General features: G+C 42.3%; 9 protein-coding genes across 10 annotated transcripts in view; 5 read left to right on the top strand and 4 right to left on the bottom strand.

Moving 5' to 3' along the window:
• Window positions 1-12846: 12846 nt before the first annotated feature.
• On the top strand, window positions 12847-48709 carry LOC311037844 (chondroitin sulfate proteoglycan 4-like; the record flags this gene model as incomplete). The annotated part of the gene is made up of 25 exons (XM_084047134.1): window positions 12847-13043; window positions 17624-17787; window positions 19859-21010; window positions 21820-22269; window positions 22631-22752; window positions 23214-23322; window positions 23940-25265; window positions 26318-26410; window positions 27637-28007; window positions 28532-28682; window positions 33536-33637; window positions 34799-34987; window positions 35490-35672; window positions 35861-36037; window positions 36425-36623; window positions 37534-37665; window positions 37926-38101; window positions 38607-38823; window positions 39225-39396; window positions 40399-40747; window positions 44092-44244; window positions 44770-45177; window positions 46032-46208; window positions 47579-47960; window positions 48060-48709. Exons 1-25 carry the CDS (start codon window positions 12953-12955, stop codon window positions 48707-48709), a joined length of 7695 nt encoding a protein of 2564 aa, XP_083903260.1. The 5' UTR covers window positions 12847-12952.
• LOC311037130 (inosine-uridine preferring nucleoside hydrolase-like) lies at window positions 41897-42853 on the bottom strand (the record flags this gene model as incomplete). The annotated part of the gene is made up of 1 exon (XM_084046220.1): window positions 41897-42853. One exon carries the CDS (start codon window positions 42851-42853, stop codon window positions 41897-41899), a length of 957 nt encoding a protein of 318 aa, XP_083902346.1.
• Window positions 48710-56224: 7515 nt separating the features above from the next.
• LOC311037843 (tau-tubulin kinase 2-like) lies at window positions 56225-59482 on the top strand (the record flags this gene model as incomplete). Its single annotated transcript, XM_084047133.1, has 2 exons — window positions 56225-57116; window positions 58911-59482. 2 exons carry the CDS (start codon window positions 56225-56227, stop codon window positions 59480-59482), a joined length of 1464 nt encoding a protein of 487 aa, XP_083903259.1.
• A 1761-nt stretch (window positions 59483-61243) lies between these two features.
• On the top strand, window positions 61244-64342 carry LOC311037841 (5'-3' exoribonuclease 2-like; the record flags this gene model as incomplete). Its single annotated transcript, XM_084047131.1, has 1 exon — window positions 61244-64342. One exon carries the CDS (start codon window positions 61244-61246, stop codon window positions 64340-64342), a length of 3099 nt encoding a protein of 1032 aa, XP_083903257.1.
• Window positions 64343-71092: 6750 nt separating this feature from the next.
• On the bottom strand, window positions 71093-85944 carry LOC311037660 (sorting nexin-18-like). The gene is made up of 7 exons (XM_084046910.1): window positions 85010-85944; window positions 84268-84365; window positions 83336-83670; window positions 81587-81880; window positions 79534-79670; window positions 78098-78343; window positions 71093-72661 (listed from the first exon to the last, which is right to left on the bottom strand). Exons 1-7 carry the CDS (start codon window positions 85410-85412, stop codon window positions 72435-72437), a joined length of 1740 nt encoding a protein of 579 aa, XP_083903036.1. The 5' UTR covers window positions 85413-85944; the 3' UTR covers window positions 71093-72434.
• A 1576-nt stretch (window positions 85945-87520) lies between these two features.
• kiaa1958 (KIAA1958 ortholog) lies at window positions 87521-96537 on the top strand. Its single transcript, XM_084046852.1, has 6 exons — window positions 87521-87697; window positions 89175-89483; window positions 89871-90405; window positions 91642-91821; window positions 92521-92712; window positions 93807-96537. Exons 2-6 carry the CDS (start codon window positions 89196-89198, stop codon window positions 94112-94114), a joined length of 1503 nt encoding a protein of 500 aa, XP_083902978.1. The 5' UTR covers window positions 87521-87697; window positions 89175-89195; the 3' UTR covers window positions 94115-96537.
• Window positions 96538-96800: 263 nt separating this feature from the next.
• On the bottom strand, window positions 96801-102637 carry inip (ints3 and nabp interacting protein). Of its 2 annotated transcripts, none has more exons than XM_084046666.1 (4): window positions 102375-102637; window positions 99705-99804; window positions 98089-98176; window positions 96801-97464 (listed from the first exon to the last, which is right to left on the bottom strand). In XM_084046666.1, exons 1-4 carry the CDS (start codon window positions 102397-102399, stop codon window positions 97357-97359), a joined length of 321 nt encoding a protein of 106 aa, XP_083902792.1. In that variant the 5' UTR covers window positions 102400-102637; the 3' UTR covers window positions 96801-97356. The 2 variants fall into 2 exon arrangements, with proteins under 2 accessions (XP_083902792.1, XP_083902793.1); XM_084046667.1 differs by having other exon boundaries at window positions 102381-102637.
• A 1228-nt stretch (window positions 102638-103865) lies between these two features.
• On the top strand, window positions 103866-121543 carry snx30 (sorting nexin family member 30). Its single transcript, XM_084047369.1, has 9 exons — window positions 103866-104185; window positions 109140-109361; window positions 111986-112096; window positions 112222-112380; window positions 113934-114123; window positions 114690-114889; window positions 115229-115318; window positions 115803-115955; window positions 116509-121543. Exons 1-9 carry the CDS (start codon window positions 103988-103990, stop codon window positions 116584-116586), a joined length of 1401 nt encoding a protein of 466 aa, XP_083903495.1. The 5' UTR covers window positions 103866-103987; the 3' UTR covers window positions 116587-121543.
• Window positions 121544-128907: 7364 nt separating this feature from the next.
• The window catches only part of slc46a2 (solute carrier family 46 member 2), a 14675-nt gene continuing 1082 nt past the window's right edge, over window positions 128908-142500 (bottom strand). Inside the window, exons 2-7 of the mRNA XM_084046626.1 lie at window positions 141759-142148; window positions 141158-141352; window positions 140040-140211; window positions 132444-132527; window positions 131393-131549; window positions 128908-130326 (exon numbers count right to left, since the gene is read on the bottom strand). Coding sequence (XP_083902752.1) covers window positions 130254-130326; window positions 131393-131549; window positions 132444-132527; window positions 140040-140211; window positions 141158-141352; window positions 141759-142148 — 1071 coding nt within the window. The 3' untranslated portion in view covers window positions 128908-130253. The remainder of the gene's footprint in view (window positions 130327-131392; window positions 131550-132443; window positions 132528-140039; window positions 140212-141157; window positions 141353-141758; window positions 142149-142500) is intronic.

Raw genomic sequence — 142500 nt, 5'->3', positions numbered from 1 at the left:
GATGGAGGTTTGAGAAGAAAAACAAAAGTGCTCTTTTTAATCTGACAGTATCTGCCCCGTAAACTTACTCAAAAACAAATAGACCAACCTTGCAAGTATGCTTGAGTACACATTCTATTTGACCCATGAGGCTCGGGATTTTCCCATGTGGATAAATCCTTCATACACGACAGGAGGAAGATAGCTTCTACCATTTCATTCAGTATTCTGCCTTTCTGTTGACGTCATGCCAAAATGGTCTGCGTTTCTATGAATGGTCTGCATTTGTATAAAGTCTGCATTTCTTGAAACAGTCTGTATTTTAATGGTGCCTTTACCCAAAGCGTTTTACAATGTGCATTACATTCACCCATTCACATACAAATTCACACACACAGAGGGCAGAGGAAACCACGCAACAAGGCTCCAACCTGCTCATCAGGAACCGTTATATTTAGGGGTCGGTTGGGTTGGGTTGAGTGTTCAATGTCTTGCTCAAGGACACTTACAAGTTCCAAGCTGGCTCCGGGAACTCCCTCTGAACTCTGTGCCATCTCAAATAATTCCTCCTCTATAACGACACTTAACATAAAGTAGAAAGCAGTGTGACAGTGGGGTACTTTCATTCCCGGACAACAGTAGCAGGCATAATTATTAAAGGATGGGGCCTCATGGTGAGTCATGGTGTCGATGACCAGCTGATCTCTAGAACTCCAGAAAAACACAAAGTTGTTTTGAAAACTTTCCTTTCAGAACCCGCCAGTAAGTCAACATGAATGTAAATTATTTTGATGAGACAATTTACATTGTATATAATTATATGCTAAAATTGCTTCTAAATAGCACTATACCACCAACACCATCAACACCAACCATTTAAGATAAGAGACGAATTGACTGCACCACAAGCCAATGAGGCAAGCTTGTGGTGCAGTCAATTAAAAAGGGTTTGTTTCAAGTTTATGTCTCAAGTTTATTTGTCAAATACAGTCACAGAGTGCAGTGTAAAGAAGTTGTAAAGTCTAAATAAAAAAAGTTAAAAAAAAAATCTATAAATATAATGATGGAAATGTAAGATAAATATAGATCAAATAAACTGTAAAAAATAAAACCATAACCCATCACAGTACCATGTGTCTGTGTAATGTAATAATGCACTTCATACATTTATCACAATGAGAAAGCAATGTATGGTATAAAAATATAACTCTAAATATAACTTAGTTATTCATACCGTATACATTTATGTACAAATGTGCAATGGTGCAAATATCAAGATATTAAAACACTGGAGTCCTTGGGATGGGAATCAACAAACTGTGAATGTTTTCTTGCTGCAAGATACTTTCACCACCATCAGCAGTATCACCATCACCACCACCCATCCAATCACAACACCACCACCCATCCTAGCACCAACACCCATCCCAACACCACCACCCATCCTAGCCACCACCCATCCGATCCCAACACCACTACCGTTTCCATCCCAACACCACCACCCATCCCAACAGCGCCACCCTTCCTATCCTGACACCACCACCCATTGCATCCCTTCGTTCACCCTCCTCTTCCTCGGCTTCCATCTTTCCTCTTCCTCCTGTTTGGAAAACCGATGATGATGGCTTCTAGTGAATGGGAACACAGAGCCGGAGAGGCCCCCTGTTTCCTGGACATGCCCTTAACTTCCATGTCACACACCCAGATATCCTCTGTGGATGGGCGGTGTACACACACACACACACACACACACACACACACACACACACACACACACACACACACACACACACACACACACACACACACACACACACACACACACACACACACACACACACACACACACACACACACACACACACACACACACGCGCGCGAGCACACAAATCACTTTCAAATGCAAACACACAAGCACATAAGTGTATATCTTTTTTTGGGTAGACAAACATTCCATTGACCTACATCAGTTTTTAAATTGTTTTACCGACTGTGTGCAATTTGAGACATCAGCACTTTCATGCATAAAAGGCGATAGATAAAGTGTACAGTTTCACGATAATTGGTGGAAATGATCAGTAGGAAGAGATGTTTTTCTGTTAGGCCTCGACTTTAACCTGTATCTTTCATCATTTGTATTATCTCTATTTTATTCCAGTTTCTATCTCCTAGTTCACAACTGCAATCATTGCATGAAAAGTGCTATATAGACAAAGTTTGAAAACAAACACAGTGAATCGCCTACATGCGTGTTCTAAAAACAAGTGTACAGATCAGTGTAGCCATGACCGCTTATTGTAAGTGACTTTGGCCATGTTTTCCTTTAAAGTCCCAGTTCAGCTCTGTGTGTGTGTGTGTGCGTGTGTGTATGGCCTATAGTCGCTTCTTTTGGGCTTGTTTTGGTAGACCTGGCCGCTTGTTTCTCTTGCAAAATCTGACCGTACAGATCCATGTGGGAGAGAGCTAGACAGATGCTGCCTGTTTATGTTCTACTGTAATTCTACTGTATCAGCAGTGGTTTACTGTAAACCACTCCTACACTGTCTGCAGATGTGTGTGTGTGTGTGTGTGTGTGTGTGTGTGTGTGTGTGTGTGTGTGTGTGTGTGTGTGTGTGTGTGTGTGTGTGTGTGTGTGTGTGTGTGTGTGTGTGTGTGTGTGTGTGTGTGTGTGTGTGTGTGTGCGTGCGTGTGTGTGTGGGTGTGGGTGTTTACTTTACAAAGTCAGCTCACATTACATTGTACAATGACAGATGGGTCTTGACGAGAGGTTAAATATAGTATACTTGTTTTTCCTCATTTACAGTTTTGTACTCTAAATCACTGTTTCCCAAACAGTGGGTCGGGACCCATGTTTGGGTCTCGAACACATTTTTATGGGTTGCGAGTAAATATCCCCTTTTTTCGTTACCTACATTTAAAAACAATATATATATTATTTCAAAAGATTTAAACATTTTTTTTCAAAGGTTTTTCATAAATAACATTCCATAAATAAATAAATAAGTAGTAGTGAAAATAGCAGATCTACAAGCTTGCAACGTAGCGAGAAGCGAACCACAGGTGACTGCACAGTGTAGCTGTTTTCCAAGGAATTACTCAATGAGCCATAAATGCCATGAGCATTTTATAAACTGTGTTGGCTATCACATTCCTTTACAAGTAAGAACAATGTTTTTTAAAAACTGCATTCATGTCAATGAACAATGTCAACATTCCGCATCAAATCTGAAGAATGCAAAGGAATCCAAAAGGTGTCCCGTGGGTTCTATTCATAATTTCAAGGACCCATGAAGAACAAACATGTTTTGTCCCGTAGATGTATTGTTCTTATGCAGCTGATGTTTTCTCCGTCCAGTCAAGACCGTTGAAAGTGTTTTTCTGGCCTTAGGGTGCAGGTGCACAGCAGTACCCCAGGGAAGGAAGTGGAGGGGAGGGGTTTGAATGTGACACAAACAGGAAATGAGCTCTGTGTTCTCTCCTGGTCAGTAGTGCATTCTAGAGAGAGAGGCCGTTTTCAAACCTTGCCCCTCGGGACCCTGTATTTTGAAAACATTTTTGTTTTGTTTTCTTGTCATTGGGGTGATGCTTAAAAGTAATTGAAGTGAAAATGAAAAGTAATTGAAGAGAAAACAGTCTCTTATAGTACTGTATGTCCCTGTGACCTTGAAATTAAGACATTTGTTTTGTTGTAGAACTGTAGTTTAATTGTAGTTTGTAAACGTTACCATCATCAGTGTATCCTTGCAACCAGTATCACACTGTACCACCAATATATCTACAACCAGTAAAGTACCACACTGTACCACCAATATATCTACAACCAGTAAAGTACCAGCACTGCATTCAGTGTCACATCTCAGCCAGCTCATTTTTTAAGTCAGTATGCACAACGGGCAAGGTATGTGTTCTCTTTGTGTGCATGCACTATATTGTACTGTGTGCGTGTGTGTGTGTGTGTGTGTGTGTGTGTGTGTGTGTGTGTGTGTGTGTGTGTGTGTGTGTGTGTGTGTGTGTGTGTGTGTGTGTGTGTGTGCGTGCGTGTGCGTGTGCGCGTGAGCGTGCGTGAGTGTGTGTGTGTGTGTGTGCTTAAGACGGATGTCCTAAATGTGTGGGAACGGTCTCTACTGCTGTTCAGGAAAGACGAAAGGAACGAGGGACAGAGAAAGGGAGGAGAGGGAGGAGGGAGCTTTCAGGAAAAAGAGGAAATGAATGGAGAAACACCCTGGAACACCCCTCCCTCCATCTCCTCCTCGCACACTTGCATGAACCCTCTTCAACACACTGGCACAACAACAAACAGTCAAATCCATAGGGTTAATTTAACACAGAAGAGTGTACAAATGGAACCAAATTAACCCTTTTGGGTCATTTGGACAGTCATCTGAGTCAAATGAAACATTTTGCCCTGTCTCTGTTTGTCTGTCTGCGAGAGAGACAGTGTGTGTGTGTGTGTGTGTGTGTGTGTGTGTGTGTGTGTGTGTGTGTGTGTGTGTGTGTGTGTGTGTGTGTGTGTGTGTGTGTGTGTGTGTGTGTGTGTGTGTGTGCGTGCGTGTGCATGCGTGCACAGTTCTGCACACGTACGGTACCGCGTGTACTTGTTGATATGTGCGTTAGGATCGGCCTTGGAACTGAGTTTTTTTTTTTTTTTTTTTCTCCAAACATCTCACCAGAGAGTGTTCCTGTAGAAATAAGATGACCATGAGTTCCTTAGGAAAGGCTTTTAACTTTCTGCTCCACCTGAGAAAAGTTTACTCTACTGTATCTCAATTCGAGGACTGCTGACTACAGTACATACATACATACAATATACACATGCACGCATGCATACACAAATGCACACACGTGCATGCACTCGTGTGCACACAGTATCACTATCAAATCAGTATTTGGGGGGTTTTGCAGACAGTCACTTAGTCCCAGTTGAACAACGCTGCAGCAGGACTATCTGCAGCAAACATGCAGAAAGTCTTTGGCTGCATATGTGGTGAATTGACCTTAGGCCACAAACTGGCCTTTTGTTCTTGCAGAGAGAGAGAGAGAGAGAGAGAGAGAGAAAGAAAGAGAGAGAGCGGGAGAGAGAGGTTTCTTTCCTCAGAAGCAAAGCACTGCTCCACTCTTCTCCAGGGAATGATTCATTCTTTCATACAGAGAGCAAATGAGAGAGAGACAGACCGACAAACAGACAGACAGACAGATAGACAGGCAGGCAGGCAGGCAGGCGGGCAGGCAGTCAAAGATGTGGAAACACAAGTTATGATGTTAATGTAATTTAATATACCAATGGGAACTCTGTGTTCCTGAGAAGAGGCAAGGTTCTGTTACGTAAGACCAGCTTGTTATTACTGGCTGCAAATGTTAATGGCTCATACGTCAGTACATGGTGCTACCAGGGTGGTGGACTCTGCTTTATTATTATGAACAACAATTGGTGTAGTCCTGGAGGAATTAACATTATCGCACGATCGTGCAAAGCAGACTTGTAGCACCTCACCTCACACCTATGTCGCCCCTTTTACCTCCCACTGGAATTCAGTGAATTCAATCAGTAATCTGCATCGCTGTTTCCATGCACCCGCATCCACAGGCAAACGCAGATACAGCTCTGTCCGTACTGTATAACAAAATAAACAAGTCATAAAGCTGCAGTGATTGTAATGGGATATTTCAATGAGGTTAATGAAGGAAAAAAAATCTTTTTACAAAAAAAACAGCAGGGAAGATAGAACATGGATGGATCACTATTCATAAGGACACACAGACTACAGGGCTTCTTGCATTCCGTCTTTCAGGAAGTCGGATCATGATGCAATTTTTCTCACCTCGGAATACAAACAGAAACTTGTGTGGGAGGCAGTAACACTGTCAATGGACAGATAGATGTGGAGAAGGGCATGCAGCTAAGCGCCTTGGGTCGGACTCGAATCCGGGTCGTCTGCGCAAGGACTGAGCCTTAATGGTATGCGCTCTAACAGGTGAGCCAACGGTTCACCCCATCTTGTTATATTGTATTGTTGTGTATTGACATGTTCCACAGTCTCTGTGGAACACGTCCCACCAACATTTTGCAGCTTGTACCTGAGTGAGTGATCCATCTTGATTCCCTTGCATGGACTTTGGAATGACCACCATGAGGAGGTCAGGCTTGCAAATGTAGAGCTCTCTTTTAAATCACTTGATAAAACATGCTTTTAATAGATGCTTTTACTACCTGATTACAGTCTGTTTTTGTGTTCTCATCTTTTTACGTTCATGTTTTGCTTTTGTGTTTAAATATATGCAAAAATACACAAATCGTCTAAATTACATTAAAACATGGTCATGTTTATGGTTGGAGCTCCAGCTATCCCCCCTCCCCTCCCCTCCCCTCCCCTCTCCTCTCCTCTCCTCTCCTCTCCTCTCCTCTCCTCTCCTCTCCTCTCCTCTCCTGTAAACAAGTGTCTATGACTCAAAGTGACCCACACCACAGACTCTCTTGTGAGTGGGCACACACATGCACGAATGCAAGCACGTGCAAAACACACACACACACACACACACACACACACACACACACACACACACACACACACACACACACACACACACACACACACACACACACACACACACACACACACACACACACACACACACACACACACACACACACACACACACAAGGACGATGGTGTCCCCAAGCAAAGATGGCAGCTGGTCCCAGCATCACATTGCATGCTTTGGAGTGGGGGCAGAGAGACAGATCAAATGTCAAAAGAATTCCTTTAAGCACCCAAAGAGAGGTGTTTTTGCTGCTCTTTCTTCTCTATGGGGATTGGGCACACACACACACACACACACACACACACACACACACACACACACACACACACACACACACACACACACACACACACACACACACACACACACACACACACACACACACACACACACACACACACACACACCTTGTGGGTGTACAGATCTGAGAAACAGGTTGACAGACTGTTGCTTAACACCACATACAATAGCCAGCAGGGACTGAAGTGGAGTTTAGTTTAGTTGGTGGGTGCATGGCAGATGGCTGACACACATGCACGCTCGTACACGCGCACACACAGTGTATACATATACATGAATACATATGCATTATGTAGGCCTACACACGACCACAATCACCCTGGGCACCAACTGATCTCCCCCCTGTGGTATTGTCTGGTACTGGAGCATTTCAACCAGCACAAGCAGGTTAAGAACAGTTTCTACCCACATGCAGAGCGGCTACTTAATAATTGCTCAGTTATTGGACTATAATTGCCCCAAGGCCTCAGCTACAGACACTCACTGTACAGTGTACTGCACAGGTCACTTTATCATCACTATCATCACTATTTATTGTGTTATTATTACTGTATGGCACTTCACAAATTGTTTTGCTTCACCTGCCATACATTAGTATTGCAATTTGTACTCAGACATATAACTTTTAGTCACATTTGACTGTACTTTTAGTCACTTCATGTACAGATTTTAATTTAGTCTTTAGTATAGAAGTGATAAGGCGGCAGTGAATGGGGAGTAAGACTTATAATGTATATTACACATGGCAAAAAAGCTAAAAAAGTGATCAATCATCAATATTAATTTGGGGGTTACCTGGATCAGTCATCAATCGCAGGAAATGAATGCTGAAATTACAACTGAAGCAGGCAAAGGCGGCTCTCTGCTGGTGGAAATTCAAATTTAGTGTAATTTCCCCCAACTCGACTCAGATTCTCTAATCAATGAACAAACAACAAGTAAACATGAAGAAAAACTGTTACAACAATACTCATATTCATCACATGTATTGACCACCAAATACGTCTAAGCATGTAGCCTATCTACAATGGGCAACAAATAGGCCTATATAATATTTTCCCTCTACGTCATCATCACGTCATCAAAGAGGATATTATTTTGGAGTGATTAACTTTAATTCAATACCGCTGCACTGTCATTGTCAGGTATACATGCTCGAGTATGACGCACCCTTCTTCTGTATATTATTTATGTTTTGTGATGCAATGCTACTCCTGTATAACACTCCTACCCTAGTAGGGTAGTAAGTGGAGGGTTTGGTTGCATGTGTGTGGGCCGGGGAGGGCTCAAATGTGAGCTTTGCTCGGAGCCCCGTAATTGCTAAGTCCGCCCCTGCGTGTAGGGACCTCTGAACCCTTGCCATTCATCTGGCATGTTGTTTTAGCTGCTGCTGAGGTGAAATAGTTCCTGTTCCTCCATCTCTTCCTGGTCCGAACTGCTTGTTTTTATTCCCAGCCAGGTGCTTCCTGTTCTATATCTCATGTGTTTCATAACTAACAGGCCTGGATGTGGTGCACTCTAAACTGACACAGAAACCTGTATGTCCATGGAATGGTATTTGTAGTAAACAGGCCTGGAATTCCAGCATCTTAGGGGTAAGGTCACTTGACCTTTGGTGTTGTCAATTGTTGAGGGCACAAAGGCCAAATGCCAGGTAGATTCTTCTTCTTCTTCTTTTGGTTAATTCCTGTTGGGGGTCGCCACAGCGGATCATCTGTTTCCATCTGTTCCTGTCCTCTGTATCTTCCTTGGTCAACCCAGCCACCTGCATGTTCTGTCCCACAGCAACCTCCTCTTTGGCCTTCCTCTTCTCCTCTTGCCTGGCAGCTCCATCTTCAACATCCTTCTTCCAATATACCCTTCATCACTCCTCCGCACATGTCCAAACCATCTCAACCTCTCCTCTCTTTCTTACTGGATCCTCAAAGCTTCCAATCTGGGCTGTCCCTCTCTAATGCAGTAATTCCGGATCGTGTCCCTCCTTCTCACTCCTATATGAGAACTGTAACATCTTCACTTCTACCACTTCCAGCTCTGTCCCCTCTCTTTTCGTCAGTGCCACTGTCTCCAAGTACAGGCTGTACAGCTTGGACCATCTATCTATGCTGTACAGTACAGCATAATGGTCTCACTTCCGTGAGAACTCCTGCTCCTAAATCCCTACACTGGCTCCCTGTATGTCAAATAATTGATTTCAAAATACTACTGCTTGGTCTATAAAGCTTTGAATGGTTTAGGGCTAAAATAAATTTCTGATTTTATATGATATCATGAACCATCCAGACCTTTCAGGTCATCTGGGAAAGGTCTGCTTTCTGTCCCTAGAGTCAAAACTAAATGTGGAGAAGCAGCATTTAGTTTTTATTCACCACATATCTGGAATCTCCCAGAAAACTGCAAGATGCTGCCACTCTTAGTTCTTTGAACTCACAGCTAAAGACCTTTCTGTTTGCCACTGCCTTTCAGTTATTTGTTTACTCTTCTGCACTGAATTTGTTATTATTATTATTATTATTTTTAAACTTGTTGTTTTTATTGTATCCTAATGTCATCATAATGTGTTTCCTTTGCTTGATGTTTTGTGTGAAGGACATTGAATTGCCTTGTTGTTGAAATGTGCTATACAATTAAACTTGCCTTGCCTTGCCTTACCGTCTTATACATCTTCCCTTCACCCCATTGATAGCATTCGAAGCCGGTGTTCCCTTTCACTCCTTCTGTCTCAATTCACTCCTGACATTTTTCTCCCTCCGTTCCATCCTGCCGTCTTCACCTCCCTTTCACACCCATTACTTTGGACAGTTGACCCCAATTATTTAAACTCCTTGACTTTCGCACATCTACTCCTTGCATCCGCACAGTTCCACTGCCCTCCCTCTCATTCACAAACACATGTTCTGTCTTATACTCCTGCTGACTTTCATTTCTCTTCTCTCCAGTGCATACCTCCACCTTTCCAGACTCTCTTCAACCTGTTCCCTTCTCTCACAGCATCGTAGTCCACATTGACTTCTGCCTGATCTCATCAGTCAACCTGTCCATCACCAAAGCAAACAAGAAAGGGCTCAGAGCCAATCTTTGATGTAAGCCCACCTCCATGTGAACCCATCTGCCACTCCACACTATCCTTCTCATCACTGTCACTCTGTCCTCATACATTTCCTGCACCACTCTGACATACTTCTCTGCCACTCCTGACTTCCTCATACAAAACCACTCTTCCTCTCTCCGCAACCTGTCATTATGCTTTCTCTAGTTCCACAAAGACACAATGTACTATAACTCCTTCTGACCTTCTCTATACGTCTCCATCGGTACTCTCAGTACGAAACAGCGCTTCTGTAATGCTCTTTCTTGGCATAAACCCATACTGCTGCTCTCTAAATGTCACCTCTCCTCTTAGCACAGCTTGCACTACTCTTTTCCATAACTTCATGCTGTGGCTCGCCAGCTTTATACCTCTGTAATGACTACAGCTGTGCACATCACACTTGTTCTCAAAAATCTGTGCCAATACTCCACTGCTCTGGCATTCTCTCGCTTTCCAAGACCGTGTTAAATAGTCTAGTGAGGAACTACACTGCCGTCTCTCCCAAACATTTCCACACCTCCACAGGTATGGAAATAGGCTTTCTTTGACGGGGATGTTGCCAAATTGAAGGGGCACAGCAGTCATTCATCATGGCCCCCGGGAAATTATTAGTCTGAAAATAAAGCACTTCTGAGTTCAGTACAGTAGCTCTGTCATACTTGTAATGATGCCACCTGCTGGCTATGGAATTCCTTTCATGCCTAAATTAAATAAACATGACAATAATATATAAATAATCACACAACTTATAAATTATATATATATATATATATATATATATATATATATCTAACTATATAAATGGCGAGCAACTTCCGTGCCCTCGGTGTCCACACCCCACAGCTCTGTTATCGACTAAACACAACACCGTCACACCACATGTCGCCAACACTGTCGCCACGGCGGGCGGCCTGAATTTACGTTTCGCGTAGGGCACCTGGCATGCCTCACTACACCGTTCCCACCTCGCAACATTATTCATTCTACTCACCAAATGTCGGACACAACGGAAGTGGAAGCAGCTTCCTACCGCTTACCGTGCGTACCACCGACGCCAACACAACACGACGGCCCGCCATTGAAAATCCCCAAAACAACAAGAGCACGTTGCTCTGCTCTGCTCCACACACCAGGCTAGGTTCATGACACCAAAGGATTAGCCAGTGATGTCATCATTACTGGTCAACACACCAGGCTAGGTTCATGACAGCAAAGGATTCGACAGTGATGTCATCATTATGCAACCCGGAAGTACACATCGCCGGCATTGGGATGCCAGGTTGGGATGCCACGCCAGAAACAAGCAAGAACCTGCATGATTTTTTTTTTTTTTTTTTTTTTTTTTTTTTTTTTTACCGTTTGGAGATTTTCATCCGACGACTTTGGCGCGGACCACCAGGGGGTCCGCGGACCCCCTGAAACATAAAAAATATTATTTCTTCCCAATTTTTTTCTCAATTTTTTTACTTTGACATTACAACTTCTTTTTTTTTTTTTTTTTCCCCCAAATGTTCATCCCATATATACACGCGCCCCGTGCGCGGCTAGGGGTATATATACCTCTAGTATATATATATATGTGTATATATATTTTTGAACTCATATATATATATTAATATATATATATATATATACATATACACACACACACACACACACACACACACACACACACACACACACACACACACACACACACACACACACACACACACACACACACACACACACACACCTGTGTATATACACATAGGATACGAGGTAAACATCAAACCTGGCATCTTTCTAAACAACAACATGCTGTCTAAATAACATTCTTAGGCTTTGTGGACAAGCAAACAGTATGTCTACATAAATAACAACATATGTGAACAATTAAACAACATATCTGCATGGTATAAAGGCATTTATCAGACACTAGAAGTGATACAAGGAAAGCGTGCTAGGGGGTGAGGTGGAGTCTGAGCACTGAGGAGGTGAATTTTCAGACTGTGGTGGAAAATCTTCAGTCCTGACTGAGGGGAAAGGTCAGAGGTCTTTCCACAGCTTGTGGGCCAGGAGGAGAAGAGTCTGGGACGCTTGGAACGTTGACCAGGGTGTCATAGGGAGGGACAGACACATCCTGTGTTAGCTGGTATAAGTGAGTGGGCGGGGGTGGGTGGATCATATCCTGAAGGTAAGGGGGTTCCATGTCCTTGATTGCCTTGTAGGCAGTGTTGACATACATCATCTTTTTTACTTAAAGTAAAAGTATCAATGCAGTGTAGAAAAACTCAGAAAGTCAAATTTCACTTGAGTAACAGTACAAAGGTATTGGTGTCAACATGTACTTAAAGTACCAAAAGTAGAAAGTACTCATTATGCAGAATGTCCCATTTCACAACTTTTAAAATGTATTAAAATGTTTAGTGGTTAATGACAGAACAGAACAGAACAGAACAGAACAGAACATTTGAAATAATCCAGTAAAGTAGAAATACCTCAAAATTGTATTTAAGTACAGTACTTGAGTAAATGTACTAAGTTACTTTACACCACTGCTTGTAGGCAGCCAAATGGAAGCCAGTGAATGGAACAGAGTGTTCTTTATTTTAGCATCCTTATGTATGAAAAAGTATTCAATCAATAATTTGTCTGTACCTCTTGCAGTCGTCCAGCAGATGGTGAAGTTTGCCTGATTAAGATATCCAAGAGCCTTCCTGACATCCATAGCCGACTATCAGATGTCCAGCCCCACCTACATCTGACCCCGCCCCTTTCCGCGTGCTGCAGCCTAGAGGTGGAGCCTCCTGTCACCCCCCCTCACACGAGCACGCTCGCACACACGCACCCACGCACACGCAGGTAAATTGTAGGCTGTAGTCAGCAGCACCTAAGTAGACTGCCTGTGTGTGTGTGTATGTGTATGTGTGTGTGAGTGCGTGGTGAAATGATTATTAGAGCTAGTGCTGCACAGTGAAGACAAGAATGGAGCATTCAAAAACATGCACATGTTGCTCTGCAGTGGAATGAATTAGACATCATTATAGCTCTTATGATGAGATGGGGAGTTCTCTGTTTGTTCACAGAACAAGACATTTTGTGACCAGATTGCTGCTGGTCTGTCTACTCTGCACAGGACAAGTATATGCAGGTAAGATACTCCTTCACTCCTGTCAGAACTGTTAGGCCTATGTGGTACTTCTCACACCTTTTCATGTCTTGGAGAACCCCCAAATTAATATGTATTTGATAAGATTTGTGTTGTTAAAAAGTATAAGTAAGGTTAAAGTGGTTGAACAGATTTTTATTGTATATTAACTACTTTTGCTGGGGAGTGGGGACCCCCTGGAACCCCTTCAAGGACCCCTGGGGGTCCCCAGAACTCCCTCTTTGAGAACAACTGCTGTATAATAGTACTGTAAGTACTACAAAGTACATGCATGCACTATTTTCATAAATTGAATTGCAAATTTCTGTTGCAGTTGAAAATCACTTTCTACTGTCTTATGTGTCTCTCTTCTCTCTATTCACCACTACAGAATTTTTTTTCATTAATGTCATGATCATATAATGTTACAGCAACAGTAAAGCAATTGAAAATGTCTGGCCTTTTTTTTATATAGTCATTTTGTCACGGACAGTGGTGGAAAAAGTACTACATTATTTTACTTAAGTAGGCTAAAAGTATCAATAAATACCGCAATATAGAAATACAAGTAAAAGTCCGGAATAAAAAAATTACTTGAGTAAAAGTACAAAAGTATTGGCTTCAAAATGTACTTAAAGTACCAAAAGTAAGAGTACTCATTATGCAGAATGTCCCATTTCACAAGTTGAAAATGTATTAAAAAAATATTTTGAAAATAGCCGATCTACAACTTCACAATGCATGCGATGTGAGCTTGTAGATCTGCTATTTTCAAATGGCTGAAATATATACTGTATAGGGCTGAAGTGGTTAATATATGTTTTGTAATAATAATCAAAATCTTCAAAGTAACTAGAAACTAGTTTTCAAATAATTGTAGTGGAGCACAATAAAGCACGTAAAAGCACAATATTTGCCTCTGAGATGTAGTGGAGTAGAAGTAAAAGTACTGAAAACTGGAAATACTCCAGTAAAGTAAAAAAAATACCTAAAGATTTTATTTAAGTACAGTACTTGAGTAAATGTACTTAGTTACTTTACACCACTGGTCAGTGATCGTTGGCAGCTTAATATGTAATCCCGTCTAATGTTGTCTGCAGACATATGGAGATACAGTATTGTTGTGGATTACAGTTTGGTTGGATTCCAGTGGTCACTAGTCAGTCATGTAGAAGGTACATGAACACTCACACTAATGCTTTGAATGGTAGTGAGTTGTTTTTAACATTTGTAAACAAAACTAAAGGCAAAAGAGAATTATGTATTTAAAAGCAGATGAGCATCGGGAAAAACAAAATACACAACAGTACTCAGGCTCCCCCCCCACCACCACAAGTTGGTCTTTGTCACATGCATTTTCAGTACAGTGCTGGCAATATTGCAGGCAGTGAAATTCTTGTACTTCCAAAAGGAAAGAAAGTCAGGATATCAAATTGTCCTCATGTGACCGAGTATGTACAGTAAGACTTACGTATACATAGGAGGCGCATCTGTGACGGTAGACAGATTACCAATAATGTGATAGAGACAGATTAGAGATTAGACAAGATGCAGAGAGACAGACATCAGTGGGACAGTTATAATGAAACGGTGACATGGAGCTTAGGACGTGTTGTGTATAGAGCCCTGCTATGAAAGCTGCACTATTGTGCTGATTGTCAACTGGTTTTGTCAATATAACCATACTACATGAATGAATAATGTTTTCCCCGTGTCTGGCTGCCTCAACACAGCCCATCCCTTACGGGATTATTCAGACACATTTTAAAGAACACAGTATTTCCAGTGCCAACTGCCAACTAAATAAATACCACATACTGTATACATGACTCTGATCAAAAGTACAGAGACAGTTTAGGACCGGTAGTCTAATTTTACAAAAGCCTGTTACCCTTACAAGATGGCACCTTGCTTTGTGAGTTGACCAGTAGTACAGGCTTTGTTTTTGTTTTATTTAACATCATTTTGTTTCTTTTTTTATGTGGGAAAGTATAAGGAAACCAAATAAAGTAGGAAATGTACGCAACTGGCATAAAACAAGGGAGGTTGAAATTATGCACACAGTAAAATCCCCAGTATGAATTTAACTCTGAGAGTGTACTAATGTATAGGTATGTTAACCAAATTGATTTGGTTATATAACTACGTGCGCAGAGAGTTACAAATGGATAAATTAACACTGAGGATTTTGCTGAATGGTCTACTACTGTGGCTAGTAGCAGTGTCAGCTGAGCTGTGAAGTTCACTGTGATTGGTCTAATAAACATCTTATATCTATTATCTACAATACATGAACTTATAGCTGAAGTCCAGGCTCACCACACAATACACATATGACACCATTTATAGTCATGGGACTACAAATGTCAAAAGCAACACGTCAACACGTCAAAGCAACACCTCATGCAAAATCATTATATGGACATATCATTATTTCCATGGAAAATACGTGCGAAACCATTACAGAGTATGTCTAAAAAGAATCATTGAACACATTCTCTCTCTCTCTCTCTCTCTGCTGCTCTCCACGCTTCTGTGGTGCTGAATCATATACTGCGTCATTCAGCAGTATACATGCGTGCGTGCGTGCGTGTGTGAGTGCGTGCGTGCGTGCGTGTGAAAATAGATACTTATACACACATCCTGGACAATATTTGAAAGTATAGGAACAATGCACACAGCACCATCAACTTACCTCTAAGCGTGCTAATGTACACACATTGCTATTCCTCTTTATCTTCTATTTACTATTGCTGCTATTCTTAAATGTAACTTTCGTAATAATACAAATCTTGAACTTTGATCTTATGGGATCACGGTTCAATTTCAACATTACCTCTATTTGTTGTAGGGCTAAATTGTCTTTGTAAACTCTAATTGCTTTTATTCAGTTTTGTACCACAAAACTGCTACTTCACAGATTGCATTCCAGTTGGAGAAAAAGGCCAGACGTGTTGTCTCTGACCTCATCTGCCCTCAACATCCTGTCTCTCTACCGTTTTCTGTCAATACAAAGAGAGAGCGAGAGAGAGAGAGAGAGAGAGCGAGAGAGAGAGATTGCAACACAGTCTGAAGCCCAGATTCATACAGAGGATTGATTGATTGATTGATTGATTGAATATTTTATTGGGCAAAAAACGTAAACATTCGTACTTTCATAACAATACAAATCTTGAACCTTGATCTTAAGGGATCACGGTTCAATTTCAACATTACCTCTATTTGTTGTAGGACTAAATTGTCCTTGTAAACTCTAACTGCTTTTATTCAGTTTTGTACCACAAAACTGCTACTTCACAGATTGTATTCCAGCTGGAGACTTGTGTCTCTGACCTCATCTGCCCTCAACTTCCTGTCTCTCTAACATTTTCTGTCAATACAAAGAGAGAGCGCGAGAGAGAGAGAGAGAGAGCGAGAGAGAGAGAGATTGCAACACAGTCTGAAGCCCAGATTCACACAGAGGATTGATTGATTGATTGAATATTTTATTAGGCAAAAAATGTAAACATCACAATTACATTTATAATACTTTGTACATTTATAATACTACTGTATATGTACAAACAAAACTATTGCTATTACGCAGAAACATTTGTTAAGAAGTTAAAACCCATTAAGATCTTAAATAAGATCAAGATCTTTAAAAAAAAAAAATCAAAAATAGCAGATGTACAAGTTTGCAGTGCGAGCTTGTATATCCGCTATTTTTGAACAGCCAACGTTAAAATCTAAAATGACACAGATGCTTTCCCCTGTTTTAATGGGTTACCAGGGCACCCTACAATAACAATATCTAGCCTTGTTTAATCACATTAACGCTAGCATCCCTATGCTGGGCAAGCAATAGGGCAAACAGTCGGTGAAAAGAGGTGAACATTCGCGAAAAAATGCAGATCTACAAGCTTTTCTATACGCGTTTGGCTATTTCCGGTGAAGAGATTAAGGTGACGGAAAAAAGGAGGGGGCCAAGGATAGAATCCTGGGTTTAGGCGTTAAAGTGGTTAATTCAATGTCACTTTGCCTCCTGTTGGCGTAAATGACCCACTGCTCCATAATAATCAAACCAAAGCCATTGAAATTTGGGGCAACATGGTTGTCAGATTGGCACCAACTTGGTGCAGTTGGCATGATGGTGAACCTAAAGTGCATTAGCTTCCATTAATTGAATTCAGAGACATGGTTTAAAAAGGGCAGAGGCATACTCTATATTGACACGCACTTAACACACCCAAACAATCAATGTCGTTGAATGGAATGGGTCTAAAGTGCTGGCCGAAGCCTTGAATTAGCCGAGCTCGTAAAATGTTTACTTTTGTTGTAAATGCTTGAAAGTTTAATGGGACTTCAACATAAGAGAATAATGTTATCAAATGCATCTGACCTGGTTGTCCACCTACAGTATAAGTGTGTGAATGTTTGTTCCAATTTAAGCTCAATTTACACGCCATCACACAATGGTGTCGCTTCCCGAAAAGAACAGATCATATCTTGTCCACAAGGTACACTGATTTATTTACTCTGTATATACTGTGTTTTCTCTCTCTCTTGTAACACCAACCTCTTTGAATCTTTTCCTTTTCCAGCCTCGTTCTACGGTGATAGTTTCGTCCATCTGCGGACGGTGGAGGCGTCCAGTCAGATGTCTCTGCACGTACGGTTTCGAACCTCCAGGCCGTCAGGGCTGCTGTTCTTGGCCGCAGGGGAAAAGGACTTCTTGCTTCTTGAGCTGGCTTCTGGACGCCTGCAGGTCTGAACACATGCAAAAGCATCACTTATTGTAGATCAGTGGTTCCCAAACCGTTTTAGCTCAAGACCCAAAAGAGAAATTAGATCTGCTATTAAAATAGCAGATCTACAAGCTCATAGCGCGTCGCTTCGCACCACTTTGTGAGCTTGTGGATCGGCTATTTTCACTACTTCTTAACCTTTTATTAAATGTATTTATGGAAATTGTTACATTCTTTTTCATTTTATTTATCAAATACTTTTGAAAAAGTGATTATTTTTGCTTAAACTTTTTTTTATCTTGAAAAAAAATGTAATGTAGGAAACGGAAAAAATAAGATATTTACTCGCGACCCATAAAAATTGGTGCCGCGTTACGAGCTTGTAGATCTGCTATTTTTGAAAAATCGTGAAAATGTGTGCAAATCTTCTGAATATATATATATTTAAAGCGAACATTTTTAACTCAAATCTTTGCTTCTGGTGGTCCCTGGAACAAAATATTTTGATGGGGGTCCGCGGCCAAATACATATAATTTTAGGGGTCCTTGACATGAAAAAGTTTGAGCACCACTGATATAGAAACACAGGTTTTTCAGAATACTGTTGAGATTTAGGAGACATGTAGAATCGGCTTCAGGTCTCAATGGGTTAATTACATGTACTGTATGTGTTTCGAAATATATATATACAAAATATATAATAACAATGATGTTGAAATTTTTATTTTCAAATACATTATGCTGGAAGTCTTTGTCTTGTGCAATAACATGGCTCCTCTTGGCATACCGTACGTGCGGTTGGAGCTCCTATAGGAATTTACTATCCTGTGGAGAGCCAGAGGCAAGATCAAACTCACATGGCTGGGTGTCAGATTGCTCACAGACACACAAAAAAAAACATACACCATAAGCCCTGTGGCAATAACTTCAGTACAGAACAAGTTCTTTCATGACCAAAGAAACAGAGAAGACCACAATAGTTTAATGTTAGTTACAAGGCCTGGTGTTTCTTATGAGATGGTTTATAAGGAGTTGTGTTTGTGTTGTGTGGAATAATACTTTAATTTAGATCTGACAGCCTCTGACAGTCTAATTTCAGTGCTTAGACATGCATGCTACAGATGATCTCATTCCTGTGTAATGCTGCATAATACCATATACTGCATGTAGTTCTTTTCTTTTGAATAAGTGCACATGAAGACGGTGCCATTTCGTCAGCCATTATAAGAGCTGTCATAGAGGGGCAACACTGCTCAGATGCAGCAATTGTCTGATAACTAAGACACTACTTCATTGTTGTCTTTCTGTAATAAAGTTGAAGTTGTTTGTCTGTCTTTTAATCACGCCCACACCCCAGGGAAGATTGGACTGAAACTTTCCATAGTGGTGTGTTATGATCCGGGGAAGGTCATGGGCACCTTTTGAAAATGTTTTCACCAAAATCACTGGCCTCAAATCGGCATTATAGGCAACGTTTAGGGAGGCAGAGAGAGACGCTGAGGGAGAGAAGGTAAAGCCTATTTCACCCATGAAGAGCCTATTTTACACATGCAGTAACCCAGGAAATTCTGGGTAGCGAAACCTGAACACGCTACTACAAGCTTGCTACGCGTTATGAGCTACTTTTGGAGTCCTACATCTTACATCCATGTGTACTGGATGTAGGATTATACCTTGAACCTTGAAGGGAAAGGAAGGGGAAGCTACTGTAGAAATTATTCTGATCATGAAATTGTTACTTTTCTTGTCAACATAAATTGTTGCCAAGCTATATCTGATGCCCTCATGCATTATACTCCTTAATCATGCTTCTTTATTAGATAGACAGTTAAGGAAGCTGTGAGGAAATTAGGGCATCAGTGGTATTCAAAATACACATCCCACGGGCACACCGGTAGTTGACTGACAAATGCTTCAACCACAATTGCAGCAACCCTGGTTTCATTCCTGTCTGTGTTGCATGTCTTTACCCCTCGCTCTGACCTCAGTTTCTATCCTCTAATAAAGATACAAGATAACAATAAAGGAAAAAGAATTACGCTTCAATCACTTCTTTTATCTTCCGATTCTGTTCCTCTTCTCCCTTCTTAGGTGCGTTTGGACTTGGGATCAGGTGAGCGCCTGCTGCGCTCAGAGACTGGCCTTCATCACAGTGACATGGCCTGGCACACTTTTGAACTGACCCACGACAACTATAAGATCTCCATGACTGTTGATCGCAGTTCCAGCACCAGCATCCATATGCCGGGGCCCGACCTGGAGCTCAGAATCCAGGATGGGTACTTCGTCGGTGGGTCGGCCGGTCTGATTCGCCCTTACCTCCCCCATACCACAGGACACAACTCCACAGGGTTCAGAGGCTGCATAGATGATGTCATCTTCAACGAGCTCGACCTGCTGTCGAGCCTGAAACCGTACACTGGGTACAAAATTGTCCATGAAGTTTCTCCTGGCTGCACCCCTCAGTTTTCAGCAACAGAAGAAGATGCTGTTAGTTTTTTCAGCACCAGAGCCTTCATGTCGCTCGCACCCTGGGACGTGCCACAGGACGGGGTCTTTGAATGTGAGCTGCGCCCCTCAGTCAAAGCAGACAATGGTATGGTTCTGTACAGCTCTGCCCTTCGTGGAGGGTTTGTCGCTGTAGAGATCAAATATGGCCAGGTGGTGGCAACAGTGGGGAGTGAAAAGGGCAACAAAAAACACCTGCGCTCCCGCTCACTCCCACTTAGAATCCACACCTGGTACCCGATCCAACTGCGCCTCCTGCCCGACATCATCCAGCTCCAGGTAGGACAGGAGCTGGCCAACGCCAGCCTAGGTCCGGACCTCCAGGGACTCCAGCTCAGAGGGCCTCTCTATCTGGGAGGCCTGGATGAAAGAGCCCGGAGAGAAGCGAAGCAAGCTGGGCTGCTGTTGACGGGAACAAGAGCTTTGCTGGCTGGAGGCGGGGGATCCTTTAAAGGATGCCTAAGAGAGATCAGAGTGAACGGCCTGAGAACGGGCCTCCCTTATGCTGCCGTTACCAAGGACGTGTCTGTGGGTTGTAAGCCCGCGAATGTTCCAGAAGCGTCTACCTCCGCCAGCCCGACGGACCAACCCCAGGCTGACGTCACGACCGAACAGCTACCGGTCAGCAACGGTCAAAACAGTGCAGACAGAAGGAAGAACTCCGGCTTCCTATTGTTAAAAGAACTGGAGGTAGTAGAAGGAGGCAGAGCACTACTTGAACCCAAGCACATTAAGGTACAGTACAGCATGTTTGTGTGTTTACGGCATGTCCCTGTATTATTTTTGCTTGATATTTATTCATTTATGTTTCAAACCTACAATTTATTATACTGTATGTAGGCAGTGGTGGAAAGTAACTTTTACTTTACTGGAGTATTTCCAGTTTTCAGTACTTTTACTTCTACTTCACTACATCTCAGAGGCAAATATTATACTTTTGCTCCACTACAATTATTTGAACTTTAGTTACAGTTACTTTGTAGATTTTCATTATTATTACAAAACATTACAGTAACCACTTCAGCCCTATATACATTTTGGCCAATTAAAAATTGCCAATCTAAGCTCACAATGCGTCGCGATGCGATGCATTGTGAGCTTGTAGATCTGCTATTTTCAAAAGAGTTTTATACATTTGAAAACTTGTGAAATTGGACATTCTGCATACATGAGTACTTTCTACTTTTGGTACTTTAAGTACATTCTGATGCCAATACATTTGTACTTTTACTCAAGTAAATTTAGACTTTCACTTAACAGAGTGCTTCTACAATGCAGCATTGATACTTTTACTTAAGTAAGAAATGTGAGTACTCTTTCCACCACTGTATATAGGAGGCATCAGTGTCCTAAATATTAGAGGAGCTCGCTTTTGAAAATGTTCTTTTTGGATCTCTGGACTAGCCGGACAAATTCTGGGTGGGTAAAATTAATGCTGTTTAGGAAACACACGATGGACAGTAACAACAATAACACATAATAGTTACAATTGAATATAAACGAATACAATTGAAATGCCTGCGCTTACACGTCTAAATATCTAGGTGAACCTGGACCTACGACAGCTAGGTCTTCACCCGTCCCAGCTGCTGTTCATCATCGAGGAACCGCCGGTCAGCGGCCGTCTGGCACTCGACCCGGCACCCAGCCACGGCGTAGGCCTACCGAGGGTCGAGGAAGAGGGGGGCAACGATGAAGAGGAGAAGAGGGACAAAGGCGAGGGAAGGGGGAGTGTTAAAGTAGAGGAGAAGAGTTCTTTCAGCATGCTGGACCTGTGGCAGGGCAGGGTCACGTACGTTCACGGGGGCTCTGAGGACACTCGTGACTCCTTCATGTTCTCAGTGTCCTCCAGCGGTAAGGAGCTTCCTGACAGCGTGAAGAACAGAAACGTTCCCGTCCGATTTGACATCAGCATCAGTCCTGTGAACGACCCCCCCGAGCTCAGTCTGCCTGAGGGGAACCTCTTCACTCTGCTGAAAAACTCCAAACGCCAGGTACACTGCTCTGTGTGTGTGTGTGTGTGTGTGTGTGTGTGTGTGTGTGTGTGTGTGTGTGTGTGTGTGTGTGTGTGTGTGTGTGTGTGTGTGTGTGTGTGTGTGTGTGTGTGTGTGTGTTTGTTTGCCCGTGCACACACATGCAGGCATGCCACCTTTCATTCTTTGTCACTTACAGTACATGCATGTCTAACACCTAACATTTCTTTGTGTGTGTGTGTGTGTGTGTGTGTGTGTGTGTGTGTGTGTGTGTGTGTGTGTGTGTGTGTGTGTGTGTGTGTGTGTGTGTGTGTGTGTGTGTGTGTGTGTGTGTGTGTGTGTGTGTGTGTGTGTGCGTGTGTGTGTGTGTACATTCAAACAGCTGACCACCAACACAGTGAGAGTATCAGATCCAGACAGTAAGGCTGAAGACTTGATGTTCAGCTCTCTGGGAAACATCAGCACTGATGCTGGATATCTGGAGCTTGAGGACCGCCCAGGCAGGTTGGTATCCTGGTGCCCTTGTAGGTTGTTACCTGGCAGGTTGGTGCCTTGGCAGGTTGGTACCCTGGTAGGCTGGTACCCCAGCTGCTATAGGGTACCAGCCTACCAGGGTACTACCACTAGGGTACTAACCTGCTGGGGCCTAGCAGGTTAGTACCCTGGTGGTAGCACCCTGGTAGGCTGGTACCCTAGCTGCTAGGGTACCAGCCTACCAGGGTACTAACCTGCTAGGGCCTAGCAGGTTAGTACCCTGGTGGTAGCACCCTGGTAGGCTAGTACCCTGACAGGTTGGTACCCTGGTAGGCTGGCAGGTTGGTACCATGACAGTTTGGTATAATACTGTATATATTATCAACATTATTTTATTATTGAATTAATTAATTTTCCAATGTGTAGATATTTGAGATCAGTCAAATAAATATGTATGTAAAATAATCTCTTTTCTGTCGTTTATTTTCCAGACCCATCAATTCGTTCTCTTTGTCTGACCTGGAGGAGGGAAAGATCACTTTCATCCACACTGGAGTTCCTACATCCAGGCTGGCTCTCAGAGTCAGCGATGGACAAAACGTAAGTACAACCTGGTCAGAGTGAAGGTGGACGGTGGACAGGGCATGTTGTCTTAGTGTATAAAATGTGTAAATTGAGTTGAATACAACGTGGTGTAAATGCTCTGATGAAGGCCATTGGCTGAAACGCGTAAGCATTACATTAATTGGTGTGTGCCAATAAAAAAAGGGAAAATGTGAGTACTTCCTCCCCCTTTGATTTGAATATTGGGATGTGCCACCCTTTGAGTGTTTTTGATGTGCATGTTGACTTAGTGTTGACGTTTACATTTGAGGCATTTAGATGACGTTTATCCAGGGCAGCTTACAGTTCATGTTTACATTCTAATTGATATATATTCCTGCAAAAACTGTTGCTTGCTAACAAGCTAGCGAATTTGTTAACATAACCCCCTATTTACCCATGGCAATGATTATTTTCATGTCTACACAACCAATAATATAATGTATTATACTCATAATGTTATTATATATAATGTGAAAGAAGCAGATATCCTCATGTGAGTCAGAAGGTATTGAAGAACGTTATTTGTACTTTAGTACAAATACTTCATTCATTAATTTAACAAGTGTATTGATGATTATTTTTAAATAATGATAAAACTCTCCTCTCCTCAGGTGAGCAACACTGTAGTTCTGAGGATCATGGCTGAGGAACTACAACACAAACTGGCCAATAACACAGGACTGGAGGTGGACCAGGGAGGGGCCTCAGTCATCACAACCAATCACCTTGCAGTACAGATCAATGTTGCTGATCAGTTAGTGGAAATCCGCTATGATGTCTCACAGGCACCTCAGTATGGTGAGCTCCAGAGGTTACATTCAAGCGGAGAGTGGAAACCCACCGCTTCCTTTTCTCAGAAACTTCTAGAGAAAGAGCGGATCAGATACCTCAGCACCTACTATGGCCTCCAAACTCAGAACATCACTGACAACTTCAAATGCAAAATCCAAATTGGTTCCCAGGCCTCGGAGGAGGTCGTCTTTTCCATCACGGTACGGTGGATCCACTTCAAGGTCACACGTAACAAGATGGAGGTCAACGGTGTGCGAATCAAGGTTTTGACTTCAGAGGACCTTAATGCCATCTCAAAGGGAGTGAAGCTCCTGGAGAGCGACCTCTACTTCAGGCTCCTTACAGTGCCAAAGAAAGGCCAGCTAATGTTCAACCATAAAGTTCTCGAAAGAAATATGACCTTTAGTCAGAAGAACGTCACGGATGGCCTGGTGAAATATGAACTGGAGAACCGGCCGCAAGAAGACACGAGGGACTCGTTCATCTTCAAAGTGTTCTCCAAACATGCCAGCTCTGCGAAATACGACTTCAGAATCATCATCATGGCGGAATCGGCTGCCTCTCTCTTGGTGAACAAGGGGCTGTCGATCCTGGAGGGAGAGAGCAAAGTCATCACCAAGGATGTGCTCTTCGTCCATACGGCACAAAACAAGGCAGTCCACTATACCGTCACGGCAAGTCCTCGCTCCGGGCAGCTGAAGAGGATAAATCTCTCGAACTCCACGTCTCTTAATGACAACCTAACAACATTCAGCAACCAGGACATTGCCGAGGGGAGGCTCATGTATGTTCACGACGACAGCGAGACCAGATACGACTCCTTCGCCTTTCGCGCCGCCGTCTACAAGCCCCACAAACACGCCGGAAGGAAGGAGGACAAGAACGCCGCGGAGTACACCTTTAATATCTCCGTCCAGCTCGTCAACGACCAGAGACCCGTCCGAGTTGTCGATAAGGTTTTCCGCGTGGCCCGCGAGGGTCAGCGGCTGCTGACACTGGAGGATCTTCGGTACCACGACGACGACTCGGACTTTGAGGACGGGTGGCTGGTGTACACGCGGAGGGGCATTCCCATGGGAGAGCTGGTGCTGGCCAGCGACACCAGTCAGAAGCTGTATGAGTTCACTCAGCAGGACCTGGAGCAGGTTGGTTAACCCATTCAATCAATATACAAGCTCATCACGCGGCAGCGAGTGCCGTGCTGTGAGCTTGTAGATCTGCGTGTGTGCAAATCTTTGAATATAAATATTTTTTAAAGAGAATATTTGTAACTCAAATCTTTGCTTCTGGGGGGTCCTTGGAACAAAACATTTTGAGATGGGGGTCCGGCCCGCGGCTAAATACATATCTAAAATCAGTGGTGCTCCAACGTTTCCATGTCAAGGACCCCCAAAATGATTTGTTTTTGGCCCCATCTAAAATATGTTGTTCCAGGGACCCCCAGAAGCACAGATCGGAGTTCAAAATGTTCGCTTTAAAACTTAGCAGATCTACAAGCTCATAGTGCCGCGCTATGAGTTTGTATGTCTGCTATTTTTGAATAACCAAAGAAATCTTAAAATACACAGATGCGTTCCCGGTCTTAATGGATTAAGCTGGAACTATGCTGTACGTTCTTTAATAATATGACTGAATGGAGTACTCTAGAGCAGTGGTTCTCAAACATTTTCACATCAGGGACCCCCACATTGATATGTATAAGGCAGCGGATCCCCATCTGAATACATTTTTTGCCCAGGACCCCCACAAGGGAAGATTTGTGTTGTTAAATGTTTTCAAAATTATTTAAAGAAATTCACACATTTTCATGATTTTTCAAAACTTAAAAAAATAATTGTTAAACTGATTTTGATGGTATATTAACTGATTTAGCTGAGGACATTGCTAGGCCACAATAACATACCTGACCTGGCGGAGACCTGTGCTCAGAGGAGCACTTTTTCACGTTGAATATGATTTTTTTGTGAACTATTCCTTTAATAGCTTAACATCACTTTAGCAGATTTATCTGCTCCATCTCTAACACCCCAAACACACACAGTTATCACTCACAGACAGTGCCCAGTACCTAATAATAAAAACACACTCACCCCTGTTGTCTCTCCATCATGCTGTGTTGTAATAGAATGCATTATAGCCCTAACCTTCCTTACCTGTCATTTTCTTTCCTTGCCTGCACCCTTTCCTCTCCTCTCAGAACAAGGTCCTGTTCATCCACAGAGGAGTCAGTTCTGGTCGTTTCGTGCTGTTTGTGACTGATGGGAAACATTACGTTTCAACACTTCTGGAGGTGAGAACAAATGATTCCACTCTTATCTAGATCCAACTTATTCCCACATGTTATAATGGTGATTAAATGGTAAATAAATGGTAAGTGGTGTATTTACAGTGTATATAGCACATGGGGGTCCGGCCCGCGGCTAAATACATATCTAAAATCAGTGGTGCTCCAACGTTTCCATGTCAAGGACCCCCAAAATGATTTGTTTTTGGCCCCATCTAAAATATGTTGTTCCAGGGACCCCCAGAAGCACAGATCGGAGTTCAAAATGTTCGCTTTAAAACTTAGCAGATCTACAAGCTCATAGTGCCGCGCTATGAGTTTGTATGTCTGCTATTTTTGAATAACCAAAGAAATCTTAAAATACACAGATGCGTTCCCGGTCTTAATGGATTAAGCTGGAACTATGCTGTACGTTCTTTAATAATATGACTGAATGGAGTACTCTAGAGCAGTGGTTCTCAAACATTTTCACATCAGGGACCCCCACATTGATATGTATAAGGCAGCGGATCCCCATCTGAATACATTTTTTGCCCAGGACCCCCACAAGGGAAGATTTGTGTTGTTAAATGTTTTCAAAATTATTTAAAGAAATTCACACATTTTCATGATTTTTCAAAACTTAAAAAAATAATTGTTAAACTGATTTTGATGGTATATTAACTGATTTAGCTGAGGACATTGCTAGGCCACAATAACATACCTGACCTGGCGGAGACCTGTGCTCAGAGGAGCACTTTTTCACGTTGAATATGATTTTTTTGTGAACTATTCCTTTAATAGCTTAACATCACTTTAGCAGATTTATCTGCTCCATCTCTAACACCCCAAACACACACAGTTATCACTCACAGACAGTGCCCAGTACCTAATAATAGTGTATATAGCACCTTTTTCCAGTGCGCTTTACAAAGTGCCTTACATTCACCCATTCACAAGCACATTCACCTTCTGCCTCTTGAGCAAATGCCGCCCGCATCACCAGAAAGCTTATGTATTGCTATGGGTGTTACAGCTATAGATGTTACAGCAGAAGTTACCACTTCTGTAAATCTTTCAATTTTGTGAATTTGTTGTAATCATTTTGGATTTTTTTTAACACCACCAATCTTCTCTTATGGGGTCCCTGGCACAACATATTTCTAGATGGGGGTCCGCGGCCAAATGCATATGAATTTGGGCGTCCTTGACATGAAAATGTTTGAGAACCACTGTTTTAATCTGTATCCCAGGTGAAGGCTCAGGACCCATACCTACAGGTGAAGAACAACACTGGCCTTCTGGTGCAGAGAGGCGGCGTCACGACCCTGACCTCGGACAACCTCAGCGTCACCACCAACCTCGACATTCGAGACCCGCGGGAAGTGACGTACGAGGTCTTCCTGTGGCCCAAACACGGCGTCCTCTTCTTCCTGCACGACAGCGGGGACAGCGGCGCTATCAGGGCGACTGACGCTGCTTTGGTGTTCACCCAGCAAGACCTGCTGGCGGGCCGCGTGGCGTACCGCCACGACGACAGCCGCCAGCTGTCAGATGTGTTCAACGTGTCGGCGAGGGCTAAAGAGAGGGAGAGGGTCGAGGACGGGCCGACAGAGAGAGGGAGGTAGGCCTAAATAAGAAAAAGAGGTTGCGCATCAACAATGGGTTTTGTCAGTGGAGTGCTAGACACAAAATCCAGTATACACATATCAAAAATAGGAATTGAAAAAAATCCCCAAAAATTAGCACATCCAAAATTTCAAATCAATGGAGGACAAAGTACGTACTCACATTTCCTTTTTTATTGGCACACACCAATTAACGAACGCTTACTCGTTTTGGCTATGAGCCTTCATAAGAGTAGGCTAGGCCCATCATAATTACATATAATCGCCTGATTGGGATTATTTGAGATAAATCGCAATAATTCTTCATAATCGCCTATCCAATCCTTTCCAATCATCTGCATAAATTCATGTGTTGAATAATTGCGGAAATAGCCTATTGTCTATTTAGAAATGTTTTGAATGTATACAATTATTGAAGTTATGGCCTCTTTTGTGCATTATTTATTTTGATTATTGGTATCAGTCATTGTCAGTTGTTTCTATATATAGGCCTATATGCAAGTTATTTTTTATAATGCAGCCCCAGAGGGAGCAGAGAGGTGCAGTTGGACATTGGCGTGGCTGTGAAGATCTACCTGGAGAGCCACCAGAGACCTCCCACGGTGCTCAGCAACACCCCTGTGGTGGTGGAGGGGAGCCAGAGCGTCACCGTCACAAGACAACACTTAGAGGTACACCGACATCTATAGTTTCACATTTACCCCATTGAGACATGAGGCCGATTCTACAAATGTCTTCTAAATCCTAACAGTTTTCTGAAACACTTATGTTGCTTACAATATCAGTGGTTCTCAAACGTTTTCATGTCAAGGACCACCCAAAATTATTTGGCAGAATACTTAGTTCCAGGGACCCCCCATAAGCAAAGATTTGAGTTACAAATATTCGCTTAAAAACAAAGATTTGCAAAAATGTTCATGATTTTTCAAATAGTAGATCTACAAGCTCATAGCACTATGAGCTTGTATATCTGCTATTTTTGAATTGCCAAAGTATAAAATAATGGTTAAAATCTATAATGACAGATGCTTTCCCAGTCTGGGATAATGTCCGTACACACCGGGAGAGTATATTTGTGTGCGATTCGTTTGCATTAAGTTTGTGTTATGAGTTCATGCACACTGAGTGCGGTGAATGGTGTATGAATGAGGCATTCACCACGTGGAATGATCGGGACACAATTTCGTATTGTTTGTTCACGTCGTTCCTGGTGTGGAACAACCTTGACAGTTACATGTTTAGCTCACTTTTTTATTTCAAGGACCCCCAGTTTGGTATGCATTAGAGCCCATAACTCTGAGAGTGTACAAAATTGGAAGCAAAATGTTCAATTTTGACACTGTCAGAGTTCCAGACCTGTAATGGTCCATTTGGTTCCATACTATCATAATTTAGCTGGGGACACCCTTGAACAACCTCAATGACCTGATTTAGCTAACATTAGCAATGGGCGATCACCTTTTGGCAGGCACTTGAGACTGATATTAGTTGCTCAGCAAATCGCCATACAACAAGCACATCCCTGCTGTTTGGTATAATGATTAAAGCACATACATTAATGCCCAATTATGCTTTAAAGATTTACTGTGTAAGAGCAGACCAAGCTTGAATTCATATGTCATGAGTCAGTTAAACTCTGATGTTGTTAGCACTTCTTAGCACGACCCAACTTAATCAAATGGCAAAGCACACAGTTTGGCAGATTTTAACAGTTTATTAAGTAGCAAAACAAGGAGACCAGATATATCTGTAAAATAGAAAATACAAACATACATGTACAGTAATAGATATAGTATTTGCTTTCAGTCATAAGATATTTTAACTTTCAGTATGCTGCTGTCCAGTGTCCCTCTTTGACACAGTCAAACAAAGTTGGTTTGGACCAATTTCGCCCCAATCAGTCGTTGGCTACAGGTGTTTTCCTGGCAATCCTATATAATGACCTGAACCCCATTTTGACTTTTGTTGAATGAACTGTTTTAATCTGTAGTTTGCGTGTAGTTCTGTGTCCATACACCACCCAGCAAACGTGCACTCTTGATGGGCATGTACAGCACTGTAAAATAATTATTTCTGATGAGGGCTAGGTAGACAGAATGACAAACCAAATGTTGCAATAATCCAGATTTATTTTTCTTAAGGTGCACAAAAAATGTTCAAAAAGAGATTCCAAAAAAAGTAAAAAAAAAAAAAACACAAAAGTTACATGCTTCAAACAAGCAACAGTCCAGAGACTAAACTGACTCCGTCACACTGATAGAAAGGGCAGAGCTTTAGCAGCTGCATGGTGCCCCTGATTTTACTGACCCAGCCCTGAGACTAGACTGACTCATATCATCTACCTGGATGGCCTCTACCTAGTGGCCTCAACCATGTCTTAAAAGACAGGTAACCTCAACACATTCACCTAAAATACTAGTGAACTCAAACAAAGAACATTTTCCAAACTTTACAGAAATCATTCAAAAGGTAAGTATTAATCATGTTTAACACCACACCTCTTTTCAATCATAATATACCTTATACAGAAAAATCCCACACTCCCCTGTCAAATGGTATGTCCCAATTCCCCTACCCTCCATATAAGGAGCACTGTGGTCATGCGTTACCCTTTTCAGATCCTCAGAACAGGACACGGCAAGTATGGGTGTTTGTTTGGTGTGGTGAGGAGCTTTAAACTGTTGAGATAAAATAAAGTGGTTATGTTTTAAACAAACAATTGTCTCTGTGTTGTTTGTATAAATGAAATGAGTAGTATGATAAATGCATATGTTAAACAGAAAATAATGGAACATGTGAGGCTATAAAGGTAAAGTGGGAAAGGCAGTGTCTGTCTTTACCACAAGCACAAACAGTTGGCAAACCATATTTTAACCATTTAGTATGGTTAAATATATGGTTTATATATTAACCATAATATATAAACCCATAAAACCAGTTAATAATATGGTGACTATGTTATTATATATTCATTATATGGTGATACAATATTAACCCATAAATAACCTTATTATATACATGGTTAATATGTTAACCATATTATGATTAGGTGAATATATTATATAATAACCATATTATATATTCGATATCTCTATATAATTTTTTTGTATATCTCTATATCTACTCATATACATACACTTCCGGTATCGAAAAAGCAACCCCAAAAGTATCAGTATCGAAAAGAAAAAAAAAAAGTGTTATCGGCACATCATTACTTTTCGTGACGTCACATTACCTCCCGGCAACCGAAAGCTCAGGAACGTCGGCAGAAACTGAGCAGCCTGGGCCCTTCCAAGGGACCGACCGAGGCATGTCTGGAGAACCCTCTCGTCTCCCACGAGGTGCTGAGAGGAGGCGTTGCTATTGTGGCTTGTTCGTGGTCACTCCTACTGCTGTCATTACATGGACAGTCACCTGGATGAAAACAACTGTGTAGGGATTCACCGCTTTACTGAGGCACGCTCCTGTAAGCTGTTGGCGAAAAGCAGCATGAGTTACATTCTGGAATACTTCAGTGTTGTCTACGAGCAGGAATAGTTCCTCTCTCTCTTTGGACAAACTCAGTCCAACCCTGCAGGCAGAGCTTTGAAAAGGTGCTAGAGCATGTCCGTCTGGCCCTTCTCAACCCCTCCTACCTTGACTGTGTGAAAGTGTGTCTGTGTGTGGTTGAATCCCAGGCCTGCCACATCACTGAGGCCAACGGGGGTCCATCCCCGCTGGTCTACAGCATGTCGTGATGAGATCCTGGTGGCGGGAGGTCCGGATTCCGTTGAGGACTTTGATCCTGCTGGTTCAGCTGCCTGTTCGTTCAAAGGAAGAACCTACGTTGTAGGTGGTTAAGGATCGGTCAGACAAGGTGAAGTGCTACAACCCAAAGACCAACCAGTGATGCATGTGTGTCCTCATGAGAGAGCGACGCTTCCGGGCCTTGCCTGGCTGTGGCGAATGGAAAGCTCTACGTACTAGGAGGGACTGATGACTGTAGGGGTGGCATCGAGCAGTACGATGACGAGACGGCCACATGGGAAATTGTGGGAGAGATGTCCATCAGCGCCTTTCTTCGGGCTCAGCGGTGTCTCTCTTAAAAACAGATCTGAGGCACATGCACAGGGATGGCAAGAGGTCAGCTATTGTCTGTCATCTCCCAGTCTCTGCACTCCAACCCCCCCTCTCAGGACTACCTGCACGGTCAAGCCACCAAGTTCCTCTACTATAATGACTTTGTCAACAAGGAAGGAGCCACTGGTCTCCCACGAGGTGCCTTCACCACCGACTGACTGGACCACCTTGGTGATACCCTCCATGTGATGTGGCGGGTCAGCTGCATCTTCAGTTTACTGGTGGCTTGTTTTTGCCACCCGAGAGCACCCCAGAGTGCCTCTGCCAGGTTTGTTTGAATAACCTCTGCGGCTTGCCATCCGGCCACCGCTGCCAGCAAATGTCACACACCGGTCTCGGGTGAGGGTAGTGTGCAACCTCTTAGCACGACCCGACATAATCAAATGATGGCAAAGCACACAGTTTGGCAGATTAGCAAAACAAAAGGAGACCAGATATATCTGTAAAATAGAAAATAAATAATATTTAAAAAACAACAGTGTAAAATGAATCAAGTATCATGAAATAAACAAATGATTAGGCCTTCTATCATAACTATACATTTTAACCATGGTTTTAAAAAGGGATAGTTCACCCCCAAAATGACTTTTATCCCCATCGATTAGTCACCCCATGGAGACTTGAATTCATGTTTTGTCTTGTTTTTTGTCGCATTCCTAAGCCAATAATTTGATGACCGGCAGCGGTTACGTTAGGAGACACAAAGAGTTTCCTTTGTGTCTCCTACCGGAACCGCTGCCTACCGGTCCGCTGGTCAATTATTGGCTTAAGAATGCGACAAAAACAAAAAAATATCCATGAAGTCAAGTCTCCATCGGGTGACTAATCAATACTAAAACCATTTTTTTAGGTTTCCCTTTAATATAATTACAAAACACTTCACCTCCTTGGAGACAGCTCCTGAGTACCTCAGTAGACAGGCAGCAGCAGACTGACAAAATGGCAAAGGTGTTCAGCCCTTATATACCCCATGGCCCCTTCCACTAGACAGACCAAATAATCAGGGTGATATAAAATATGCCACTTCTGTTCAAATAAACCGGCACAAAAATACATGTACATTTCATTTCATTTAAGGTCATAGATATAGTATTTGCTTTCAGTCACATTTTAACTTTCAGTAGGCTACTGTCCAGTGTCCCTCTTTGACACATTCAAACTGAGTTGGTTTGGACCAATTTAGTCCTGTTGGCTACAGGTGTGTTTCCTGGCAAACCTATATAGTGACCTGAACCCCATTGTGACTATTTTCTTGAATGAACTGTGAAGTCTGTAGTTTGCTTGTAGTTTTGTGTCCAAACACCACCCAGCAAGCGTGCACTCTTGATGGGCATGTACTGTACAGCATAAACAGTTGGCATTGTCCCTTTTCATGTCACAGCATTAATTCATTATTTTCCTCCAGGTGGTTCACGAGGACAGCCAACCCTCAGAGATTGTTTTTTCTGTCCAAACCTCTCCTTCTCTGGGTTTCATCTTGAAGGCTTACCCTGGAGAGAACTATAAGGTAAGTCTTTTATACCTGTCTCGTAGTTGATGGATGGATGGTTAGACACAGCGATGGAAGAAATACAGACATGTTTACTTATGTCACTTACTTAAGTATCAATATGCTATTGCAGAAATAGTCCGTTCGGTATTCAAAATTGATTTGAGTAAAAGAACAAAAGTATTGGCATCAAAATATACTTAAACTACCAAAAGTACTAGTTTAAGTTTTCAAATATATAAAATGTATGCAAATCCTTTTAGAATAGCTGATCTACAAGCTCGCAATGCGTCGCATTGCGAGCTTGTAGATTGGCTATTTTCAAAATGCCAAAGTATATAGGGCTGAAGTGGTTTTGCAATAATCAAAATCTACAAAGAAACTAAACTTTTCAAATAATTATAGTGGAGTAAAAAAGTACAACATTTGCCTTTGAGATATTTGCCTTTGTTGAAAATTGTTGTACTTAGTTACTTTCCACCACTTGGTGGACAGATAGATACATGTACATGGACAGATGGGTGGAAAAGCAATGTTGATCACTGGCTTCCTGAAATCCGTCTTTCAGGTAGCCAAAGGGGAGGTAAATCTCACTTCACCCATAGAAAGGTGATGGCATTCATTGCCTACACCCCCCCCATTTCATCTCTGTACATATAGTGTTTTATATTTGTTGATGATATTGTATTTTTTTATGCTGTGCTGATGAATTGAACATAGGACCACAATGGAAACAAGTCCCCAGAACTTTTTTTGTGTTATCCATTTAGCCCAAATGATGTATGACTGTATACCCTGTGCTGTTTGCATTTCTGTCTAATAATAAAGCGGTTTTCAACCTTTTTCATGTCAGGACCCCTAAATTGATATATATTTGGCTGCGGACCCCCATCTGAAAATGTTTTGTGCCAGGGACCCCCAGAAGCAAAGATTTGAGTTAAAAATGTTCGCTTTAAAACATATATATATATATTGAAAGATATGCACACAGATCTACAAGCTCATAGCGCGGCACTCGGCACTCGGCCAGCGAAATTAGTTAACATAGCGTCACAATCATTTTAACCACTTAGCATTGGCTATTCAAAAATAGCAGATCTACAAGCTCATACTGCCCCCCCGAGGACCACTGGTTGAAAACCACTGTAATAAAGCCATTCAATCAATCAACATCTCCAGGGCAACAGAGCACAGCCCATCATCTCTACCTTCACCCAGGAGGACGTGAACGTCGGCGCGGTGCTCTACCAGAACCGGGACCCAGGCCGCGCCAATGACTCCGTCCTATTGGACGCCAGCAACGGGGTGACACAGGTTGGGCCAATCAGATTGGAGATCGATGTGATTCCTCTGCTCCTCCCCTTACAGGTACAGTATGTTTCTTGTTCAAATGTGTTAAAATCCAACTACGTAAAAAAAACAATTACACCTGAGCCTATAACTATAAAACTATGTTTACAATTAGAGCTGGGTGATATGAATTCAAAGTGTAAAAACATAAATACGATTATGCACCAAACATCCATATTTGACGTTTCTGTATTTTCTTGTGAACTGTAAACAACCTTAACCCTTTAAGACCGGGAAAGCATCATTTGTGTCAATTTAAGATTTCTTTGGCTATTCAAAAATAGCAGATATACAAGCTCATAGCGCGGCAAAATGACACACACGTTCCCGGATTGAATGGGTTAAATGCACAATTTAACAGCGTATCATTATTATGTTGATCTGTCTACGGAGAATGATGAATTATGGAAGTCAAGACTTTGTTGCTAACAGTTGGTTAGCCGCGGTCAGTTTGTCGGACAGTCAATCAATCAGTCCCTTTATCGGTTGATGATAATCCCTTGTCGGCTTGTATTGATAGGTGGCTGACTTGACCGTTGACGAGGGGTCATCCCTGCCGCTGACCTCTGACACAGTCAAGGTCGCCAGTCATCACTTCTCAGGGATGAACTTTGTGTACCAGGTGGTGTCGGCTCCGAGACACGGACAGCTGGAACACAGCAGGATACCTGGCATGGCCATCACTGCCTTCACTCACGCAGAGGTTAGACACACGCGAGCGTGCACGAACGTGCACACATATATGAACGCACATCACATGTACGACCATGTACATGAATATACAAGATGTATCTACAGTACAAGCTCGCAGTGCATCACGTTGCCAAAGAGATTTTGTGTAGAGAGGAAAACGCCTGTCTCTGTTCTATTCTCCTCTTGTCTATGTTGAAGGTGGAGCGTGAGTACATCTCCTACGTCCATGACGGCAGTGACACAGTGAGAGACAACTTCACCATCGTGGCGAACCAGACGGAGATCATGAAGCACAGTCTCCCCTTCACTGCTCAGATCAACATCTTACCTGTCAACGACGAGAATCCTGTCGTCACAGCTAACAGGCCGCTGAAGGTGAGCACTGCAAGGACACGGCCACTTATAGCCATTATTTGATTTCTTTTTCGATGAATCGAATAATAAATAATAATAAAAGTGTTTTAAAAAACATATATATATATCAATGAATCAGTTAACCACCAGTTGTGTAAAAATGATTAAAATAGCCGATCTACAAGCTCACAAATCGTCACATTGTTGTGAGCTTGTAGATCGGCTATTTGCACTATTTTATTTTAAGTTTTTGAAATGTTTAACCGATAATATGCCCAAAATATGGATTGATAATGAATCTATAATTATATTAAATGATTATTTTTTATAATCAATTAAATCGATTAGTTTGATTAACTGTTGCACCCCTACACAAGTATTTTCTTCTTTTTCCTCTCCTCTCCTCAGGTATGGGTTGGCTCTGTGACAGAGATAACAGTGGATGACCTGAGTGCGGAGGACCTGGACACTGGGCCAGAGGATTTGGAGTACATCGTCACCCCGCCCAGCAATGGTCACCTGGCCTTGAAGAGCGCCCCCTCCAGGCACATCCTCAACTTCACCCAGATACACATAATGAGCAGACAACTGGTGTTCAAGCACAGTGGTGAGAAAACTACAATTGAGAAGGAAACCTTAAACACATTGACTATGGGTGCTGGCTGCTGGGCTAAAAAGGCTTAACTTCAAAGAGGCAGAGGCCACACACCAGAAACGGTAAAAAATATATATTATTAACACAAAGTTGACATCAACTTTGAGCTAATACAGAAGTATTTTGACTGTTTTTGGTGTGCAGGCAAAACTACAAGTAACATATTTGGCTGCTTGGAGTAGAGACCACAGTACAATACAGTACAGTGCAGTGCAGCGCATTAGGGTAGAATACATGGGAGTAGTTTATGTCAAACACTTGCATGTGTAATTAACAGACAATTATTTAACATTCCATTTCACACAAACCATGCAGTGTCAGGATAGATGGCCTGTTAATAGAAAGTACTACATACATTACTATACAGTACTTTAAAGTATTGTACAATGCTATTCAATGTGCAGACTTTACTTAGATAAACTTTCAGCTGGACTATGGCTCTTGGTTGTAGAGCGATGAACAGAACGAATATAATATAGTATAATATTGTTGCTGTCGGCTGGAAACCTTGTATGTCCAAAACAGTTCCTTTTTATTAATATCTTAAAAACATTTTTTTTAAATAGTGAAAATAGCAGATCTACAATTTCACAACGTGTCACATCGCAATGTGTTGGTTTTGTAGATCTGCTATTTGACTACTTTTGTGTGACACTCTTGTATGATGAAGTTGGCCAGTAGGGCATTCATTTACAACATGAAATATGGAGATTGGCCTACCACGTTTCTGTCTGACTGCAACGATATATACGTTATGTGCGAATATACTGTAGCCCAACAACAAGTAATATAATATAATAAGCAGCTGTTGTGCGATGTTGTCTGGTTGATGTGTTGACATAAATATTTGCATTTGCAATAGGTGCACTGTCAGGTGGATTTCACTTCCAGGTCAATGACGGGTTGAACTTTGCACCTCGTCAGATCTTCAGCACAGTCGCTCGCTCTCTCCTGCTCACCCTGCAGAGAAACAAGCCATTAGAAGTCTACCCAGGTACAGTAACGCACACACGCACGGCACACAGACATACACTGAATCAAACACTAGATGGCACCGTTGAGACCAGAGGACGTTGGTTCAAATTCACGTGTCACGTTCAAGGGCACATACAATACAAAAATAAAACAAACAGTCATTATTCATTCATTTATTTCATTCCAAAACAGTTGTAAAGTGATTTTCAAATGCATTCTTGGCTAGGTTTTATTGAAACATACATTTTTATTGTATTAAACGGTTGCTTCCCCCAACAGGCTCTGTGACGCCCGTCACTCACAGAGAACTTCAGGTGGTGACCAACGACGACCCTGACCCCAGAGGAAACTATTCTGTGGTGTTTGTGGTGACCTCTCCCCCTAAACTGGGCCATCTGATCACTAAACTACCAGACAACTCCACCCGCTCCGTGTCCACGTTCACACAGAGCATGGTAAAGTCTGTGCAAATATGCGTGTATTTTTGACCTGTGTGGGTAGGGATGTCACTATTATGACATTTTACTTATAATTAAACATATAATTGCGATTAACGATATAATTGTGTGGCATTTAGGCCTTATAAACAAAACAGGGCCGATATGACAAAACTTGACAAAGAAAGGGACATCCGCTTTATTTTCTGAAGCAATTTTGTCTCGAGAGACTATGTGTGCAAATGTAAGAATTTCCTTGTGTTCTGAGATTAATCTCACAAGGTAAGTGCATTTTCATTTCAATAATGTACATTCGTAAAAAAAACAACAAAAAAAAACAGACAAAGAACGCGGTTGTGACATGAGGTGAATAATAAAGTATATAAAGAGAACAGAAACAACCAAATCACTGAAAATAAAATGTATAGGATGCCTAGCCAAGCAGTGCCCAGCTACTCATACGGAAACTAAATGCAACCGTCACATTTATCTCTCTCGTCTTTGGATCTGTCTCTCTATTCAGGTAAATGATGGAGCGCTCTGGTATGAACAGAACCAACTGGAGTCGGTCGGCTGGTCAGCTAAAGACTCTTTCTCCTTCACTGTGTCCTGTCCGCCTGCTTTTCTTCCCCCACACGTCTTCACCATCCTCATTTCGTACCAGGCCAGTTCACACCCCCACAACAACCAAGACCAGCAACAACAACAAAGACACAAGACCAAGCTGCAGGCCAATACCGGTAAGAACCGCATCCATGACAGGGATAAAAAAAAAAGAAGGTGGTTCACAGAGTTCCTGTCGGGCAGAAACCTTGTATCTCCATATTTCAAAATGTTATGTTTTTTGTATGCCATATTTTCATCATACAAGAGTGTCACAAAAAAAGTTGTGAAAATAGCAGATCTACAAGCTGTGTGAGCTTGTCGCAAGCCAATAATTTGATGACCAGTGGACCGATAGGAGACACAAAGGAGACTCTTTGTGTCTCCTACTGGAACCGCTGCCTTTTGGCTTAGGAATGCGACAAAAGCAAAAGAATATCCATGAATTCAAATCTCCATGGGGTGACTAATCGATAGAAAAAGTCATTTTGAGGGTGAACTATCCCTTTAACGTCAGTAACAACTCTCTTCATCTCAGGTGCCGTGGTGCCAGAGGGAGGCAGAGTTGTGATTGACAGCTCCAAGCTGGACGCCTCCAACCTTCTGGGAAAGGTTCCGCTGCCTCAGCGACAGAGGCACCAGGTCCTGTACTATGTGACGTCCCTGCCGCGACACGGGATTCTGGCTGCAGGGGCATACAACCTCACCAGGTAAGCTATACTGCAGTGGTTCTCGACCTTTTCAGTCCATCTACAAGCTCACAACGAAGCGTTGTGAGCTTGTAGATCAGCTATTTTCATTTTTTTTGTCTCTTTCTTATATTATTTGACAATTTGGCCAATGGTTGACCAGTTTTTATAGTATAGTTTGTTGATTGCTTTTGATGCGGTAATGGTCTTTTTCTTGTCTTTTCCCCCCCCCCTTTTTTAGGTATTAAAAAGGTTTTAAAAGTCCTTATATTGTCACTTTGCTGTCGTCGGGGGACCCCCCAAAAAAACACGTGGGGACCCCCTGGGAGTCCTGACCCACAGGTTGAGAGCCACTGCGCTGCTGTACATGGGTTTAGTTTTTTACAGCTCTGTTTTAGCTTGGTTTGGTTTATTTGTGTACTAAAATATTCATATCTTTATTTGAAGATGCTATCTTAATAATGAAAGACCCACTGGTCTTTATTCTTGCAATTGATATACATTTCTGTTTTTTTTTTGGGGGGGGGGGTATTTTATGCATTTTTATTGATAGTAGGCCTATATAGTGGGAGAGAGAGTAAACAAGGAGAGAGACTGACATGCAGCAAATGGTCCGCCCATCCATTGAAGGAGTGGAACTGGGGTCTTGCTGTCAGGCATCAGATTCTATATGGTACACGCCCTAGGCCTAGTATATTGAATGATAGCTTTGTGTGGAAGAGTGATTGACAGGTGCTTGTCATCCTATTATTGGTTGAAATGTGTTGGTACCGGCCTATGTAATCACGCATTACGTTTTAGTTTGACAAGAAGTAATCAAGCCTGGAGTTTTGGGCACTATTGTTGAAATATTGAGAAATACACAATTGGCAACTTTTTTTTGTCTCCCCATTATGACCACTATGCGATGTAATGCAATATAGTGAGCGAGTGAGTAATATGTAAATATGAAAATATGAACGGAGAACCAAATCTCACCTTTGCTATCTGCTGTCCATCTTTCTCATCACTTCTCCCACTCAGGTACCAGCTCCAGTTTTCCCAGCACACCCTGGAAAAGTTTGGCATTGCATACACCCACGATGACTCCGAGACGAGGAGCGACAGCTTCACATTCAGGGCTTGGGTGGCTCCGTTGGACCCCTCCACCTCCACCTCCTCATTTCCTATGTATTCCACCCTCTCCTCTCCCACTGGCTTCTCGACTTCGTCTTCGGACTCGGGAGACCTTGATGACCTCCTGGCATTGACAGACACCTTCAACATCACGGTGACCCCCGTCAATGACCAGCCGCCGCTCAGCAGGACCAGCTCTACCCCGATGAAAGTGGTAGTGGGGGAGACTGTCACACTGGGCCCGGAGAACCTGCAGGTGCGCCAGAATCACATGAAGCACACACACACACACATACATTACAGTGGTGGGGTCCCCAGGGGTTCCCACATTCTGCCATACCATGGACCCCCTATTGCGAAATGGCAAATCTACATCTCGACGCATTGTGAGCTTGTACATAGGCAATTTTTGCTATTATTGTTTTTATATATACAGTACATATTGTGGAACATTTTGTAACACTTTGTTCAATTTATTTTAACTAGAGTTTGGGCTGCTATGTGGCCCTCACCTACATTGCACTGCCAATCCGTCTGAGTCATAGTGTCGGGGGCGTTGTCAGAGTACCCGTTGTGCCTATATATGGAGATCTCTGTGTCTGTCTACCGGTGTCCCTTTTATGCCCCTATAAAGAGATCTCTGTATAATATACATATTATGTCAGTCCTTGTATCATATATCTAGATGCCTGATGTCATCATTATATGCCCATATATTGGCATATCGGTTAGATCGGCAGTTCTGGACAACTGGATATCCATATATGCCTATATATGGTCATATTGGTCAGCTCGGTGGTTCTGGACAACCGCATATCCGAACGAATCGACGGCAGGCACCGCACTCCCTTGAGACCTTGCCGATGGGCCAAAGTTTGAAGTCGGTTGGTCCCATATATACACATGACCGTATATGGGCATAGCGGTCAGATTTGTGGCTCTGGCACTCCCTGACGGCCATGGCCCCATCCCCCATTTTGAAAAGCACTGGCCTTAAGCTTAGCAGAGCGTGCTTGTAACAGGACATTTGCCAGATTGATCTTTCGTAGCGGCATGACAAAATCTGGGTGGGGGAAGTGAATGAGCAACACTTACCCCTCACTCAATACCCACAGTGAGTGTCCTTGAGCAAAACACTTAATCCCCAACAACACCAGGGGATTTGCTCAGTGGCCAACAGTATCAGACTGCGGTTGTACTGGGCAGCTCCCAAACCTGTCGAAATATGTCATAGTAGCAACAACGGTGAGAATGAAACACAGGAGAACCAAGTTAAATACAAAAGATATTTTTAAAAAGTGCACGTTGTGTAATATTTTATTTGACCTTCATTCATACAGGTAAAATCCTGTAATTTCAGACAGGGCTGAAGGGAGCCCTGTCTAACGTTACTTTATGTTACAGCCTACTTTAGTGCGGCCGTCAGCATGGTTTTGAACTTGTCCAGATCCACCTTCTTCATGATGGAGACCTTGTGTTTCTTCTTAAGCTTGTCAAGATAGTCCAGCACCATCATACCTCGGGTGTTGGTCCCATCCAGTTCCACTGTTACCGCAACCTGTTCGCTCTCTGTCACAAATGTGTCGTCTATAGCCGCAGCTACGGCGTAGCAGTCACAGGGGGTGAAACCCACTCCTGCACACATTTCCTTCTGGAAGCGCTCCAGCTCCAAACACACCTTCATGGTGTGTTTGAAAATCTTCTTCATGAAATGAGCCTTCTCAGTGTCTTGAGCCAACCAGGTGTCACAGAAGGACCATGGCAGATTGTTATGGCAGGCGAACTCCCAGCTGGCGATGTAGGTTGGACAGCAGAATTGGTTTAACACGATGTAAGCAGCCTCAGGGTCGGCTACAAAGTTAAACTCCCCACACACTGTAGTGTTACCCCTGGAATCAGTGTTGCCTCCCATTAAATAGAGTCCCTTAAGTTTCTCTGGGAAGGATGGGTCCAGCTTTACCGCCAGGGCCAGGTTAGTGAGAGGTCCTGTGGCTACCAGAGTCACCTCGCCAGGGTTGTCATTGACCATCCTGATCATGGCCCCCACGGCGCCTTCGCTCTGCAGCAGCTCCAGGCCCGGCGCCTCCGGATCGGGGGCGTCTCCGAGCCCGTCCTTCCCGTGGAAGTCACTGGCGCGGAGGACCCGGCCCAGCAGGGGTTCTGAGCTTCCGCGGTAAACCGGGATGTCCGTCCTCTTGCAGACCTTGAGAATGCGCAGCGTGTTCTTGCAAACGTTCTCCAGGTCCGTGTTGCCGTGGGTACACGTGATCCCCAGGACCTCCACGTTGGGGGCGACCATGGCCATCATGAGGGCCTGGGCGTCGTCCACGCCGGTGTCCACGTCAATCACCAACTTCTTCATTTCCTCTGGGTAACCGAACTCAACAGACATTAAATAGCTTTACTTGTCCTGCCTCTGTTGACAGAGCTGGCCTATGTCAACTATATACTCGTAGGCCAGTCTATGAAGTCAGTACTATGAAGTCATGTTGATGACATCAGGGATCTCCATACATGCATTTGTGAGGATTTGAATTTCTTTGTTCTGAGAACCGCTGGTCCGACTGACTTCACACTGGGCATTGGCCTAGTTATTCCAAAAGAACAGAACAGCAACAGAATGGTGTCAGACTTGGTTGTACCGGTGGAAGAGTCAAAACAAAACAGAACAATACAGTCTATACCTGAGGTTCTCAACCTTTTGTATCTCAGGATCCAACTGGGTATGTGTCAAGATGATCAGGGCCCACATACCAAAATAATTGTAATACTTAAAATAATTAAAAGGGCATTGTTATGACCCTCAAACTATTGCTATGTCGCTGTTAGCGGCAATGACTGAATTGATTCTGCTTAAATTAAGGAAAAAACTGAGGACTTTAATCTACAGTATAATAAGCCTTGGGCCGCAAGTGTTTTTGAGATTTTTCAAGAGGGCCCTGATCCAGAAACGGTTAGCTATATCTATCTACAAAACTTCAAAATATATAGATTTATCTATATATATTTTAATTGTTACTACTTGGGCAATACCTCTGCGGCCCACTGGGAGGAGCTCTGAGGTTGAGATGCTAGTGCAGGTGACTAGGAGTCACAGGCATTCTGCAGGATAGTGGTTATATTTGCAAGATGTGTTACCTGCAATGTATAACAATAATAGTTGAGCAAAATAGGCGAACATTTGATCTACAAGCTCACAACAACTCGTTCGGCAGAGATAACATGTGTAGAGGGTGAAAAGGAGGAGGACAAGTATAGACCCCTGGGGGACATTAAAACCTGGAAAGCATCTGTGTCATTTTAGATTGAGCTTAGTTCTCAAAAGGTACTATTCAAGCTCATAGGGCGCCACTTCGTGCCGCACTATGAGCTTGTAGATCTGCTATTTTTGAAAGATTGTGAACATCTTTGAATATATTTATTTTAACATTCGGCGTCCAAATACATATCATTTTGGTGGTCCTTGACATGAAAACGTTTGAGCACCATATATGCAACATATGTTTTTTTCAGAAAACTGATAGGATTTAGAGGACATTTGTAGAATCCTTCTCAGGTCTTAATGGGTTACGTGGTTAATGGCTTCTCCTACAATTGCAGGTTGATGACCACGATACCCCTCCGGAGGAGCTGCATTATGGCGTGATCAGTAAGCCCAACAACGGATACCTGACTCTGGGAGAGAGACCAGAGCCTGTCACCTCCTTCACCCAATATGATGTCAACCATGGCAGACTGCACTTTATACAAAAGGTGACTTTCACTCTTTTATGTCTGAGAAGAACATCTTAGATCACTGGTTCTCAACCTGTGGGTCGGGGACCACAGGGGCCGTGAGGATATTGCAAGTGGGGCCCCAAATGATTGGCAAAACACTAAGATTTTAATGATGATATTTAATATTAATATTAAAAAGTCATACCATACCAATAAATACAAACGTAAAGTATACTACTGTACGATCCAAGCCAGAACACAATCAATTGATTGATCATTAAAATAAACATACTTTACAATATTGATTGATCATTGAAAATGCACGGTCCACCTGTCTGACCACTTAACACGGCAGCCATTCGGCTAAGTGGTCAGATAGGTGGGCCGCGAATGTTTTTGAGATTTGTCAAGAGGGCCCTGATCCAGAAAAGGTTGAGAACCACTGTCTTAGTGACTGTTGAGGTTAGAGATTCTGGAGGTAATAACATTCATTTTATTAATTTAGCTAGCTATATTCTTATCTTTGTGTTTTCTTTGTGCTTTCCCTTCTCCCACCACCAGGGGGAGCCCTCCACCGGAGTGTTCTACTTCAACGTAACCGACGGTTATCACGGCCCGCTCTATAAACTCTTCACCCTCATGGTCACCCAAGCGGTCGTGTCCATGGTGAACAACACCGGGCTGTCATTGGTCCAGGGCAGGACCGTGGCTGTGGTCCTGACTCCCAGTCACCTGGCGGCCCACACCAACGGTCAGCAGCCCGCTGACATCATCTACGCCGTCACCGCGTCCCCTCGCCACGGACGTGTCGCCATCGACGACCGCGAGGTCACTGCCTTCCGACACGAGGACGTGCGGTTTGGCCGCGTCGTCTACCACATGACTGACCGCAGCGCGTCAGAGGACAGCTTTAAAGTCTCCGTGTCTGCTACCTCCCCTGGTGTGGTGTATAACAACTTGATGGACCAGGTCAGGCTTTCCATTTGTTTTCCATGCCCCTGCTTTTGATATCCCCAGCCGTTCTCAACCAATCGGCGGCGGCTCCAGTAGAAGACTCAAGGTGTCAACTTTGAGTCTCCTACCGGAGACATTAGCATCTTTCCGCCGGTCATCAAATTATTGGCTTAGGAATGCGACAAAAACAAAAAAATCGCCATGAATTAAAGGCTTCATGGGGTGTGTAATTGACAGAAAATATGTTTTTTTTTGGGTGAACTATCCCTTTAAGTAAAATAAGACATCATGGTATTTTTTCTTTAAAACCTTGAAAGTATACTATGTTATTTCCACTGATCCAAGCCGCAACACAATCGATTGATTCATCATTAAAATAATCGTGCCCTGGAAAATGCACGGCAGCCTTGTGGCTGCTGTGTTAAGTGTTAAGAACACACAAGATTTTTAAGTGGGCACTGATCCAGAAAATATTGAAAAAACACAGTTTTGTTCCCAGCGGCCGATCAGACTGAATTTAATTATGCATTTCCTTTTGGGAAATATAGACTGTCTGATATGTAAGATTTTTAATGACATGTACAATTTACCATTAAAATGTATGTTAACCACATTAACCCTGGCATCCCTATTTTGGGCAAACAAAAAATGTCAAAGAATTTCTAAAATATCGTAGCTTGTGTCTTGTCGCGTTTTGGATTGTAGATCTGCTATTTTCTCGATTTTGGCGATTATTTTGGCTTAATCGGACTCAACTTTTTTGTCACATTACAGGTTTTCTGGTGTAAAGTAGTGGGTGAAATGACCCCTTCCCCCTCCCCTCTGTTTTTTGTTTTGTTCTTGTTCCTACAAATGGAACCGTGGAGCAGGTGGTGAATGTGACGGTGCAGCCACTGATCTACCTGAGGGAGCCGGTGCGTGTGCCCAGCGGCGTGGCTGTGAAGCTGGGCAAAGCTATGATAGATGCCTCAGAGCTGGCTAGACTCAGCAGGGCCGACCCCGTGTTTGAGGTCCTTTCTCCTCCCAAACATGGGAAACTGGTCAAGGTGAGACAACTAATATGGGCGGTGTTTGGTATGTTTTAACCACTGTGGTTGCACTGGGGGTAGTCGTGTGGGTATCAGGATAGGTGGGCACTAGGGACATCTGGGCACCTCGATGTAAAATTGGCTATTTTGTCCAAAATGTTAAAAAATAAAATATTTGAGTAAAGTAAAGTATACATGATTAGAACATGCTTAAACATTCGACATTTAAGGTCTTATATTTTATAATAATAATAATTGCTACAAATTGCTACAGAACCTGTAGTCATTTTGGGGCATGAACAAGAAGTTGAAGGATAAAATTAAGTTTTATAATGATGTACCGTGCATGTTCACATCATATATACTTTACATTACAAGACTATTTTTCAAATATTTTGGACAAAATAGACAATTTTACATCGCGGTGCCCAGATGTCCATAGTGCCCACCTATTCTGTATCCGTCTTGTGTAGCCAGACAGAGATCTCCGCCTACAGATCAAAATTAATATTCAATATATGGGCGTTAACAAACCTACGTTATGCCTAGTGCTTTGAAAACCATCATAATATGAAGGAATACCCTAAAGTCTTTGCATTGGTTCTGCAATACTGTTATTTCCACGCAGTGTTACCCCATTCATTGCATTTAGATGTCACCATATCGGTAGGCGGAGAGCTCTGATTGTCTGGCTACACTAGACTACATCAAGGGCAACCACACATTAGAATTTCTACATGTCTAGTAAATCTTTCATACATAGAATGTAGCCTACCTCAAAGTGCATTACCATCGATCAGCAGTCGGCAGAATTCACCCATTCACATGAGAATAGTATTAACAATTTTAACTAGAAAATGTGCTCCTCGGAGCACAGGTCTCCGCCAGTACTGTTCCTGATTAATCCTGTCTTAAGTGTTACTTGATTAATCCTGTCTTAAGTGTTACTCCGCCATTCCTCAGCCATTTCGTGATTACTCCTGTCTTACCTCACTTTGAAAGAGGCCAAGACTCTTTCAAAGTGACACATCTATTTATAGGCCGCTATACGTCATGCGTCTCACTAGCCAATCAGAGCACACTCTTTCAACGTATTGTCACGTGTCACGTGAGGCTTGACCAATGTTAGCTTGGCCGAGGGGGGCGGGAAGGAAAGTGAAAACATAGTCTCCTGGCGGAGACAATTATACATTTGTCACTGTGACTTCATGACTAAGCTCAGTTCTGTGTGTGTGTGTGTGTGTGTGTGTGTGTGTGTGTGTGTGTGTGTGTGTGTGTGTGTGTGTGTGTGTGTGTGTGTGTGTGTGTGTGTGTGTGTGTGTGTGTGTGTGTGTGTGTGTGTGTGTGTGGGGGGGGGGTTACTGCATATTATGCCTGAATGCACACAGGTAACCTATGACGTCAACCAGGCATCGGAGGTCTTGAGGACGTTTACGTTCAGAGATGTGGTACAAGGCCGGGTCGCCATCGAGGAGACCCTCAGCGACGACACCGCCAGCAACGTTAACCTCACCACGGCGCAAGGTCGCGCCCCCGCCACGCCGCGCAACGATTCGTTCATCTTCTTGGTGAAGGCGGGACATGTCCAGCCGGCAAAGGCAGAGCTTCATTTCACCATCCTGCCCCATCACCAGATGAAGAACAGGACCACGACGGGGGGAGGAGGAGGTCGAGGACGAGGAGGCTCCACGGTGATGGGCTCACAGAAAGCCAACAGAACGCTGAGCAAGTTGAAGTCTAACAATCGTTGGGCGAACAGCAGTGGAGGAGGTAGGCCTGTCACAATTATAACACAATTGCCTGTAAATCATTAATCACGATTATTTCCATGACTGTTAATCGTCAACTAAAATGTCATGATGGTGACAGCCCTAGGAGGAGGAAGAGCGAGGGGTGGAGGAGGTGGAAACAAAGGGCAGAAAAAGGACCCGCTGCCCCGCACCCCTCCCGTCCAGGTGGAGGATCCTCCAGAGGAGCCGCCCGTTTACCTCGAGGTCCCTCGTGCTGCCTCGGACCCTCTCCTCATCATCCTGCCCTTCCTGGCTTGCCTGCTTCTCATCGTCATCCTCGTGGTTCTGATTCTGGTGTTCCGCCATGGCAGGGAGAAACGGGCCCGGATGCGCCTGATCCAGGAGCTCGCGGCGGTGCCTTTGCCCTTCGAGGGCAGCCCTTATCTGAGCAGGCCTGAGGGAAGCCCTTATCTGGGCAGGCCTGAGCGCAGCGTGGCTATGCCCTCCGTGGTTGTCACCCCTCTTGGCCCCGGCAGCTGCCCGAGCTCCCCCATGGTTCCCCTAGGGCTCAGGGGGAGTTTGTCTCCTGCCATGCCCATGACCGTATGGAGACCTGTGGAGGCTGATGGCGTCGGCAGTATATTATGTGGTACTGTTGGAACCGGTTGTAATGATGATGATAGATCTATTGCAAGTGATGGTAATGCTTGTACAACAGCTAGTCCAGGATCCAGAGGTTGTCAGCGGCCAACTACACCAACTCTTAGTGACAACCAGTACTGGGTCTGAAGAACTGCAACGAGCGCGTCAGGTTCGTCTTAGTTGTGAAACGGTATAAATGGCATAAAGGTGCTGTTGAATGTACAGTCTATAATGGTCATCATAAGTCACACCTCACATGCACTGTAACAAATAACTTCTTGTCCATCCTTTTCTCACAAATATGGTTCCAACATTCTACCTTTTTGTCCAAAACGGATACTGTGTCACAACAGCACCCAGACCCTAGTCATAAGCACAATTTTGCACCTTTTGATGGTGTGTAATGAATTGTATTTGGTGTATATTGACATTGCATATTAGACACTGTGTCGTCTCATATGACTTTAACCTTGCTTCTTTCTCTTTTCTATACCCTTGTGACTCTGTTCTTAAAACTGCAAAACGTTGGAAGCTTGTACAAAAAAAAATTCTACCTACTCTTTTACACCTGTAACCTTATGATATGTGACAATAAAGTTGAGTTGAAGTTCAGTGTAGCTACAGTACATGCCATAATATGCAACTTAAACAATACATGGAATTGTATTTAGAATTGTATTAGCATACATGTTATGATTTATGTATGGACCAGGTTCTCGACCTTATTTGGACCAAATTGACCAATAGCATAAATCGAACAATCTTCAAGGACCACCCCACCTCCCCACAACAATATATACACTATATTTAATATAACAAAGGCACAATATATATATTTTATTTTCATTTTAAAACTTTTCCCCATGGACCACCTGTGGACCAATTGTTGAGAAACAGTTCTGTAGACAGTAATTGTTATAAATTATTTGCACCCTACAGCAGCCTTATGCTTACAAGATTGTGCTCCTCATCCATACTTTTACTAAGATTTTAACAGTGCAATCTAATCCCCCTCCTAAAACCAAAACGTTTGAAATTACTGTTACCCAAAAATGAAATGACCATGAAAGCACAATTTATTTTTAAACATGACACATTCTTGATATTTCATATAAATCATATTGAATCAAAATTAAAAACACTATCAAATTATCTAAAATTGAAAAATTCCACAGTGGGTAATGCAATACCAAAAATGGCATTGCAGAAACGAATCTCACATTTATAATAAGAGTTGTACAGTCTCAATACCCCCACCAAGGAGGTAATGCTTGATTTCATCCCTTTAGAACAATTGAAGTAACCTGGTAACTTGGTAACCTTCATTCTGACCAGACAAACTGGAATTGCTTTGTAGTGAAAGACCCTGAAAGTCATATAGGTGTTTTCAGTTCCTGATTGCCTGACGCCAGGCTGAAGGCGTGGCCGAGACTATGTTTTTTTGTTGTTGTAATTAATCATTGCCTGCACACACTGGATCACCTTTCATATCAGGATCTTGTAATACCAACTCTGTCTCAAAAGCTAGCTGAACCAACTTTAATGGAAGTCTTATTCTGTAACCAAGAAGTTGTTCAGAGACAGATGAAGACCACTGCATGTCAGGAATCAATCAATCAATCAATCTTTTATTTCGGACTTCATCACAAATGGAGTGACCTTCGGCGTCATTCAAAAGATCGGTCGCGGGTGGTTGTTAATAGGTCTGAGTTTGTGCCCCCCACAATTCCATCTCCGCCCTTGAAACAAACATACACTCACCTTCTATCATGTATAAACATGAGCCACGTGTGTCTGTGTAAAACTCATCACCGCGCACTGCACAGTACGCAAGCAGACACTAAGGCGGGCATGGAGCTCACCAAAGCTCGTTCACTGCTAGTTCCTGCAAAGCCATTCAGAAAGGTCAAAGATGGAGTATCACGTCAGCACGACTGAGCAGGGACGCAGAGAATCTTGGGTAATGAAGGCAAAGACGTTGGCTGCCATGTTATTTGCGTCCAAACAAGTGTCCACTGATGCCCGAAACTATAGTGCAACTTTAGCATAATCAATACTTTCTTTCTTTTTCCTTTATTTATTCAGGGAAGCCCATTGAGAGCAAGCTCTTTTTTTCAAGGACGCCCTGATAACATAAAATACATACATAATGAGAAACAAACATTTGAATCACATTACAATGTCACAGATGCAAATAAACATAGTTGAAAGATGTTATATTAAAAAGGTGCAGTCACTATGTAGTGTACCCTCAAGAAGCACCCTGAATGTCTCTATTGAGACCAATCGCACCAGTTTCAGAGAGTCCTGAAGTTTGTTCCATTTGTGTGGAGCATAATACATGAAAGCAGTTTTTCCTTGTTCACTGCTCTTAAGTGGACTGGTATATCTAATGTGTGTTTGTAAACGTGTTGAATGTCCAGTAACCTTCGGTTCCAAAAGCGAGGATAGGTATAAAGGAAGTTTACCATACAAGGCCTTATAAATAAATAAAATACAATGTTGCTCTCTACGAACTGCGAGAGATGGCCAACCCACTTATCATATAAAATACAGTGATGGGTGAGATAATCAAAGCCAGTAATAACACGCAAAGCACTGTGGTAGACTGCTTCCAGAGGCTTCAGTGTGGAGAGTGAAGCATGCATATACAGTATATCCCCATAGTCAAATACAGACATTATTACAGATTGAACAATAGTCTTTCTGCTGGTAAAAGAAAAACAGGACCTGTTTCTGTAAAGGAAGCCAATTTGTCCTCTTAATGTTTTGATTAGGTTCTATACATGAACCTTAAATGAGAGTTTGGCATCTAGCCAAATGCCCAGGTATTTATGAGATGTGACCAGCTCAAATTTGTTCACCTTTTAGAGAAGTAAATACCAGTAAAGGGATTTATATTTGGAGACCTAGTAAATACCATGCATTTTGTTCTGTTGGAGTTTAAAACAAGCTTAATGCTGTGTTCACACCGGAATAACGCTTTTATAAAATAACGCCTATACCTCATTTGACTTGGCGTTATTTGATCAAACTGGGCGTGTCCAAGGAGCTGTCACTCAAGTCTCCTCAAGTGAGCTTTTTCGAGGCGAGACGAAAACGGGCTGTGCGAAGCAGAACGCATTATGAAGTCAAAAATGAAAAATAGCAGCTGCAGATGAGAAATAAGTCTATATTTAGTTACTACATAACCTATTTATGGAAAAAAAATCTACAGAATGTTTATAAACAAGCTGCTAAATAACTGAACGGGCCGTCTGGTCGCTACCCCCCGACGCTGCTCTCCATGAGGCCGTCATATGGCACTGTGTCACGGGGAGCACCGCTCGGTGTTTCCCCATGCTAGAACTGACCAAAGCGAACTTAATAAATCTTTAAAAAGCACAAACTACCTACTTCACAAGAATAATGTTGGTGTAATTAGGAGATTCGACAGGGAATCTATATTTTATATACACAAATTAACAAGTTAAAGAAAAAATCATGTTGCCGTATTTCCTGCTTTTTTAGCGGACGTTCACTTCACGTCTCGCCGGTCAGCTGCTGCTGTCTCGGGGGCAGACTGACTGCGGGACTCCCGCTCCCTCCAAGGCCAGAGCCTGTAGACAGACAGATCTGTTCAGATCTGCTTCGCTATTAGTTGAGCGACATATACACTGACTATTTAGGAAAAAGAGAGAGACACGTGTGTGTGTGTGTGTGTGTGTGTGTGTGTGTGTGTGTGTGTGTGTGTGTGTGGGGGGGGGGGGGGGGGGCTCGCGTGTGTGTGTGTGTGTGTGCGTGTGCATACATACACACACACACACACACACACACACACACACACACACACACACACACACACACACACACACACACACACACACACACACACACACACACACACACACACACACACACATGCCGTGCTCCTCTCCTTTGCCCGAGGAGAGGGGTCTAGACCAGTGGTTCTCAAAGTGGGGTCCGGGGACCCCCAGGTGTCCTTGAGGGGGTACCAGGGGGTCCCCAGCAAAAATGTGGTAATACAGCATCACAATAATTTTAACCTTTTATACTTTGGCTATTCAAAAATAGCAGATATACAAGCTCATAGCGCGGCACCGAGTGCCGCGCTGTGAGCTTGTAGATCTGCTATTTTTGAAAAAACGTGAAAATGTGTGCACTTTTGAATATATATTAAAGAGAACATTTGTAACTCAAATCTTTGCTTCTGGGGGGGTCCCTGAAACAAAATATTTTAGATGGGGGTCCGCGGCCAAATACATATCATTTTGGGGGTCCTTAGCATGGAAAAGTTTGAGAACCACTGTCCTAGACCTAGAGTGAGTTTAACAATCTTCAATACTTTAACATGCACAGCTACTAACTAAAACATTCATATAAATTGCGAATGCTGCGGAAAAAGCACCAGAGAACCTGCTGCCTACACCAGCTTGAAAATAGCAGATCTACGAGTCGCCAGTGGGGCATCTCCTCACGACCGCATCGCGACCACCGGGCGGGCGACTGGAGCTGTGTTTAAACTTCTGTTCTCAATTACATTGTTTAGTTTGTTGTCTGTCTATTAGATGTACATCTGATAGATTAAAAACTTTAATATTTTGTTATTGTGGGCGTGTGTCGGCGTTCAATGGTTATAGGGGGACAGTGACAGAGCTAAAGTAACTAAGTACATATACTTAAGTTAAGTACTGTAGCCTACTTAACTACTTGAGGTATTTTTTTTTACTTTACTGGAGTATTTCCAATTTTCAATACTTTTAGCTCTACTCCACTACATCCAGAGGCAAATATTGTACTTATACTCCACTACAATTATTTGACAACTGTAGTTACTAGTAGGCTACTATACTACTACGTGGATTTTGATACAAAACCACTTCATCAACCCTATATACATTTCGGAAATTTGAGAGATATATATATATATATATATATATATATATATATATATATATATATATATATATATATATATATATATATATATATATATATATATATATATAATACACGATCTATCTATCTATCTATCTATCATATGCATAGGCCTATTCTAATCTATGTGATCTATCCATCTATCTTTCAACTTTTGCAATGAGATGAAGCGATTCGATATCTGAACGTAACAAACCAATTAAAAACTACTATTTTTCGTAGGCAACATATATGGTATAAATAAAGGGGTTTTAAGACTCATGTCATAGCAAGGCCCTCATTGGAAACAAGACCGCAAGGACTTTCATGAACGATTGATCATTTTTTGTCTCTATAGCATTTTACATTTTTCTCTCTAGCATCTCCCCACGACCACATCGCGACCACCGGACTGGAGCCGTGTTTAAACTTCTGTTGTCTGTCTACTCTATAGATGTAGGTCTAGTACAGGGGTTTTCACGCCAAGGACCCCCTATCTGAGAGAGAGATTAAGCAGGGACCCCTTTATATTGTATAAAATTGTGTTTCAGATTTATTTATTTTTTTACTTAGGTAGTCTGATCTTTTTTCCCTCTACACCTATAGCCTCTTTGCAAAAAATAGCCGATCTACAAGCTCTCAACATTGAGAGCTTGTAGATCTGCTATTTTCGGCTAATGTTCCCCTCAGAAAAGGAATTCTAGGTTTCAAGTGGTTAATGTAAAACTAAATCCTATCACACAAAGATTTGGCGGACCCCCTATAGTAGCTCTGAAGACCCCTTAGGGGTCCCGGACCCCCTGTTGAATACCCCTGGTCTAGTACATCTGCTAGATTAAAAACTTTAATATTTTGTTTTTGTGGGTGTGTATAGTCCACGATCGGCATTCAATGGTTAGGGGGACAGTGACAGAGCTAAAGTAACTAAGTACATATACTCAAGTACTGTACTTAAGTACTTGAGGTATTTTTTACTTTACTGGAGTATTTCCAATTTTCAATACTTTTATCATCAGCGGATCGGACGGGACGAGACGACCGCATAATGAGTACTTTTACTTTTGGTACTTTAAGTACATTGTGATGCCAATACTTTTGTACTTTTACAAGTAAATTTGGATTACCAGACTTTTACTTGGGGTGCTTCTATATTGCAGTATTGATACTTTTACTTAAGTAAAAAAAAAGGTACTTTTCCCACAACTGACACACACACACACACACACACACACACACACACACACACACACACACACACATTCATTGCGTCGGCGGGGAGAGCTCCTCTTGCTCGCCGACAGCAGAGCAGAGCAGGTCAGAGTTATCTGTTGTGATTTGTCGGTGATATAATTATAATTACACTATCTGATATATAATCGAGAGATATATCGCTATACTGGAGCGATATTAATATATAATATAGGGACCGTGGCAGGTCGTCTCCCCAGGCCGAGCTGACTGGCACACACACACACACACACACAGTGTCTCCCCGGGAGATTTCCACTCGCTCGCCGAGTGCAGAGCAGAGCAGAGCAGGTCAAGTGATCTGTTGTGTTTTGTCGGTGTCTCGGTGATAAAGGTTATTATTAATTCATGATAGTATGTAGTAACTTTAATATTCGTTTTGTGTGGGTGTGTGTAGTCCAATTCGGCCTCCGGTTTTCATCTACCCCGCTCCGCCCGGTGAAACCGAGCGGAAAACCGGACTGTGGTCCACTGACCACAGCGGACCGTGTGGCCTGTCCGCCCCGAGCAGGGCGCTCCTTTCCCCGGGGTGAGCTGGTAGAGCGAGGGGCCTGCCTCACGGAACATAACCAGTTTTAACTGCTTTCACGACTTGTTGGTCACATATACTTTTATTTCCGACCATATCTATGCAATGTTCTTGCCAACTCACCATTAATATTACATATACAGCCTTTATTTAAAAAAATAGATTTTTCTTTCGGAAAACTGTCTGCTGCGCCTGCTGCGAGCAGGCTGCGAGCAGCGAGCTGACATTATTTTTTGGCTGAGCGAGGTAGTCCACGCCTACTCAGGTCCTGCTGTGCTCTGATTGGCTAGAATTGCGCTTAATAACGCCAACAGTTTCTAGGCTTCAAAAATAAAAGCGTCAAAGCTCGGGTCTGGGGAGAAATAAAGCACGCCTTTACGTTTAGGCGTTTATACGCTCATGAAAAGCGTATAAACGCCAATTTGCATAGACATAACATTGAAAATTAAAGCTTTTTTTCACTTGGCGTAATTCCGGTGTGAACACGGCATAAGATTAATTAGAGCCCATTGAAACCTATTGAAGGCAGTCTGCAAATTTGCAAGTTAGCTATATAACAACAATAGGTTAGCTTTCATCGCAACAATATCCCCCCTGAGGGATTTGGCAGGAGCCGCCAATTGCTGCAAGGGTATCTGCGCAAATCAGCATTGTTAGGCATGCATGGCAAAAGTGTGTGTTGTGTGTGATGTTGTAAGGGTGTTGTGTGTGAAATTGTAAGAGTCATTCTCCAACATGTTGGCATCGATAGGGCACTATTCTATACTATATAAGGTGGTGAAGATTCCTTCAGATGTTGACTTTGTCCAAGGACAACCTATAGAGACAGATAGAGAGATAGAAAAGACAAAGAAGAGAGAGGGAGAGAGAAATAGAGAAATCAATAGTAAGCTAGTAAGCATAGCTTAATTAGCTATGAACATCTGTCCTGGATTTGCAGGCTCTTGTAAGCACTTAGGGCACACGGGATGAGTGGAGCTGGAGAGCAGACCGACATCCTGTCCGTGGGAGATGTGGTGGGGAGATGGGAAGTGTTGAAGAAGATAGGTGGGGGTGGGTTCGGAGAGATATACGAGGTTTTAGACCAGCAGAGCCAAGCCAGTGTAGCCTTAAAGGTAGAGTCTGCCCAACAACCCAAACAAGTCCTGAAGACGGAGGTAGCTGTACTAAAGAAACTCCAGGGTAAAGCCCATGTATGCAGTTTTGTTGACTGTGGACGAAATGAACGCTTTAACTACGTACTCATGGAACTGCAGGGGAGTAATCTAGCAGATTTAAGAAAAACCATGAGTCATGGCACCTTTTCTGTCTCCACCACACTGAGGCTTGGTAGACAGATTCTAGAGGCCATTGAAATCATCCATTCTGTGGGCTTTCTGCATCGGGACATCAAACCCTCTAACTTTGCCATGGGGCGACTAGCCAGCACATGCAGATGCTGCTATATGCTTGATTTTGGCTTGGCCCGTCAGTTCACCAACTCCTGCCAACTCCTGCCACCTCGTTCTGCGCCTGGATTCAGTGGTACTGTGAGATATGCTTCTGTCAACGCACATAAGAATAAAGAAATGGGTCGCCATGATGACCTTTGGTCTCTCTTCTACATGCTGGTTGAGTTCATGGTTGGACAGCTGCCCTGGACGCAGGTTAAAGACAAAGAACAGGTAGGAAATCTCAAAGAGACATATGACAATCAACTTATGCTTAAACACCTCCCCTCCGAGTTCAGCATCTTCTTGGAACACATCTTAACTTTGGACTACTTCACTAAACCTAACTATCAGCTCCTGATATCAGTGTTTGAGAACGCTATAAAGAGCCACAACGTGTTGGAGAATGACCCGTATGACTGGGAGAAATGTGGCACAGAAATTCTTCTCACTACAACTGACTTAGCGTCCAATGCTCAGCACCTCACCCACCTCACCCCAGCATACAAGCTACAGCAGGAGAACACAGAGCAGTTCCTGCAAGAAGAGTGTCGCAGTGATGCCGACAACCATCGTCCCATCCCTACACCTGTGTCACAGAAATCTAGCATAGAAGATCTGCAGACCATGTCCGCCATAGTGACCACTGCTCAGCAGCTCACCCACCTCATGCCAGCCTACATGGCCAACGCCTCGATCCTACCGGATGAGCTACAGCAGGAAAGCACAGAGGTCTTCCTGCAAGGACAGCACCTCAGCGACGCCAACATGTCGGAGAATGAAATGTACGACAGGGGAAAATGTGGCACAGACGATCTGCTGACTATGACTGCTTCAGAGACCATTTCTCAGCAGCTCACCCACCTCACGCCAGCTGACATAGCCAATGCCTCTGTGTTGCCAAATGAGCTAAAGCAGGAAAACATAGAGGTCATCTTGCAGGAAGATCGCCTCTGCAATGCCAACGTGTTGGAGAATAACCCGTACGACTGGGAGAAATGTGGCACAGAAGATCTGCTGACTATGACTGTTTCAGCCACCACTTCTCAGCAGCTCACCCACCTCACGCCAGCTGACAATGCCTCTGTGCTGCCAGATGAGCTACAGCAGGAAAACACAGAGGTCATCTTGCTGGAAGACCGCCTCTGCAACCCCAACGTGTTGGAGAATGACCGGTGCGACTGGGAGAATTGTGGCACAGAGAATCTGCTGACTATGACTGTTTCAGTGACCACTTCTCAGAATCTCATGCCAGCCGACATAGGCATGGCCAATACCTCGGTGCTGCAAAATGAGCAACAACAGGAAAACGCAGAGGTCTTCTTGCAAGAAGAGCGCCTCTGTGATGCCTACATGTTAGATAACGACCCATATGACTGGAAGAAATGTGGCACAGAGGATCTGCTCCCTATGACTGCCTCAGCGACCATTTCTCAGCAGGACACGCCAGCCTACATAGGCGTGGTCAATGCCTTGGTGCTGCCAGACAAGCTACAGCAGAACACAGAGGACATCCTGCAAAAAGAGCCCTTTAGCGACACTTACAACTGCCCTCCGATTCCCACACCCGCGACGCTGGAGACTAATGTACGGGAGGAGATGGACTGCAACCGCGAACAGAACTGTCCATTCCTACAAGAGCGTCTCGGGTTGTTCTTCACCTCCTTAATGATCCTCCTTAAGCCCAAGATCTGGACTGAAGTTGTTCTCCCCTATCAAAATCCGCCGGAACCCAAGCTAGCGTTTGAGCGCTTCCTGGAGGCCTACCTTAAGCAGTGCCCTGTCCTCTCCCAGGTGGTGGAGAAATCAGGAGGACAAAGTATTCAAGGATGCTCGGGTGGCGCTGGGGTGAAGTACCTGCCCAACCCTGCAGAGTCTAGGGCTTCGAATCCACCGTGGTGCATCCGGCTTGGCCAAGCGTCTATGCAAACAGAGTTGTCTGTCCAGCAGCCCAAACAAGTCCTAAAGACAGAGGTAGCTGTAGTAAAGAAACTCCAGGGTAAAGACCATGAGTGCTGTTTTGTGAGCTGTGGACAAAATGAACACTTCAACTACTTACTCACAGAACTCCAGAGGAGTAATCTATTAGATTTAAGGAAAACCATGAAACATGGCACCTTTTCCGTCGCCACCACACTGAGGCTTGGTCGACAGATTCTAGAGGCCATGAAGGCTATGAAGAGCCACAACGTGTTGAAGAATGACTGGGAAAAATGTGGCGCAGACGATCTGTTGACTGCCTTAGTGACCACTTCTCAGCAGCTCACCCACCTCACGCCAGCCTACATTGGCATGGCCAACACCTTGGTGCTGCCAGACAAGCTACAGCAGAGGAACACAGAGGACATCCTGCAAGAAGTGCCCCTTAGTGACACAGACAACTGTCCTCACATCCCCACACACATGCCACTGGAGGCCAATATACGGGAGGTGATGGACTGCAACCACAAACAGAACTGTCCAGTCATCATGAAGGCCATGTTCTTGAACCAGGCTGCACCATTGCTGCACAGGATGAGACACAGTCAGAGATTGGCATTTGAGAAGATACTGTCGCCGGAACCCAAGCCCACAATTGAGCGTTTCCTGGAGTCCTACCTTAAGCAGTACCCCATCTTCTCCCAGGAGGTGAAGAAATCAGGGGGTGAAAGTATTCAAGGGTGCTTGGATGGTGCAGAGGTAAAGTACCTGTCCACCCCCGTGGAGTCTGGGGGTTCAAATCCACCACGGTGTATCCGGCTTGGTCAAGCGTCTGTTCGAACATGCCACATTCAGGGGAGAAAAGCTGGACGGTGAGGGGGATATTTGTCACTGCACCTACTCCTACAGGCTGGGGCAGGCGGGCGCCTTTCAGCAGGGAATGTTGAGCGAGAGGAGTAGGACGAAGGCTCTACGTCCTCCCGGCATGCCCACTTAAACCCCTCTAAATGGTACAGAATGAAGTAGTACGCCTGGTCTTCAACCAGACAAAATGTTCCACTCCCTTCATTGGCTCCCTCGGTTGCTGCCTGCACGAGTGAGTACAAAACACTGTTGGCCTACAAGGCAACCAAAGTACCTTCAATGCCTGATCCAAGCCTACAACCCCTCACACTCAAATCAGCCAACACAGTAATGCTGCACGACCCTTCCCTAAAACACCCTGGACAATGCTCCACACGATAGATTCGTCTCCCTCTTGACTACCAAACTGTGAAATCAACTCCCCATTGCAGTCAGAACTGCATACTCACTCCCAACTTCAGACTACACCTCACTCCCTTTAGCATTCACTCTTCCTGTACCTCTTGCCACCTTTTTCTTTCGATTTATGCTACTGATTGACCAAGATATGGCTATTATGCAGAGCAGACATATCTGGGTCACTTGTTGTCATGTTCTTTTGATTCTTATGTTTGTTTTTCTCGACCACAAATGATAAGAATGTGATTTGGATGCCTGTATATAGAATCTGCACAGTCCAGACCTTACACCCAGTCGTGAAAGAAGTAGGCTACTTGATTTTTAACTTGAGTGAAAGTAGCAATAAAATAGAAATACTGTTACAAGTAAAAGTCCTGTATTTAAAAAAAATCACACCCAGTGTGAAGTGGGCGGTGTGTGGTCATCACAACATGACTCACTTAAAAAAAACATAAATGTGTTTTTTTTAAGTCCATACTGCTATTCAAAGGGCTGCACATGTGTCATGTGTTTCGCTAGCCAATCACAATCCTGAATTTGCAAAGTCAGCCAATCACATTACAGCTAGTGGTGATGACACTAGCTGTAATGTGATTGGCTGACTTTGCAAAAGTATAGATTTGCATTGACTGTGGAAGGGTTAGGGGTTGTAGACTATTGGCCAATCACGGTGCAGGATTGGTCAGTGTCCAAACCTCACTTATAGGGAGGTTACACCGCCCCAAAAGTAGGTTAATGTAGGTTTTGTAATAAAAATCTATACCTACAAATTAACTTGTAATAATAATAACTAAAGTTTTCAAATCATTGTTGAGCAATAACTACAATATTTGTCTCTGAGATGGTATAAAGTATTGAAAAATGTACATAATCAAGTAAACGTACCTCAAAATGTTACTTACGGTACAGTACACTCTTGTCTTTCTCAGAAAACCATGGATGTGAGACCATAGAGAATCTAATCTCAAAGAACCTGAGTAGTGAGGACTTCCCAAACCTTACCCCATGGAGCATAATAACAGATTGAAAAATCTGTTATTATGCTCCATGGGGTAAGGTTTGGGAAGAATCTGTTTGAAAAATGAAGCTATTGTAAAGGTGAATTGAATATCGTATGATGTGTGTAGCCCCAGGGTGTTGCCTCAGCTGGAAAGCAGAATCTAAATTCTGTGGGTCCAGCGGAATTTAAGAAAGAAATGTGTGCAAATAAGTGTTGCATAGGAACGGTTTTGAGTTGTAGTGATGTCAGACCAGAGCTCTGGTCAGCCTATATAAGGTGTGACAATGACTATGACTAGCAATTTTAGATTTACATTTAAAAATAATTTTGCACAATTTTGGTTCTTATAGTTTTTAGGTGATCATTTGTTGGAGATGGGAGTTCCAGCATTTTTCCGTTGGCTGAGTAAAAAGTATTCATCCATTATTGTTCACTGTGTTGAGGAAAAGTCCAAGGAGTACAATGGAGTGCGTATTCCCGTCGACACTAGCAAGCCGAATCCCAACGAAGTGGAGTTTGACAACTTGTACTTGGACATGAATGGAATCATCCACCCATGCACACATCCTGAAGACCAACCTGCGCCCAAAAATCAAGATGAGATGATGGTTGCCATCTTTGAACACATTGATCGCCTGTTCAATATTGTCCGACCTAGGAAGCTCCTCTACATGGCCATCGATGGAGTGGCTCCCCGTGCCAAGATGAACCAACAACGCTCCAGAAGATTCCGTGCTTCTAAAGAAGGGGCGGAGCTAGTGGAGGAGAAACGGCGGGTGCGAGAGGAGATCATCCATAGAGGAGGATACCTCCCACCAGAGGAGATAAAGGAGAGTTTCGACAGCAATTGTATCACTCCAGGAACAGAGTTTATGGATAACCTTGCTTGTTGTCTTCGCTACTACATCGCAGACAGATTGAGCAATGACCCAGGGTGGCAGAACATCACAGTGGTCTTGTCTGATGCCAGTGTCCCTGGAGAGGGAGAACACAAGATTATGGACTACATCAGAAGACAGAGAGCTCAGCCCAACCATGACCCCAACACACATCACTGCCTGTGTGGAGCTGATGCTGATTTGATCATGCTGGGCCTGGCTACTCATGAGCCAAACTTCACCATAATCAGAGAGGAGTTTAAGCCCAACAAACCTCAGCGCTGTGCATTGTGTGGTCAGACGGGACACGGGATCAAAGACTGCCAGGGAATGGCCATGGAGAACCATGGATTGAATGACGTGTTTGCAGACACCATGGGAGCATCTGAACAGGAGTTTATCTTCATCAAACTCAATGTTTTGCGTGAGTATCTTGACAAGGAGCTGACCATGGGCAATTTGCCATTCTCCTTTGACTTTGAGAGAGGTGTTGATGACTGGGTGTTCTTGTGCTTCTTCGTTGGAAATGACTTCCTGCCTCATTTACCTTCCTTGGAGATCAGGGAGGGTGCAATAGACAGACTGGTGGGCATTTATAAAGAAGTCGTACACAGAACTGAAGGCTACCTAACGCACAATGGCTTTGTCAACTTGGAGAGCGTTGAATTCATCATGCAGGCAGTCGGTGTGGCTGAAGACAACATCTTCAGGAAACGCAAAGATGATGATGAAGTCTCAAAAAGAAGGATGAAAGAGAATAAGAGGAGAATGAAGGCAGAGCAGGGTCTGGCCTGCCTGACTGCAGGTCAGTTTGCTCCTGAGACCCTCGGAGTAAGAGACAGACATCAGGTCAAGCAGAATGAAGGACATCAGGCCTATGGCATGAGCATGCAGGTAACCGAGCAGCACAACAGGGATAATGCTCAAGATGGCAGAAGAGTCAAGAGGAAAGCAGAAGAAAGTGACAGTGATCCTGAACCTGAAGACAACGTCAGGTTATGGGAGGAGGGCTGGAAGCAGAGGTATTATAAGACCAAGTTTGACGTGGACGTGACTGACAATGAGTTCAGGCGTAAGGTGGTTCAGTCTTACGTGGAGGGACTCTGCTGGGTGCTGCAGTACTACTACCAGGGGTGTGCTTCCTGGAAGTGGTACTTCCCCTTCCACTACGCTCCATTTGCCTCTGACTTCAAAGATATCAAAGGATTGTCCTCCAAGTTTGAGGAGGAAACCAAACCATTCAAACCCCTGGAGCAGTTGATGGGAGTGTTTCCTGCAGACAGTGGTAACTTTCTGCCACCAACATGGAGGAATCTCATGACCAGCCCAGACTCCTCCATCATTGACTTCTACCCTGATGACTTTGCCATCGATTTGAATGGCAAGAAATTCGCCTGGCAGGGTGTGGCATTGTTGCCCTTTGTGGACGAACGCAGGCTGAGGGCAGCTTTGGCTGACGTTTACCCAGATCTCACCCCTGAAGAGATGAGGAGGAACAGTCTGGGCAGTGATGTTCTGTTTGTAGGGAAGTCCCACCCACTTTGTGACTTCATCCAGGAACTCTACCGCACAGAATCTCTTCAGGGAATGGATATTTCCCCTGAGCTGTGCCATGGAATCCAAGTCACATTAGACCGTGATGAAGACCCCATTCTACCAGATGCGACTGTAGAGTCTCCTATTCCAATGCTGCCTGACGTCACACAGAACAGTGCCATTGGAGTGAAGATCAGTAACCCCCAGTTTATAGATGATTACGTGTTCCAGGCCGTCATTCTCCCTGGAACCACAATGCCTGATAAGGTGTTGAAGCCAGGGGACTGGGAGAGAGGGAACCACGGCCACTGGAGGCCCCAGCCCGGCTTTAATCCCAACAGAAATCATGGCCACCTCGACCGATCCGGTTTCAGGGCTCAGGGTCACAGTTACAACAGACCGCCACACAGAGGGCAGTACGGCAATGCCCCGCGCCACAGCAACCACTACCAAGGAAACCACCGACCCTCTCACAGTGGCAGTCATCACCGCCCACCTGTCCCACATTGCAGGCAGCAGAGCTTGCTGGGACCTCCAGCCTTCAACCAACCTTCATTCCAAAGGCAGCAGTATGGAGGTCACGGGGCTTGGGACAACCGCGCCATGCCGTCCCAGACAGAGGCCTACTACAACCAGAACATGTCCCGAGGAGGACCAGGCGGAGTGGGCAACTACTACCAGCGTTACGACCATCACCATCGCTACGACCACCACCAACAGCGTAGAGACGACAGGTATCATCACCACAGTCCCCATCACCACAGTCCCCTCGACCAATCAAGTGTCAGGGCTGTTGGTCACGGCCTTGACATAGCGGCGCACGAAGGAGGGCAGTACAGCAATGTCCCGCCCCTTAGCAACTATCACCTCTCTCAACTCTACCGGTCTTCACACAGCGACGGTCACCGTCAGCGTTACGATCATCACCACCACCCGCGCAGAGACCATCATCCCTATCCGCCCCGCAGGAGCCATCACCGTGGGAATGATCGCCGTGATGACAGAACCCCGCAGCAACAGGATTATAGTAGTTCCAATTATACACCCTCCACCATATAGAGCAGTAGTTCTCAACCTTTTTAATTTCAAGGACTCTCAGTTTGATATACATTAGGCCACAGACCCCCATTCAATACCACGTTTATCTCTGGGACCCCAATGTACACTGTAAAATCATCTGTGTTTATTTAACTCTGAATGTACACATGAAACCAAATGTGGTTGTTCCATGTATAACACTCTCAAGAGTTACAGACCTATAAGGATCCATTTGGACCCCGGGTGGTCCCCAGACCTGCCGTTGAGAAACAGATCTAGAAGATAACAACTCGAACTAAAACAATAAAAATGGACTTATGTGTCCAGGATTTTTTTGATGAGGCTTTCAAGTCCTTTTTGTGTGTGGCTCTGTAAGAGGCAAGATCTCTACAAATGCGTCTGTCTGTCTGTTTGTCCTGGGCTAATCTCGTGAACCCGCTGGACCGACTAGCACCACATTTTTGGTGAAAACTTCCCAGTAGGCCAAGGAAGTACCATTACAGGTTTTTTTTTTCTCCACATATTTTATATTTCTTGAAATATCAAACTGAAAATACTAAATACTTTCTAAATACCTCACTTCATAGAGTGATACACTGGAATTCCGAGATCCACATGGGAGCCACGCCATCATCAAACGCTGTCTTGTTTCCAGATAGTTTTTTTCTAAAACTTGTGCAGTACTTGGAATATGATGTCAGTTCATCTATGCCAGCACTAAGACATCAGTCATCTCCATGTTCGGGCAAGAACGACAGGCAGACACACATACATACATCTATGTGTACATACATACGTGTATACGTACATACAAATAAAGATTCCTGAAATGTATAGATATGCATGATTCAATTCCTTATTCTTATGCAGTCCCTGCAACGAAGAGGTCCTTTGTTTCCCGTCCCTTGCACATGTACTGTATATTGTAACCGGAGTGATTGAGTGGACTATGGATTATTGGCACAGCATATTGGCACTTTAGTAACTTGCACAGACTTTGCACAGTTAGATGTTTGTACAGTTAATAAATGTAACTATTATATATATGCTTTTAAGTATTCATTGAATACATTAATTGAACGTTTAAGTTTGTCATTCCGTGTTGAGCTGAATTGACCATTCAGCCCTGATGAGTTCCACCTGTGGAATTACAAACAAATGTTTGATTGTGAATCATGATGGGGAAGTGCATTTACATATTAAGTGTTAATATTTTAAGAGTGAAATACAGAGAAGTGTAATTTAATGTTACGTTTGATTGGACTCTTACCTTTATTACCTTTATCTCCATTTACCTACTGTCTTCCAATGTAATTGGGCTGGACCATAGTCAGGATGGCAGAGGGGGGTTTTGGTGTGTATATTTGGATTGGCTAAGGATATTGTTTTATGTTGTAGTAGTGTGGAGAAGGAACCATTACTTTACTTACCTGTAGTTCATGCAGAATGTAATTTTATCAGGGTTAAAGGTATATGAATTTATGTATTTGTTACTTGTACGATCTCCAATATACCCCTTGACATGGTGGAGTCCAGACTAACTAACTACAGCTGAGTATAAAAGCTGGTAGGACATGGAGTTGGGAGTTGTTACCACCATGTCATCTGTTGGAGCGCCTGTCTGTCCCTTTTTGTCATTTTTGTATTTTTCTGTGGTGCATAAATACACCTTTTAGTTGCACCATACCAGCGCCGCTGTACGAATTCCAGCCACAAACTGGGCCATTCTCACTGTCCCCTTCAGTTGTTTTGGCGTATTCGTCACTTTACAATTTGAACATCCTATATTGAAATTGCCTTATGGGTTGATGGACAGCGGTCGTCATGTCACAAATGTGATGATCGCCGTCACAATTGATCAATTTTATCCATTTGCCCATTCAACCCATCTTAGGAGCAGTGGAGAAGTGCCATTAATCACAAGAACGCTGGTGTCCATATTCTGGGGTAAAGATTCAGCAAAAAGCTCACAATGCATTGTAAGCTTCTAGATGTGTTAAGGGGAAAGTGCCTTGCTCAGGGACACTTTGACACAGCGAGGCAGTGTGCAAAAATAGCTCTTTACAGAGCCATGCTGTAATGACAATAGGGACGTCATAGAGCTAACTATATGGAGCAGCGAGTCCCAACCTGTGGTGTTGCAAATGGACCCCAATAAACACCACGATTAATAATATTTAAGGAATGATGTAAAAAAAATTGCATGGTGTTCTTTAAGGTCTTGAAAATGACTTTTCATAGCGATACCGATAAATAGGAAGTATATTACGTTGGTTCCTTTGATCCAAGCTGAATCCCAATCGATTGATTAATCATTAAAATAATAATTTTCTGAAAATGCACGGGGCCCACTCATCTGACCACTTAACACGGCAGCTTAAGTGGTCAGATGTGGTGAGCTATGGACAGTTCAGAAACCTGCCTACCAATGACATCATCAATGGGTATTCCAACTAAGCTAATAGAAACCACAGCCTTTCTCTTACAAGTTAGCACGCTGAAATAAAAGCCATATTGTTCCTGCATCGATACAACAGGGGGAAAAAAGGTCTTGAGGTACTAACAGTACATCAATGACGTCACAATAATCTCAACATTTGGGCATGGTTTCAGACTGATCAGATCCCCATTGATTTAAATGTTTATGAAATTGTCAGAAACAGACAGTATCAAATATGAGTGACTGACTATAATAAATGATACAGAGCCTCCTCGCTGACAATATTGCCGGGACAGTTTGTTTATTTTTGGACCATAATTCTTGTATGAGACGATTCTAAGATGACCCAATGTTATTCTCCATAGAGAAAATACTTCCGCGACCCAAGGGATGAACGAGTGACGTCAGGACTTCGGTACTCTATACCTGCCTATAACATTAGTAATTTATGAGTATAGTATAGTACTAGTACTATGACATCAGCCATCTCCATATTTGGGCAAAAACCCAGGACAAATACACAGACAAAATATTCCTGGAATTTACAGGTGTGGACAATATTCACAAAGATATTCACAAAATGTGAAAAATATTTGGATACCTTGGCCAACTGGCAGCATGCACAAGAAATGTGACGCTGATCAGTGTAGTGGTTGGTGAGATTAGCTGCAGACACTGACAACAAAGGGGCAAAACCATTATCTTCTGCACATTATCATCTTTGGCCCGGTGGTATAAATGTGTCAGCAGTGGTTTTCAGTGGGGCAATTGAAAAGTAGAGGAAAATGGAAAAAAGGGAAAAGATTAAAGATGAATAAATAAATTAAAACAATTTAATTTGTACGATTATTTTGCATGTAACCACTTTCAACCTGCATGCCCTATTTTGGGCATGTCATCATTGTCAAAAATATTACAAAATCGAACTAGATCGGGTCTATTTTATTTATCTATTACTTTTTTTTTTCTTTAAAGCAATTTCACTGTAGCCAGCTGGTATGGCTAATCAAAAACATGGGAAATAATTTAAACAAATATAGCTGAATCACACCTCCTGCTGGAGAATAGTAAGATGGGCCATAATTAGGCCTGTCCGTATCAGGTTTGTTTATGGTTATCCAACTTTTATGTAGGATTCATCAAAAGTTGTTAGACTATAGAGATATACTCTACCTGTATACCTGGTTGGGTGCTGCTACAACACCTGGATTTCCCCAAGAGGATCAATAAAGGTTTCTCTCTCTCTCTCTCTCTCTCTCTCTCTCTCTCTCTCTCTCTCTCTCTCTCTCTGTATCTATCTATTCTACAAACATGAATGTATTCACAAACATGCACCAGGCTTGCAATCAGCCTGTAGTAAATAACACCAGTTGTACTGATTTATCCAACAAACAAAAAAAGGAGAAAATAAGTGACTTAAAGAAAAATGAGAAGACAGGAACAAGAGGCGGGTTTAAATAATGAATGTCCTGGGGTCACACACAGTAATATGACCTGCTGTCTGTCGACTGGAGTCAGATAACAGGGAATGTCTGTCTCACACTTGACTGGCCATCTTCTGCACAGCACATTCCTGGCAATTTAACGCTAGACCTCTAGGAGCGTAAAAGTGGGTACATCATGTACCCATCATTTTAATTAACTCTAGGAGTGTAAACATTTAGGCTACTGCACATGTTTACACTCCAAGAGTTCATTGACACAGCAGGATTTGATTGTGTTAAGAAGGTCAGTTACAGTAAATGTATGTCATATGATGATGAGATACTGTAGATACATGTTGTGTCATCTTAATTGTTTACAAGCCCAGAAATAAATGAGGGTCTCCTTTTGGACTAAATGTGAGCGAGAAAATGTTACTCAACACATGTACCACATTATCTTTTCAGCACAATAATGGTTGAGGTTTTTCCAACATGTGGTAAACTTTTCATAGCTGATACAAATGATGAAATTCAGGATTGTGTTTTGGCAGTTTACCAAACGTTCCCATAACAACAAAGCTCTCGGGTCCAGTTTAAAGAGGCTCAAAAGTACAGGATATTGGAGTACCCCCTAACATGATGTGTAGCGTCTTGTGGGCGTTGGTTTGGTTTGAGTGTGCGGACAGTGATAAGCTTTAATGTGGGAAGGAAAATGTTTATTTTCCCTCATTGTATATTTACATTGTGCCCTTGGGCACACAGCTGGAGTTGAATCAAGTCTGTGGCTATACGCAGGCCAGCTCGCTGTGAATGTATGTAAATAGAGAGCATGCATGTGTGTTGAACAGAACATGAACATGAGACAAGTCCATTGTTACAACATAATAGTGAAATAACAGGTTATATGTTAGCAAAGTTATCAATGTACTCAAACGTCTTTGTAGAGATACATGATTGAAGTACATTATAAGATTGCAATTTTGACCTTTACGGTACATCCAGAATTTAAGTAACACTTTAATAATACTCATATAGCTTTCTGCCTGGCCTCTGTCTAAGCCTTGTAAAGTAAACTTAAGGGCTGGGTTGTTAGAACATTCTTTAAAGTACCAGTACAGCAACATTTACCAGAGATATTTAGAGAGAGTGAGTGATGGTACATTAAATGTACTGTTGTGGTATACATTCAGTTGATTTTCTTGTGGTTAGGATAACCTATGATAGATTGTCCAGCTATTTTGAGATCATGTACCATTAAACCTTTCAAAACGTTTCATCCTGGAACCCAAAATGAATTAAATCAGAGTGTAAAAATTGACTACTAACACATTTATACAGAAGCCCTTTACACCTGGAATTAACATACATATTGTGTCTTCATTGTGTCTGAGAACCTTATCTGAAACCGAGCCATAGTGTATGGAAACAAATCCAGAAGCTGTGAAATACTTTACATGGTTGGCACAGCATGGGTCACTCAGTTCTTGTTGCCGAAAAGAGGCAATATTGTTGTATGTGGGTGTGTTGACAATGAATGTTACATGTCTGAGCCTCCGGGAGAGGCTTGGGTTATTATTGGATGTTGGGTTATTGAATGTTGCATTTATACCCCGGCCTTGCAGTATGTGTTTTTAGCTGATCTGATTACGGTGTCATCTTGCACATGCAAAGCTTTATACCTCTCTGGACTACTGGAAGTAAGACAGTGGAGCACTCATAAAGTCTGCATGTTTATTGCAGGGGTTTACTGACATCAGACAACAGGTCTCTGAGGAAGACCTTTGCCTATATCCTGTCCTATACTGTCCTCTTTGGGCATCAAAACACTTTCATTCCATACTTGGCTCAAGCCCGTTGGGACTCCTGGTCCCGGAATTCAATGTGATTTCCGCAACCGGGTTGATTTACCAGGCTAGTTGGACTCCACTTTTGGGACTTCTATTACATGTTTATGAAATGATGAAAAGGTATACAGACACTGTTGTGTTGCCATACAGCAGTGGTTCTCACCTACATTGTTACAGACACTCACAGAGCAGTGGTGTAAGTCCTGGAGGGCAAGAGTACTGGTGCCGTCTCTGCTCCAACTGGGACACCTGGTGAATTTGTGATGGGGATTGGGGGGTGTTAACCTATTAAAACCGGGAAATAATCGTTCATTTTAGATTTTAGCGTTGGCTATTCAAAAATAAAAGATATTCAAGCTCTTCGTTCCGCGCTGCGAGCTTGTAGATCTGCTATTTTTGAAAACTTGTGTCTGGGGGTCCCTGGAACAAAATATTTTGAGATGGGGGAGGGGGGGGGGTCCACGGCCAAATAGCCTACATATCATTTCCGGGGTCCTTGACATTTTGTTTGAAAAAAGTTTGAAAACCACTGATATAGCAACATACGTTTTTCAGAAAACTGTTTTAGAAGAATCAACCTCAGGTCTTAATGGGTTAAACCATGCCTCTGTGTTTGATAACCTCCCTCTGGTCATTAATTTTTCTGGTCTGAATGAATACATACATACTGTATAATACATGCATTTCCTTTTGGGAAATGCAGACAGCCTGAAACGTTTCATATTTATGTTTGATAATATCACAACTTACCAATTTAATAAGATTGTATGTTAACCACATTAACCATTTAAAAATGTTGTCTTTCCTTTAAGTGAAATAGGGAAAATAGCCCACCTACAAGCTCACAATGAGTCAAAATGTGACAAATAATATGCTTGCAGATCGATTTTCTTTTTTTGCTATTTGTCATACAATGTATATAGGGCTAAAGTGGTTAACCCCCACCCCCACCCACCCATTCAGGAGCCCTGAATGCAGTCAACTAGTAGAACAAAGAACCAGCAGTAGTTTGGACAACAGCACCTGAGCTGAGAGCCAGTGATAAAACTCAGGAGATGTATTGATGATGTAAACTGATATCTGTCAACAGAACACATAAGTCTATAATATAAGAAACATTTCCTATTAGAAGTACCACAGTCTTTTTTTTCATGATGAAAATCGAGCTCCAGAGGTGGAAACACTGTCCACGTTCTGTCCAGTGGTGCAAAAACATTTAGTTTCACCACTCCAATGTCCTCTGAAAACAATACTGAACAGGTGAGACATTCAAGTTAAAATAATACATGTATATGTGTATATATATATACGATATCTTTGAATCAGTCTTTAAATTAAGTCCCTATCACTGTTGGGAACTATCGATGTATCCATGGTCTTCTTTGCATAGTGGGGCTGATGGAGCACAGGACCCCAAACCAGGAAGTGAAAGGCAGCTTTGTCAATCTGATTACACGTCATGTTACTGGTGCGAGTGTCCAAGGTTCAAACGAAGTTCATTCTGTCCTGCCCTAAGGAGATCCCTGGAACTCTCTCCAGCTGAACAGGGCTGATGTTATCAGATGGTATATCTGTATAAATCCCCCCTATTTATAGGTCCGATTTGAATCAACAAATCACTGAGGAGGATGAAATGGAACAGAATTCAGTCCTGAACAATGTACTGTACATAACGAGCGGTGGTAAAATCCTGAGGGTTAGTTTAACTCTGAGAGTTCAGACCACTTTCAACCAGGTGTCCCTATTTTGGATATGTCATTATAGGCATTATGTTCTCTTTAAAAAAATGGTCAAACGGTTACAAAAACTGTCACAAAATCGCGTAAATAGTAGATATACAAGTTCACGTGTCACAGTGTGTCATGTTGTGAGCTTGTAGATCTGCTATTTTCATGCCACACCATAATGCGATGCGACAAAGTATAAAATAGGGCCACGGGGTAAGTGATACTTAGTTTAGTTACATAGTTATCATTGTTATCAAGTGCTTGCCTTGTTCAGTAACAGGGGTTTCCCCGTCTCTCCAGCTCTTTAGTAAAACAGAAAATACATTTTCAGGTTGGGATCCCAATTTATATCCAATCAGGAAAGAGAACTCAAACAGGATTCAGGATAAACAAGTTCAATTAGAATTGATGAGACAACATATCTAGCAGATAAAATTGGAACTGGAACAGTATCAAATTGAAGCTGATAAATTATCTTTATGTTGTTCTCTTTCCTGATTGGACAAAATTGGTATCCGGACCTGACACTGTATTTTCTGTTTATGAAAGAGCTGGAGAGACCCCTGTTACTGAACAAATATATGAATATAGAGCTTTAACTTTCAAACAAAAAGGTATTTCCCCCAACAAAAATACACTTAAGTGTTTAAATTAACCCTCAGGATTATCCCCCCTCTATTGGTCATCGTCGTATCTCTCCAGGGTGTCCTGCAGCTTGGTGGTGATCTTCTGGAAGAAGAGGATCTGCTGTTGCAGGTGATGCTGCATCTGAGAGCGGAAGTCCCGTACACGCGTGCGGTGGAAGTGCTGGATCTCAGCCAGCGTGGCACAGGAAATGATGTTACAGCGGTCGTGCAGCTCCCCCTCCTGCTTCGGACACTCCTTCACCTTTGTCAGAGCGCCTGAACGAAAAGAGGAGGAAGCGAGGGATGAGACAGGGATGGAAGTAGGGAGGACAGAGGAATGGAATAAGGGAGGAGGAGAGGGATGGAAGGAGGGAGGAGCAAGAGGGATGGAAGAGGGGAAAGAAGGAGGGTGAGGTGAACTTAATTAATGTATTATTAATGTATTATAATGCATCTGGGGCTGGACTGGGCACACCTTGACGAAACCTCAAACCACTCTCCCAACACGACCAGACAGGCTTAACCTGGAACCCTCAGGGGAAAAGAAAGCCAGGAACACCTAGCTCTGGTCCCAGGTTCAATTTATTTGCTACATGCTTGCACATGAAACGAAAATCGTACTCAGGACCAGCAGTGTACAAGAAAAGAACTAACTAAAATAAGCATAAAATCCTAAAGTGCAGTGAATTAAAACTGAGCAGCATATTAAAGACAGTAGCATCCAGCATTTATCAACACAAGATAACATGACAGCATGATATACTGTATCAGCCTCACCCATCTGATTACTGCTCAGATGGTCATGTTGAGCACTCAGGGAGAGGGGTGCATATACTGGGCGGACCGGGGGGGGAAAACTGTCGACCGTCTGATTACCAGACAGCCTCTCTACCCACTAAGCTACAAAGCAGAAAAGTCAGAAGATTTCACACATCAAAATGTACTTTTTGTTCCCCCCAGGGTTAGGGTTAGACACTTTTTAACTCCTCTGATGTTGTTCAGAGAGACTCGATGAATGGGCCTTTTTCAAGTGTGTGACTTGTCTATGAGGGAGAACAGCAATTGCTTCATAAGCAAAATGATTCATGTGTGAGACTAGGAGTAACTTATGTTCAAACTTGAGCAAAGCTCAGTGGAAGAAATGACTCAGTCTCTTACCTCACTAACATTCTTTAACAAAGAGAAGGGAAGTGTAGTCTCTCTTTCTTTCTTTCTCTCTCTCTCTCTCTCTCACACACACACACACACACACACACACACACACACACACACACACACACACACACACACACACACACACACACACACACACACACACACACACACACACACACACACACACACAAAAACACGCACAGACAGACACGCACCCACACACAAACACACTCATAATTGCACCTTAAGATCCTTAATTTAACACTGAGTATAAAACGGAGGTCAATGTTTAGACTCAGTTAAATGAACATTGAACACGTTAGATCTTACTGTGCGCATCCAAGCGCCAATGAACTGAAATCAACTTGGACTTTGCGCCCCTTCAGGCCAGTGAGATTACAGAGCTGTAAGCCCCGCCAACAACACCCCACCCCCTCTTTTGCTATCACTAAGAGAGAGAAGAAGGGAAGGCAGGGGAGGGGGAAGAAGAGTGAGAGAGAGAGAAAAGGAGGAAGAGGAGGAGGGGGGGAACCTAATCCTTGCATTCCAACAGTCCCAGGGCAACACAGGACCAGAGCGCCTGGAATCTCAGCTCTCATTCAAATCAGATGTAGCCCTGCCTGGAACCTCACAGCAGTGTTGCCATGTCTGCTTATTATAAGTGACTTTGGGGCTTGTTTGGGGCTTGTAAATATTGGTGGTTGTGGGTTGGGGTTTTTTTGGGCTTGTTTCTAAAGTGTAGTTGCTTATTTGGGCTTGTTTCCTACTGTTGTCTAAACCAGTGGTTTTCAAACATTTTTATGTCAAGGACCCCCATCTGAAAACATATAGTATACAATATTAAATATGGCATATTTTGGCCATAATCAGAGGTGGTACTCAACCCCAGTACTTGAGTAAAAGTACAGATACTAATGGTCAAATTTACACCTGTAACCTGTGTAGCAGGCAGATCAGGTGCACACATAGTAGCCAACCAGTGCTTGCCTGTTTACTTTCGTAGGAGAAATTGCCCTTCTCTTATTTAAATATCGGTCTTGCTGAACCGCAGTTGCTCTCCACCCTGCTCTCATTCAATACAATGTAGGTTAGGTCGCTTTGTAGTCTCATTCTGATAAGTCTGAAAACATTTTAGTTGAGCATTGCAGTCTCCATGTTTCTTATTAAAACCAGAGTATAAAAGGCACGAAAATAGCAAATTAAGTTCAAGTTGTCAGCACTTGCTATGCAACACTTTTCACATTATAGGACACTATGCAAGTAACACTCAAAAGTGTGAACTTGCTACATACAGTAGGTTCTGTTGACAAGCTTTGTATTAGGGACGTATGTACACTTTTACTAGACTGGGTCTATATTGTTTAACTTATCTGTTGCTTAAATTGCTACTGTCCTCCACACAGTGGGGGTTGGAGGTATAGTTGGGTAATCTTTCTTACAATTGATAGTTGCTAATAGTACGTTGGATTCATGCATATTTTCAGACATTTAAAACAAAACAAAAAAAGTATCAGAAAATAAAAATGGGTGGCCCCCCTGCAGTGACTCCGAGGACCGCCTAGGGGTCACGGATCCCCTGTTGAATACCCATGATGTAGATCCCACAGTGGAGAGTGTGTACTGTGATAGGTTTCCTTCTTTGAAGAAGCATGTGGCCAATTGCATTTTAGGGAAGAAGGAATACAATTTCAAAAAAGAACAGCCAACCTAAAAGTAACTACAGTTGTACTTCACAGTCTTCCTTGGAAATGTATTTGAGTGAAAGTAAAAAGTATTAAAAAATACTCAAAATCTGTACTTAAGTACAGTACTCAAGTAAATTTACTCCGTTACTGTCCACCACTGGCCATAACACATTGGTATTGACCATTGTCAGTAATTTCTTTGTGTATTTACTGTACTTTTTTGTCATAACTGCCCTGTGCAACTTTTGTTTACAAGGCCTAAAAGCCACACAATTAAATCGTTGATCGCATTTATTTGTATGACAATTAATCGTCAAGTAAAGCTTAACATAATCGTGACAGCCCTAACAACACATCACATCACGAACGCGATAATGTACAAATACACAGTGTACGGTAAATATGAAATTTGCAAGCATGAAATGTAGTGTAGTGGATTCCCCATGCCATGCATTATTATTTGTGCATTGTGTGGAGGCAAATCCACGACTGGTGTGGTAGAACAAGGCGAACGGACAGAACAGGAAGTCCTCCCACTAGGCAATTTAAAATAGGATAAAATGTATTTCAAAATAGTGTTTTCATCAATTATTATAGCACTTTAGCACAACTAAGTGACAGCACTTTTGAACAGAACAGAACATGATAAACATCTAGGTAAGCACTCAAAATAAGTGTAAAACTGTGGTGAAAACCGGCACTATATGGTAGGGTAGACATTTTAGTGTTTTACAGATATTTGTCGGGACTCCCAGTTGAAACCGGGACAATTCCGGGCAAACCGGGACACTCCCGGGCAAACCGGGACATCTGGTCACTCTAACCACAGAGGAGCCCTGCCTGGAGCTCAGAGGAGGTAGAGAGGGACGAATAATGTAAAGAGACGCTTCATTATATTATTCCTTCAAAAGAAAAGCATGTCCTATTCTAAGTGTAAGGAAACTAGTTTATGTTCCCCTGAACAAATCAGTTCTAGGTTACGTCCATATGTTTTTGTAATAGGACGAGAAGTGCTGTATTAGAGAAACTCGCCGCTATAAATATGTGTGGAATGTGGACTTGCTGTGTTGGGAAGGAGGATTAATGTCTTTGACATGGAAAGGGCCCTGCAGGCCTCTCTCTCTGGCTTTCTGCTGTCAAAAAAAGTGGAACGGGAGAGTTTGTTTGAAAACAACTGGCCTCGCGCTCGCCAACACAGTCTGACAAACCACAACAACTGTCATGGGAACTGGGACGGAATGAGATAACTTTTGTGTAGCCCCAGGCTGTATTTTCACTGCGATTATTAGTGGTAATTCAAACAAAACAATCAACAAACAACAGCAGTGATTCTCAACCTGTAGGCTGGTGCTCATGAGGATATTGCAAGAGCGCCCCCAAATAATTGACAAAACACTAAGATTTTAATGATAATACAACATTAATAAAACAATATTTTATATAATATAAAAATACATAAATGTATTTTTCTTTAAAACCTTGAACATTTTGTTTTCATTGTGATACTGCTAAATAGGAACTTATACTACTATACTAAGTTAGTTCCATTGATCCTTTGTATATCTGTAATTTTTGAAAAACTTATATATATATTTTTAAAGCAAACATTTTTAACTCAAGTCTTTGCTTCTGGGGGTCCCTGGAAATATTTTCAGATGGGGGGGTCGGCGGCCAAATACATGTAACGTTGGAGGTCCTTGACATGGAAACGTTTGAGAACCACTGACATATGTTTTTCAGAAAACTGTTAGGCTTTAGAAGACATTTGTAGAATCGGAACCTCAGGCCTTAATGGGTTAAAGCCAAGTAAATGCAATAGTTGTCAGTCACAGAGTATTAGGATTCAGGCTGTGTTTTCCAGCCAGTGTTTGCAGGCTATAGAACAGGGCTGATGGGACTGTGAAACAGTGCCTCTATGTTTGGCAGACGTAAGGGATTTATCTGCCAGCAGGCAGCACCTCCCCACTCCCACTCTGCAGGGAGTTCAGCCTAGAGCACTCCCCTGTGCGTGCGTGTGTGTGTGTGTGTGTGTGTGTGTGTGTGTGTGTGTGTGTGTGTGTGTGTGTGTGTGTGTGTGTGACTATAGAAAGAGCATGTGTGTGTGTGTGTGTGTGTGTGTGTGTGTGTGTGTGTGTGTGTGTGTGTGTGTGTGTGTGTGTGTGTGTGTGTGTGTGTGTGTGTGTGTGTGTGTGTGTGTGTGTGTGTGTGTGTGTGTGTGTGTGTGTGTGTGTGCGCGCGCGTGCACGTGCGTGTATGTGGACGTTGGACAATGGGATACAGGCTCTCTCCACAAAGCACAGAGTTTGAATGGATCAGGGCTGGTTTCAGTTCTAGACCTCCAGACTGACGTTGCGATTTAATAAATGAAAACAGATGTTGTACTTTCTTTTCTCACTGCAAGTCCACATCACTGTCTCTATTGACTGCCTTTGTATTGAATGATTCACAGTCAATTTTCTGGGGAATTTCATTAAGGACATAAACAATTCAATCAAAAACACATTGTTTCCATTGTTTCACATGAGAAAGTAAAAGGAGGTTCAACCAAACATAAAACTCTTCAGAGCAGGCCAGCTATCCCAAAGATGTTCATCTTGAGACCCCAAAAGAGATACAAAAAGAGGAATTTGGTGTCTCCTCAATATCTGACATACTGTATGTAAGCTCACAATGCATTGCAATGCAACACACTGAGAGCTTGTAGACATACTTGTAGACACCCTTTCTTTCTTTTTTTCCAGAAGAACGTTAGAATGTTATTTTTTTATAGGAAGGAAAAAAACAAAAAAAACATGAAATGTACTCATCCCATAAAAACGTGTCCGTGACACTATGTTTTGAAAACACTGGCTTAGAGAAGGACTCCTCTTACCTTTCTGTACGTGTATGATGTCGGGATAGTTGGCCAGGTGTCCCCGGTAGATATCTAGCAGGTCTGATATTGGAGCCAGGTCCTGACGAGGCTGCTCAGCGAAATAATCCCCGATGGCCTCGTAAGCCTCTCCGGTGCCGGCGATGGCTCGGTTGAGGCCCGCCGAGTAGGCCTGCTGGTCCAGCTCGAAGGCCTGCCCCAGCAGCCTGAACGACTGGCCCACTTTCTGGTACTCCTTCTTGAAACCTGTAATTTAGGAGGGTCACATCATGACATTTTACTTGACGATTAATTGACATATAAAATCATTGCGATTAACAATTTAACCCATTAAGACCTGAGGCTGATCTGAACTGTCTTCTAAAACCTAACAGTTTTCTGAAAAACCCATGTTGCTATATCAGTGGTTCGTTTTCATGTAAAAAATAAGTTTTATATTTGAACACCGACCCCCCCATCTCAAAATGGAACAAAATATTTTGTTCCAGGGACCCTCAGAAGCAAAGATTTGAGTTAAAAATGTTTGCTTTGAAAAAAATATATATTCAAAGATTTTCTAACATTTTCACGATTTTTCAAAAATAGCAGATCTACAAGCTCATAGCACGAAGTGATGTGCTATGAGCTTGTATATCTGATATTTCTTTAATAACCAAAGTATAAATTAATGGTTTAAGTCAGGAGTTTTCAACTGATTGTGAACCAGGGACCACCACCCTGACTAAATATCAACGTGGCCAACCAGGTACAACAATCAACGTGGCCAACCAGGTACAATCCAGTACAACTTCCTCTTCTGGAGATTCTCCCGAGATACTCCCTTTTCTGTGGAATTGACCTCCAACTTCCCAGTAACTGACAACATTGACACATCATCATACTGTAGGTCACAGTGTTCCGTGGAATAAAAATAAAAATACAAATCTTAACTTTCCTTCATTACAAAATGCATGGTCAGGGACCACAAGCAACACCCTCACGGACCACCAGTGGTCCACGGACCACCAGTTGAAAACCCCTGGTTTAAGTGGTTACACAGATTCTTTCCTGGTTTTATTGGGTTAATTGTGCTTTTTTGGCATTGAACATTGGAATACATTTCTGTTTGCCTTTGAGGCTTAGTAAACAAAAAACTGCACAGGACATGTATATGACAAATAATTGTCAGTGAGGAGGACAAGTGAGGCATCCTTCTCCTCCCGCCCAAACACTCCTTGCTGACAGGTGACGCCCCAGGCCGTAGGATTACGTGTACTAGTGACAAATATCACCCTCCCCGCCCCGGCTTCCCTCCGGAGATACTCCCTTTTCTGTGGAATTGACCTCCAACTTCCCAGTAACTGACAACATTGACACATGTAGGTCACAGTGTTCCGTGGAATAAAAATAAAAATACAAATCTTAACCGCCGAGTGTACAGTTGCGCTTGAACTTGCCTGTGATCTGCTTGCGAGCAAACTCATTGATGGTGGTGTTCACCACCACGATGTTCTCGTCCATCCTCTTGGTGAAGGTCTTGAAGCCTTCGATCTTGCTCTCCACCTCTTGGAGGTCGAGTGGAACCGCAGGTGGGCTGGTTGAAGTGAAAGGCAAGGTTGCTTTCATTAACCAGTACTGTAAAGTAACTACTCAAGTACTGTACAATTTTGAGGTACATTTGCTTTACTTGAGTATTTAAAATGTGTGCTTTTTACTGCAATTATTTCACAGCTTTAGTTACTAGTTACTTTGCAGATTGTGATTATCCTACTATAATTCTAGTGTGTGTGTGTGTGTGTGTGTGTGTGTGTGTGTGTGTGTGTGTGTGTGTGTGTGTGTGTGTGTGTGTGTGTGTGTGTGTGTGTGTGTGTGTGTGTGTGTGTGTGTGTGTGTGTGTGTGTGTGTGTGTGTGTGTTTTTTGCGACGGGACGACGGGAGCATGTACCGTGGTGTGTGTGTGTGTATGTGTGTGTGTGTGTGTGTGTGTGTGTGTGTGTGTGTGTGTGTGTGTGTGTGTGTGTGTGTGTGTGTGTGTGTGTGTGTGTGTGTGTGTGTGTGTGTTCGTGTTCGCGACAGGAGCATGTACCGTGGACTTTACTATATAGTAACTTGGGGTCCAAGACATAGAAATGCCATTAAATGGGGGTCCATAGCCCTAATGCATGTCAAACTGGGGGTCCTTGAAATTAAAATGGTTGAGAATCACTGCTAGAGCCATAAAAAAAAAACGCTCTTATGGGGGTCCCTGGCATATCTTTTCAAATGGGGGTCCGCGGGCTAACAAGTGTCAATTTGGGGGTCCTTGACATAAAAACGTTTGCGAACCACTCCACTACACAGTACAAACTCACTTTCGATCGCTGATACTGTCTGTTCTCGGCGCATAAGCCAAACTGCACACGTTGGGTGCTCATATTCCCCTACGGGTACGGTCTAGTTAATACAAAACATACATTAACCACTTGAGCCCTTTGGCTCAAGTGGCTATTCCAAAATAGCCGATCTACAAGCTCACCACATGGACCACAATGGCAACAAGCCTATGGCGTTTTAGTGACTTTTTAATTGTTGCACCGTGTACTTTCAATAAAGTATTTGGTCAATCAATCAAATCAAGCTCTGCTATTTTCCAAAAATGTCTGACAAATTTGGATAGATTTGAGTACTTTTACTTAATGCCAATACTTTTGTAATTACATAGAACCACAATGGAAACAAGTCCTTTTAGCCTTCATGTCTTAACGTCATTAACAAGGTCATTTGATAAGGTTCATTAATGAGGGTCATTGTTCTGTGACTTGAAGTCAGGTCGTTTATGTGGCGTTGACGCTTACCTCACACTATGTGGCCTTGTTTAGCAAATGCTGTACAGGAGTACTGTAGGTCTTATTTGATTAACTGATTACATCATGTTTATTGTGGGGCATAAATGTGGGAGAGCAGATTACTCCAGCTCTCTTTATCTCACACCTTCAGACACTTCCAATAACAAGGAACAAGAAAGAGTTCAGCTACAGTATAACACATGGTGCTGATTTGAAACAAAAATACCCAGTCACCGACAGCCCTCGCTCTCTAGCACCACAGCTAACAGTAACATAGCCCACTGCCCAGTTTGGGATTACAACCAGCAACTTCACAATTAACTACGTGCTCAAGGGAACATTGCTAGTCACTAAAAGCCTTTCATTTGTCCCCAACTGATTTCTGTCATTGTCATTATGTTTAAAAAACTGTTTCCCTCTAGTAGAAATGCATTAAGAATAAAGCTTGACTTGACCTGTCAAAGCAACTTGCAACTTGCAAATGCAACTCAATTCTTGATTCCAATCAGCAACTTCCCAGTTAGAAACCCCTTGAACTCAATACATAGTTGACCAGGGTCCACCAGGCTCTATACAAGGTCTGCTTCTTTTTTACAACACCAAATCTCATCTACAAGCTCAGAATGCATAACATTGCGTCAGATCGGCTATTTTCGCCGAATGATCGTTGAATCGAGACACCCACCTGATGGTGAGGAAGAAATTGGCCCCGACCAGATCATCTCTCTCAGCCTTCCTCTTGCCTTGCTTCCAGGCCTTCTCGTCCGCCCCGCATGTTAAGAAATGCTGGAAGACATCGCAGCGGGCCAAGACAGGATGGGTGGTCATGTGGTTCATCCACCAGATCAGGCCTTTCCTCCGCTTGGAGATGAAGTCCTCCTCGAACCGTCCCGTGGCCTGTTTCTCCGGGAGATGAGGCACGGAGATGACGGGGAAACGCTCTACAAGCCTTGCGTACAGCCAGTCAAAATGTTTATACCTGTAGGGACGGGGGAGATACAGCCAGTCAGTTTATATCTGTAGGGGTAGGGTGTGGGGCAAGACAGAGGCCAGGACACAGAAAGATGGAGAATGGATTGTGGACAGATAGATGAATGGGGTGGGTGGGTTGATGGATGGATGGATGGATGGATGTACTGTATGTACCTATGCATGGATGTGGTAAATAAACAGGATTTGGAGAGAGATGGATGAGCGTAGCATCCATCTATCAAAGGATATGGCAGGGTTACACAGAGGTAGAGGTGATAAAGGATGGGAGGGATAGAGCGGTGCAGAAGGTATATATATCTTTTTAATAATACATTTGATTTGTAACATACTTATATAATAATATATAATATATAATATATAAATAATAAATATCTTTTTAATAATACATTTGACTATATATATAATAAAATTAATCAAATTCAATCAATAAATAGATCAGGGAGTGCGGAGGAGCAAAAGAAAGTGAGTAGACTGAGGGTGATGATAGTGGATGTAATAGAGACGAACAACAACACGAAGAGGAAAAAGTGATAAAATATAGATCAGAGGAAAATATTCTTTTAACATAAAAAGGCAACAGGGCTGAACTGCTGTACTGAAACATTTTTCTGGCCAACAATAAGATGCCATGTACTGTAGAGATGATTGGGCAATGTTCCCCCAATATGTATCCTAAAAACCTCCCCAGTGTCTCCAGTTCACCATCACTGTCATTACGACCAGTTACAGCTGATAAGATAAGACTGTGTACTGAAACTATGTCTAACGTGAAAGACTATTAATGTCAGCAGTTTTCCAGAGCAGGGTCAAGTGGGATTATGAGGAAATGCCACCCGGATAAACAAAGCAACAAGTCAACATTGTCAAAGACTCAACAGGAAAGAGTGAAATGTCCTGAGGAATATTAGGGGACATGGAGCTATTATGTCGACTGTATTCAAACAAACCTATAGCCTTTCTTGAGAACAAGGTTAGACCAGTAGTTCTCTGACATGTTCATGTCAAGGAACCCCAAATTGATACTTATTAGGCTGCGGACACCCATATGAAAATGTCTGCTAAGATTGTTGATAACTGACTGTTGTTAAATTAGATTTAGCTCATAATTCTACTAGGTGTGGAGATCACAGTGGAGAGAGTTTCACTATGGTCTCAATGGTCATTTGCATACATTCTCTCATTGGATTTAATTAATCTAGCCGTTGAAAAAATAGTGAAACTAAACTGTTCCTCATTTTGTTGAACCCCTGGAACCCCCTCAAGGACCCCTGGGGGTGGTCCCTGGAGGGAAGTGTGTGCGTGCGTGCGCGTGTGTGTGTGTGTGTGTGTGTGTGTGTGTGTGTGTGTGTGTGTGTGTGTGTGTGTGTGTGTGTGTGTGTGTGTGTGTGTGTGTGTGTGTGTGTGCGTGCGTGCGTGTGTGCCACTGCGTGCGTGCATGTACCTGCGGTTAACTTGCGTGTTGGTGTGACTGGGAGTCAGCCCGTAGGACATGTAACTCTTCATGCCTTTGAATTTGGTCTGCTTGGTGGGGTCGTCGATGGTGCACGTGAACGGATACGGGTCCTCCTGCCACTCGGGTGATCCGTGTTGTCCCATCGTCACACAGATCCTGTCTACATCCTTCACGAAGGCAGACGCCTCCCCCAGCAGGAAAGCCTCTCCTCCCGACTTGACGAAGGTGGAGAACCTGTTGAGGTTTCGACCCACCGTGGCGGAGGAGCCCTTGGCTTGCTGCTGCGCGCTGCTGCTGCGGCGGCCAGGTAGGGAGGTTGTCACCTGGTTGGGGTTGGCATGATCATGAACGTTTAGTTGACAATTAACTGTCGTGCAAATAATTGCGATGAATTATTTAAAAAACTGAAATGTTGCCATTGGCATAAAAATTACATTTCCGTTTGCCTTTTGGACTTTTTAGACAAAACTTGCACAGGGCAGATATAACTGAATATACAAACAAATAGATACTGACAATGAATGGTACCAGTAATCAAAATAAACAATGTACTATGGCTGAACCAGGCCATGATGCTTAAAGGAGACTTCTTCTTCTCAGTCTGTGTCTCATCCGAGGACTGTGGACACGCCTACCAGTGACATAATCGTTAGGCAGGGTTTTCTTTCTCCAAACGAGATTTCAAATGTTTTATTTGTGTTTTTTATTAACGTGAGAACAATGGTTTCCTTTATAGCATGCTAACTTTCCAGGAATAGAAAGCCTGCAGTTTCTATTAGCTTGGATTCCCCATTGATGATGTCACTGGCTGGTACCATATTATCATGAGCATGAGTGACCTATGAAGATAGGTTGATAGTTATTTAAGAAAAGTTTTGAAAATGTATGAACAATATTTAATAATTGTTATGGGCCTTTACCTGGTAGGTGGAGAGCGCACCCCCAACGCCAGAAGAAGGCTCGCCGCTGACCGTGGAGCAGCTGTCATCCCAGTCATCATCCCAGTCCTCGTCACTACCTTGTAGGCCGGGGCAAAATCAATCACAATGTTTCTACAATATATTACAAAATGACAATACTGTATTGTGAGGATAAAATCCTCAAAAAGAGTTGTCAAAAATAGCAGATCTACAAGCTCACAGCGTAGAGCTTGTGGATCTATTTTTGAAAAATGTAAGAACATTTTTGAAAGTTTTCAAAATAAGCCTTTAAGTGACTAAAACCATGAAAACAACACTTATGCCATATCACAAAATTACAATATCTGGTCTCGTTGTATATCACGATATCGATATAACATCGATATATTGCTACCTGATTGATTGATTGAATGGAAGTACAAATTACAATACATGGTCCTCTAAACTGGATCACCCATAAAAGCACGCACTCAAATCATGATGACATTTAAGAAAACAGATATGCACTACTATTTAGAACATCATACAATCAGCTTACTTACAGGTTACTATTATGAAAAACAAGAAATATATACAATAAACAGTTCGAGGGGGGGGGGGGGTAGGTTAAGACTTTGATTGACAGGGGCCAGTTTGGAATTGCAGCCTCCTGAAGTTTTTTTTTTTAGGGCACTTGTGGAAGTGAGTAGGCCTAGGGTTTTACACTCCTTTACTCCTTTGGGTAGGGCATTCCATTCCATACCTTGACTGGTCTGGTAGCTGCTCCTCTCTGGGGGCTGCTGCACCGGGGAGGAGGGGGTCTGCTGCTGCTGCTGCTGGTGGACTTTAGTGATGTTCACAGCGGTGGTCCTCTGGGGAGAGTTATTAAAGGAGGAGGGAGGAGGAGGGTCATAAGCCTGGTGGGAGCTTGGTGGTGGTGGCTGGGACTCGTATCCGTTATTGTTGTTGGAGGAGGAGGACTCGGACCTGATGATCTCCACATAGGAGGCCGGGAACAGGCCGGTCTCTCCCCTGATGGTCTCCCCTTCCAGCCAGCCCTCCAGCTCCTCCTCGCTGAACAGAGTGACCAGTTCATTCTCACAGATAGAGATCTCTCCTGGGTTCTCCGAGCTGAAGTCGTACAGGACTCTGGCCGTCAACGCCATGCTTCAGACAGACAGTGTCTCCCCACCAGTCCCCCACACACAAATTCCCAAATAACACGACTAACAATCGTGTTATTTGGTAACACGATTGCCAGATATTCCTGGGTTTTTGATCTTCAAAAATGCCCCAAACAACACCACTAACAAAGAACCATGCAGCCGCTACAAGTTAGGATACTTTTAGTTGCCGAGTTGTATCACGTTTTAAAAATATATATATATACAAAATAATGCTGACTGCTATTCTGCCATCGGATAACTTTTCGTATGCGACACCAACCTCGTTCTGTCTCTATCTCTATCCCCTCCCTCCCTCTCTCTCCCTCTCTCTCTCTGTGTGTGGGTCAAATAACGTTTAATTGCATGCAGAACTTAAGCCGAGTTGGAGAAGAAAAAAAACACATTCAAAATGTGTTTATATGAAGACAAAAAGCTCCAACAGAGTTTAGCTCCAAAACAAATATCCACCGTTCTTCTTCTGTGCAGTTTGACGACTTTGGTGTGTTTCTCCTGGTTGAAGAAGAAGGTCTGATCGGAGGAGAAAAGAAAGTCCTTTTTTTTCTTTTTCCAGATGCTTGGGCTTGTTGGAGCAGGAATACTCTGAGTAATGGAGGGTGGGGCTATAATATACACGGTGAAAGTCCTGAGTGCTATTTAACTCAACAATGGAACACTCTCTCTCAAGAGTTACGAATGGATAAATGAACACTGAGGGTTTTACTGTGTGATAATAATGTTATCAGTGATCTAATAGCGCGTCACAAAAATGATGGTCATAATATAGGCATAACGTACACCTCTGGTCCATAGCGTTAGAAGGAGTTCTCCTTAACGCTATGTTACTTTAGATCCGTTGCCTGAACATCCCCGGTAGCGCAGCGGCCGCAGCCTCTCGTCTTTAGTCAAAATAAAGAATACACTTTTGCTACTCACCAAAAAGAAGACGGTTTTAAGATGTTGAAAGCCTACTTAACTTAGTGGGAACACTTGAAGCCCCCACTTCACATTTAAAATACCATTTTGACCAAAATGTAAAATAATCCACCGGATGGAAAAAAAAAATTAGTTACTCCACTGCGCCCTTTACAGATCTTGTCAGTAGAAAATGTCTATTGACCAGACCTGTAGAGGGTGCAATGGAATAACTAAAACTTTTTTTCCCCATCCGGTGGATTATTTTACATTTTGGTCAAAAAGTGTATTCTAGACGTGAGATGGGGGCTCAGAGGGTTCCCACTAAGGGGCATAGGCTTTCAAAATGTTAAAACCGTCTTTGTTTATTTTTACTAGAGACGAGAGGCTGCGCTACTGGGTGTGCGGGTGAAAGTAACATAGCGTTAAGGAGAACTCCTTCTAACGCTATGGACCAGAGCCAGGCATAACATGATAGCAGATGATGAAAACGGTCCCTAAGTCCGTTTAATATGTGTGTGTGTCATGATTATACATCCAAATGACATTAGATTCTGCCATTATATATTTGGTATATAGCATAAAATCATGCCTCATTGCTTTCTCCACAGACAGTTATAACTAGTTTATTATAAGTTTATTATAAGGAGCTCGCTGGGAGGTACTTGCGTGGGTACACCGCTAGATGTCACAATTAACAAGCGCACTGTTACGATCACATCGTTTCCTATAGCGTTGCCATGACCGCTTATTATAAGCGACTTTGGGCTTCTTTTTCTGTAAAGTTGCTTGTAACAGCCGGTTGCGTTTTTTTGGGCTGGTCTCTAAAGTGTAGTTGCTTATTTAGGCTTGCTTCCAATTTTTAAAATATTATTTTAAAACCAGTGGTTCTCAAATATTTTCATAAATGTTTTGTGCCAAAGGGGGGAGCATTTTTGTTAGAATGTTTAAAAACATTCCACATTTTATTGCAAGAGTTTTTGAAAATAGTTAATCTATAGGCTCCGTGAACTTTTAGATCGGCTAATTGAAAATAGCATACAATACAGGTTTAAAGTGCTCATGTGGCCCATAAATAAGTTGCTTCTTCTGGGCTTGTTTTCCTAGACCTAAAAACCTGGCAACGCTGGTTTCCTACTCCTCCAGACCAACTGGTGGCAGTAATAATAAAACACTGACGTTGTGCTCCCAGCGATAATAAACACACAATAAAGAACAATAATACAACTGCTTCCATGATATATTATGTTTCTTTTGGTCAAAACCATGGATGAAATATAAAGATATAGAATCACATTAAACACGCCGGTGCGACCGACATGACGCCTGACTGCACAGGAGTTGTTCCACCGGTAACGTCGAGTCATAAAAAGGTAAACATTACATGCACTGTAAGTAACGTAAAGTAACGTTATTGTAACGCTTTGTTGTGGTGGGTCCCTCCTCGCGTGCTTATTGTTTAGAACAGTGGGTTCTCAATCTTTTCAGGCCGTGGACCCCCAAAATAATCATATTTGAGCTAGGGACACCCCAGGTAAATATTGTGAAAATAGCAGATCTAAGCTCAGCTTGTAGATTGGCTATTTTCACAATGTTTTTTTGCCTCTTTCGTATATTATTTGACAATTTGGCCAATGTTTGACCAGTTTTTATAGTGTAGTTTGTTGATTACTTTTGATGCTGTAGTAATGGTATTTTTTTCTTTGGTATTAAAAAGGTCTTAAAAGTCTCTAAATTGTCACTTCACTGTCATCTTAATGAATGTGCTGTATATGCAAACTGATTTCTGTTGCAAAAAACATGAAAGATGAAGTGTAGTTGTGTGTGTGTGTGTGTGTGTGTGTGTGTGTGTGTGTGTGTGTGTGTGTGTGTGTGTGTGTGTGTGTGTGTGTGTGTGTGTGTGTGTGTGTGTAGCCTTTTGTCATTCAGAGAAATAAAGTTCTACTGTGTAGTTGAGTGGGTTGGAGTATTGTGCAGCAGAAGGCTACAAATACAATACTTTGATTTGCTCAAATGCACACAACAAGGTTATAGTTTTGCATGGCTAGACTAAACTATACTATGAATTATATTTCAAATAGTAGGCCCATATAAATTATTAATGACATATTACTACTTCTCGTATTATTTGTCAGCCTTGTTGTATACCGGCGTGGTGGCGTTCACTGTGCCAGAGCCAGTATGCTGAATGAACCTCATATTTGGCCATGATGGTGTTTATATGAATGGCACATGACTTGAATGGAACATATGAGTTCATTCCAGTCTGTTGGTACACTTTAATATGTGTTTCCTCAATCGCATGGATACTGGAAACTAACCCCATTCTCTTAACAGTGCCTCAAAATCCCACTCCATTAAGGCAATTGGCTAATGCAGGTTCCTGTGTCTGTAGTATCAAAATCAGTTTAACCAATTTAACCCAAATTCACACTTAGGCCTTTTGAAAATCAGATCTAGCAGATCTACAAGCACACACAACGCGTCACATCACAACATGTTGTGAGCTTGTAGATTGGCTATTTTCAAAAGATTTTGAAGACTTAATAAGATACATTTCAGATGTCAAATACATATCAATTTGGTGGTCCTTCTTGATGTGAAAATGTTTGAGAACCACTGCTCTAAATTAACACCCAGTATTTTACACTTGCTGTCTATTCTCTCTTTCTGTCTCTCTGTCTGTCTGTCTGTGTGTCTTTGTGTGTGTGTGTGTGTGTGTGTGTGTGTGTGTGTGTGTCTGTCTGTCTGTCTGTCTGTCTGTCTGTCTGTCTGTCTGTCTGTCTGTCTGTCTCTCTCTCTCTCTCTGTGTCTCTCTCTCTCTCTCTCTCTCTCTCTCTCTCTCTCCAGGTGGTATTGATGTAACTGATAATGTCTGACCCGGTGCAGACGACCTCTGACAGTTTGTGTAAGCTGGTCCGCTGGGCGCACAGTCACGGAACCATCTGCAACCTGATCCCCGGCCTGCAGCAGCACCATGGCAATGCCCTGACGGCAGAGACCGCTCTCCATGGCAGCAGAGGCGCCGTGGCCGTGTGGGGGTGCAGCGCGGGCCACGCCTACCACTGGCCCCTGGGTTACCACGACAACGGCCCCGGAGGGTCGGCCGGTAACAGGCAAGGTCAAGAGAGGTTTGCGGGAGGTCGTTCGTCCTCTAAGGTAAAATTATGATTTTCTTTTTTGTTTAAAAATCTCACCCCATTGTCCATATTCTGGGGCGAACGATTGACAGAAATAGCAGATGTACAAACTCACAACGTGCCACATAGAGCTCGTAGGTCGGCTATTTTTGGTGAAGAGATTCGGTGTGTGGTGTGTAGAGGGAAAAAGGGAGGGGACCTAGTATAGACCCCTGGTGGACACCAGTGTTTAATGTCATTGTCTCCTGTTCTCTAATTACATGTGCAAATCTCTTCTCTTCTCTTCTCTTCTCTTCTCTTCTCTTCTCTTCTCTTCTCTTCTCTTCTCTTCTCTTCTCTTCTCTTCTCTTCTCTTCTCTTCTCTTCTCTTCTCTTCTCTTCTCTTCTCTTCTCTTCTCTTCTTCAGGTTACAGTAAGAGGGTCATGTGACATGTCCTGCAGCGAACCAGCATCAGAAGGAGAGGAGTTCAACAACCGACTGTTTGACATCGGTGGCTGCGATTCTTCAGTCACGGACGACGACGTCGACTACGAGCCCCGCCCTCCTTCCAGGAAGAGAGGGGGGGTGGTGGCGGGACCAGCGGGCTCAGGAGGAGGATCGGCGAAGAAGATCAAACAGGAAACGGTGTCGGCGGAGGATTACTACCCCGCCGCTACCATGGGAACCGGTGGACTCTCGGATCCGGACCCTGCCAACCCTGCACAGACTAATTCTCTGTCCTCACACATACACACCCCGTCGCCCCACAAGCCCCTGATGCACTACCAGCAGCCCGAACCCCAAACACTTGGCCCCCCCGGGGAGAAGGGAGAGGGACTTGGGTGTGAGGGATTAATGGACCCAGAGATGGAGCTTCTGGGTGGAAGCAGCTGCAGCACAGGGCCCACTGAGCAGGCCCCAGGGCAGAGCTCTGCCACAGAGATCGCAGACCAGATAGCAGGTATAGCTTGGTACTTGTATTGGGATATACTGTATGTAGTTACAGTATGTTTGTAAAAGTTCATCAAGCCCACATAGTTTGGGTCTGTTGGCTTCAGGAAAGAGCTGTTCTTGTGGAATGCTGGCCTGGCCAGGGTGGTGGGTGGATGCTAGGTGTTGGCCAGGGTGGTGGGTGGATGCTAGGTGTTGGCCAAGGCAGTGGGTGGGGGCTGGATATGTTTTTTGAGGAATTGGATGAGTGGCATATAGGGCATCGCAGTTGCGGCCACTTCCGGGTTCCACTGCAAAATACTCAATGCATTTTTCCCATTGACATTTCCAAAAATATTTATATCAATTAATTTAAGCCTAGAATCAAGCCATCCAGGTTCCTGGTGAATCATGACCATTAAACATTTTTTTTCTGTGATTTATTTTATTTTATATTTAATTATATGATATACTATATTTAATAAATACCCTTTGTTTTGCCGTTTTCAAAAAAGTTTTTTCACAGAATCAAACGTTTTATGGTCATGATTCACCAGGACCCTGGATAGCTTGATTCTAGGCTTAAATGAATTGATATAAATATTTTTGGAAATGTCAATGGGAAAAATGCATTGAGTATTTTGCAGTGGAACCAGGAAGTGGGCGGGAACTGCGATGCCCTATAGGTCCTGTACCACCTCCGAGATGGCACTTTGACACAATGGTGAAGAGGTTGTTGCTGGGGGTGTGGTTGGTTGCAATCCTTCCAGCTCTCTTCTTCGCCCAGGAGCGCTGATTGTTGGTACCTGACCACCCATGATCCTCTCAGAACCGACTAGATATTGCAGCCTGGTCTTGAAGAGTGAGCAGGTGAGTGATGGAGGTGGTCAGAACAATCTGCAGCATGGACTGCAAGATGTTCATAGGAAGAACAGTCTGTCTCTGCTATGCTTTCCTGATGATGGAGGTGATGTTCTTGTCCCACTTCAGGGTGTTGGTGTTGGGGGGTAATGACTCCACCACACACATGGCCTGGTCACTCATTTCCAAGATGGAGAGGGCAGGTGGCAGAAGTTGAGAACAGCATTCACACCGTCTTGTTGGTGTTGAGCTCAAGTTTAGATGGACGTCTTGTAATATGCCAGACTACAAGATAGCCCATGGCCCTTGTGATTGTGACTTGCCCATTGGTGTGCCTTGGGCACCAAAAGGTTGAAACGCACTGCTCTACATAATGTACATGTACTGTGTGTGCTCATATAAACAGGTACCGGAGGCCAGTGTGAGCTGGAGCGTCTGAGGGTGCTGCTGCGCACTGAGCGAAGCCGCAATGTGCAGATGATAGAAACCATCTCCAGTCTGAAGCAGGACAAGGAGTTACTGCAGAACGAACTCACCAAGAAAGCAGAGCTGATCTGTGACTTCCTACAGGATCAACTACGGCCAGGTACAGTAGAACACACACTTCACTGTCACATACAGTAGTTCACAGTAGAGCGGTGGTTCTCAAAGTTGGGTATGCTGGTAACAGGGGGTGTCCCAGCAACATTATACGCATTATTTGCGCATCTCTGTCATTTTAGATTTCGCTTTGTAGATCTGCAATTTTTGAAAAATCGTGAACATTTGTGAAAATATTTGAATACAGTATATGTTAAGCGAACATTTGTAAAATATTCGATGATGACATAATATAACATTGATTCATTTTTATTAATGTTTAACAGATCTTAAAGCCAAATGTATACTTTGTTAGGGTTACCAACTTCGGACAACAAAACATATAATGCAATACATACAACAGTTAGTATTTCATGTGTTCAATATTTGTCTATTGGAGGACCTATGAAATATTATTTAAACATATTTTTGATACACTTAACAAATGTACCACCTGTAATTATGCCATGGACCACTGGTTGAGGAACAGTAGAATAGTAGACAGGTAGGTAGTACAGAGCAGTGTTTTTGCATAATAAAATGCTATTACTATGCAATAATACATTTTCATACTCATAATAAAGGTGTCTGTCAACACTGTTGGCTGACGAAAAGTATGTCTCAAAGACAGTTTTAAGGACACCTACAGACACTTGTCTTATGAGTATAAAAGACATTTCTCCGATCCATCTTCACTCCATTCCAGAAAAGAGGCGGCCTCAGTCCTCCAATCAAATGGAACCAGGAAGTTCCCACATGGCGTTTCCGGATGAGACGGCAGCATTTGATTCGCCGGTGTTGTTTGACTCGTTTGAGGAGGTGGAGCTTCACCCTCTGGAGCGCCACAGGACGCTGAAGACCAAGAGGAGTCGGGAGGGAGAAAACACACGTGTCAGGAGTAAGAACGCATACACACACACACACACACACACACACACACACACACACACACACACACACACACACACACACACACACACACACACACGCACACACACACACACACACACACACACACACACACACACACACACACACACACACACACACATAGTGGTAAATGGATAATTACATTGTACTGTACAGACAACACAATAACGTATCCCCATTATGTAACAAGTAAGCAACATTTTAAAAAGACATATATTATGGGTTAATAATTAATATGCCTACATAGGCCTATTTAAGAGGTTAATTCAAACGGTAACCATGCACGTGCGCGTACTGTATGTGTGCGTGCTGTGCATGTTCCAATGACAAAAAACTCCCATATCTGCTTGGTGAAGTGCAAGTGTGCAAACACAGCAGCTAGATTTGTGACTTTTGTGACAGAAGAAGGATGTCAACTGAAACACAGCCACCCTAAGTCTACCCCAGTCTATTAATTAAATGTGCACAAAATACATTTGAAAAACTGCTACCTCTGTATTCTTAAATACACTTGAAAATTGTTGCTATTTGCCTCACAGGTTTTATACCAATGACAAGTTATGCTTACATGTGTGTATATATATATATATAACTGCTCCTTACAGCAAATACACAATTATCCTGTTTTTTGCTAGCTAGTTTTCTAATGCAATGTGACACAGCTCTGTTTACACATCTCTTAATTCCCTTTTATTTATTTGAATAATTGTTGTACGTACACTTAATAGTCTTGATTTATGTTTATGTATTTTGTTTCATGTTTGCTTTGGCAAAGTAAACATATGTTTTCTCATGCCATTAAAGCCCCTTTGAATTGAATTGAAAATTGTGTGGGAGGGAATAGTCACAGTGTATCCTCAGCAAAAAACCTAGACTGCACACCACTGCATTATTTGTCACAAACTGACAGGACAAGTGATGTTAAGGATATGACAGATCTGTCATGACATGTTTATGACAGTGACGTCTCTCTTGACTGAGACTTCAGAGTAAGAAGTGCTTTCTCATTTATAATATTATCTGTGCTTTAATGCCCCACCCTGTCTTCTCTCTCTCTCATAGTGAAGAACGTGGTCGGTGTGATCGCCCGCTACATGGCAGCGCTGCAGGAGTTTCGTCGCAGCGTCTCCATGAAGGTCGCCTTTGACCGGGTTGGTGTGGACAGGAACACCATATCCCGCACGGCGGCCATCGCCGAACTCAGCCTGGCGGCTCCCGAAGTGTTCCACGCCCTGGCGCCGTGGGACGAGAAGGAGGAGACGTTGGCACACTACGCCCACCGCTGCCGACAGGCGATGGACGACAACATCAAAGCCAAGATCAAAACCATGAAGGCCAAAGGAGATCTGCTTCCCATCGTGTCAAAGTGATCAACATAAACTGGTCTGAGGATCTTCAAAAATGCTGAGGAAGTTCTATCGCTTCTGTCGCCGCTTCGGCCGTAGACTCGAGTCCAATCATGCCCCTGTAACGTCGTCTTATATCCTCTCCTTGAGAGACGGCGCGTCATACCGCTGATGACACCACGTCTTCTCTTGACCGTATTAGGGAGCTTACGTGGTACTTATGTCCATATACTGTATGGTGTATACCGTCTATGACGCTAGCTCGGAATGTGTCAGCCTCTTCGACCCAATCCATATATGGGTATTTCAGACTGCTCCTTATATGGGTATCTCAGCCTGTGACATATATGGGTATCTTATGGTCTTCGTATAGAGTCCCAGAGCTAAAAGATGGGTAGCTCTATCAGACAAGACCGACCCTCTTCAACATTGCCGCCTCAGTGTGCTGTACTGTACATCTGACATCATTGTAGCGTTACATACATTTGAGGTCATTGTTAGAATGTTACATGTGACTTCATTGGAATGTGTGAAGCCACTGTAAGATACATGTGTGAACTAGCACTTGGGTTTGAGCCACAGACCTGGTGTATATGATTGAATAACATAAACCACCCTTTATTATACTAGTGTAGTACTGTTATCAGAGTACTTAGTGCAGTCAGCTCTGACCGATTTGGTGCCCTAGGCACGATTTTAGATGGTGCCCCTTACTTTGCAGCCAATTCCACCATTGATTGTTGTGTTCATACTCACACTGGAATGACTGCTTGGCTTTATGTCTTTAACATGTGTATTTTTTACCTTAAAAACAAACTTTTAATAAATAGTCTAATAACAAGTAATAAGTAGGCTGATAATAATATACAGTAAATAAGGCTGGTGCACAAAATACAAACCAAACTATGATTTAAATAGGCCTACTTGTTACATTTAGGGTCTTTAGTACTGGTCTAAGATGTCAATCATCTCCATAATTGCAGACAGGCAGACTGTCTCACACACACACACACACACACACACACACACACACACACACACACACACACACACACACACACACACACACACACACACAGATGTGTGGAATTCATAGATAGAATAACTCTGTTTACATGTAACATTTACGTGTATTTCACAAATAAAGGTCATGCATGCATGCTTGCATACAGACAACACAACTGTAACCTGAGTCCAGTGAACAGAACAGATTGATATTATTATAGTCATTAACATGCAAATACATCAGATTAATAAGCGATGCAATTATGCCTTTCCATTTACATGTGGTATTTATTTATGTGCATTCTTGTTATTTACTGTAGCCACATTTGGTCTGAATTGTGATTGGATCTCATTTAATTCTGTGCACACTATGCAAATAGAGTTGTGTTGTTGATAGGTTTATTGTGTTGCTCGTACTTCCTTTGCCGTGGAATGAGAGATTATCTCCTCTATTTGGAGGCAACATGTTGTCATCTGTCCATCACATACAGTAATGTACCTTAGTGTAAATGTTATCAATATGTTGTCCATCTTTGAGCCATTGTTGGTCACCGTGATTACTTTTGTACCCAAGGTGGCATTTCTACCTGTGATTATGTCTCTACCACATAATCTTTTCCGAGGTGATTACATTTTTACCTGAAGTGATGGCGCTTCTCCGTGGACTCCAGACATAACATTTAACCCCTGGCTGAGTGGCAATCTGATTTCCGTGCGTATCAGACCACCTCCACATGTGGTCTGGCAGATCCAATAAAATGTTGATCTTGTGTGTTGTGTTTACACCTTGCATTAACATGCATTTATCTCGATTCTGGGTGGCATATCTAAATGCAAATCATGTTTAGGCTCATGAAGGGGTATGGAGGAATGAGTAAGAACAGATTGGGACATAATCACCACCCACTTAAGCTCTTTTGGTGGATAAATTGGGTCAATCCTACCACAAATAATCGTATGATTTTCAGGTTCAATTTTTTTTCCTGTCGAAACAGTAACAATTGTATAATCTAAACACAAAGATAATACGTAGGAAGTCTTTCAGAACTTGAATGTTTGCGCCAGTATTGCTGTGTTAAACTTGTTATTGGGGAAGTAAGTTAATTGTAACGAAATATTCTAGGATTGTTCTCACTAAGGATTAGTCAACCAGTATTGTCCTTTAGAATCAATCAGTTTATTGATTGATATTGCTATATCGCTCACGCAAGCAAGTAATGTTTAGTAGAGGGGGAATGAATTCAGTCTGTGGTCCTGGATTAGTACAAATCTCAAAATTGCATTATTTTCAATACATGCTGTTGTAGTTTTACACAAAGTATGACCATTGACAAAAATGGCACTACTGTATATCCTGTTTTGTATCAGAGATGGCCTAATGTGTACTATAAATGAGACTTTCGCTTTTCAGGTACGCCGCAGAAATATTGAATCAACTCTGTGAGCACATGGTCAGTGATCTATTTAATTCCTTCATAATTGTATTGTTTGTATGGTTGTTGCCTAAGAGCCATCATGCTATGTATATTTTACAAAATAAAAATCAATCAAGGGGAGTAGATTAATGATCACCTTCACCCTGATGGGTCCATTTGATTCCATTTGTACACCAAATGTAAATTGATTATACTTCAAAGATATGCAGCATAATAAAGAAAGAGAAGTGAGAATCCATGAGTGATACAGAAATAAAACACAGTTACTCAACACAAACCAATTTATTATCATTGAGCCAGGCTGATCCATAATTCAGATATGAAAACAAAATAACACAAAAGAAAAACTTGGGACTTGTACAAGAGCAGATCTCTCAAAAGGTTTTGTCAAACAGAGTTTGTTGTCAAATGCTCTTTACACAAACAATTAGAAGAGGGTGCGTTCGGAAACACGCTCTGACAATCTGCTCCGAATCCGGCATCATAGAGTGCTCCAATATCAGTTAATTTAGCAACCATCAGAGATACTTATTAACGAACATTGACATGTTTTAAATGAACATTTATTCAGTTCATCCCATGTATAAAAATAATTATTACCCGTTTTTTTTTCACGTAGATGCATGTTGAATACTGTCTAGAGCACTGCACTCAATCTTTGAACGGAAACGCTCTGAATTTCTGAATGACCAGAGAGCCCTCCAGCTTCTCAGAGTGTATTCTGAACGCACCCTTGCTTAGACTCTACTGAGTGCTCAAGTGTCTTCAAAAGATTGTGTGTGTCTAACCAAAACTAAACTAGTAGAACTTAAATAAATGTGTTTGTCAGGTGGGCACGGGGTCAGGCTCCAGGCGTGGAAGAACAGGCAGGATGAGGTTTCCGAATGAAGAATCTTGTGTGATGAAGAATCCTGACGAGTGAGCGTGTGCATGCTGCAAGAAAACCACACACACACACACACACACACACACAATCATAAGATACACGTATAAATGTATACCGGTATGTTTAGTAGTGCTTCTTAAACATGTCAGTATAGCCAGGCATTGGTTTTCAGCTTTGAGCATGTAGATCTGCTGTTTCCGTGGCTAATTTATCGTGATAAAAAAACACACAATAATCGTGGAGATTTTCATTTATCGTGAAATTGTCCTCCGTCATACACTAGAATGAATTAAGTATATTTTGATTATCACGATAATATCGTTAATCACAATAATTTTTGCCACAATAATCGTGACATGTCATTTTCATATCTCCAATAGTTCAACCTTTGGTGACGAGAGTTGGTCTTTTGATCCTCCTGGCTATGTGTGACAACGCAGTAATGTAAGTTGTTGAATTTAATCGTTATCATAACAATGAGAATTCCATGTTAACCGTTGTTTCGGCTATTAAAGCTATTTGTGATAATCATGCAGATGACAGGACATTCGAGCACAGCAGCGGTTCATCATGTCAAATGCTGCTATGGAGTGTGTGTGTGTGTGTGTGTGTGTGTGTGTGTGTGTGTGTGTGTGTGTGTGTGTGTGTGTGTGTGTGTGTGTGTGTCTCACCTGTAAGGCAGTCTTCTGTTGAGCAGCAATGTGCTGCTGTTCTGCATTATCCCTGAAGTCTTTCAGATTAGGTCTGGAGAGAGAGATACTGCGAGAGAGGGAGAACGAGCAGGAAGAGGACAATAATTCTCATAATGTCAGTGATATATAAATTGTTGGAGCCAAAATGCTTTTCTGTTTATTTTGTTTTATTTTAATTCACGGTGCAGAGGTGTGGCATTTTCAATCACCATGGCAACCACCACAGGAGAGGTGTGGCATTGTCTGTCACCATGGGAACCATGAACATATAAATGGGGTGGTTACCCATTTATACTTGGCCTTGGATGACGAGCCCCAGGTGTGCAAGGGGAAAAGGCCAAACAGTTTTTGACCGTGTGGTGTTGATGTGCCGTACAGGTCGGCGTTCAGTATCATTTGTTTAAGAGTTTGTTTATATATTTTTTGGTTTAAATGGTCAATACATGGATTGAAATATCCAAATTTATACAAGCACTCTGGACATTGAATTCTTCAAGCACGCGTCTAACTCAGCTCAACCCAGTTGCCCCTCGCAGTAGGCTTATAGGTAAAGGCTCTACATAAATAATATAAGCATAATATAGTAGTACATTATTCTGATTGATGACTGTATTTGTTGAGAATATTGATCTGTCATTAGAATATGACACTGTGTGTTTGGCCTTTGGCACGACTCGTGCACTCTTAAAATTCTACTAACCAAGGGATCAAATCACAGAATAAACAAAGGATTTATGGATTTCTTTTAACATGATATGCATTCAGTCTTTAATTACTGGGCTATAATCCTAGACTCTAAAGGTGTCAATATAAAATATACTAACTGGGCCGTTCTATACATTAACCAATGTATTAAATTGGACATGAGACAGCTCTGTACTTCGACTGCTTTTTCCCCGTCTACACCTAATGTCTTTGCTAACGTACCCCCCAGAATATGAACGCTGGGGTTACAAATTAGCAGATACACAATGCCTTCTAAATCAGTAGCTCTCACTTTTTCGTGCCAAGAAGGACCCCCAAAATGGTATGTATTTGGCCGTGAACCCGAATCTGAAAATGTTTTGTGCCAGGTACCCTCAGAAGAGAAGATTTATGTTTAAAAACAAATATAAAGTATTAAAATGTTTCCAATTTCAATCCAGAATTGAATCCTAGATCGCAGCGCGTCACTTCATGCCATTCTTGTAAATCTGCTATTTTTGAACATTTTTCAACACCCTCGTACTGTGGAGTGCTAAGAAAGTGTTTGAATCATTTTGGATTCAAATTGGAACGTTTTGAATACTTTTGATTTTTTTAAAACATAAATCTTCTCTTCTGGGGGGTACCTCGTACCTGGCACAAAACATTTTCAGACGGAGGTCCACGGTCAAATACATTGGCCTTGGGGGTCCTTCTTGGCACAAAAAGGTTTGAGAACTACTGATTTAGAAGGTATTTGTAGAATCGGCCACAGGTTTTAATGGGTTAAAGCCCCACCTGGCTCCAGGGTTGTTCAGAGACCCACTGGACTGCACAAAAAGGTTTGAGAACTACTGATTTAGAAGGTATTTGTAGAATCGGCCACAGGTTTTAATGGGTTAAAGCCCCACCTGGCTCCAGGGTTGTTCAGAGACCCACTGGACTGCAGCAGTCGTCTCTTCTCCTTGTCGAGTTCCGCCAGGATGGCAACACGGGTCTTGTTCTGAAAAGCTACAGTGAAGAAAGAAACCGATGAATTAAGAGGAGACATTGAAAAGAGGTTGACGGAGTCACAACATATACATAGAATGATATACAGATATACAGTTCATGATTATGTCCCATGTTGATCATGACTTGTAGACCTGGCTGAATGTAATCCTTTATGTTTTTAGGACTGTGCCCTGTGTGTCACGTTAAAAAAGAATTGTGTAATAGAACAGCAGTTCTAGAAAAACAATCTGATATTAATCTCTCGCACCAAAAGATTTATTACTGGTCTCTGCATGGACATAAAACTAGAGTTGTTGTGGAATGCGCTACTGTTGAATATTTTGTGTAACACACCGCGGTTAAAATAACGTGGAATAAACGCAAGCCTTTAGTGGGGATGCAGGACAAAGGAGACTAATCCGTGGTGATAAGGTTCCTCCGTGTCTTTATTTGTCGACAAGGAGCATAAAGGTTACTGCAAAGGGTCCAGGATTAGCAGCACACTGCTTTCACATTCAACAGGCGCATATATACTCTAGATTTCAAAATAGGCTCCTTGGTTTCAGAGCCCCTCCTGTCCTCATTTTCAACCAATCACAGGCTGATCCGTCATGGCCGAGCGGATAGCCCACTGTGCATTTTAATAGGGTCACACAATGCCTTGAAATCAATTCCACAATAATATGCTTTCAGTACAGAACCACATTTCACAATTACGTTTCATTATGAGATTAATACTCTGCACATTATACACTTTAAAATGGTACCAAGAATCATGTTCTTATTCATCTGTAAACAATAGTTGCTTAATGAGGCTTAGGGTTAGGAATCAATTCAGAGTGGATACTTTTACTTCTCCTGGCTTCTACTTTAGTTAAAATCACACAGGCCATATTTAAAGACTTTGTTCATTTTACTTCAGTATATGTTTTTACACAGAATTAATAACCTTTTAGGAGTAACTTTGTGCTTTAAGCCAGTTGCTAAAAACCGGTACGATTATTCACACAGGTATGCAAAATGAATCCGAGCAAGAGGTGACTTCACAGCAGTTTCCCAGTTGCCTTGTGGCCAGCCACCTTATCACAGGGGAACAATGGTTATTGAAATTCATTCAAATTAAGACAAAAGAATGGCTTGGTCCCTTGTTTTGGGTTCACACTCAAGACCTGTAACTTCTGCTTCAGAACAAAAGGCAGGAACTTCAAGGTGTGACTGATTAAATCAGATTGTCTTCAAATCTCCTCCTGCTAGCTCTCTGACTTAAATAAACATGTGAAGGCTAGACAGACTGGCACCCATTTTGTTACTGGGGCCGTCTCTCCCAGCAAATGGTCAACCTTTTGCTCATTTTAACCTTTTAAATAAGTCAAGTTCTGGCCTATTTTATGTATGATTATGTTATGAAATATACAGCACTACCAACAGTCATAAAAAAGTGTGACTCCTTACCATCCTTCAAAAAAGCACCATAAAAGATAGCCCCTACGGAACCTCTCCCTCCGCTGTACGCTGTATAGCTCCGAGATGAGGTCCCTCGTTAGTTACTGCCGTCTGTTTTCGAAATGGTCGCACGTCGTCCACTTTACATGTTTCTTACCCCTTTCTGCACATCGTATCCAAAAAGTAAAGCATTTCCGCCACTCTCTCAGATGTTTGAAGTTTTAACGCGCCTTAAAAGCTATCCAACGGGTTGAAGAAAGTATTTAATTTGCCTCGGTTTTCATCCGGTTCCATAATATTTTGCATTAGAAGATGCAATTCAACATTTGACCAGTAGGGTAAAAAGTAATGTTATCTCTACGGGCGCAACTCTTGCGCAATGTCTTAAAAACCATGTAACCGGATGAAAACCGAGGCAAATTAAATACTTTCTTCAACCCGTTGGATGGCTTTTATGGCGCGTTAAAACTTCAAACATCTGAGAGAGTGGCGGAAATGCTTTACTTTTTGGATACGATGTGCAGAAAGGGGTAAGAAACATGTAAAGTGGACGACGTGCGACCATTTCGAAAACAGACGGCAGTAACTAACGAGGAACCTCATCTCGGAGCAGCGGAGGGAGAGGTTCCGTCGGAGCTACATAAAAGAGCACCTGTCTGCAATTTATAACTGGTCCTAGAAAATCTTAGCCTAATAGTCATCTTAGCCTAACGGCAATTATGCCGTTAGGCTAAGTCAAGTCATGATGATGACTTGACTTGTATATTATTGTATGTCTCTATGCCCTATGGCTTGTTGTGTTATCCTTTTAGCATCGTTGTAAAATCGTAGTACCACTGCACTTATTCGCAAACTGTTAATCAAGTATTCAATCAATCAATCCTCATCATGACCTGGAGAATTACAAAATCATTTAAAAAGTGTTAAAGGCAAGGCAAGTTTACTCTCTAATTCTGGGGTTTGGATGTGCTTGCTTGTACGTCTTCTATTGTCACAAGTTTAGTTAAGTTTGTATTGCACATTTCAACAACGAGGCAATTCAACGTGCTTTACACAAACATTAGCCTTGGATCAAGACTATCATAGATGTACTTTAAATACATCTATGATAGTCTTGATCCAAGGCTACACAAACATATTCTTACCCTGACCTGGAGGATTAGCAGCCATGATGGACCAATATCATCAGATTCTATCCATACGGTTCATCAATCTAGAATCTGTAGATAAAACAACGTTTCCCAGATTATAAGGCTGAATGGCTGATACCTGACTACGTTATGGTGCCCTGTTCATTCATAAAACCATAACGGTCACTTTACAACAAACAAACACACATGTATGAGACATGAGTTCTATTTGACTATATCATCCAGCACACTGTTATCCTTTCTTCCAGATGCTACAATGTAAAGTGATGTACACTGAGAAGGATTAACATATCCGGTCGTGGACTTCAAAATAAAACTCTACAACATAGTTCAATGGCGTTAACAATCAGTGCTGGAAAGTAACTAAGTACATTTACTCAAGTGCATGTACTTAAGTACACTTTTTTTTTTAATTTACTGGAGTATTTCCGATTTTTAATGCTTTTATTTCTACTCCACTACATCTCAGAGGCAAATATTGTACTTATTATTTGATAACTTTAGTTACTAGTTACTTTGTAGATTTTGGTTATTATTACAAAACATGCATTAACCACTTTTTGCCATTTGAAAATAGCCGATCTACAAGCTCACAATGTGTCGTATTGTGAGCTTGTAGATCGGCTATTTTCAAATGATCTTTATACATTTTATACATTTGAAAATTTGGGGGCATTTGAGGACAAATGGGACATTCTGCGTAATGAGTACTTTCTACTTTTGGTACTTTAACTACATTTTTATACCAATACTTTTGTACTTTTACTCGAGTAAATTTTGAATTCCAGACTTTTACTTAGAGTATTTCTACATTGCAGTATTGATACTTTTACTTAAGATTAAAAAAATAGTAATTTCCACCATTGGACATTGAAAATGTTGTTGTTAATACAATGTTGTTCTTGTTGTTGTAATACGTCTAATAATATTTTTCATAATCTGTACACAAATAGACCCCTTAACAGACGACGTCATACTGGCTGCGTGCAGCCAGTATGCGCGCAACGAAACCCATTATATCAGGTCTCGTTAGGACGCGTCTCACTAGCCAACACACACAAGAGGGGGTTGGGGTGTGCTGAAACCAGTGCACCCCGAAACAGGTTGGGAATTGATTGCGTGAAACAATCACCTGTGCGTCCAGGCTCAATGTTAGTAAACAAATAATTGGTCTATGTATTTACAAATAAGGTCAATGTAAATAATGGTCACGTGACGCAACTTTTAATGTTTGTTTTCGTTCTACTTCCGGATATGCGCAGTCAGTCGCACACTTTCAGTCAGCTGACCAGCTGACGAGAACCAACCAACGGCCGCGAAGCGTCTTCTCGCGAGAGTCGCGCGCGCCCCCAAAACAACAGATCTGTAAGCCAACGACGCCTCGCACCGCGACGCGTTGGTACGCGGCTGTGGGCTTGTAAATCTCTTCTTTTGGGGGGGCGCGACACCGTCGTACTGTGGAGTGTTAAAAACACACACCCCATCGAAACTATAACAGCGTTGCAACCCAGCAGCCGAGAAGAAACACTCACAACATACATTCATCATTATTATTATTATTTATAATTATTTATTATTGCTGTTGTTATTATTGTTATTCTTCCACCATGAGCGTCGGCGCTGCTCCTCCGAGAGGACAGACGAAGAGCTCCGGGCAGAGACCCATCACGGACATCATCCACCCGCTGTCCGCCCAGGAGAGCCTCTCCCCGGGGGAGCAGAGCCTCTCCTCCCCGGGGCCAGATGCCACCTCCAGCCGCCACATCACCCCCACTGGCAGCCCCAAGGAGGACCAGGAGGACCAGGTACATTCACCTACAGTATCAGGGGTCGGCAGCCGTATGGACATACGAAGTGCCATGTTTTCATTTTCTTGAGAGTCAGTGTGCCAAATTAACATTACGTTTAGTTATGACACCACGTCAAAATACATATTTTGATTGTCCATATGCATAACAACCTTTATTCATTTTTCTTCTCCTTCTTTTGAAATATGTTCGTTCACATCAGGACATTGTAATGACCATTATACTCAGAGCTATCTCCTAGCCACTCTATTCTATTTTTAATATCAACTCTATTCTATTTTTAATATCTGGAATCTAGAGTTGCAATATGAACCCTTGACAGCCCATACACCCAAACAGAAAGGTCCTATCTGATTCTATTAAACAACATTAAACTCACCAAGATTGCAGCTGTACGGAAAGCTTGAATTATCCTCTTTCTATCTGCAAAGTTTTTGTTTCATAAAAATCCACCATACATAGACATGTTATGTTATGAGCTACTTTCTGTCAATACATTCCGTGCAGGTGATAATGTTTTATGATATTATCATATGATAATAGTTTTTCTGTTTAGATGTATGGGCTGTCAAGGGTTGGAATTGCAACTCTAGATTCCAGATATTACAAATAGGATCTAAGAGTTGCTCGCAGAGTTTAAATGAATGTAGAATATTAGGTGCAGGATGTAATTTTCATACAAATGTGAGGGGACTTAGTTTAATTTTTTAAAAGATTTTATTTTAAAATAAAAATCTCTCTCTCACACTTGCCAGTGATCACCCTCCGCTGTGCCAATGTTGGCACCCGTGCCTAAAGTTGCCTACCCCTGATCTACATCTAATATTAACAGATATGTACATTATTCATTCACACACAGGCTGCTGATCAGTGAATCACATCCCTTTTTCATCTCTCAAGCACTGCTTGATGAAAGTAACTACATTTTAACTACTCTGTATATAAGTACCATTTTGAAGTTCTGCCAATTTACGAGTCTACTCCACTACGTTTTGGAGGCAAATGTCCTTTTTACTAAACTACTGTTATATGATACCTGGAGTAGTCCTTCTCCTAGTTCTCCTGACATAATATGGTTTTATGTTGCCAAACTGCTGATTGGTACCATTTACACACACACACACACACACACACACACACACACACACACACACACACACACACACACACACACACACACACACACTCACACTCACTCTCACTCTCCTTTTGGTAACTATCCTGGCAATTTGTTTTCCATAATTCATGGTAAGAGAGAGGCTAAAGAAGTAAAGATGCAATGCAATTAATGTTGACCATCACACAGCACTGCGGGTTAGCACCATAGTGTCAAGATAACACTGTCAGCACAGCAGCGTATGTGCGTGTGCATGTGCGTGTGTGTGTATGTGTGTGTGACCTCGTGCAAAAGAGAAAGGTGGCACTTTTCGTTTCAACGCTGATTGAGTTGAAGACAAGAAAGTTGGCTCACACTATTTACGCTTCCCCTATCCTATATGTAGCATTCTGAGATAGTTGTCTGTAGGGATGGGACGATACTCGTTATTATCATTTGTCGATAAAAAACGCTCACAATAATCATATCGTGGGGATTAAGGGATTTTAGTTTATCGTGAAATTGTCCATCATACACTGGACCTAAGTTGACTGTACTTGCACAGCTATTTTCGTCTACACCAAATCTCTTCACCAAAAAATAGCTGAACTACAAGCTTGTAGATCTGTTATTTTTGGCTAATGTTCCCCCCAGAACATGGATGCTAGGGGTGGAAGTGGAGTTTTAAACATATTTTGATTATCACGATAACATTCTAGGGTGTAAAAGTGGGTGTGGAGAATGCAAATAGAAAAACAGCTGTGTGATGTCACTCTAATCATGACAATGCCATGTTATTGTTTTGTTGGGGCGCAACGGTTAATCAAACTAAATGATTTAATGAATTCTAAAGAATAATTTAATAAATCAGCGATTTAATCAAGTAGCATACATGGGCGTGAAGTCCAGTAGGCCTGCAACAGTTAACCATTTTCAACCTACCATTTTGGGTATGTAGGCGAAATGATTAAAAAATAGCTAAAATAGTAACTAATAATATTACAATTTATTTGTGTTGATTTTTTGATATATAAGAAATTAAAGGTAGGGTAAGTGATATTTTTTGGTTAAAACAAAAAGTATTTTGTTAAAAGGTTAAAATACTATATTCTGATAGTAATCATTGCTATAGAGTGTTTTTTCAGTAACAGAAAAAAACTGTCCTTTTCTGTTCTTTCCAGCTCTTTAATAAAACAGAAAATACATTTTTCGGTAAGTGTCAAAATCTCAGCCAATCAGGAGAAAGTACCCATTTTTAAGCTTAATTGATGTAGTGTTCCAGTTCCAATTGTGTCTGCTCATTTCTTAGTGTCATCACTTCCAATTTCACTTGTTTAATCTATATCCTGATTGAGTTCTCTGTCCTGGTTGGATAAAATGGGAAATGAAACTGAAACTGAAACGAAAATGCATTTTCTGTTTAATAAAGAGGTGGAGAGACAAGGAGACTCCTAATACTGAACAAACACTCTATAGCAATGTAGCAATGAGTACTATCAGAATATAGAGCTATTTAACACTTATTTTAACCAAAGCAAATCACTTACCCTACCTTTAAGCAAATATCACAAATAAATGCTCTTCAGATTATTTGATTAAACAAAAAAGTAATCGGTAGATTAATCGCTAAGAAAATTATAGAAATGTGAAGCCCTATTGTTGTTTTTTATTTTCAGGTTTCACTGTGATGAAAGTAAGGCGAAGGTTTATTGATGACATGCAGCATCGGCTATGAGTTATAATGTTATAAAAGTGTTCAGCAGCACACAAACTGGTCGAGCTTCAACTGATTTACAAGTTGTGCTCATTAAACCAGGTGCTTGGTTAGCCTGATATTCAGCCTGAATTTCTCTTCATTATTCAGTTTTGAAAGTGCTCCTATTACAGCTGTTTTCCGAGAAAGAGGGAGTCCTCAGCAATTAGTTCATCCCCTTAACCAATCTCAAGCCAGTCACAGAATTCAACAGGTCACCCAATTTGGTGTAAAACTGAACTCTTTGAGATAAAATGTCCTATTTCAGTAGATGGTGGGCCTGACAATTTCCTTTCACTTAATTATTCCTGGGAGTCTTTTCAAAACCGCTTCAATAGCGACATCAATTCTATCCGCTAGAGTTACTGCCGGGGCGCTTTTGTTGTTTTAAACGGCCTCGCACTCACTGTTTAATTCTGTCATTGCAATCAAAGGACGCTGATTGGCCCAGTTGGAATTCCAACTGAGAAAACACTGGACGACGGCAACACCAGACCCTGAGATCACAACATACAATTGTATTTACATATATATTTTTATATTATGTTTTGGGGATTTCTGCTTTTAGACAATAGATAGGTCAGTGTAGCGATACAGGAAAGGCGGGAGAATGTAGGGGAGTGACATGCCGGCGACTCGCTGTCTGTCATGGCATTAGAGCTTATGTGGTAAGCGTCCTAACCACTCGGCTATCTGGGTTTTATTTTAAAGGACACTCATACTTTTAAATGACAGAGGGGAGCAGTTTTGGTGGGCACTGGGAACGTATCAAGTTTTACAAAAGCAACACATCAGTTTAAACATAGTCTGGTCCTCGCCTTCTTTCTCTGTGAAAGCACAATCCTTGTGGGGGGGGGGGGGGAGTATCCAGGAGAAGGGGATCTCCCACACCACAGAGATTAATTTACAAATGTTTAATTCAGCTCCTAGAACATTTTGTTCTCAACAAAATGTTTGTAAAGTAATAGCACAGTTGTATGCAGTGACTGTCCTCTTTATTTTCCTGGGTGAAGTGTCTTTTTTTCTAATACATTCAGGGCCTAGGTATAGAGCCCATGGGAATATGGTCAACTACAAGTAAAGGGTTAAGTGTTAACGACAGCAAGGCAACACGCAATGTAAAACGGACCTCTGAAATTGGTTCCGAGATCCGATTGGAGCCGACATAAAAAAAGAAAAAAGAAAGACGCACCGATTATTTTATGGACCCGACAAACCTAAAATGCTGCTCTAACACAGATGGCGAGATGTCAGCTATAGCCTACTCCATGCTGTAGCAACCTACAATAAGAGGCATTGACAATATGACATTAAATTGCATGTTTTCACCTCGATTAATAAGGAATCGGATCCATGATCACACATGCCACGGTGCACTTTGATTCCACGGAGGTATAATTTGAGTGTTCGCTCTCGGCTATCACTGACGGGGAACAACTTTGTTCCCCCATATATAGGCTGCAGTAATCTGATCCCTGGTCAGTCAGTCTATCATAGCAGCACTTGATTCTTCTTTCACACCCACAGCCAGCATACAAAGAACAACGATTTGTTGTGTATTAGCTTGTCTGACACCTAGTTGATCGAGTTGAGGTAGCAACTGCACGTAGCCAGTATAAAACAGAACGGTCACTGCGCCGAGAGGCAAGCATGCAGCCAATAGAATACCCAACGACGAAGCGCAACACAATGGGAACAGTGGGGTGCTAGACCAGAGCCGGTCAGGGGTGTGTGTGTGCGTGTGCGTGTGCGCGTGCGTTCTGTTGTTTACATTCTGTAAACTAGATTGAAGCCATGCACTGACACACATGTTATTTCCAGTACAGTATGTATGGCATCAACAGCGGCTGAAAAATGTTTGGGCCCCTGTAATGTATTTTTATTTTTTTATAAATATGGACTAAAATAAAGGAATTAAAATGTGTGTGTGTGTGTTCATATGCCATGCTGAAACAAAACAACAAGGCTCCAATTGACAAAGGGACAAACTACAGTCGTCATCCGTCAGTAACATTTTCTATTGCCCCTTTGTTTTCCATCATTCCCACGGCAACCTCTCAATGTGACATCACTGTTGTCTCTGTGTCCTCCCTCCCTAACAGGAAGTGGGGCTGACCAACGGCACGCCAGTGGAGACGTCCAGACCCTCCTCGGCCTCCTCGCTGTTCAACAGGCTGCAGCTGGACGACGACACGGAAGCGGAAGGATCGTGTGACCCCTACGCCTCCTCCACGGAGACCCGCGACCTGTTTGTCACCGTCGACGATCCCAAGAAGCACGTGTCCACCATGGAGACCTACATCACCTACAGGGTCTCCACCAAGGTCTGCTACTGCTGCTGGCACCATCGTGAGATTAACCACTAGAAGAACCCTAGCGTCCCTATTCTGGGCATGACATAATAGTAGAACATTTAGCGAAAATTTCCGATTACCAATTTTCTTTTCTGAAGAGATTTGATGTAGAGGAAAGAAATTAAGGGGACCCCAGCAAATGCAGTAATAGTAGTGGTTCTCAATTTTTTTTTTCCCCATTTTCTTTTTCAAAGACCCCCAAAACTCTGAAAGTGTACAAATGGAACAAAATGGACCATTGTTTCCATATATACTCTCAAAGTTACAGACCTGTGGGTCCGTTAAGTCCCTGGACCCCCCCCTTTGAGAACCAATGAAGTATAGGGTTTAAGTGATTAAATAGTGATTTATACTTCATCTTACACCTGTGGCAACAAGCTCACAACGCGTCGCATCACGATGCATTGTGAGCTTGTAGATTGGCTATTGTCGCTACTTTTGTGCGACACTTGTATGATGAAGTATGGCATTAATTTACGAAACTGTAAAAAGTTGAGATAGGGAGATACAAGGTTTCTGCCCGACAGCAACGACAAGCAAATAACTCAGCCTGGTGTAAGTTTTTACTTAACTCCTCCACCAAAACCACAAGGTCTATCCCCCTTAATCTCCCCACAAACTATCCACCATGTATAAGGAAAGATACAAAACAAAACTTTATTTATCTCTAAGGAGAAATTGAGGATCCCTTGCTATATATAAACTTTGTGGCTGCCAGCCTGCCACTAAAAAAAAACTAATTAGTATTGATTTCAGCTAAGGCGGTTGTTTAGCAGGATAGTTTTTAAATGCTGATTCTGAGTCCTTGTCCTTAGTGGTGAGAATGGCAAAAAAGAAAACTGGTGGCAGCTGCTATTAGCTGCTGGTGGCATGGTAACTGTTGCTAGGGGCACAATGCTGCGACTCTGCTCAGGGGCTTAAGTAAATATCACAGGTCCTGATAAACACTGAGTGATAATTACATGAGTCTTTAACATTAAGGTGTTAGATGGTTTGTGTGTGTGTGGGTGATCAAGACATGTTGGGAATGAATCGACTACAGTAACTTTGTCTCCTTTGTCTGTCTGTCTTTGTGTGTGTTTTTGAATTGGCAGGATAGCAGCAGTGATGTGTTCTCGTTTCTTTCGGAGGGCATACTATAATTATTCCCTCCCACGCGCACAGCACGTGCACACGCACATGCGTGCGTGGTCGTCGAATGAAATAACCGCTCTATTGTTAAGTAGTTAATGTGTGAATTACTTCTAAACTCCAATGGCCAGCGGTCATTATCACCTCAAGACAATAGCCGCACATAAGCCTGCACCTCAGACGCCAAACTATCACATGATATCATTTGGCTACAAAAATATTCTGCAGGTCCCAGTACGTATATAGCTTAACACGGTAAAACACACCATTGGATTGCAGACAGAAATGTGGTCAAACCTGGACTGGTCGACCCGCCCAGTTCCTCATGTATCTGATGACAAACCAATGACAAATCACTTAGTATGTGTGCGCGTGTGCGTGTATTACTATACTTGCGACTTGCGATAGCCAGACGTCCCCAGACTCCCCACAAGTATAGTAGAAATAGACATGGTGAGGACCATTTTCCTGATCCTCACAAGAGAAATGGTTGTTTTATGGTTAGGCAATGTAACTATTTTTCATGTGATGCTAAATATAATACTGCAACACAACTGACAATAAAAAAAGAGTTAAAAAAATATATATATTTTGGGGAGCTAGGCTTACAATTAGGAGAAGGTTAGGATTAGACATTGCGTGCCTGTTAAAAAATAGCAGATCTACAAGCTCACAACGTGTCGTGCTCTTGCACACCGAAAATAGAAGATTTACAAGCTCACAACAATGTGTTGCAGCGCGACGCGTTATGAGCTTGTAGATCGGTTATTTTAGGCTTTTGGGCTAGGGTTAAAAATAGCCCCCAAAAAAATTGCATTAATAAAATCGCCATTTTAAAATTCTGATGTCCTCACAAGTATAGTAATATAAACGTGTGTGTGTGTGTGTGTGTGTGTGTGTGCGCGTGCGCCTATTTTATGTATTGTGAGATGAGTCAATATTTCAGGGTAATTCTTTTTGCTGAATTTTGCAATTGTGACAAGCTGCAATCTTCCTTTCTTCCAAGAAATTGTCTGTGCTCAAGAAATTATTGAGGAAATGAGAAATGTAATACTTAGAAAGTGTCATAGTGTTACCTTGTGCAACTTGATTTGTAGGGTCACTGCAGACAGAATAACGTATACTCAACAGTTAATTGAATTAATCGATTATATATATAAAAAAAAAGATGATTTTCAGAAATTATATATATAGAAAGTATAAAATAGGGCTTAAGTGGTTAATCAGATTAATCTATTTAGTCAAAAAAATACTTTTTCGCTTCGAGTCATTGATACATATACAGTACATATGCATTGATATATATATATATATATATATATATATATATATATATATATATATATATATATATATATATATATATATATATATATATATATATATATATATATATATATATATATATATATATAAAAAATGCTATTCTCAATTATTCTGTGTGTGTGTGTGTGGTCTTTCAGACAACGCGGATAGAGTTTGACTTGCCAGAATACTGCTTCAGGCGGCGATACCAGGATTTTGATTGGCTGAGGATGAAACTGGAGGACAGCCAACCAACCCATCTCATCCCAGTAGGTCACATGACCATGGACTATGCTTTCTAATGAAGGCGAAAAAACAACTATTCATCTGCCCCTGTTCTCTACTTCCTGTTTGTTGACTTTTTTTTATCCTCTCCCTTACTTTATCTCTGCAGCCACTGCCAGAGAAGTTTGTGATGAAGGGAGTGGTAGATCGTTTTTCAGAGGAGTTTGTGGAGACGAGGAGGAAGGCTTTGGACAAGTTTCTGAAGCGAGTAGCAGACCACCCTGTCCTGTCCTTCAACCCTCATCTCAATGCGTTCCTCTCTGCCAAGGTAACTGGCCACATAAAAAGCACTACATTCAGCTACACGAGGGTCAGCAGACAATAGCGAGGGTACAGTACAACCCATGTCGGCAGTGAATGATCCACTCAAAAACTCGCTGACAAGTGCGTTGACTGGCCAGCTCCTCATTTGCATGAATTAGCGTTCTGCTACATATATAACAATAAACATTTAGTCCATGGCCTCAGCATGCGCAAGCCAATGTTTAGGGAAAGATTTTTGCATGTTTATCTCACTGCTAGAAGGCATGTACTGTATACATTACATTACGACAATATGACATATGACCGTTTTCTTTATCTTCCAAAGAAGCCTTTGGTTTTCATTCGTTTCACTTCAGTATGGTCTGCAAATCAACTTGAAGAGACTTGAAACTTGTCTGAGAGTTATTTATTTTTTCAGTTGACACTATTGTGCACAGTTGCTCTTTGGTACGTACGTTAGACAGCAATGCACCAGACTACGGCCAATGTCATCTTGCGCCGTGGGCCCAAGATTAACTCAAAAACATTTGATAATTTTACAACGTGGGTGCTGGGTGTGAAAATGACAATGGTGGCAGTTGTAAACTAGGAATGATAATTATGCTGCGTCTACTGTCTAGCGCCGGGTGTAAGATACGGCCCATTGTGTTTTTCACCCCTGTCTGTCTGCCTGCCTGCCAGCCATGTTATATAATAATGTAGATAAAGCAGTGTGCACTTCTGCCGTGGTGTACACACACACACACACACACACACACACACACACACACACACACACACACACACACACACACACACACACACACACACACACACACACACACACACACACACACACACACACTCTATCTCTCTCTCTCTCTCGCTCACACAGTATTTAACAGCTAAATTTAGCAAAACATCATGAGGCCCCACTCTATACATACTGATAACGTAAGTATCACTTAGAATACCATAATGCCATACTAGGCTAGTGTGTTAGTCTTGGTGTGTAAACATACTTACTTGATTACTTATAATATGTTTATATGTATGTGCCTATACCGTATAGCTATTCGTAGCTACAGTGGAGTCAGTACTGCTGTATGGGGCTGAGATCCTCACAGCGCAACAGGAAAGGGCCCTCGATGGAGTCTACACAAGAATGCTACGAATGGCACTAGGTGTCACGTGGACGGACCACATTAGAAATGTGGTCCTTTACGGGGACCTACCACGGGGTCACAGACAAAGTCAGAGAGAGAGAGGGATGAGGTTGGCAGGGCACTGCGTCAGGCACCCGGAACTAGAGGCAAGCAAACTGACACTGTGGGAGCCAACCCACGGCAAAGCCAGGAAAGGCAAGAAGCGCACCGCCTACGTAGATGCACTGCGGTGCGACAGCTTAGCTAACAACACTGTAGAGCTCAAGACACTGATGCTAGATAGGAGAGTGTGGAGGAGGGCAGCGATTCAGGAGTCCCGAGTTGGTGTTGGCTAGACCGCACTCTTGCATCGCATGGCATAACATATATTAACATAATATAACTGTGTGTGTGTGTGACTGTGTGTGTCTAGGACCTAAACAAGAGGCAGGGCCTGGCATTGCTGACCAAGGTGGGTGAGTCGGTGAAGCAGGTAGCAGGCGGGTACAAGCTGCGTGCGCGGCCGGCAGAGTTCTGTGCCATGGGAGAGTACCTGGACACATTCAGCCAGAAACTAGGAACCATCGACCGCATCGCTCAGAGGATCATCAAAGAGCAGACAGGTACCTGACACAGTGGTTCTTCATATCAAGGACTCCCAAATTAATAGGTATTTGACCCACATCTACAAATATTTTGTGCAAGGGACCCCCATACAAGATTTGTGTTGTTGAAGCAACATTTTTGGAAAATAGCAGATCTACTAGCTGTTGTTTAAAAAAATATTCAAACTTTTTAGAGATTGTTTTGAAAACCGCAGATCTATAAACATTGTGAGCTGATAGATCTGCTATTTTCAAATAGCCAATGTATAATTGAGTTCAAACTAATTAGCTGGGGACCTCCTGGAACCCCCCCAAGGACCCCTGGGGGTCCCGGGACCGGACTTTTGAGAACCACTGATCTCATAGATGGGGAAACTGAGAGGCAAAGAGAGACAGTAATAAACAGATGCAACTCAAAGTCAAACAGCAAGATAGATATACAGACAAACAGCGGGGGAGGATACGACATTGACATGAACTAAGCTAAATCCAAGTATTTGAGCACTGTTTTGCAAAATGTATTCTCAACTTTGTCCCTCCATATCGGTCTCTGTCTGTCTCTGTCCATCCCCCTCTCCCGTCAGAGTACCTAGCAGAACTTCGTGAGTATGGGACAGTGTACTCCAGCTGGGCCGGGTCAGAGGATGAGCTCCAGCGTCCCCTGGAGGGTGTGGCCGGATGTGTGACGACGGGCTGTGGCGGGCTGGAGGACCTGAGCGAGAATATGAGTCAGGACTTCCTTCCTGTCCTCAGAGAATATGTCCTCTACATAGAGTCAATGAAGGTGAGTCAATGTCCTCTGTATAGAGTCAGTGGGCCTCATTCACGAAGCGTTCGTACTCCACGAGCATAGTCTGATTCATCATTGTTATTAGAATGCCTAATTCTTCACATAAAATGAATTACAATAGTGCCAAACCTCAAACTAAATGTGCCCAACATTTGTCAAAACATATAACAAAATAAAAAGTCTGTTTCGCAACTTCAGCTTCATTCTCTCTCTCTTTTTCTCTCTCTGTCTCTGTCTCTCTCTTGCTACATTTTTAAAGAGATTTCCTAGACAAAACAAACATCTAGTCTAAACCGATGTGACATTGAATTCTAGCTTTTATTTTGGCTGCAGAACGTTATGAGGAAGCGAGACCAAAGCCAAGCGGAATACGAGGGCCGTCTGGAGACAGCTGTGCTCCGCAAGCAGGAAGACAATACGCCTGTAAGACTATTCAAACATCTCATATCACTCTGTCAATATATATCTGCTTTGTTCCCACTTAGAAAAACAACACTGATGTCACTCAGTCCAAGTTAATGCCCAAGAGTGTCGCACAAAAGTAGCAATTTAGTTTTTATTTTATTTTTAAAGTGAAAGTGGTTAAGTCTGTGGGTTTTATACATATTTAACAATTCAAAAGTAATATGAGCTTGGGGACTAAATAATAACTACATTGGATCCACTGGAACACAGGTTCTTTCCTTTTCCTGAAAGAGAACAGCTTTTGATTAATCAAAAAATCAAGAAGCATGTTTTTCTTCTTTTTTATTTATTATAATCAACTAAATCAATTAGTCTGATTAACCACTCAAGTCATACTTTAGATTTAATCAGAATGCCCTGATTTGACATCAACTCTTTATTTGTAGTACTGCATTATGCCCCCTATAGGCTCCTGTAGTTGTAGTTTTTCGTGTCCCTCCAGGTGCCAGTGGAGGTGGAGAAATGCCAGGACCGAGTGGAGTGTTTCAATGCTGACTTGAAGGCAGACTGGGAGCGCTGGCAGAGTAACAAGAGACAAGACTTCAAACAGCTCCTCACTGACATGGCTGACAAGAACGTCAACTACTATGAAAGGGTACTGTCTGCACAATCTTCTTGACTTTGACCCAAAAATGCTTAATCTTGTTTTTAGTTCACAATTCTGTCACAGTATTTTTTTTTCACGTGCCTACTTAACCCATTAAGACCTGGAATTGTGTCTGGAAGATTTGAGCTAAAAAGCATTATTTTACACTTTGGGCTATTCAAAAATAGCAGATATACAAGCTCATAGCACCGAGTGCCGCGCTACGAGCTTGTAGATCTGCTATTTTTTTTAAATCGTGAAAATGTGTGCAAATCTTTGAATATATATATTTTTAAAGCGAACATTTTTAACTCAAATCTTTGCTTCTGGGGGTCCCTGGAACAAAATATTTTGATGGGGGTCCGCCGCCAAAAACGTATAATTTTGGGGGCCCTTGACATGAAAAAGATTGAGCACCACTGATATAGAAACATACTTTTTTTTTCAGAATACTGTTGAGATTTAGGAGACATGTAGAATCGGCTTCAGGTCTCAATGGGTTAACCCAGCAAGACATATTTATTTCTCTCTCTCTCTCTCTCTCTCTCTCTCTCTCTCTCAGTGTCAGACATCATGGGAGTCTCTCATCAGTATGCTTCAAGAGAAGCAGACCAAGGACAAAACAAATGACACGAACTGAAACTAATTTCTCCTCATTTGCTGCCCCTGTCCCTTACACACACACACACACACACATTCAGCTCAAGAGAGCAAGCCAAGGAAAAAAGGGGCCGATAAGGATAGCAGATTAAAGTGCTGGACTTTGTCCCCGCCCTCTCCAGCGGGGTGATTGGACAGAGGGGTTGTCTATCTCTGTGAGCCCATTCCTCCCCGCACATGTAGCGGTCAACTGCGATGCACTTGCAAGTTGCCATGGCTACGGAGAGGAGGACGAAAAGAAGAGAAGAAGATGGAGAGAGCGAATTAAAAGGAGGAGAAGACGTACTATGTACAGATTTTGTTTTTGTCTTCAAAGTTTTTGTATTTTGTATTTCTCCGCTTGCAGTCGGTTGCCACGCTACATGTCGTTAACCACGGTGTCTGAGTGGACAACTCTGATTAACGTCCTCTGTCCGTTTTACTAGGACAGTGCTGGATCCAACCTAGACTTGTGGAAACACTTGTTCATGTCATCTTTTGGGGACCCACAAGAACCCTGAAGCCACAGCTGAACTTATAGTCCTGACACAGGATGCATGAAGGTCTGTTTCAGTGAGGATCTACAATGCAACCCCCTCTAAAACAGTGGTTCTCAAACAAATATATAATAATAATATTTCAAGGACCCCCGTAACTCTGAGAGTGTACAGATGAAAGGGGTCCATTTGGTTCCAGATGTTCACAGTTACAGACCTGTAAGGGTCCATTTAACCCCTCTCAAGGACCACTTGGGGTGCCTGTCCTGGACTCCACTTTGAGAGCCACTGCCCTAAAAGCATTATATTACTAATCCTCCATCCACGAGGCTTTTCCGATACCTAGGTCTGAATTTTGTATATGAAATCACTGGAATTTAAGAGGTGATTGGCTTTTCTTTCAAGGAGGGCAAGTTGAATCCCCATGTTATAGGTTTGGCTTAAATATAACTTGAAGCTTTTGGGGCAATTTACCCCAAAACAGCAAAATGTACGGTTGACTTTGTCTGGGTACCAAAAACTTGCCATTTAACCAGTGCAAGTATGTTATGACATCTCCTTCACTTTGCTACATTGGTCAGAAAGTTGTGTGAGAAATGGGCGGCTATTGATTTACTGACAGACCTCGATAAAAGACCTACGTATGGCTTAAAATAATTCAGATTTAGGGAGAAAGTTCGAGAGAAAGTTCCTAGGTTTTGGATTTATAGATTTTTGAATCACTTAATGTTTTGGAGCAGTTTGAGAACACTGTGTTGATTTGTTACAGCAGTGCTTTAACTCATTGAGTGCCATTAACGTGTTTCACGTGTTTTAGCGCTATGGTGCAACATGCCATTAACGTGTTTCACGTGTTTTTGAAAAAAATAGACAAAAACTCAAAAATAACCCAAGATATCATTATCTGAAGATTTGCAGCTCCATCCACTCCTTGTTTAACTTATAACTGAAAAAGGCTGTATCTCGCTTCCTGAGCACTTTTTTTTTTACTTAAAAAATAAAAATCGTAATGGCCAGAAATAGATAATAATAATTTGGGCACTCAATGAGTTAAATAGCTTTATTCCAGCATTAAACCTGGTTCATGCTTTGGCCGGGGAAGTGTCACACGATGTTTCGCTCAACGAAAATACATGTCACATGACATTTTGATACCAGAGCATAAACCAGGCTTTTAGTGCCAGTTTTCTCATGGTCTGTTACAGGTGAGTGGACCCTGACTTTGGGCCTCATCTTGACTTTGATCTATTGATTGGTCGTCAGAGTTCAACACTTTGCTAGCTGCCTATGGATCCCAATGTCTTGGATTGACTTTGGGATTGTCAAGTTTCACTAGATGTTCTCTGAGAAAACATCTAGTTCCAGAACTCTTAAACGCATCTGATTACAATACTTGGTTTACTGTTGCCATCAGGGCCTTGGAGGATCAGCTATTGGGAGATTAGAAAAGGAACCTTTAAAAAGGGAAAAGGAAGGAGGTTAAGCTACACTTTTCGATGACGACACTACCGAGTGTCTGAGTTGGGTGTCGGTGTTTATCAGGGAACTGACGTGTAGAGAATTGTTTTTTTTTTACTGTGTAATTTAATTTAAAAACAAACGAAAAAGAAGGCACTGATCGTGAGAGAGAGGATTTGGGTTCAATTATGTTCATGTTTTGAGGGTGAGTAAATCCGCAGCACTAAAACAGAACAGCGAAACAGTACCACCTGTTCGCAGAGAGTGGTATAAACTTAAAGTATTGGCTTTACAGATGACAGATGTGAGGTGTCACATCACATAAGGGTGATGTGAAGAATGTTGAGCTTTGAAAAAAGGATTCTATTTCACCTCACTGTTTTAGCATCTCAGCCATGGTCGCCACAAAGTCACACAGTAAAATCCTTCATGTTAATTTAACGCTTGACAGTGAGAAATACAATATAATGCGGCCACCCCTACTCCACTGTACACCGATTGGCTCAAAAGAGACATGGCCGTTCATGGCTAAAAGTAGCAGGTCTTCAAGCTCAAAGTGTGTTGTGAGCTTGTAGATGTACTATGTTTTGTAGATCTGCTATTTTGTACCTTTTGCTAGGATGGATTCTTGAGCTTTAAAGGGTCATAGCGGTATCGCTACATGTCATTGTCTGTCCACAATGTTGTCTAGAAATAGCGTACATAAACATAGACCATTTTTCTGTAAATGTCACTTCAGTTTACATTTCGATAAAAGGGGGGTATTAAATGAATGCTTCATGTTATTGTTATTCTGTCGCTCTAAGCAGGTTATTAGAGTTTATGCACACTCCCGTCATGTTTTAACAAGAAGGATTTTTCTTAATATTAAAATCCAATAATTATAGGCAATAGTTACAAAGGTACAGGCCTCTTTTCACACATAAAGGATGTGTGTATTAGTTTTCTGAGAAAAACGCAATTCCTGCATCTTTGGAAAGTGACCCAAAACTATAAGGTTTTATAGGTCAGTTTTACTCACTGGCTCTGGGTATTAGACTGTTTATGAAGATTAATACTGAAGAATTAATTGTTATATCTATCGGTGTAAATGAAGTTAATAAGATTATCCGCACATGAGCATGCACTAGTTTGGATGGATGGGTGAGAATTTCTCTACTGACAATATGCGTTATACTGTATATCCCCATACATACGGAGTATATGTAACTTTATATGTACCGTTCGTTCAGAGAATTATCTCAAAGCTGTGGGGGGGGGGGGGGGGGGTTTATGTTGACATGGCTTCCCTTTAAGCATCTCTGGGTAATGGTACAAAACATCTCAAGCATTGAAGGCAGGAAACGTCTTTGACAATAGATTTGCTTAAAACTCATCAGTACAAAAATAACTCATTAGACCCTTGCAGGTTTTTTACTCTTTCAAATGAACACAAATTAGTTAAATTAACTGAGAGAGTAGATGGACCTACATTTTGAACATGTATTGCCTCGCTGACAGCAGGGTTCTGTGGAGGCGATGTCTTTCTGTCCCTCTGTTTACAAGTTGATTATGGACCCAAACATCATCTAAAAAGGGAGAGGATGACCCATACTGATTTGTGATTTTGGTGACCACCATTAGGCCAAAAATCTCAATTGCAGATTGCCCTGAAACTTGCTGAGTGCCATCTTGCTCCAGAGAGAATGAACCCTACTGCTTAATAACTATGACTGTTATTTTAACACCACCGTCAGGGCAAAATGTCAACTGCACACAAGATGTCTCATCTCTAATAGGCAGGCTGCAGCATGAACCCTATTGATTTTGGTCACCCCCCCAAGACCTTTCCTCTAGCGCATCATTCAATGAATATAATTCTGCTGCTAATAATAATATTAAAATTGCCTTTTTTCATTGATAACCCCACTAGTGAGAGGATAGCAAAACTAACTTTGATCCGGTTGGGTCGGTGTAAGGAGCTGCATGACCTCTAGTGGCTGCTAGTGGGGATATTAGACTTGTTACACTTATATAGTTAAAACTAACTTGAGGATTTTACTGTGTACAGTACAATGAGGAAGGCGGGGGGGAGTGTATCTTCAACCCAAATGTTTCTAAAGCCAAAATGTCTCCGTCTCTCCATGTCTTCTGGATAGATTTACACTGCAACAGAAGCTCTGAACGTCCTGTTTTTGTATCTCAGGCGTGACATGACACTTTGCGTTGCTGTCTAAACCGGATGGATGAAGGGTCATTAACCACATGAACCAGTGTCCCTATTCTGGGGGCCAACGTTCGGCGGAAATAGATCTACAAGCTTGCACGTTTTGAGTTTGTCGATTTTTTTATCATTTATTTTTGGTGACAAGATTTTGGTGTGATAGGGAGAAAGAGAGGGGGGAGCCTATAGTTCAGACCCCCAGGAGACTCCGGTCAAAGAAGTATGTTGTTGCTGTCGGGCAGAAACCTCCTATCTACATATTTCAAGTTTTCATGTTTTTTGGGGGTTTTGTTTTTGTAAATCAATGCCCTGTTTCATCATACAAGAGTGCCGCTCAAAAGCAGATCTACAAGCTCACAACGCCTCGCGATGTGAGACGTTGTGAGCGTGCAGATAGGCTATTTTCACTACTTTAAACATACAAAACAAGGTTTCTACCCGACAGTGATAAAGGGCTTTAAGTGGTTAGAATTCAAACAGCAGTGGAAAGCTGCACATTTGTGCCATGGAGGGTTCACAATCTACGGAGCCCTGCAGTGGCCATTGGGGGCCATTTTTTATTTGTGGCCACAAGTTACTAATCTGATGTTTTTTTCTTTTCTTTTTTACTTTTACAGTGTGATCCCAGCTTAAATCATCTTGTTACGTTTCCCTCTCCAGTGTGCATTGTTTACGCTTCGAATCCTGATGTACATTTCGATGTTAAAGCTAATAATAACATCACCTTGTAATTATAAATAAGGCTGTATATTGATGTCGTTTTGATGCAATTATCTTTACCTCAAATGATTTTGGATATATAATTGGACCAATAAAAAATAAGTGCATTTCATCTCTTTCTCTTCAGTTTTTTTTGTTTTTTTCGGGTGGAGTGTGGTGGGGGTTACAAATGCACACTACAGTACTGATCTGCATTTACTCACACAAAAAAAAAACTTGTTTAGTTCTGGTTGACTAAAACTGCTATAGTTTTGGCCATAGCAAACTACTTAATGACTAAGATGACAAAGGGTATGAATTTTAAAACTTTTTAAACGCTAAGAGGGAGACAGACAGTAGGAAAGCTCAGAGGAAGACCGTCTAGTCGAGACAGACAGTAGGAAAGCTGAGAGGGTGACAGTTCAGAACGGAGATGGAGACGGTGTAGGAGACAGACAGTAAGCCAGCTCTGGTGAGACGTGATCGTACACTGTTAAGATTTCCCTGCCTGGTTTTATTTTACATAGTGGGGTATTTTTTCTGTTCTTTTACTGTAAAAAATGTTCGTAAGGTCACTTCGGTAGTGACACTACCGAAACGAAAAAAAAATTGTTCCCCCAAAAACCTGTTAGGAGTACGTTTCAGGCAATTTAAAGTTGATTGGTAGTGACTTTTTTTTGGTCCCTAACATTCATCGAGCTCTGGACTCAAAAGAGAAATTTGATGTCTACTTGGATCTAATGTGTTCGACTCAAGACTCTTTTGGGTCTTGAGTCTTGGGCCCTCTACTGGCCCTCTACTGGCAGTGACGTCACACTTCGGTGCTCTATATCCATTGCCATTGACAATGCATTAGACGCTTAAAGTTAAATGTCTCAAAAACTACAAAACATTTCAAAGTAAAAAGTTCAAGCATTTGTGTCCACAGTAAGACGAATAATAAAAAGTGTTAATGGAGTTTCTAGGTGAAAGCGTTGTTTGAGGTGCCAAAACTTTTAGAGGAGTACATTTCTAAACCTATGCAACATTTCAAAGATTCCTTTTCAGGCAAACATGTCCAGAGTAAGATGAACATTTTAAAGTATGAATGAGGTTACTAGGCGTAAGTATGTAGTTGTAAGCCTGCCTTTAAATGTCCATTGCCGCATCGACAATGAATGGGGCGCTTAAAGTTAAATATCTCCAAAACTACAAATGATTTCAAAAGAAAAAATCTCAAGCATGCATGTCCACAGTAAGGTGGAATTTTTGAACTGTGAATGGAGTTTCTAGGTGAAAGTGTTTTTTTGAGGTCCCAAAACCTTCCATCCGCCTCCATTCTAAATCTCTGAACTTTTAAAGGAGTACAATTCTAAAACTATGCAACATTTCAAAGATTCCTTTTCAGGCAAACATGTCCAGAGTAAGATGAACATTTTAAAGTATGAATGAGGTTACTAGGCGTAAGTATGTAGTTGTAAGCCTGCCTTTAAATGTCCATTGCCGCATCGACAATGAATGGGGCGCTTAAAGTTAAATATCTCCAAAACTACAAATGATTTCAAAAGAAAAAATCTCAAGCATGCATGTCCACAGTAAGGTGGAATTTTTGAACTGTGAATGGAGTTTCTAGGTGAACGTGTTTTTTTGAGGTCCCTATACCCTAACCCTAACCTTCCATCCGCCTCCATTCTAAATCTCTGAACTTTTAAAGGAGTACAATTCTAAAACTATGCAACATTTCAAAGATTCCTTTTCAGGCAAACATGTCCAGAGTAAGATGAACATTTTAAAGTATGAATGAGGTTACTAGGCATAAGTATGTAGTTGTAAGCCTGCCTTTAAATGTCCATTGCCGCATCGACAATGAATGGGGCGCTTAAAGTTAAATATCTCCAAAACTACAAATGATTTCAAAAGAAAAAATCTCAAGCATGCATGTCCACAGTAAGGTGGAATTTTTGAACTGTGAATGGAGTTTCTAGGTGAAAGTGTTTTTTTGAGGTCCCAAATTCGTCCATCGACCTCCATTCTAAATCTCTGAACTTTTAAAGGAGTACAATTCTAAAACTATTAAACATTTCAAAGATTCCTTTTCAGGCAAACATGTCCACAGTAAGATGAACATTTTAAAGTTTGAATGGGGTTTCTATTCTATATATGACATTTTGAATCATTACAGTCAGTTCACCTTCTTTTGGGTCTTGAGTCGAACCAATTACTCCCGCGGAGACATCAAATTTCTCTTTTGGGCCTTGAGTCTTGGGACTCATGGCCCAAAAGAGAAATTTGATGTCTCCGCGGGAGTAATTGGTTCGACTCAAGACTCTTTTGGGTCTTGAGTCTTGGGAAAGAAAAAAAAGTGTGCCAGTTGGATTTGAACCAGGAATCTTCTGGTTGCAAGTCCTGTATCTAAACCACTGCACCACAGAGGTCCTTACATGTTCTGTTGACTTGCGTGGAATTTGTCTGAAAGATTATATCAAGGTAAAAGCCCCAGGTAAAAGTTAGAAAAATGTCCTTGTGAGATTTGAACTCAGGACCTTCAGTGTGTAAGGTCTGAATCTTAACCACTGCTCCATCATGGTACATACTTTCTATGGTGTCTTACACGCTGTTCAGTGAAAGATCAGATAAAGGTGCAAGAGTCAGGTATTTGTTGGAAACCTGTCCTGGTTGGATTCGAATCGGTAACCTTCTGGTTGCAGGTCCTGTATCTAAACCACTGCACCACAGAGGTTCTGACTTGTTCTGTTAACTTAGCCTTGAAAACTTTGTACCCTTTTCCCTTTAAATATCCATTGCCATTGACAATGCATTAGGCGCTTAAAGTTAAATATTTCAAAAACTACAAATCATTTCAAAGTAAAACATCTCAAGGATGCATGTCCACAGTAAGGGGGAATTTTTGAACTGTGAATGGAGTTTCTAGGTGAAAGTGTTTTTTTGAGGTCCCAAAACCTTCCATCCGCCTCCATTCTAAATCTCTGAACTTTTAAAGGAGTACAATTCTAAAACTATGCAACATTTCAAAGATTCCTTTTCAGGCAAACATGTCCAGAGTAAGATGAACATTTTAAAGTATGAATGAGGTTACTAGGCGTAAGTATGTAGTTGTAAGCCTGCCTTTAAATGTCCATTGCCGCATCGACAATGAATGGGGCGCTTAAAGTTAAATATCTCCAAAACTACAAATGATTTCAAAAGAAAAAATCTCAAGCATGCATGTCCACAGTAAGGTGGAATCTTTTAACTGTGAATGGAGTTTCTAGGTGAACGTGTTTTTTTGAGGTCCCTATACCCTAACCCTAACCTTCCATCCGCCTCCATTCTAAATCTCTGAACTTTTAAAGGAGTACAATTCTAAAACTATGCAACATTTCAAAGATTCCTTTTCAGGCAAACATGTCCAGAGTAAGATGAACATTTTAAAGTATGAATGAGGTTACTAGGCGTAAGTATGTAGTTGTAAGCCTGCCTTTAAATGTCCATTGCCGCATCGACAATGAATGGGGCGCTTAAAGTTAAATATCTCCAAAACTACAAATGATTTCAAAAGAAAAAATCTCAAGCATGCATGTCCACAGTAAGGTGGAATTTTTGAACTGTGAATGGAGTTTCTAGGTGAAAGTGTTTTTTTGAGGTCCCAAAACCTTCCATCCGCCTCCATTCTAAATCTCTGAACTTTTAAAGGAGTACAATTCTAAAACTATGCAACATTTCAAAGATTCCTTTTCAGGCAAACATGTCCAGAGTAAGATGAACATTTTAAAGTATGAATGAGGTTACTAGGCGTAAGTATGTAGTTGTAAGCCTGCCTTTAAATGTCCATTGCCGCATCGACAATGAATGGGGCGCTTAAAGTTAAATATCTCCAAAACTACAAATGATTTCAAAAGAAAAAATCTCAAGCATGCATGTCCACAGTAAGGTGGAATTTTTTAACTGTGAATGGAGTTTCTAGGTGAACGTGTTTTTTTTTAGGTCCCTATACCCTAACCCTAACCTTCCATCCACCTCCATTCTAAATCTCTGAACTTTTAAAGGAGTACAATTCTAAAACTATGCAACATTTCAAAGATTCCTTTTCAGGCAAACATGTCCAGAGTAAGATGAACATTTTAAAGTATGAATGAGGTTACTAGGCGTAAGTATGTAGTTGTAAGCCTGCCTTTAAATGTCCATTGCCGCATCGACAATGAATGGGGCGCTTAAAGTTAAATATCTCCAAAACTACAAATGATTTCAAAAGAAAAAATCTCAAGCATGCATGTCCACAGTAAGGTGGAATTTTTGAACTGTGAATGGAGTTTCTAGGTGAAAGTGTTTTTTTGAGGTCCCAAAACCTTCCATCCGCCTCCATTCTAAATCTCTGAACTTTTAAAGGAGTACAATTCTAAAACTATGCAACATTTCAAAGATTCCTTTTCAGGCAAACATGTCCAGAGTAAGATGAACATTTTAAAGTATGAATGAGGTTACTAGGCGTAAGTATGTAGTTGTAAGCCTGCCTTTAAATGTCCATTGCCGCATCGACAATGAATGGGGCGCTTAAAGTTAAATATCTCCAAAACTACAAATGATTTCAAAAGAAAAAATCTCAAGCATGCATGTCCACAGTAAGGTGGAATTTTTTAACTGTGAATGGAGTTTCTAGGTGAACGTGTTTTTTTGAGGTCCCTATACCCTAACCCTAACCTTCCATCCGCCTCCATTCTAAATCTCTGAACTTTTAAAGGAGTACAATTCTAAAACTATGCAACATTTCAAAGATTCCTTTTCAGGCAAACATGTCCAGAGTAAGATGTACATTTTAAAGTATGAATGATTACCACCTGTGTGTGGACAGTTCATTTTCAGGAGTAGAGTCTGCACCGTGAGACTGATGAGTGCAGCTCTTATAATAAAATATGCCAGGCTTGGCTAAATGGATTCTATATCTCCGTATTTTCTCCGAATGCAACGTTAAGCTGCAGAACTAAGCATAACACCCTAGCTGAGAGAGCGATGAAGCAAGGAGTAAAGGACCCCCTCTATATTGTATAAAATTGTGTTTCAGATAAACGTTTGCTGCTCTTTTTTCCCTCTACACCTATAACTCTATGCCAAAAATAGCCGATCAAGCTCACAACGCCTCGTGTTGTGAGCTTGCAGATCTGCTATTTTTGGCTAAAGTTCTCCTCAGAGAAGGGATGTTTGGGTTCAAGTGGTTAATGTAAAAAAAAAAAATCATATCACAAGGGCGGACCCCCCTGTAGTAACTCTGAGGACCCCCTTGGGGTCCCGGACCCCCTGTTGAAGACCCCTGCTCTATGCTGCTCATTGCTTTGGCACTCAGTCTAGATGAGGGGCTTGTCCCGGTGGAAAAGTGATTAATATGACTTACAGTAGGCTGCCTTCACGTTCATGTAATGTCAATGTACAAAGGTCAGTGTGCTTGGATAGCTCTGTTGGAAGAGCTCTTGACTTCAGACCACAACGTCATGGTATCGAATCAAAGCACAGGCAATTGAGCCCAGTATTAACAGAGTACGTTTCAAACATTAATATCTTTGTTTATTTTAGCTACTCCACTTATTCGTTAACGAATCTACTAATCTACAATGTTATTAAATGCGCCATGCATGCAATGTTGAGATTACATGGAATCCATCTGTTTATATATCTGCAGTACCGCGCCGGTAAGGGGTGTGTTTTTGGGACGAGCGTTCCGCAAATGGTAGATAAGCAAACTGAAAACAGGCTAACGACTAGCCTCAGTTAACAGGCTGAACCCGCTGAAGCTGCGTGATGCTACAGTCAAAGATGGGTAATTTAGCAAGATACGCATTCTCCAGTTTACCTCCCGTTTCTGCGTGACGTAGGTGGACTCCAACTTGCTTCCGGTCTCCTAAAAAGGCGTGTCCACCAACGTCACGCAGAAACGGGAGGTAAACCGGAGAATGCGTATCTTGCTAAATTACCCATCTTTGACTGTAGCATCACGCAGCTTCAGCGGGTTCAGCCTGTTAACTGAGGCTAGTCGTTAGCCTGATTCTCACTTTGCTTATCTACCGATACGGAACGCTCGTCCCAAAAACACACCCCTTACCGCTGCGGGTAACGGCGGCCCCCATGGACGGTACTGCAGCTATATATAAATAGACGGATTCCATGTAATCTCAACATTGCATGCATGGCGCATTTAATAGCATTGTTTCATCTTGATTGATTGATGTACTACTTTATTTAGTAAGACATGAGACCAAGGAAGTACATATTCACAATACAAGGTCTATTAAACTGGAAGGCTCATAAAGCACTAAGCTTGTTTAACAATTAGATCCCCACGCACATAAAACATGATTGTATATTACATTCCCATATTAGGAGACGAACCCGGGCCACCAGGGTGAAAACCAGGTATCCTAATCGCTAGACTATATGGATCTGACGCTAGGTGACTTCCAGAAAATATTAGTAGTAGTAGTAAGTGACGCATGTGCATACTCTCTATTGATTTTATCCCACTGTTAGGGTTGTTTTATATATTTTGTTTAAGACTTACAGTAGGCTGCCTTGCCCCACTGGAATACAGTGACTGATATGAATTAATAATATACTGGACCATACGTAAAATTAAGAATACCTTGTGATGTCAGTGACATTTTATTACAAATGAAAATAAAAATAAGAAACAGTGCAGTAACAATACATTTTCGTATAGCAGCAATTTTGCATGTACAATATAAATATAAATATTTTGTCCTGTCGGGCGGAAAGCAGTTCCACCAGAGGAGAGCGGTGTTGTTCAGACAACGTATTATTGAGAAAATAACATGAACTACAATATCTGGGGTACATTCTTCGGTTCTCATTTAGCTACATGTTGACGAACTTCATCAAATAAAATAAATGTAAAATAACTCCTGTTACAAAAGCATGAGCAAATATTAACACCTACACCTATTTACTGTACCGTACACCTGTAAGATAAAACATAATCATGTATTCTTAACTTGGTTTCTTGTAAAGATTATGATTATTCATTTCACATATGCTTATTTGTCTAATTGTCTGTTGTCACCTTTGGTAATAGGACTAGGACTTGAATATGGACTCTCCGTGCTGAAATTCAGACCACCACATCATCACTCAGTTAACCTTAAAATCTGTCTCTTAGCACTGTTGAAGTCTCGCTTTGTATGTTAGCGTTCAGTTTGTAAAGTTGAAATACTCATTATATAACTTTCCTGTTCCACCCCGCATTTGTCTTTTAGTGCTTTTGAGTTGATCTCTTGTAGTTTAGCTGGAAAAACTTGGACAATGGAAACACTCTCCTGAAAGACTGAGTATTACTACATTACTCAGTCAATGACTTAGTACTTTTGAAGTTTGTTTATATTAACAAATTCACAGCAATTTCACATTCAACTACAGCAGGTCTAGGACTTGAACATGGACTGTCATTGGACTGGCATTGGACTGAAAAGTGTAAGGCAAGTTTATTTGAATAGCACATTTCAACAACAAGGCAATTCAATGTGCTTTACACAAAACATTAAGCATTGAGACATTAGGACAAAGCTTTAAGACATAACATTGAAATACATAGCAATGTTTGCTATTTTTGGTGATGCCAGCTGCTCACCATTTTGCCAATGCTGCTTGGTTTTCAAAATCTGCAGGAGCACAACCCTGTGACTTGACGAGCAGGAGGTCTTCAATGTTGAACATACTGTAAGTTCACTCAGTCACTCACAGTTGTGTCATCAGGATGAGTTCGATTGGCTGGTACTAGATTTGTGTCAAACTATCGTCATAAATACCAGTTCATACCAGCCTTGAAATCAAACCCACCACTGGTTACGTGTGAAGCATTTCACTCGATGTTGCCCATACCATAAGAATTCAGAATCTCAACAGAAGACACAGTGTTTAAAAAACGAATCGATAGGAAAGAGGCAAGGCATATCCTTTCTTTGACCGGCATAAATACAAACTGAGGGGGCAGGGTGGACGTGGTCTTCATGGCACCTTTCAAATTCCTGCCATGGTTATGGTGTCTAGCTGACTGTCCTAACAGTAACAGTATCCAGCAGTCATACGGTAGCTAGAAGGGGTTCAATGTTTTGGGATAGTAGAACTGTAAGGGAAATATGTCAATTTGAGTGGCAATCCGGGGAACATTTGAACCTTTTTGGTTGTGGGCCCCAAACATTTGCCTGGTGTGCCTCTCCTGACGGCGAGTGACATAGTCATACAACAAAGTATAAATTACTATATGTTTAACCACTTAAGCCCTCTATGCTTAGTAAACTGGACATGAGTTGCCTCTATACCTGGAGCACTCTTTTCCCCTCAAACAAAATATCTTTGCCAAAAACAGCCAATCTATACGCTCACAAGCTTGTAGATCGGCAATTTTTGGCAAATGTTCCCCCAGTAATATGGATGGGTTCAAGTGGTTAAAAGCCAGTTCAGATGTAAGATCAGTGACAAGAAGGGATGTGACTCATTGCAAAACCATCAAAAGACATACCATTGTAAAGACATCAAAGCAACGAGCCGAAACGTACTGTAAACATAATAAAGTCGACCACTTTGGAAGCTACAGCACTTTGCAGTGTGCCGTCTTTATTTCCCTAACATCCACACCTCATTATTCTCTGCAACAGTCCAAAACAAGTTTCGCCTCCAACATGAATCTATTGATCTGAACTGGCCTTAAGGCACAACGAGGCTGCTCTAACCCCACCTCTCAGCTCCTCCCCGTCTCATGCCAACGTTGCCATTGTGATGGTAATGACAATAATAATGTCATGAGGTAGCACAGTGATGACATCATCGTCGTCAATCTCCCGGGATCCTCTGGTAGTCCCGCCCAGCCAACGAGTGACCTGCAGGTGACCTGCAGCCAACGATGCTGGAGAACAGGAACGACACAAGATGACATATCAGGATCGCATTCAACTTTATCCTCACATCACATCACATGATTACAGGTGTGGGTGAAATTATTTTTGGGAGCAAACTCTCTCAACATTGCAGGCACAGGAAGAGTACGGCTGTCACCATTGTGACATTTTTGTTGACGATTAATTGTGACGCAAATAATTGTGATTAACGATTTAATCGTGTTTTTGGCATTGAACATTGGAACATATAAATACAATTATATATATTTCTGTTTGCCCTTTAGGGTAACAAAAAATACAAAGGTCAGATGTGACAAATAACTTAAATATACAAAATAAATGACTGCCATATTTTACTTTATACTTTCAAAATGTAAAAAAGAAAACGAATACTGGAAATAGCAGATGTAGAGGCTCACAACGCGACTGCTATTTCAAGTGTTTTTGAAAAATGTTTTTTAAATGTATGAACATTTTTCAACATGGAAACGAATATGACTATTATGCAAAAACAGCTGCGATTAGGCAATTATGTAATAATTGTCACAGGCCTAAGGAAGAATAGAATGTAAGATAGAGAGAATGAAGAGGAAATGAACACAGAACAGGTCAATAACAAGAAGGCACAGACAAATCAAATACACAAAGCGCCAGTATACATAAGGTGCATGATTAAACGTGTTTTTCAATGGATAGCTGGCCCTACGGAAGCCAGAAATATTGGATGTGGAAAACACAGCCAGCCTATACAAATAGCAGTAGATATATCAAATCAGTTATAAATCAGTTTAACTACTTTAACCCTTTATACATCGGGTCTTTGAAAATAGCAGATCTACAAGCTCACAAGACAATGTTGTGAGCTTGTAGATCTGCTATTTTCAAAACATCTTCAAACAATGTGAAAGAAAAAAAAAGTGAATCTTTTTTTTAAACAATTTAACAAACACAAATCTTGTATGGGGGTCCCTGGCACAAAATATTGTCAGATGGGGGTCCGTGGCCAAATACCGTGGCCTGTTAATTTGGTCATCCTTGACATGAAAAGGTTTGAGAACCACCAAAGTCCAGTACCTGATGGGGATGATGGCCAGAACAGAGATGATGCTGGACAGAGTGAAGACAAACCCCGGAGACCAGGTGAGAGTTGCCTGGTAGATCTTAGTGTAGGCTGGTGTGTACGCCAAACTGGCTACCTGGAAGGACAGCTGAAGGGAGGCTAGGACGATACCTGGAGAGAGAGAGTCCAGAGAGAGAGAGAGAGAGAGAGAGAGAGAATATTACTGACGTGATACTGACCATGATACTGACCATGGTACTGACCATTATACTGACCATGGTACTGACCATGATACTGACCATGACCATGATACTGACCATGGTACTAACCATGACACTGACCATGGTACTAACCATTATACTGACCATTATACTGACATGACACTGACGGTCATCAAATTATTGGCTTAGGAATGCGACAAAAACAATCTCCATGAATTCAAGGCTTCATGGGGTGTGTAATTGATAGAAAATAAGTATTTTTTTTTTGGGGTGAACTACTCCGTTAACATGTAGCTGACATTTTTATAAAATACATAAATGCAAAAAATGCTGTGTCAGGTTTTGTAATGTTATGTTGGACATTGTCAGAATCTTTGTTTGAGTTTGTTTGTGTAATAAAAGAGTGACATTGAGATACAGTACATTAACATGTCCCTGTTCAATGTAAACCAATGACAAGTCTTTCCTATGATCAATTTCGAATCAACGGAACAACTATTGAAGATATCTTGCCAATATCTGGAATTACATCATGGCAAGGTAACTACACCCCCAACGCTCTACCAGTGTCATTCTGCTTTCCATTTGTACACTCTCAGAGTTATATTAACACTCAAGATTTTACAGTGTACTACCCACTCTGTGTGATTATGTCATTTTTTTACCATGCATTTTGTACACACACACACACACACACACACACACACACACACACACACACACACACACACACACACACACACACACACACACACACACACACACACACACACACACACACACACACACACACACACACACACACACACACACACACACACACACACACACACAGCGTACTTACCATATGAGGATCCTTTGACCTGCTTGGACAGCATGGAGCGGATGGTGGGTGTCGGGATGAGGGAGAACAAGGTCAACGAACGAGCTGGGGAGAGGAGGGGAGAGGAGGGGAGGGGGGGCAAAAACAACCAATCAGTTTCTCAGTAAATATCCCTCCTTCCTACATTTTGTTTTTCATTATTTTAAAAGATATGTAAAAAATGCCCCCCACCCCCCCAAAAAAAATGTATAATAAAAAAACACACCTTTTTATTAATTAAAAATAAATTCAAACATTTTTCAAAATAATTTCATAAATACGTTTAAAAAAAGTAAATTGGATAAATTACAAAAAAGAAAAATCTACAAGGTCACAACAAGTCACATTGTGAGCTTGTAGCTTGTATTTTCACTAGTTTGGGTCCTGGGGAGACATCAAATTTCTCTTATGGGTCTAGAGCTAAAAGGTCGGGGAACCACTGCTGTAAATGGCAGTTGCTCAGACTCTGTAGTGTAGATAGATCCACAGGCTCACCACAAGGGGACGTCATTTCACCCTTACTTTTCGTTATGTGTACACTGAGCTGTAGGAGCTGTCAGGAGATCTGGGGCCCGTTCCACGAAACCTGGATTAGGGATAAGCCGGGTTTAACCCGGGTTTAATCGGCTATCCTGGCTTAAATTATCCAGGAAGCGGTTTCACGAAAGCTGAGTTAGCTTGGCAGATTAACTTAGCCAGTAAACCTGAGGCCTGTTCCTCAAAAGAGAATTAAAGCTTAAGCCTGGCTTTAACACCTATCCTGGCTTAATTTAGCCAGGATTAGGGCTGAATCGGTTCCTCAAAAGCTGAATTAGCTTGAAGATTAGTTTAGCCAGTTCACCCGGGCTAAGTTTAGCCATGAGCCGATTCCTCAAAAGAGAATTGAAGCAATCCTACCTTAGTTACCATGGCAATTTAGCTGTGAAGTTAGCCTGGTCAGGAGCAGGCTAACAGCCAAGCTTACTTAATCCAGTGCCTTGTTCTTCAAGTTTTTCCACAGTTAATTCAACACATGTGTTTGAATATGGACTCATTTTAATGACCTTGCATTCAAATAAAATGAAATAAATACAATCAGATATAATCAAATTAATTATATTACTGAAATAGTGTGTGACCATGAATCATAATTGTTTCACAATGACTCGTGGGATGTCATATTGTCACTCTGTTAACACTAGTTCATATTGTTGTTAGATGTTTGATAATATATAACAGATTTTTTTTTTCACTGAATGTAAGTCAATGAGGAGCATATTTTAAATTATCAATTTCTAGTCAATGGAGAAATTATTTTTTATTTCTTGTCCACCTTTGGAGTTACATCATGATGGCAAGGTAACTACACAACCCAAACCTCTACCAAAGTGGTCTTGCAAATGTGGGGCTATTGCGTGTCCCCGGCCGCCAAAAGGGAAGCTTTTCACTTGTAGATCTTCGATTTTAGAAATTAAAAATTAGAAAATTATTCTAAGTGTTTATAATTATAATTCCAATATTCACATAAACTCCTCATGTTTAAGCCTAACTGAATTATATATTTATTGACTTGTATATAAATTAGTTGCATATTTTTGGACAACTTTTGCATTTAATTTGCTAATTCGCTTTCTCTGGATCTATATGTATTGCGGCCGTGTTTCCTTTCTTGCTTATACATTTTAATTCCTTGTATGATTCCATGAGCTGCTGCAGTGCTGCTGTTCAGCCACAGAGAAGAACGCCACTCTGGTTTTGGGCTCCATGATTGGTCAAGTTCAAGGACTCTGCTATCGACTTTCATGGTCTTTTATAGGAATAGGTGAACTCACATTCAGCCTGGTTTAACGATCCTGGCTTGACAAAGTCACTCCTTCTCAGCCAGGCTTGGCGTTCGTGGAACTGAATAAACCAGGCTGAACAGCGCAGGCTTGTCAAACCTGGATTTTCCTTTTAAACCAGGATAATTTAATTCCGCTTTCGTGGAATAGACCCCCTGGTCAAATGTTCTGTCTCTTCTCTGAGGTTATTGTTTTTCCTGCTATGGTTAAGGGGAGAGGAGCGCTTGTTTTTGTTACCTCAGCAAGACAGCTGCGCCCGACAGCGCAGCCTTGAGGCTTGCGAGCGACGCGTTGAGAGCTTGTAGATCTGCTATTTTAGCTATTTTAAAAAAATCTATTATTTTATTAAAGCATGAGTGAACTACATTCTTCTTCAGGACATGTTTTAACAATTTTCTCTGTTGCCATCAGGGCTTTGTTATTTAACCCGCTTCTAAAACCAACTCAAAATCATTCATCCCCTCTGCAATCCCACTTTTAAATTCTCGTTTTTATATTTTATTCTTATTGTTGGGGTATTAGGTTGTTTGTATATTGTATGTTACCGTGTTTCTCTGGTCACAAAGCTGTCCAAAACTAATTGCCCCTAGTGGGACTAATAAAGTTATTTTGAATATGACCACTTTAGTTCGTGGCACAACTGACTGATAGTAAAACACATGTGCTGTAAACGTCATCTCAGTTCCACTTTCAAGTTCCTGTGTACAATAACAGCACCTGCTTTGTGTGTGTCTCCCCGCCCCTTCGCCAATAAATGAACTGCCAGGAATCGAGGGAAATAAGATTTAGGACAAACTGGACTGATTAAACACTATTAACGCATACTACTTCCTCATTTCAGTTCCTCCACGGTATGTACAGTGCCTCTATTCAGTGAGCTAGGTCTGTCAACATACAGAAAACTTTTTTCTCCATACTGTATGTCAACTGTGTGTGTGTGTGTGTGTGTGTGTGTGTGTGTGTGTGTGTGTGTGTGTGTGTGTGTGTGTGTGTGTGTGTGTGTGTGTGTGTGTGTGTGTGTGTGTGTGTGTGTGTGTGTGTGTGTGTGTGTGTGTGTGTGTGTGTGTGTGTGCACATTAATGCCCTACTTCGTTGTACAAGTGTCAAACAAGTAGCAAAAATAGCTGACATACAGGTACAGGCTCACAACGTGTCTGGCTGTACAGTGTACAAGATAATTTCGACACAGCTGAGTAGCCAATGTTGTTGAGGTATTTGTCAGTGTAAATTTGCACATACTGTACATGGAATTCATCCTCTGAATTTATTCAATAATAACTAGAAAATGTGCTCCTCGGAGCACAAGTCTCCGCCAGCAGCAGGATTTTTGGTAAGGAATTTATTCCAAGATTGGAACTTTTTCTGCTAATATCTCCTGACTAAATGTTAGCTTGGCTGATGACACTGATGTCACTTCGAAACATGTAATGCAATGTTTCGAAGTGACTCACCAATTTATAGGTATGTATTTCGTCATGCGCCTCGCTAGCCAATCAAAGCACACCCTTTCAACATATTGTCACGTGTCACGTGAAGCTTGACCAATGTTAGCTTGGACACACAGCGAAAAACGGAACGAAAACATACTCTCCACCATGCCTTCGGCCTGGCGGAGACAATAATAAACTAGACTAGAAAAAGTGCTCCTCGGAGCACAAGTCTCCGCCAGCAGACTTGTGTTGGGAATGTTCTAATTCTTATGTTCTAATTCTTACAAAAAATAGAACATGTTACTGTGTCATAGTAACATGACACAATGTCTGTATAAGTGTCCTATCCGTCCTGTCTGTGTAAGTGTCCTATCCGTCCTGTCTGTGTAAGTGTCCTATCCGTCCTGTCTGTGTAAGTGTCCTATCCGTCCTGTCTGTGTAAGTGTCCTATCCGTCCTGTCTGTGTAAGTGTCCTATCCGTCCTGTCTGTGTAAGTGTCCTATCCGTCCTGTCTAAGCTATTTACATTACATATTGTGATGACACCAGTGTGTCTACATAATGTATTGCTCCGCCATTTCTCAGCCATTTCGTGATTATTCCTGTCTTACCTCACTTTGAAAGAGCCTAAGGCTCTTTCAAAGTGACACATGTATTTATAGGCCGCTATACGTCACTAGCCAATCAGATCACACTATTTCACCATATTGTCACGTGTCACGTGAGGCTTGACCAATGTTAGCTTGGCCGAGGGGGACGGGACGGAAAGTGAAAACAATGTCTCCTGGCGGAGACAATAATTTAGTCCCCACTCCTTGGGGTGTTTTCTTGTCACTGTATATGTGTATCTATCTATATATACAATTTGAATCCTGCGCCATGTCGGTTGTCAGTATGACATCACGGTCGTGACATCACGATGAGACACGCCAGTGTGACGTAATCTCACGACAGCATGACATCACATCCTACCTATAAATAGGTAGGATGCACCAGTTCGACGGCTTCCATCCTCAACACAACCCACGCCGACGACCCTTTACACAAATAAACTGCTAACTTCATCTCCTGCGATTTCAACTATCTTTTCACATTGTACACCACTGCACACTCCCCACAGGTCTGCCATACCAGGTCTGAGTAATCACAAAGTGGGTTTTGGTCATTGGAGAGGTGATGCACGTCACCTCTTTCTGAAGTGGGTACTTTCAAAGCCTGCCGTGGATTTAGGAGAGCACAAAACTCTCTCTCACACTGTGAGGTGCCTGTAAGGTGGCACTGCAAAGTGAACGACGCGTCACGCACGAAGTTCGGGCCGCGTAGCGGCCCGAACTTCTAGTATATAACAAGACCAGGAGACCTGGTTCTGCCAGACCCGACAGATGCCCATGTGTCTATGCCCATGTATGGACGAAAGGGGGACAGACTTTTATAAGCCGGACTTCACATGACGTGTCAGCCTGTGTATGCCCATATATGGACGGAAGGGGGACAGACTTTTATGGCTGGGGCCTAAGGACAAAGGGGGCATGCCCATGTATGGAGAAAACAGGTACAAAACATGCCCATGTATGGACGAAAGGGGGACAGACCTTTATGGCTGGGGCCTAAGGACAAAGGGGGCATGCCCATGTATGGAGAAAACAGGTACAAAGCCTCATGTAAGCCCCCTTGGGTCTGGCAAATATATATATGCACACATGTGATATTTGTCCTCTTCATTCACCCATCCTATTACTACTACTACTAGGAGCAGTGAGCAGCCTTTCTATGGCACTCAGGGAGCAATTATGATGAGGGACACACATCAACCCATTGCTGGTCTGGCCTGGAATCGAACCTGCGACAACCAGAGTCTCTGACTGGCGGGCTCACAACCACTCAGCACCAGTACCATCCGTATTCTGGGGGTGAACATTCGGCAAAAATAGCCAATCTACAAGTTCAAAACACGGCACAGCGCGTTGTGATGCATTGTGAGCTTGTAGATCGGCTATTTTCGGTAAAAAGGGGGCTACTGATATTGCAAGGGTACATTGTACATTGAATATATTGTTTATGGTTTAGATATTTCTGCTTACCTTTATATAATTGCTTATTATTATTATCTTTCAATATTTTGAGTCAATAGTTGCAAAACATTTTGATGTTTCCATAATGTGGTTTCAGTTTAACATACCAGAGACAAATTCATTGAATGTATAAAACACACCTGGCAACAAAGGTCATTCTGATTCTGAATTCATCAAAGATCACTGTCTCAATTTGTTAACATGAAACACATTAATGTTAGTACCTTCATTATAGAGTACAAAGGTCAGATTGGGTTATTTTATTCAACTTGGCACCTAGTGAGTTCCTTTGTGTACATTAGGCTTGACCCAGGTTCCTGATTTTCATAGATAAGTATAACAAGTTGAAGAATTGTTATAGTGGTGCAAAGAGGTTCCTTATTCCACAGGAAAACTCCAAGGAGTGAAAAACAATATTGCTCTATCAGAAGCCGTAATTAATCAATAGTCTGAACTTGTTGAACTCATCAAGTATTGTCTTTGCACTTCCTGTTGACAACTTGACAGATCAATCACAGCATGCTGACTACGCTGTCCACCTTGTCCCTTTGTGAGAAAGCCTGGAACAAAGGTAGTGTCCATAGGGATTGATAATCCTTTATTGTGTACACCTTGATGGTGACATGAAAGGGAAGAAGTTACAGAATCACACACACACACATTGTTTGTCTCTCATACACTGTCTCCCTCTCAGCTTTCCTACTGTCTGTCTCTCCTACACTGTCTCCCTCTCAGCTTTCCGACTGTCTGTCTCTCCTACAGTGTCTCCGTCTCAGCTTTCCGACTGTTTGTCTCTCCTACACTGTCTCCCTCTCTCCCTTTCCTACTGTCTGTTATTCTTATTGTCTCCGCCAGGCTGAAGGTGTGGCCGCCGAGACTATGTTTTCACCCGCCCCTTGTCTGTCCATCCATCTGACCGTGTGTGTGTGTGTGTGTGTGTGTGTGTGTGTGTGTGTGTGTGTGTGTGTGTGTGTGTGTGTGTGTGTGTGTGTGTGTGTGTGTGTGTGTGTGTGTGTGTGTGTGTGTGTGTGTGTGTGTGTGTGTGTGTGTGTGTGTGTGTGTGTGTGTGTGTGTGTGCATGTTAGTCCGTCTGTGTGTGTACAGCTAATCTCTGGCACCGTTGGCCCGATCGATGTGAAACAGTAGCCTGGCATTGGCCAGACTGATAACGTGGATTCACTCTCACGTTCCTCCCCGGTATCAGTCTGGACTTCGGCCCATAGGGAGCGAGTATGAGAAATCAGAAAATTATTTTGATGCTTTTCACTGTTGTACGGACAGCAGGTGAAACGCAGTCACTGATTGGCCCGATCATTTTCAGATTTCTCATACTCGCTCCCTATGGGCCGAAGTCCAGACTGACACATGGGAGGAACGTGAGAGTGAATCCACGTTATCAGTCTGGACAATGCCAGGCTAGTGAAACTGTTTGCAGGAGTGGTCGGTTTTGAACTAAATGCCCCAATCATAAACGCAGTGTCCGATTGCCGTGAAAATTTGAACGCACATTCCCACTATAGACCAATGAAGAAGTGCCATCCTACTGTACATTTTTCAAATCGGCCTCATGTCGGCGCTATAACAGGCCGATTCAGGTTTTTACCTATAACTGGACCAATCTGTTAACTTAGAGGCCAAGAAAAAACCTCTGCCCCACATTTTCACATCTGCCTTCTATAGCGCCACCAGGGGGCAGATTGTTCCGGGCACATTTTCTTATATTACTCCTACAGATTTTGTCCAAACATCAGACAAATCGGAACACAATAACACATTATCTCTATAGTCATGTGTGTCAAGACGGATCTGTCTGATATTTCATATTTCACCCTGATTGGCTAACATTGGCTTCCAAAGTTTGCATGAGTGGCTCGTTTTGAACAAAATGCCTCAAAACATGAACGCAGCGTCCGATTGCCGTGACACTTTGCACGGACATTCGCACTAGGCCGAGGAAGAAATGCCACCCTTTTCACATTGGCCTGTTACAGCACCACCAGGAGGCCGATTTATGCAAAACAAATCTTTTGCTATTACTCCTACAGATTTTGTCCAAACATCATGCAAATCGGTAAACATTATCTCTATAGTCATGTCATCAAGACGGACCTGTCCAATTTGGCCTGATTAGCTAAGATTGACTTCTACAACCTGGCCTGGCGGAGAACTGTGCTCCGTTCAGAATGTATTGTCCAGGGGTGTTTCCAACATGGCATCCAAAGTGAGGTGACTTCACATTAAGAGATGTTGGTCTTACCCAAATAGAACATGTAGGTTTCCGTGACGAAGGCCATGAAGTAGATGCCAGAGGTGAATGACAACATGCCGATGATAATTAACGAGGCATCACTGACACAGCGGGACATCACCATCACACCCAGGAAACTAGTGAGGAACACCAGGTAGCCAGCTCCATTCCCATAACCCACCTGGAGGAGGGATAATAAGATAAGATAAGATGAGGTCGAACTGTTTTGATCCCTGTGGCAAAATGCAGGCAGCAACACCAGTAAAAGTGAAACTCGAGAGAGGTACAGTACTGGTATGAGTAATTGTTGTCATTTCAATTAAATTTCAATTCATGCAATGATTTTGATTACTTTCAACCTGCGTACGCTATTTTGGGCACGTCATTATTGTCCATCCTTTTTTTTTTTTATTGCAAAACAGGCAATCTACAAGCTCATAATATGTCGCAATGTGAAAACATTAAAGCGATAGGAGGGCACAGCCAGAGGCTATGGGTATTTGGGTGTCCTTGGCATGGAAGAGTTTGGGAACTCTTGCGCTAACGTGTACAATCTATCAATGAATAAACATAAGAATAAATGTACTTGTCTGATGAGGGCTGATCCACATACACACTTGATGGTCATGCATGCATAAACAATAATGCATGCGCACTTAAATACATGCACACATAAGTACTGTACAAAGCATACCGCACATACTGTTCCACCCGTCAGCGTCTCTGTCGGGTGGAAAACTTGTATGGACAAAACTGTCACTTTGAAAACGCAGATGAAGGTCTGAGTAGCCGAAACGCGGCCGTTTTGTCATGGACTGTGCGGACTGTTTCTATAGACTGTTCGTTTGAGAGTCAGCCTGCGTCTATCCTTCTCTTAATCAACTGACAGTAGAGCACGCTCAGCTCGGGACTTCTGTCCCATAGTATTTCAAAACTGTCACTTTTCAGGAAATGGAACGAAAACTTTCAGAAAGAGTGAGAATAGCAGATCTACAAGCTTGTGAGCTTGTACATCGGCTATTTTCACTACTTTTGCTTGACACTCGCATTAATCGAAAACATAAAAAGTTGAAATATGGAGATACAAGGTTTCTGCCCGACATCATCGATAGGTAGGAAAAAGGCACCTGGGTGGAGTCCCAGTTGAGTGGCTCAACAATTTCGAAGGTGCCCAGTATGTCCATGGCTCCCCCCACGGCCACGTCGTACACGATGGCAGCGGCAAACAGCAGAACTATGTTGATGACATCAGGACTGTCACTGACGCTGACGCTGATGAGGGCACTGCGCTCCTCCCCTGCTTGGCTTGATACCTCCCGCACCTTTATGTACACACACACACACACACACACACACACACACACACACACACACACACACACACACACACACACACACACACACACACACACACACACACACACACACACACACACACACACACACACACACACACACGCCACAATTATTCATTATTATAGTCTTATTATTATTATTATTATATGATATTATCCCAGTCATGTGTCTGACATTTGAGTGTGTTTGTGTACATGGCTCTGGCTCTATAGCACTGCAACATTGTAGAGCAGCTGAGACTTAAATAATAAATGTTTATTTATAGGCTATAGGATAATAATGTACGTAGTAAAGGTTTAGGTGCTTGAATGTAGGGGGGGTCCTATGTTAATTTAGTCATTTGTAACTGTGAGAAGTTTATAGGCTACTCACCTTCATTAAGAATATACAGTAGAACAGGCAAAGGAGGAACAGCGCCATGCTGATGATAACCAGCAGAGAGCCCGCACCAATGCTGGCGCTGAACACGTTATACAGGTAACCCGACATCAAGCTCCCAGCGAGCCCCCCTACGCCATACAGCAGCTCCACTCTCATCAGCTGCCTGGACCGCTCCTCCACCGTGGAGCCCACAGACACCAGAGCCATCACCCCGGCCCAGTAGCTGCAGAAGCCGCCGCAGAGCCCTTGCAGAGCGGCCCCGGCCCAGACCACCTCCAGCGGCCAGCGGAGAACTATGACCAGAAGCAGCATCAGTCGGACCAACAGGTAGCCGATGAAGGCGGACGCGATGGGGACTTTCCTCCAGCCGCGGTCTCCTACCTGGGCAGTGGGTTGGTGGTGGACAAAGTGAATTAGTAAAGTATTCAAAAGTAGAACAAATTACGAAGTGCATTTTCTCTTTGATACCAATGTAGGCTATGTGAGCATGTAGATCTGCTATTTTCACTATATTTGAAATAGGGTTTAAGTCAATATAGCCAATTTTATTTTTAAGTTTGGGTCCCAACAAGAGTAATTTCCTAGAAATGTAAGTGGAGTGACCAGATATCCCCCTTTGTGTGGGACAGTCCCACATTTCCATGACTTTTCAGGAGTCCCACAAATTGAGACCCTGTCCCACATTGTGACTGGCAGGCTCCAGTGTACAGTAATAAATCAATGCGCAGGTGTT

This window comes from Gymnoscopelus microlampas, assembly GCF_963454915.1.
Source record: "Gymnoscopelus microlampas genome assembly, chromosome: 21".
Taxonomy (NCBI): Eukaryota; Metazoa; Chordata; class Actinopteri; order Myctophiformes; family Myctophidae; genus Gymnoscopelus; species Gymnoscopelus microlampas.
The sequence above is the reverse complement of the archived record's forward strand: the minus strand, read 5'-3'. Positions and strand labels throughout refer to the sequence as shown.

Bases quoted from the DNA above. Each gene is read 5' to 3' on its own strand.
- kiaa1958 (XM_084046852.1), top strand. From the start codon at position 89,196: ATGTCTGACCCGGTGCAGACGACCTCTGACAGTTTGTGTAAGCTGGTC. The intron at 91,822-92,520 runs GTACAGTAGAAC...ACTCCATTCCAG, and splicing joins ACAGGATCAACTACGGCCAG to AAAAGAGGCGGCCTCAGTCC. The intron at 92,713-93,806 runs GTAAGAACGCAT...TCTCTCTCATAG, and splicing joins AGAAAACACACGTGTCAGGA to TGAAGAACGTGGTCGGTGTG.
- snx30 (XM_084047369.1), top strand. From the start codon at position 103,988: ATGAGCGTCGGCGCTGCTCCTCCGAGAGGACAGACGAAGAGCTCCGGG. The intron at 112,097-112,221 runs GTAGGTCACATG...TTATCTCTGCAG, and splicing joins AACCAACCCATCTCATCCCA to CCACTGCCAGAGAAGTTTGT. The intron at 115,319-115,802 runs GTAAGACTATTC...GTGTCCCTCCAG, and splicing joins AGCAGGAAGACAATACGCCT to GTGCCAGTGGAGGTGGAGAA.
- inip (XM_084046666.1), bottom strand. From the start codon at position 102,399: ATGGCTGCTAATCCTCCAGGTCAGG. The intron at 99,805-102,374 runs GTAAGAATATGT...TCTTCACTGTAG, and splicing joins TGCTAATCCTCCAGGTCAGG to CTTTTCAGAACAAGACCCGT. The intron at 98,177-99,704 runs GTGGGGCTTTAA...CCTCTCTCGCAG, and splicing joins CTGAACAACCCTGGAGCCAG to TATCTCTCTCTCCAGACCTA.
- LOC311037660 (XM_084046910.1), bottom strand. From the start codon at position 85,412: ATGGCGTTGACGGCCAGAGTCCTGTACGACTTCAGCTCGGAGAACCCA. The intron at 84,366-85,009 runs GTATGGAATGGA...CCGGCCTACAAG, and splicing joins CAGCTACCAGACCAGTCAAG to GTAGTGACGAGGACTGGGAT. The intron at 78,344-79,533 runs GCAAGTTCAAGC...CCTAAATTACAG, and splicing joins TGCTCGCAAGCAGATCACAG to GTTTCAAGAAGGAGTACCAG.